Source organism: Coturnix japonica, chromosome 28 (assembly GCF_054131305.1).
Source record: "Coturnix japonica strain WE chromosome 28, WE-NBRP24, whole genome shotgun sequence".
NCBI classification, from domain to species: Eukaryota; Metazoa; Chordata; class Aves; order Galliformes; family Phasianidae; genus Coturnix; species Coturnix japonica.
The window spans coordinates 3,241,945-3,386,123 of record NC_140690.1 but is presented as its reverse complement, the minus strand read 5'-3'; the positions used below and the strand labels follow the sequence as shown (position 1 = coordinate 3,386,123).

The following is a 144,179-nucleotide window of genomic DNA, read 5'->3' as shown; positions in this document are numbered from 1 at the left end:
TTGGGACCCATAGAAACCCCATAGAGAACCATTGGGACCCATAGAAACCCCATAGAGAACCATTGGGACCCATAGAGACCCTATAGAGAACCATTGGGACCCATAGAGACCCCATAGAGAACCATTGGGACCCATAGAGACCCTATAGAGAACCATTGGGACCAATAGAGACCCTATAGAGAACCATTGGGACCCATAGAAACCCTATAGAGAACCATTGGGACCCATAGAAACCGTATAGAGAACCATTGGGACCCATAAAAACCCTATAGAGAACCATTGGGACCCATAGAAACCCTATAGAGAACCATTGGGACCCATAGAAACCCTATAGAGAACCATTGGGACCCATAGAAACCCCATAGAGAACCATTGGGACCCATAGAGAAACATTGGGACTAATAGAGACCCTATAGGGAACCATTGGGACCCATAGGAACCCATAGAAACCCATAGAAACCCTATAGAGAACCATTGGGACCCATAGAGACCCTATAGGGAACCATTGGGACCCATAGAGACCCTATAGAGAACCATTGGGACACATAGAAACCCCATAGAGAACCATTGGGACCCATAGGAACCCCATAGAGAACCATTGGGACCCAGAGAAACCCTACAGAGTAACATTGGGACCCATAGAAACCCCATAGAGAACCATTGGGACCCATAGGAACCCCATAGAGAACCATTGGGACCCATAGAAACCCTATAGAGAACCATTGGGACCCATAGAAACCCCATAGAGAACAACTGGGACCCATAGAGACCCTATAGAGAACCATTGGGACCCATAGAAACCCCATAGAGAACCATTGGGACCCATAGAGAACAATTGGGACCCATAGAAACCCTATAGAGAACCATTGGGACCCATAGAAACTCCATAGAGAACCATTGGGACCCATAGAGACCGTATAGAGAACCATTGGGACCCATAGAGACCCTATAGAGAACCATTGGGACCCATAGGAACCCCATAGAGAACCATTGGGACCCAGAGAAACCCTACAGAATAACATTGGGACCCATAGAAACCCCATAGAGAACCATTGGGACCCATAGAGAAACATTGGGACTAATAGAGACCCTATAGGGAACCATTGGGACCCATAGGAACCCATAGAAACCCATAGAAACCCTATAGAGAACCATTGGGACCCATAGAGACCCTATAGGGAACCATTGGGACCCATAGAGACCCTATAGAGAACCATTGGGACACATAGAAACCCCATAGAGAACCATTGGGACCCATAGGAACCCCATAGAGAACCATTGGGACCCAGAGAAACCCTACAGAGTAACATTGGGACCCATAGAAACCCCATAGAGAACCATTGGGACCCATAGGAACCCCATAGAGAACCATTGGGACCCATAGAAACCCTATAGAGAACCATTGGGACCCATAGAAACCCCATAGAGAACAACTGGGACCCATAGAGACCCTATAGAGAACCATTGGGACCAATAGAAACCCCATAGAGAACCATTGGGACCCATAGAGAACCATTGGGACCCATAGAAACCCTATAGAGAACCATTGGGACCCATAGAAACTCCATAGAGAACCATTGGGACCCATAGAGACCGTATAGAGAACCATTGGGACCCATAGAGACCCTATAGAGAACCATTGGGACCCATAGGAACCCCATAGAGAACCATTGGGACCCAGAGAAACCCTACAGAATAACATTGGGACCCATAGAAACCCTATATAGAACCATTGGGACCCATAGAGACCCTATAGAGAACCATTGGGACCCATAGCGACCATATAGAGAATCATTGGGACCCATAGAGAACCATTGGGACCCATAGAGACCCTATAGAGAACCATTGGGACCCATAGAGACCCCATAGAGAACCATTGAGACCCATAGAGACCCTATAGAGAACCATTGGGACCCATAGAAAACCCATAGAGAACCATTGGTACCCATAGAGACCCGATAGAGAATCATTGGGACCCATAGGAACCCTATAGAGAACCATTGGGACCCATAGGAACCCCATAGAGAACCATTGGGACCCATAGAAACCCTATAGAGAACCTTGGGACCCATAGAAACCCTTTAGAGAACCATTGGGACCCATAGAAACCCTATAGAGAACCATTGGGACCCATAGAGACCCTATAGAGAACCAGTGGGACCCATAGAAACCCTATAGAGAACCATTGGGACCCATAGGAACCCCATAGAGAACGATTGGGACCCATAGAGACCCTATAGAGAACCATTGGGACCAATAGAAACCCTATAGAGAACCATTGGGACCCATAGAAACCCTATAGAGAACCATTGGGACCCATAGAGAACCATTGGGACCCATAGAGACCCTATAGAGAACCATTGGGACCCATAGAGACCCAATAGAGAACCATTGGGACCCATAGAGAACCATTGGGAACAATAGAGACCGTATAGAGAACCATTGGGACCCATAGAGACCCTATAGGGAACCATTGGGACCCATAGAAACCCCATAGAGAACCATTGGGACTCATAGAGAACCATTGGGACCCATAGAGACCCTATAGAGAACCATTGGGACCCATAGGAACCCCATAGAGAACCATTGGGACCCAGAGAAACCCTACAGAATAACATTGGGACCCATAGAGACCCTATAGAGAACCATTGGGACCCATAGAAACCCTATAGAGAACCATTGAGACCCATAGAGACCCTATAGAGAACCATTGGGACCCATAGAAAACCCATAGAGAACCATTGGGACCCATAGAGACCCGATAGAGAATCATTGGGACCCATAGGAACCCTATAGAGAACCATTGGGACCCATAGGAACCCCATAGAGAACCATTGGGACCCATAGAAACCCTATAGAGAACCACTGGGACCCATAGAAACCCTATAGAGAAACATTGGGACCCATAGGAACCCCATAGAGAACCATTGGGACCCATAGAGACCCTATAGAGAACTATTGGGACCCATAGAAACCCTATAGAGAACCATTGGGACCCATAGAAACCCTATAGAGAACCATTTACACCCATAGAGACCACATAGAGAACCATTGGGACCCATAGAAACCCCATAGAGAACCATTGGGACCCATAGAGAACTATTGGGACCCATAGAGACCCTATAGAGAATCATTGGGACCCATAGAGAACCATTGGGACCCATAGAGACCCTATAGAGAACCATTGAGACCCATAGAGACCCTATAGAGAACCATTGGGACCCATAGGAACCCCATACAGAACCATTGGGACCCAGAGAAACCCTACAGAATAACATTGGGACCCATAGAGACCCTATAGAGAACCATTGGGACCCATAGAAACCCTATAGAGAACCATTGGGACCCATAGAGACCCTATAGAGAACCATTGGGACCCATAGAGACCCTATAGAGAACCATTGGGACCCATGGAGACCCCATAGAGAACCATTGGGACCGATAGAAACCCCATAGAGAACCATTGGGACCCATAGAGAACCATTGGGACCCATAGAGACCCTATAGGGAACCACTGGGAGCCATAGAGACCCTATAGAGAACCATTGGGACCCATAGAAACCCCATAGAGAACCATTGGGACCCAGAGAAACCCTACAGAATAACATTGGGACCCATAGAGACCCCATAGAGAACCATTGGGACCCATAGGAACCACATAGAGAACCATTGGGACCCATAGAAACCCCATAGAGAACCATTGGGACCCATAGGAACCCCATAGAGAACCATTGGGACCCATAGAGACCCTATAGAGAACCATTGGGACCCATAGAGAACCATTGGGACCAATAGGAACCCTATAGAGAACCATTGGGACCCATAGAGACCCTATAGGGAACCATTGGGACCCATAGAAACCCCATAGAGAACCATTGGGACTCATAGAGAACCATTGGGACCCATAGAGACCCTATAGAGAACCATTGGGACCCATAGAAACCCTATAGAGAACCATTGGGACCCATAGAGACCCTATAGAGAACCATTGGGACCCATAGAAACCCTATAGAGAACCATTGGGACCCATAGAAACCCTATAGAGAACCATTGGGACCCATAGATACCCTATAGAGAACCATTGGGACCCATAGAGACCCAATAGAGAACCATTGGGACCCATAGGAACCCCATAGAGAACAATTGGGACTCATAGAAACCCTATAGAGAACCATTGGGACCCATAGAAACCCCATAGAGAACCATTGGGACCCATAGAAACCCCATAGAGAACCATTGGGACGCATAGAGACCCGTAGGAACCCATAGAGACCCAGAGACCCTATAGAGTCCTATAGTGATCCCATAGGGACCCATATCCCCCCCATGACCCCATATCCCCAATATCCCACCCTATAAACCCCATATTTCCCATATCCCACCCCATATCCCCCATATCCCACTCTATAAACCCCATATCACCCCATATCCCCCATATCCCCCCATATCTTCTCCATATTCCTCTATATCCCTTTTATGTCACCTATATAGCCCCATACCCCCTAATATCCCCCATATAGGGTCAATAGGGTGGATATGGGGTCAATAGGGTGGATATGGGGTCTATGGGGTGGATATGGGGTCAATAGGGTGGATATGGGGTCTATGGGGTGGATATGGGGTCAATAGGGTGGATATGGGGTCTATGGGGTGGATATGGGGTCAATAGGGTGGATATGGGGTTTATGGGGTGGATATGGGGTCCATGGAGTGGATATGGGGTCAATAGGGTGGATATGGGGTCTATGGGGCGGATATGGGGTCTATGGGGTGGATATGGGGACAATAGAGTGGATATGGGGTCTATAGGGTGGATATGAGGTCTATGGGGTGGATATGGGGTCTATGGGGTGGATATGGGGTCAATAGGGTGGATATGCGGTCTATGGGGTGGATATGTGGTCTATGGGGTGGATATGGGGTCAATAGGATGGATATGAGGTCAATAGGGTGGATATGGGGCTATGGGGTGGATATAAGGTCTATGAGGTGGATATGGGGTCAATAGGGTGGATATGGGGTCTATGGGGTGGATATGAAGTCTATGGGGAGGATATGGGGTCAATAGGGTGGATATGGGGTCTATGAGGTGGATATGGGGTCTATGGGGTGGATATGGAGTCTATGGGGTGGATATAGGGTCAATAGGGTGGATATGGGGTCTATGGGGTGGATATGGGGTCTATGGGGTGGATATGGGTTCAATAGGGTGGATATGGGGTCTATGGGGTTGATATGGGGTGAATAGGGTGGATATGGGGTGAATAGGGTGGATATGGGGTCAATAGGGTGGATATGGGTTCTATGGGGTGGATATGTGGTCAATAGGGTGAATATGGGGTCTATGGGGTGGATATGCGGTCTATGGGGAGGACATGGGGTCTATGGGGTGGATATGGAGTCTATGGGGTTGATATGGGGTCAATGGGGTGGATATGGGGTCAATGGGGTGGATATAGGGTCAATAGGGTGGATATGGGTTCTATGGGGTGGATATGGGGTCTATGGGGTGGATATGGGTTCAATAGGGTGGATATGGGGACTATGGGGTGGATATAGGGTCAATAGGGTGGATATGGGGTCAATAGGGTGGATATGGGGTCAATAGGGTGGATATGGGGTCAATGGGGTGGATTTGGGGTCAATAGGGTGGATATGGGGTCAATAGGGTTGATATGGGGTCAATAGGGTGGATATGGGGTCTATGGGGCGGATATGGGGTCAATAGGGTGAATATGGGGTCTATGGGGTGGCTATGCGGTCTATGGGGAGGATATGGGGTCTATGGGGTGGATATGGGGTCTATGGGGTGGATATAGGGTCAATAGGGTGGATATGGGGTCAATAGGGTGGATGTGGGGTCAATGGGGTGGATATGGGGTCAATAGGGTTGATATGGGGTCAATAGGGTTGATATGGGGTCAATAGGATGGATATGGGGTCTATGGGGTGGATATGGGGTCAATAGGGTGAATATGGGGTCTATGGGGTGGCTATGCGGTCTATGGGGGGGATATGGGGTCTATGGGGTGGATATGGGGTCTATGGGGTGGATATGGGGTCTATGGGGTGGATATGGGGTCAATAGGGTGGATATGGGGTCTATGGGGTGGATATGGGGTCTATGGGGTGGATATGGGGTCAATAGGGTGGATATGGAATCTATGGGGTGGATATGGGGTCTATGGTGTGGATATGGGGTCAATAGGGTGGATATGTGGTCAGTAGGGTGGATATGGGGTCTATGGGGTGGATATGGGGTCAATAGGGTGGATATGGGGTCAATAGTGTGGATATGGGGTCAGTAGGGTGGATATGGGGTCAATAGGGTGGATATGGGGTCTATGGGGTGGATATGGGGTCTATGGGGTGGATATGGGGTCAATAAGGTGGATATGGGGTCAATAAGGTGGATATGGGGTCTGTGGGGTGGATATGGGGTCTATGGTGTGGATATGGGTTCTATGGGGTGTATATGGGGTCAATCGGGTGGATATGGGGTCTATAGGTTGGATATGGGGTCTATGAGGTGGATATGGGGACAATAGAGTGGATATGGGGTCTATAGGGTGGATATGGGGTCTATGTGGTGGATATGGGGTCAATAGGATGGATATGCGGTCTATGGGGTGGATATGGGGTCAATGGGGTGGATATGGGGTCAATAGGGTGGATATGGGGTCTATGGGGTGGATATGGGGTCTATGGGGTGGATATGGGGTCAATAGGGTGGATATGGGGTCAATACGGTGGATATGGGGTCTATGGGGTGGATATGGGGTCAATAGGGTGGGTATGGGGTCTATGGGGTGGATATGGGGTCTATGGGGTGGATATGGGGTCAATAGGGTGGATATGGAGTCTATGGGGTGGATATGGGGTCTATGGGGTTGATATGGGGTCAATGGGGTGGATATGGGGTCAATGGGGTGGATATGGGGTCAATAGGGTGGATATGGGGTCTATGTTGTGGATATGGGGTCAATAGGGTGGATATGGGGTCTATAGGGTGGATATGGGGTCTATGGGGTGGATATGGGGTCAATAGGGTGGATATGGGGTCAATGGGGTGGATATGGGGTCTATGGGGTGGATATGGGGTCTATGGGGTGGATATGGGGTCAATAGTGTGGATTTGGGTTCTATGGGGTGGATATGGGGTAAATAGGGTTGATATGGGGTCAATAGGGTGGATATGGGGTCTATGGGGTGGATATGGGGTCAATAGGGTGGATATGGGGTCTATGGGGTGGATATGGGGTCAATGGGGTGGATATGGGGTCAATAGGGTGGATATGGGGTCTATTGGGTGGATATGGGGTCAGTGGGGTGTATATGGGGTCAATAGGGTGGATATGGGGTCTATGGGGTGGATATGGGGTCTATGGGGTGGATATGGGGTCAATAGGGTGGATATGGGGTCGATAGGGTGGATATGGTGTCAATGGGGTGGATATGGGGTCTATGGGGTGGATATGGGATCTATGGGATGGATATGGGGTCAATAGGGTGGATATGGGGTCTATGGGGTGGATATGGGGTCTATGGGGTGGATATGGGGTCAATAGGGTGGATATGGGGTCTATGGGGTGGATATGGGGTCAATAGGTTGGATATGGGATGTATGGGGTGGATATGGTGTCTATGGGGTGGATATGGGGTCAATAGGGTGGATATGTGGTCAGTAGGGTGGATATGGGGTCTAAGGGGTGGATATGGGTTCAATAGGGTGGATATGGGGTCAATAGTGTGGATATGGGGTCAATAGGGTGGATATGGGGTCAATAGGGTGGATATGGGGTCTATGGGGTGGATATGCGGTCTATGAAGTGGATATGGGTTCAATAGGGTGGATATGGGGTCCATGGGGTGGATATGGGGTCTATGGGGTTGATATGGGGTCAATGGGGTGGATATGGGGTCAATGGGGTGGATATGGGGTCAATAGAGTGGATATGATGTCTATGGTGTGGATATGGGGTCAATAGGGTGGATATGGGGTCTATAGGGTGGATATGGGGTCTATGGGGTGGATATGAGGTCAATAGCGTGGATATGGGGTCTATGGGGTGGATATGGGGTCAATGGGGTCGATATGGGGTCTATGGGGTGGATATGGGGTCAATAGGGTGGATATGGGGTCTATGGGGTGGATATGGGGTAAATAGGGTGGATATGGGGTCAATTGGGAGGATATGGGGTCTATGGGGTTGATATGGGGTCAATAGGGTGGATATGGGGTCTATGGGGTGGTTATGGGGTTCAATGGGGTGGATATGGGGTCAATAGGGTGGATATGGGGTCTATGGGGTGGATATGGGGTCAATAGGGTGGATATGGGGTCTATGGGGTGGATATGGGGACAATAGGGTGGATATGGGGTCAATAGGGTGGATATGGGGTCTATGGGGTGGATATGGGGTCAATAGGGTGGATATGGGGTCTATAGGGTAGATATGGGGTCTATGGGGTGGATATGGGTTCAATAGGGTGGATATGGGGTCTATAGGGTGGATATGGGGTCAATGGGGTGGATATGGGGTCTATGGTGTGGATATGGGGTCAATAGGGTGGATATGGGGTCTATGGGGTGGACATGGGGTCTATGGGGTGGATATGGGGTCAATAGGGTGGATATGGGGTCTATGGGGTGGATATGGGGTCTATGGGGTGGATATGGGGTCAATAGTGTTGATATGGGGTCAATAGGGTGGATATGCGGTCTATGGGGTGGATATGGGGTCTATGGGGTGGATATGGGGTCAATAGGGTGGATATGCGGTCAGTAGGGTGGATATGGGGTCTATGGGGTGGATATGGGGTCAATAGGGTGGATATGGGGTCAATAGTGTGGATATGGGGTCAATAGGGTGGATATGGGATCTATGGGGTGGATATGGGGTCTATGGGGTCGATATGGGGTCAATAGGGTGGATATGGGGTCTCTGGGGTGGATATAGGGTCTATGGGGTGGATATGGGGTCAATAGGGTGGATATGTGGTCAATAGGTTGGATATGGGGTCTATAGGGTGGATATGGGGTCTATGGGGTGGATATGGGGTCAATAGGGTGGATATGGGTTCTCTGGGGTGGATATGGGGTCTATGGGGTGGATATGGGGTCAATAGGGTGGATATGAGGTCAATAAGGTGGATATGGGGTCTATGAAGTGGATATGGGGTCAATAGGGTGGATATGGGGTCTATGGGGTGGATATGGGGTCAATAGGGTGGATATGGGGTCTATGGGGTGGATATGCGGTCTATGGGGTGGATATGGGGTCTATAGGGTGGATATGGGGACTATGGTGTGGATATGGGTTCTATGGTGTGGATATGGGTTCTATGGGTTGGATATGGGGTCAATAGGGTGGATATACGGTCAATAGGGTGGATATGGGATCTTTGGGGGGGATATGGGGTCTATGGGGTGGATATGGGGTCAATAGGGTGGATATGGGGTCAATAGGGTGGATATGGGGTCAATAGGGTGGATATGGGGTCTATGGGGTGGATATGCGGTCTATGGGGTGGATATGGGTTCAATAGGGTGGATATGGGGTCCATGGGGTGGATATGGGGTCTATGGGGTTGATATGGGGTCAATGGGGTGGATATGGGGTCAATGGGGAGGATATGGGGTCAATAGAGTGGATATGATGTCTATGGTGTGGATATGGGGTCAATAGTGTTGATATGGGGTCAATAGGGTGGATATGCGGTCTATGGGGTGGATATGGGGTCTATGGGGTGGATATGGGGTCAATAGGGTGGATATGCGGTCAGTAGGGTGGATATGGGGTCTATGGGGTGGATATGGGGTCAATAGGGTGGATATGGGGTCAATAGTGTGGATATGGGGTCAATAGGGTGGATATGGGATCTATGGGGTGGATATGGGGTCTATGGGGTCGATATGGGGTCAATAGGGTGGATATGGGGTCTCTGGGGTGGATATAGGGTCTATGGGGTGGATATGGGGTCAATAGGGTGGATATGTGGTCAATAGGTTGGATATGGGGTCTATAGGGTGGATATGGGGTCTATGGGGTGGATATGGGGTCAATAGGGTGGATATGGGTTCTCTGGGGTGGATATGGGGTCTATGGGGTGGATATGGGGTCAATAGGGTGGATATGAGGTCAATAAGGTGGATATGGGGTCTATGAAGTGGATATGGGGTCAATAGGGTGGATATGGGGTCTATGGGGTGGATATGGGGTCAATAGGGTGGATATGGGGTCTATGGGGTGGATATGCGGTCTATGGGGTGGATATGGGGTCTATAGGGTGGATATGGGGACTATGGTGTGGATATGGGTTCTATGGTGTGGATATGGGTTCTATGGGTTGGATATGGGGTCAATAGGGTGGATATACGGTCAATAGGGTGGATATGGGATCTTTGGGGGGGATATGGGGTCTATGGGGTGGATATGGGGTCAATAGTGTGGATATGGGGTCAATAGGGTGGATATGGGGTCAATAGGGTGGATATGGGGTCTATGGGGTGGATATGCGGTCTATGGGGTGGATATGGGTTCAATAGGGTGGATATGGGGTCCATGGGGTGGATATGGGGTCTATGGGGTTGATATGGGGTCAATGGGGTGGATATGGGGTCAATGGGGTGGATATGGGGTCAATAGAGTGGATATGATGTCTATGGTGTGGATATGGGGTCAATAGGGTGGATATGGGGTCTATAGGGTGGATATGGGGTCTATGGGGTGGATATGAGGTCAATAGCGTGGATATGGGGTCTATGGGGTGGATATGGGGTCAATGGGGTCGATATGGGGTCTATGGGGTGGATATGGGGTCAATAGGTTGGATATGGGGTCTATGGGGTGGATATGGGGACAATAGGGTGGATATGGGGTCAATAGGGTGGATATGGGGTCTATGGGGTGGATATGGGGTCAATAGGGTGGATATGGGGTCTATAGGGTGGATATGGGGTCTATGGGGTGGATATGAGGTCAATAGCGTGGATATGGGGTCTATGGGGTGGATATGGGGTAAATAGGGTGGATATGGGGTCAATTGGGAGCATATGGGGTCTATGGGGTTGATATGGGGTCAATAGGGTGGATATGGGGTCTATGGGGTGGTTATGGGGTTCAATGGGGTGGATATGGGGTCAATAGGGTGGATATGGGGTCTATGGGGTGGATATGGGGTCAATAGGGTGGATATGGGGTCTATGGGGTGGATATGGGGACAATAGGGTGGATATGGGGTCAATAGGGTGGATATGGGGTCTATGGGGTGGATATGGGGTCAATAGGGTGGATATGGGGTCTATAGGGTAGATATGGGGTCTATGGGGTGGATATGGGTTCAATAGGGTGGATATGGGGTCTATAGGGTGGATATGGGGTCAATGGGGTGGATATGGGGTCTATGGTGTGGATATGGGGTCAATAGGGTGGATATGGGGTCTATGGGGTGGATATGGGGTCTATGGGGTGGATATGGGGTCAATAGGGTGGATATGGGGTCTATGGGGTGGATATGGGGTCTATGGGGTGGATATGGGGTCAATAGTGTTGATATGGGGTCAATAGGGTGGATATGCGGTCTATGGGGTGGATATGGGGTCTATGGGGTGGATATGGGGTCAATAGGGTGGATATGCGGTCAGTAGGGTGGATATGGGGTCTATGGGGTGGATATGGGGTCAATAGGGTGGATATGGGGTCAATAGTGTGGATATGGGGTCAATAGGGTGGATATGGGATCTATGGGGTGGATATGGGGTCTATGGGGTCGATATGGGGTCAATAGGGTGGATATGGGGTCTCTGGGGTGGATATAGGGTCTATGGGGTGGATATGGGGTCAATAGGGTGGATATGTGGTCAATAGGTTGGATATGGGGTCTATAGGGTGGATATGGGGTCTATGGGGTGGATATGGGGTCAATAGGGTGGATATGGGGTCTATGGGGTGGATATGGGGTCTATGGGGTGGATATGGGGTCAATAGGGTGGATATGAGGTCAATAAGGTGGATATGGGGTCTATGAAGTGGATATGGGGTCAATAGGGTGGATATGGGGTCTATGGGGTGGATATGGGGTCAATAGGGTGGATATGGGGTCTATGGGGTGGATATGCGGTCTATGGGGTGGATATGGGGTCTATAGGGTGGATATGGGGACTATGGTGTGGATATGGGTTCTATGGTGTGGATATGGGTTCTATGGGTTGGATATGGGGTCAATAGGGTGGATATACGGTCAATAGGGTGGATATGGGATCTTTGGGGGGGATATGGGGTCTATGGGGTGGATATGGGGTCAATAGGGTGGATATGGGGTCAATGGGGTGGATATGGGGTCTATGGGGTGGATATGGGGTCAATAGGGTGGATATGGTGTCTATGGGGTGGATATGGGGTCAATAGGGTGGATATGGGTTCTATGGGGTGGATATGGGGTCAATAGGGTGGATATGGGGTCAATAGGGTGGATATGGGTTCAATAGGGTGGATATTGGGTCTATGGTGTGGATATGGGGTCAATAGTGTGGATATGGGGTCTATGGGGTGGATATGGGGTCTATGGGGTGGATATGGGGTCAATAGGGTGGATATGGGTTCTATGGGGTGGATATGGGGTCAATGGGGTGGATATGGGGTCAATAGGGTGGATATGGGGTCTATGGGGTGAATATGGGGTCAATAGGGTGGATATGGGGTCAATGGGGTGGATATGGGTTCTCTGGGGTGGATATGGGTTCAATAGGGTGGATATGGCTTCTATGGGGTGGATATGGGGTCAATAGGGTGGATATGGGGTCTATGGGGTGGATATGGGGTCTATTGGGTGGATATGGGGTCTATGGGGTGGATATGGGGTCAATAGGGTGGATATGGGGTCAATAGGGTGTATATGGGGTCTATGGGGTGGATATTGGGTCAATAGGGTGGATATGGGGTCTATGGGGTGGATATGGGGTCTATGGGGTGGATATGGGGTGAATAGGGTGGATATGGGTTCTATGGGGTGGATATGGGTTCAATAGGGTGGATATGGGGTCAATAGGGTGGATATGGGGTCTATGGGGTGGTATTGGGTCAATAGGGTGGATATTTGGTCTATGGTGTGGATATGGGGTCTATGGGGTGGATATGGGGTCAATAGGGTGGATATGGGGTCTATGGGGTGGATATGAGGTCAATAGGGTGGATATGGGGTCTATCGGGTGGATATGGAGTCTATGGGGTGGATATGGGGTCAATAGGGTGGATATGGGGTCTATGGGGTGGATATGGGGTCTATAGGGTGGATATGGGGTCTATGGGGTGGATATGGGGTCTATGGGGTGGATATGGGGTCAATAGTGTGGATATGGGGTCTATGGGGTGGATATGGGGTCTATGGGGTGGATATGGGGTCAATAGCGTGGATATGGGTTCTATGGGGTGGATATGGGGTCAATAGGGTGGATATGGGGTCAATAGGGTGGATATGGGTTCAATAGGGTGGATATTGGGTCTATGGGGTGGATATGGGGTCAATAGGGTGGATATGGGGTCTATGGGGTGGATATGGGGTCTATAGGGTGGATATGGGGTCAATGGGGTGGATATAGGTTCAATAGGGTGGATATGGGTTCTATGGGGTGGATATGGGGTCTATGGGGTGGATATGGGTTCAATAGGGTGGATATGGGGACTATGGGGTGGATATAGGGTCAATAGGGTGGATATGGGGTCAATAGGGTGGATATGGGGTCAATAGGGTGGATATGGGGTCAATGGGGTGGATTTGGGGTCAATAGGGTGGATATGGGGTCAATAGGGTTGATATGGGGTCAATAGGGTGGATATGGGGTCTATGGGGCGGATATGGGGTCAATAGGGTGTATATGGGGTCTATGGGGTGGCTATGCGGTCTATGGGGAGGATATGGGGTCTATGGGGTGGATATGGGGTCTATGGGGTGGATATAGGGTCAATAGGGTGGATATGGGGTCAATAGGGTGGATATGGGGTCAATGGGGTGGATATGGGGTCAATAGGGTTGATATGGGGTCAATAGGGTTGATATGGGGTCAATAGGATGGATATGGGGTCTATGGGGTGGATATGGGGTCAATAGGGTGAATATGGGGTCTATGGGGTGGCTATGCGGTCTATGGGGGGGATATGGGGTCTATGGGGTGGATATGGGGTCTATGGGGTTGATATGGGTTCAATGGGGTGGATATGGTGTCAATGGGGTGGATATGGGTTCAATAGGGTGGATATGGGGTCTATGGTGTGGATATGGGGTCAATAGGGTGGATATGGGGTCTATGGGGTGGATATGGGGTCTATGGGGTGGATATGGGGTCAATAGGGTGGATATGGGGTCTATGGGGTGGATATGGGGTCTATGGGGTGGATATGGGGTCAATAGGGTGGATATGGGGTCTATGGGGTGGATATGGGGTCTATGGTGTGGATATGGGGTCAATAGGGTGGATATGTGGTCAGTAGGGTGGATATGGGGTCTATGGGGTGGATATGGGGTCAATAGGGTGGATATGGGGTCAATAGTGTGGATATGGGGTCAGTAGGGTGGATATGGGGTCAATAGGGTGAATATGGTGTCTATGGGGTGGATATGGGGTCTATGGGGTGGATATGGGGTCAATAAGGTGGATATGGGGTCAATAAGGTGGATATGGGGTCTGTGGGGTGGATATGGGGTCTATGGTGTGGATATGGGTTCTATGGGTTGTATATGGGGTCAATCGGGTGGATATGGGGTCTATAGGTTGGATATGGGGTCTATGGGGTGGATATGGGGACAATAGAGTGGATATGGGGTCTATAGGGTGGATATGGGGTCTATGTGGTGGATATGGGGTCAATAGGGTGGATATGCGGTCTATGGGGTGGATATGGGGTCAATGGGGTGGATATGGGGTCAATAGGGTGGATATGGGGTCTATGGGGTGGATATGGGGTCTATGGGGTGGATATGGGGTCAATAGGGTGGATATGGGGTCAATACGGTGGATATGGGGTCTATGGGGTGGATATGGGGTCAATAGGGTGGGTATGGGGTCTATGGGGTGGATATGGGGTCTATGGGGTGGATATGGGGTCAATAGGGTGGATATGGAGTCTATGGGGTGGATATGGGGTCTATGGGGTTGATATGGGGTCAATGGGGTGGATATGGGGTCAATGGGGTGGATATGGGGTCAATAGGGTGGATATGGGGTCTATGTTGTGGATATGGGGTCAATAGGGTGGATATGGGGTCTATAGGGTGGATATGGGGTCTATGGGGTGGATATGGGGTCAATAGGGTGGATATGGGGTCAATGGGGTGGATATGGGGTCTATGGGGTGGATATGGGGTCTATGGGGTGGATATGGGGTCAATAGTGTGGATTTGGGTTCTATGGGGTGGATATGGGGTAAATAGGGTTGATATGGGGTCAATAGGGTGGATATGGGGTCTATGGGGTGGATATGGGGTCAATAGGGTGGATATGGGGTCAATAGGGTGGATATGGGCTCTATGGGGTGGATATGGGGTCTATGGGGTTTATATGGGGTCAATAGGGTGGATATGAGGTCAATGGGGTGGATATGGGGTCAATAGCGTGGATATGGTGACAATAGGGTGGATATGGGTCTATGGGGTGGATATGGGGTCAATAGGGTGGATATGGGGTCAATAGGGTGGATATGGGGTCAATGGGGTGGATATGGGGTCTATGGGGTTGATATGGGGTCAATAGGGTGGATATGGGGTCAATGGGGTGGATATGGGGTCAATAGCGAGGATATGGTGTCAATAGGGTGGATATGGGGTCTATGGGGTGGATATGGGGTCAATAGGGTGGATATGGGGTCTATGGGGTGGATATGGGGTCAATGGGGTGGATATGGGGTCAATAGTGTGGATATGGGGTCTATTGGGTGGATATGGGGTCAGTGGGGTGTATATGGGTTCAATAGGGTGGATATGGGGTCTATGGGGTGGATATGGGGTCTATAGGGTGGATATGGGGTCAATAGGGTGGATATGGGGTCGATAGGGTGGATATGGTGTCAATGGGGTGGATATGGGGTCTATGGGGTGGATATGGGATCTATGGGATGGATATGGGGTCAATAGGGTGGATATGGGGTCAATGGGGTGGATATGGGGTCAATAGGGTGGATATGGGGTCTATGGGGTGGATATGGGGTCAATAGGTTGGATATGGGATGTATGGGGTGGATATGGTGTCTATGGGGTGGATATGGGGTCAATAGGGTGGATATGTGGTCAGTAGGGTGGATATGGGGTCTAAGGGGTGGATATGGGTTCAATAGGGTGGATATGGGGTCAATAGTGTGGATATGGGGTCAATAGGGTGGATATGGGGTCAATAGGGTGGATATGGGGTCTATGGGGTGGATATGCGGTCTATGGGGTGGATATGGGTTCAATAGGGTGGATATGGGGTCCATGGGGTGGATATGGGGTCTATGGGGTTGATATGGGGTCAATGGGGTGGATATGGGGTCAATGGGGTGGATATGGGGTCAATAGAGTGGATATGATGTCTATGGTGTGGATATGGGGTCAATAGGGTGGATATGGGGTCTATAGGGTGGATATGGGGTCTATGGGGTGGATATGAGGTCAATAGCGTGGATATGGGGTCTATGGGGTGGATATGGGGTCAATGGGGTCGATATGGGGTCTATGGGGTGGATATGGGGTCAATAGGGTGGATATGGGGTCTATGGGGTGGATATGGGGTAAATAGGGTGGATATGGGGTCAATTGGGAGGATATGGGGTCTATGGGGTTGATATGGGGTCAATAGGGTGGATATGGGGTCTATGGGGTGTTTATGGGGTTCAATGGGGTGGATATGGGGTCAATAGGGTGGATATGGGGTCTATGGGGTGGATATGGGGTCAATAGGGTGGATATGGGGTCTATGGGGTGGATATGGGGACAATAGGGTGGATATGGGGTCAATAGGGTGGATATGGGGTCTATGGGGTGGATATGGGGTCAATAGGGTGGATATGGGGTCTATAGGGTAGATATGGGGTCTATGGGGTGGATATGGGTTCAATAGGGTGGATATGGGGTCTATAGGGTGGATATGGGGTCAATGGGGTGGATATGGGGTCTATGGTGTGGATATGGGGTCAATAGGGTGGATATGGGGTCTATGGGGTGGATATGGGGTCTATGGGGTGGATATGGGGTCAATAGGGTGGATATGGGGTCTATGGGGTGGATATGGGGTCTATGGGGTGGATATGGGGTCAATAGTGTTGATATGGGGTCAATAGGGTGGATATGCGGTCTATGGGGTGGATATGGGGTCTATGGGGTGGATATGGGGTCAATAGGGTGGATATGCGGTCAGTAGGGTGGATATGGGGTCTATGGGGTGGATATGGGGTCAATAGGGTGGATATGGGGTCAATAGTGTGGATATGGGGTCAATAGGGTGGATATGGGATCTATGGGGTGGATATGGGGTCTATGGGGTCGATATGGGGTCAATAGGGTGGATATGGGGTCTCTGGGGTGGATATAGGGTCTATGGGGTGGATATGGGGTCAATAGGGTGGATATGTGGTCAATAGGTTGGATATGGGGTCTATAGGGTGGATATGGGGTCTATGTGGTGGATATGGGGTCAATAGGGTGGATATGGGGTCTCTGGGGTGGATATGGGGTCTATGGGGTGGATATGGGGTCAATAGGGTGGATATGAGGTCAATAAGGTGGATATGGGGTCTATGAAGTGGATATGGGGTCAATAGGGTGGATATGGGGTCTATGGGGTGGATATGGGGTCAATAGGGTGGATATGGGGTCTATGGGGTGGATATGCGGTCTATGGGGAGGATATGGGGTCTATAGGGTGGATATGGGGACTATGGTGTGGATATGGGTTCTATGGTGTGGATATGGGTTCTATGGGTTGGATATGGGGTCAATAGGGTGGATATGGGGTCAATAGGGTGGATATGGGATCTTTGGGGGGGATATGGGGTCTATGGGGTGGATATGGGGTCAATAGGGTGGATATGGGGTCAATGGGGTGGATATGGGGTCTATGGGGTGGATATGGGGTCAATAGGGTGGATATGGTGTCTATGGGGTGGATATGGGGTCAATAGGGTGGATATGGGGTCAATAGTGTGGATATGGGGTCAATGGGGTGGATATGGGGTCAATAGGGTGGATATGGGGTCTATGGGGTGGATATGAGGTCAATAGGGTGGATATTGGGTCTATCGGGTGGATATGGAGTCTATGGGGTGGATATGGGGTCTATGGGGTGGATATGAGTTCTATGGGGTGGATATGGGGTCTATAGGGTGGATATGGGGTCTATGGGGTGGATATGGGGTCTATGGGGTGGATATGGGGTCAATAGTGTGGATATGGGGTCTATGGGGTGGATATGGGGTCTATGGGGTGGATATGGGGTCAATAGGGTGGATATGGGTTCTATGGGGTGGATATGGGGTCAATAGGGTGGATATGGGGTCAATAGGGTGGATATGGGTTCAATAGGGTGGATATTGGGTCTATGGTGTGGATATGGGGTCAATAGTGTGGATATGGGGTCTATGGGGTGGATATGGGGTCTATGGGGTGGATATGGGGTCAATAGGGTGGATATGGGTTCTATGGGGTGGATATGGGGTCAATGGGGTGGATATGGGGTCAATAGGGTGGATATGGGGTCTATGGGGTGAATATGGGGTCAATAGGGTGGATATGGGGTCAATGGGGTGGATATGGGTTCTCTGGGGTGGATATGGGTTCAATAGGGTGGATATGGCTTCTATGGGGTGGATATGGGGTCAATAGGGTGGATATGGGGTCTATGGGGTGGATATGGGGTCTATTGGGTGGATATGGGGTCTATGGGTTGGATATGGGGTCAATAGGGTGGATATGGGGTCAATAGGGTGTATATGGGGTCTATGGGGTGGATATTGGGTCAATAGGGTGGATATGGGGTCTATGGGGTGGATATGGGGTCTATGGGGTGGATATGGGGTGAATAGGGTGGATATGGGTTCTATGGGGTGGATATGGGTTCAATAGGGTGGATATGGGGTCAATAGGGTGGATATGGGGTCTATGGGGTGGTATTGGGTCAATAGGGTGGATATTTGGTCTATGGTGTGGATATGGGGTCTATGGGGTGGATATGGGGTCAATAGGGTGGATATGGGGTCTATCGGGTGGATATGGAGTCTATGGGGTGGATATGGGGTCTATGGGGTGGATATGGGGTCAATAGTGTGGATATGGGGTCTATGGGGTGGATATGGGGTCTATGGGGTGGATATGGAGTCAATAGCGTGGATATGGGTTCTATGGGGTGGATATGGGGTCAATAGGGTGGATATGGGGTCAATAGGGTGGATATGGGTTCAATAGGGTGGATATTGGGTCTATGGGGTGGATATGGGGTCAATAGGGTGGATATGAGGTCTATGGGGTGGATATGGGGTCTATAGGGTGGATATGGGGTCTATGGGGTGGATATGGGGTCTATGGGGTGGATATGGGGTCAATAGGGTGGATATGGGGTCTATGGGGTGGATATGGGGTCTATGGGGTGGATATGGGGTCTATGGGGTGGATATGAGGTCAATAGGGTGGATATGGGGTCTATCGGGTGGATATGGAGTCTATGGGGTGGATATGGGGTCAATAGGGTGGATATGGGGTCTATGGGGTGGATATGGGGTCTATAGGGTGGATATGGGGTCTATGGGGTGGATATGGGGTCTATGGGGTGGATATGGGGTCAATAGTGTGGATATGGGGTCTATGGGGTGGATATGGGGTCTATGGGGTGGATATGGGGTCAATAGCGTGGATATGGGTTCTATGGGGTGGATATGGGGTCAATAGGGTGGATATGGGGTCAATAGGGTGGATATGGGTTCAATAGGGTGGATATTGGGTCTATGGGGTGGATATGGGGTCAATAGGGTGGATATGGGGTCTATGGGGTGGATATGGGGTCTATAGGGTGGATATGGGGTCAATAGGTTGGATATGGGTTCTATGGGGTGGATATGGGGTCAATGGGGTGGATATGGGGTCAATAGGGTGGATATGGGGTCTATGGGGTGGATATGGGGTCAATAGGGTGGATATGGGTTCAATGGGGTGGATATGGGTTCTCTGGGGTGGATATGGGTTCAATAGGGTGGATATGGCTTCTATGGGGTGGATATGGGGTCAATAGGGTGGATATGGTGTCAATAGGGTGGATATGGGGTCTATGGGGTGGATATGGGGTCTATTGGGTGGATATGGGGTCTATGGGGTGGATATGGGGTCAGAAGGGTGGATATGGGGTCTATGGGGTGGATATGGGGTCAATAGGGTGGATATGGGGTCAATAGGGTGGATATGGGGTCTATGGGGTGGATATTGGGTCAATAGGGTGGATATGGGGTCTATGGGGTGGATATGGGGTCTATGGGGTGGATATGGGGTGAATAGGGTGGATATGGGTTCTATGGGGTGGATATGGGTTCAATAGGGTGGATATGGGGTCGATAGGGTGGATATGGGGTCTATGGGGTGGTATTGGGTCAATAGGGTCGATATGGGGTCTATGGTGTGGATATGGGGTCTATGGGGTGGATATGGGGTCAATAGGGTGGATATGGGGTCTATGGGGTGAATATGGGGTCAATAGGGTGGATATGGGGTCTATGGGGTGGATATGGTGTCAATAGGTTTGATATGGGGTCTATGGGGTGGATATGGGATCAATAGGGTGGATATGGGGTCTATGGGGTGGATATGGGTTCTATGGGGTGGATATGGGGTCAATAGTGTGGATATGGGGTCAATAGAGTGGATATGGGGTCTATGGGGTGGATATGGGGTCAATAGGGTGGATATGGGGTCTATGGGGTGGATATGGGGTCAATAGGGTGGATATGGGGTCTATGGGGTGGATATGGGGTCAATAGGGTGGATATGGGGTCAATGGGTTGGATATGGGGTCTATGGGGTGGATATGGGGTCAATAGGGTGGATATGGGGTCTATGGGGTGGATATGGGGTCAATAGGGTGGATATGGGGTCAGTGGGTTGGATATGGGGTCTATGGGGTGGATATGGGGTCAATAGGATGGATATGGTGTCTATGTGGTGGATATGGGGTCTATGGGGTGGATATAGGCTGGGAGGTGTTGTCCTTGAGAGCAGCTCGGCTGAAAAAGACCTAGGGGTCCTGATAGATGAGAAACTTAACATGAGCCAGCAGTGCGCTCTGGCAGCCCAGAAAGCAAATGGGATCCTGGGCTCCATCAGGAGAGGGGTGGTCAGCAGGGATAGGGAGGTGATCGTCCCTCTCTACTCTGCTCTTGTGAGGCCCCATCTGGAGTACTGTGTCCAGGTGTGGAGCCCTCAGTACAAAAAAGATATGGAGCTGTTGGAAGGGGCCTAGAGGAGGGTCACGAAGATGATCAGGGGGCTGGAGCACCTCCCCTGTGAGGACAGGCTGAGGGAGTTGGGTTTGTTCAGCCTGGAGAAGAGAAGGTTGCGGGGTGACCTCATTGCAGCCTTTCAGTACCTGAAGGGAACTTACTCCCAGGAGGGGAGTAAACTCTTGGAAAGGGCTGATAATAGCAGGACTAGGGGAAATGGTTTTAAGTTGAAGGAGGGAAGATTTAGGTTGGATGTTAGGGGAAAGTTCTTTACTAGGAGAGTGGTTAGGCCCTGGAACAGGCTGCCCAGGGAGGTTGTGGATGCCCCATCCTTGGAGGTGTTCAAGGCCAGGTTGGACGGGGCCATGGGCAACCTGATCTATGGGGTCTCTATGGGGATCTATGGGGTCTCTATAGGTTTCTATGGGGTCTCTATGGGGATCTGTGGGGTCTATGGGGATCTATGGGGTCTCTATGGGGATCTATGGGGTCTATGGGGTCTCTATAGGGATCTATGGGGTCTCTATGGAGATCTATGGGGTCTTTGGGGTCTCTATAGGGATCTATGTGGTCTATGGGGTCTCTATAGGGATCTATGTTGATCTATGGGGTCTATGGGGATCTATGGGGTCTCTATAGGGATCTATGGGGATCTATGGGGTCTCTATGGGGATCTATGGGGTCTCTATGGAGATCTATGGGGTCTTTGGGGTCTCTATGGGGATCTATGGGGTCTCTATGGAGATCTATGGGGTCTTTGGGGTCTCTATGGAGATCTATGGGGTCTTTGGGGTCTCTATGGGGATCTATGGGGTCTATGGGGATCTATGGGGATCTATGGGGTGTCTATGGGGATCTATGGGGTGTCTATGGGGATCTATGGGGTCTATGGGGATCTATGAGGTCTCCTGGGCAACCTGATCTAGTAAAGGTGTATGTTTGGTGGCCCTGCCAGGCAGGGGGGTTGGAACTACATGATCCGTGAGGTCCCTTCCAACCCGGGTCATTCTGTGATTCTGTGATTCTGAACACCCACTGCTGTTACTGCTGCCACGGCTCAGCTCTACTTGTGACGTATTTGTTGACCACTCAGAAGCTACGACAGCAAATCAGCAACAAGTACATTCGACTTTCCTGCCACAGGAATTGGTAAAAGGACTTCAAAAAGATGGAGAGCTCACCGGGGTTGTACCTCTGCAGCACGCACTGAGGACGGCCAAGCTCAATAAAAGGACTCTGCATCTCATGTTTGTTTTGTTTGTAATTGTTCATGTATATATATATATTTATTTTAAGGTGCGTATTAAAAGTTTATATTCTGCAAACTACCTGGGTTTTTCCTTGCATCCTGTGACCACAGTGTCTGCTGACGGCACATCAGGCACTTCAAGCAGAAGTGCTTATTTCACAGTGGACTTTAGACATTTATCGTTCAACCTGGCAAGTGTGTAAAGTTGATCACGCTTCTGTCTCATTTCAGTCTCAATAGCTGAACTCTTAGCCGGACTTCAAATAAAAGCCTGTTAGAAGAGAGAGCAAACAAACTGATAATAATAGTGCTAGCAGATTCAATATACTAAATATATCTGGTGATAACTGGAAGAAGTATTTACTTTTAAATTATTTCTAATCAAAATTGCCTACGTCCCAAGCTGACCTCCCCGTCTGAATAATCCCATTATTTCAACATACCTCACATACTGGACGGTATCTTCCCTTGTTATGCAGAGTGCTGGGGTCAAAAAAGAAACCTCTGCTTAAAAATACAGCAGCAGGGAGCACGCAGCCCTTTCAACAGACAGGACCACTTTGAAGTTTAATACAGAAAATCTATTTGATATTTATTAAACTTAGTTTCTCCAGTTACAGTTTTGCATTGTACAAAGCATTTTAATGACACAGTAGTTAAAAAGATCTTTACAAATTGAAATGTGATACCCTTTTCTCTAAATATTTTAATTGCCATAAATTTGTTTAAAAATACACATTAAACGCATGTTTCAGACACCAAACTTTCTATAATCTCAATACCACAAAATACATAGAATATACTATACAGATGTGGAAAAAATCTAGTTAGTATATAATACTTTGCTCACCATTAACAGCTTTATTACGTGAAATGCACATACTGACTTAGAAATCCTAATTTGAGCCCCAAAGTACCCTTTGAAATTTCAAATGTATTGCAACAAATAAAATCACAGTTGGTGTGTTTCTTTAGGTTTTGGTTGAAGACGGACGCCTAAATATTCCCATAGAAACAAAACGTAACACATGGACTTGTCATGTACAAAGTGTGAAACAGAGACATCCCATTAGTTACTAGCAGTACCTTTCTGTATGATTCACAAGGGCTTCATTTATGAGAGACAGGTGAAAAGTTACCTTCCCTCACCCACAAACCCTCCCCCAAAAAAACCCTTCTTCATCAAATAATAATTTCAATTAAGATAAAGGATTTTTAATAAATATATAAGCACTTTATCCTCCATATACAAAATTTCTTAAAACAATTTAAAAGGGGGACCAGATACAAATGTCAGGAACTGTGCTTGCAAAAGTCACGCCTGGTCCTTAGAGTTGAGTTTTCAGATGTGTAACATCAATGCAGCCGAAAAGAAGCGCTGCAGAAGTACTGTGCACCCAACAGCACCGATTCCCCGGGCTGCATATAAAAACCAAGTCGGGGAACACTGCATTCCAATTTGCCCGTATCAGCTCCAATAGCAAACGCAGAGAGGTATGATAGGAGTAGGTACGTTTCCATTAAGTTTCCAGATGAAATTAAAACTTTTACATAAAGATGGCCTATATAAACCCTAACGCTGTAACACAGCGTTTCAAATTGTTCAGTATAGTGTATTCGATTGAAACTCAGCTGAGATCGGCAGAGAGCAAAGAACTAATGCTGTCGATAGCTGATCTAGCAACGACCAGAGCTCGTATTGAGAGAAAAATGTACTTATTCCATCGCTAAGCCCTCCCTCCCTGCCTCCCCCCACCCCCAATACCGCTGCTTTCAAATGGCATCATGGCATCAGAAACCAATTCCTTGAAAAGTAATGGAGTTTGACATACATCACGATTCCCTGATTGATTGATTGATTGCTTTTAGGTAACTTTCACACTGTGGAGATTTGCCTCCTGGAACAGCTCTGTATTTGTCTGAGTTGGCCACCAAAAGCTTTGGCTAGTCTTCACACTTCAAGATATCCAGCATTAACATACAGGTTTCCATAACACTGTTTCATTAGATGGAATAATTTAAACCCTGACCAAAATTTTTGTCAGAAATCTAGAAATTTGGAAGTTGCTTACTCCCCAATGGGTAATTCAAACTTGACTTGCTCAGGCCCTTAACATAAACGCTGCGGTGACAGTAAATATCTGTTAGGTAACTGAAATATTAAATACAGCAAAGGTAGTCTCTTGTTCCAATAGTTTCCCATTCTGGAAAACTACCTCATTATCTGCCTACGGCTTTATTTTACTTGCCCCGGGCAAGCACATCATTCCCATAAAGTACTGACTCTGTATGTTGGGGCCATTCATAAATACATTTCAGGGCTTTTTTTTTTCTTCTTCTTTTCCTTTGTTATCACAGCAATCAAGCCTCAGCAATCTAAAGGAATATACATTGCACTCCTGTATAATATGCAAGATTTATCACCAGTAAGATGGTGACTCAGCACTCAATAAATAATATATCAATATAGTCAGTTGCACCATAATCTAAAAACAAGTATAACATATACTTTGGACAGACTGATTTCATATATATATACATATATATTAAAAGACACATACAATACAAATTGCATACTGCCATCAAAAGCCAAGAAGAGCCATTCACACGCTCTACTTTATGGCTAATAGTTTCAAATCAAAATAAAAGTATCGGGCTGTTTTACTCTGGTGTCCTGAAGATTTGTTTATAAGTATAAATGGTTGCACCTTACCATCTAGGAACCTGCAAGTTTCACAGCAAATCCAAATAATAGTGATATCTGAGCAAGCCTAGTCTGATTAAGCCATTTTTAAGATTCACCAACTGGGACCACGTTCGGTAAGGGAATTAAGATCTCAGTGTTGATATGTGCTTAAGATCCAATCGTCTAGGGAATCGTTGAGGAAGCTGGGAGTGAGGGATCCCCTCCTCAGCCACTAGTGCAGCCTGCCTTAGTGCTGACGCTGTCTGCATTTCCACTGCTGTTGTGTAGAGGTTAACAAAAGGACAGAGTTGGACTGTTAGTCTGCATCGTGGCACCGGGATGGAAGCATATTCAGTATTTGCATTTTTTTAATTGCTATGAAATCTGACAAAGTACACAACTTCTGTCTTAGAAACAATGGTAAAGCCCAAATCAGATATGCTTTTGGAAGCGTGAAATTTAAGTGTCTCTGATTGAAATAGCCACAGATGAGTAAGGCATTTTTCAAATAACAAGACCACTGTGTATCTCCCATACAGACAGAAAACCTGGGCAGCACTCCAGGGAATGTTTCCCTGTGACGGATTCTGTCAGCCATTTCAGGTCCACATTTTAACACAATGTAAGAAGTCTTTCAGTTACCCAAAGACCCATTGACCTGGGGACAAGCAAAACATTTTTGTAAGAGACAACTGCGTGTAACACCAAAAGGTATTTGTGGGACTCTAAGGAAATAAGAAGAGAAAATAAATTCCCAGAGATGAGACCATTCCTGCTTACAGTCATGGGCACGGTGCACAAAGGAGCAAGCTGGAAGCAGCCGCACCGGCTGGTGCAGCACTACACAAAAAAAACCAACTATGAATGCAACTCCTACAAAGGTATTTTTTATATAGCGTCAAAAGAGTGCTAGGCACTTTAGAGTATTAAAGGAAAAATTAGTTGACAGTGTCCTATTAACCAGGATGCAGAGTCTGAGGGTACAGAGTTTTGTCTCTAACAGCAAACACGGAAAGAATGAGATCTTGCACAGTGATTTAATAAAAAGGATGCTCCAACCAACAGACCTGATCAGTGATTCAGCTCTAACGGGAAAAGTCACAGGTCCGCTAACCAAACACATGTTGGTTCGTATGTAGCAAAGCTCTTCTGGAAGTACAAAACACGCTGGAACACAAAGGAAGCTCTACGAATATGCAGCTACCTTTTAGTAGGTTACTCATTTCAAAACTTCTAAACTCTTAAAACCCATAGGACATACGGCAGTACTAAGTAGCGTAGAATTCTATTCCTTCTTTCGAGGTTGCCATGATTTTGGCACTTAACCACGACGACACAAAACTTTAGTGCAATATTTTTTCCTGAACGTGCACGTTCATCTCTGGTACAGAACTAAGGGTTAAATGGGAGATAAAACAAAGCAGCATTCCACAATCGCACTCTAAAGTATTCAGAGCTTGACTCTTTAGAAGACCACTGCAATGAGAAGTCAATTTGCATGACAGACACTGGTACTTTTGAAAAAGAAATGGAATTTTACCCAAGTACTGCAGAAGACCACTGCATACAGTACACCTGGTCCTGCTGTAAAACATCTTGTAAACAGTTCATAAAATCTTCATCTAAAAGTAAGGCATAAGGCACACCAGACATGTTAGGGGCACTAAGCAATACTGAAAGCAGTAGCATTTTAAACCTTTGACTCAGACAAGCACCTCATGTGGAAAGGTACTTTGGTTTTGAGAGCAGTCGACTGCAACTCCACAAACTGTTTCTGTTACACCAACTCGCTTCCCTCTCAAATGAATATTCTGCTCCATCAAATGCATCAAACACGAATGGGACCTTCATTAACATGGGGTAAATACAAGTTTTAAATCCATTCTGCATCAAAACGATTAGACAACTTCCCTGTAATAGCAGGTGTGCTCCCCCACCCCACAATGGCTGTTGCACTGTCATGCTGTAGTGTCCATTAACCACCAGACATTTTTTCAGGCAGAAAAAAAAATGGACCTCCGTCTCTACTTAAGATTTCTGATTTTCCAGTCAATGAGAAAGTTGCAAATGGCAGTTCTGGTAGGAATTTAACTACTGTTGGTTTTTTTCACCACAAAACTGCTGATTTTGCAAGTGTCAAAAAATGACAAACAAAATGCGTTTTAAATGAAGAGAGATTAAAAAAAAAGCACAAGATTGTCCATTTCAGAAACCTTTCCTATATGCCTTTCCTATCAGACCGAAGTTCATTCCTACACCATTACTCTGATATTACATTGAATGCAAACTGTTTCATGATTTGCTATAGTGTTAACCAATGGTTTGAAACTGCCTTGAAAGCAACCCAAGTCAGAACCAGCTAAATATTTTTCCATATAAATTTCTTTAAAATTCATTTAAATGAAGTATTTTAATACGTAGAAGAATATCTGGAATTTTTTCTATTTAGTACAAATTCTGCAATAATAAAACTCTAGCTGTCATTTATTAGTTGATCATAGGCATTAGGCATGAAAAGTATGGTGTTTCTACACGTTAGAACCTATCAATCCTAATTCCTTTTACAGGTTCTACCACCACAAGACATTACAGAGTAACAAAGCTCACAGAGTACTTAAATAAAGTGTCTATGTTTAATTTTTCCTAAGTACTTGGAAGGGTAAAATTTAGGGAAGAAACAGCTAAAAACTACCCAAAAACTGGGCTTTTCAAAATTAAAATTAAAAAAATTAAAATAAATAGGATTTAAACCGACTATTTCCGTATTGTGACGGGAATTCCAATGACTGATCCATCCATGATAGATTAGCCAAGCTACACCTTTATATGTCGCAAATTTAAAAATATTTAAATAACTTAAAAAGGGAATACTGAAGGAGTTCATTAACAAGATCGTTTTGGGTTAAAACACAAAACACAAATCAAGATGGGAGACATGTGAAAGCATTCTTTGTTTTTAGTGTCAACTAAGCAATGTGTTATGGCAGTCTTCCTTATTGACATGACACAGTGTTGTGGAGATAAATCAGAGGCAGCGAGAAAAATGTGTTCAATTTTCCATTCCTTCAGTTCGAAGTATCACTTGGCATCCAGGCGCAACCAGTGTAGTCCCTGACGGGTGTAACGCACTAGGTCTGTCATGATGCTCGAGTTAAAAACCAGAGGGCCCATAGCTTTATCCAGTTCGGCAAAGAACTCTAAAACAACAGAAACACAAATTAGGCACAGTCGTTCTCATTGGCTGCCGTAAGTGAAATATTGCTCTCCCTAAAAGAACACCACCTCAGCACAAACATTGCAGATCAAGGCAAAAGAAATGAAAGACGGCTGAAGATGGCAGAAGAAAGAGAAAGAGATCCTTTCTAAGCCCATTTCTTTACTGTTTTGCAGAAGGTAAGCATAATTACACTGTGGCCTAACTGTTACAAAGCATTCTTGGCCTTCTCCCTCGAATGTGTATATTCACTCCAGGATTTCAGAAAAGGAAATGCACCAAGTTCTACTTCCTAAAGAGAAAAACTTGCAGGAAATGCAAGACTTATTTATTTATTTTAAGCATAGCTGGTAGGAAATGTTAGATCTCCAACACCACCTGACAACCAGGACAGCCAGCCCAGAGCATCGCTGTCACCAAAGGAATTACTTTCCATCTTTCTTTTACAAAGGACCCAATTATTTATCATTATGCACTGTTAACTCCAAAATTGAAAACCTGTTAGAATTTAACACAATGTATACATCTTAGGTTACAACTTGCCTTTGCCTACCCTTACCTTTCTGTTCTTTAGACAGCTGTTCAGCTTGGTCCCAAATTTCAGTGGCATAGAGGAAGTTGGATGTAACTTGGACGTAGCTGGCTGCCATCTGATGGATCCTCTGGGGGATCGTCACTGAAGACCCACTCCCTGAAGGGTTGGCTGCCCCAGAGGAGTAATTTCCTGAATTCCCTGGAGACAGCTTTGGAGAGACTGGAGACGGCATACCAACAGGCTTGCTGCTTATCCAAAGGAAAACATTACATTGTAAAACACGCACACAGATATGTCAGGTGTGTCATGCAAATGTCTTCCTACAGCTCAGAACATGGGATGCTAAGGCACTCCTACTTCACACACTGAGAACTCAGGACTGGCCCTAAAACAAGTGAGCTTTTGAAAACCTCTCATGTTCCTCCAGCTCCTGTATTTTAGCCTCACAGCCAAATCAACATGCAGCATCTTTCAATCAAATCTGTTGTTTAAATAAATTGAACCTCACATAGTAATAATGAAAAAATTAAAGCAAGGCAATTATACTGCTGTTGTATTTTCAAATAACATGATGCATATCTGAAATGCCCTCCTAAAATTCTGGTTTTTGTTTTGTTTTGATAGAGTAATCTATAAAAAGTCTGTTGTCAGGTTTCAAGAACAGAAGTAAACTGCTGTACCATGGAAGAGCTTACTGTGAAAGCACTTGTAGCCATCTGGGCTACAAGTGCATCACTGCAGCACTAATAAAGCTATTGTTTTGAGAGCAAAAGCATTACATAAAACAACAAACCACTGAGACAAGTGACCTGTGTGTTAAGGACACACTGAGAAGTTTTTTGTTCATTCCTCCCAACAAGGAGTTGCCTGAGAATATCTCTGTACAGCACATTTCTCAACCTCTTATCAGAACTCTTACCTGAACAAAGGGATCAAAATCTTAGAACAATTAGAAATTAGAACAAAAACAACAGAAGCTCAAGAAAGTAAAAGCTGCTCTTTGAGCACCTCAAACTCACAGTTTATGTGGAGAATGAGCTATAAACATAGAAATACAGGTAAACTTTTACTACCTACCTTCCCATACCAGGTGACGGTGCTTGAGAATTATTATAGGAATTCTGTTGGGAAAAAGTAAACGTATGTTTATACCTCAGCTAATTCTATTTTATCTGGTTGTTTAATTGCTCATTTCTGAACATGAGTTCTCATGGCTTTTCTTTTAAGCATATAATAATATCAAAATATCCTAAATAATATCAAAGTACTTTCAAAATTGGGAAAAGCATCCATTTCACTGATGACTAAGACACAAATCAGCAAAGTTTTAACTTTGTTATATCAACAACAAAATTAAAATTCTCTTTGAAGCCAACTAAATTTACTAAAAGCTGCACCAAAATATTAATAGGAAGCTATCATTAGGACCAATGGGTTGATGACATCATAGTCATGCTGTATCCTCCCAGCTTTAAACTGCTCAGCTTGAATGTACTTTCAAGGTCCATTCCTAAATTAGGGCATACTGGAAGTTCATGTGCAGCAATCTGAATACCAGGCAGAGGAATTTTAAGTAATGTAGAGCTTCAATTTGATTAGTTTTTTAATATTTGAAGAAAATATATATCCAATTACCTTCAGATGTTCAGTCAGAGTTTTAGAATATTTCAATGCACTTTCCTTTTTCAGTTTGAAAAGCCTTAGGTATAGTAGAGATTGGCACCGAAGACTAACCAAGGACAGAACAACAAAACATTTCCAGTTAAAGTCAAGCTTATCACAACATACCAAAAGTCAAAAATGGAGTACCCATGTTTTTAAAAGCTTTTCTCTCCCAACACTAAACAGCCAACTGTCAAACTGTAACTAGACAAAGTCCCACACCACCTTTACTTCTCAAGAAAGTAAAGAACAGTTTTGTGCCTTAAGCTGAAACTAGGTTGCAGTGACTTTACTGATACAGCCTTCACTTTTTTCTCATGTCAGGACACACTGAATCTGGTGCATGCTGCTATAGTCCCCCCTCCCTTTTCCACCTGACACAGTCAGCTTTGTTCAACTGCTTGCTGCAGCCATTTAATTAGTCCAGAAGGCAAATGACAATTCTTAACAGCCATTTCAAGTTTTGCCATATCACTGTGTGAACACACAGCAAAGACCCCAAACCCTCCTTCTGCTACTCCTCCCAAATCCAATAGATAATTTCCTTTCCAAGAAAGTTTCAAAACAGAACTGGAAATTCATTCAAATGAGTAAAGCAGTGTGCTCTGATTATGTTATTTTACTAAAATTAAAGCCAAGACCAGACAACAGTTTGCTTGTTAATGTAATCTCAAAGTTTCCCGAAGCATTTAGGTCACAGCCCAACATCAGCTGACCATGCAACCAACTCAACAGTAGTCTGTTATTTTGGAACACTATAATTTACAAAGAGAGCAAATGAAGAGCTCAGTTCATCAACAGTAACTTTATCAAAACACTAAGGATAATGAAATTCACAAAGGCACCTCTATCATTTTTAGCCATATTAACAATTCCATTGCATGCGACAAGTTACCAATGACATCACGTTCTAAAATAAAAGCAGTAACTGACAGAACATTATGGAAGTCAAAGTTGAAGTCAGTCAGTCATTTTCTTAATAGCTGAAAGACTTTGTTGTTGTTAACAAGCCCTTACAGTAATCGTTCTATAGCATCAATGGTACTGAACAGTCAAACAGAAAACTCCTATTTGGTTCAAAACACCTGAAAACTCAGTGTAAGACAGCATTTCACAGACTGAAATCTGTGTGTGTAATTAATCAGTGTGTAATATAAAGTTCAGGATACACGTACCAAAGCACTGCTAGCCTTTTGTCTGCAGCCGTAGCATCTGGTGCCAAGTAATTCTTCAGTTTCATAGTGTACCTATAAACAAATCACCAACAAGAAAACTATCAAGTAAATGAAACATTATACAATCATTTATCAGCCACCAAGTTCTTATGAAATTCAACTTTCAACTCCTTCACTGTTTCAGGTCTTTCCCTCAGACCCTAAACAGAACGTGGCTAGGCAATAATTGGAATAGTTCTGCTCTGCACATGTCACAAATTGTTAAGACATCACAAACTTTGGAATAAAGGATCTCAGCCCTCAAGAACACACTTGAAGCTTCAGTAACTGGAACAAAGTGGCTAGTGATCCGTTCTTAGTGTAGAGCAAGGGACTCAAAAAGTTAGTGGCAGAACATGAGTAAAATGCAGAAGCTTTGATTTCCAGCCCTCTTCCCCAACCATCTGAGTTCTGTGTGTGCTTTACAGCGCTTACTTGATTAATTCCACAGTTTCTGAATACATAGGGAACGGGGACTTGGATTCCTGAGCATTTTTCTCCAATGCATTCCCACACTCAATGAATGACACCACTGCATCTAGGTAGTACACAGCCTTCTCAAACCTGTCAGACTGAGAAGATTGGAAAAAAAAAATAAGGAAAATATTGAGAGGAAATACCAGAAAGTTCTAGTACAGACAGGCAGCAACACAGCACAAGCAATAAACAAACCCTAGCATAATGTGCAAATACTGGATAAACATTGTAGATTTGCTTACCAATGCATCTGCATTATGTTTTAACTTCTTTGCTTCCTGTAAATAATGATCAGCTGAGTAAGTCCTACAATAGAAGACACATTTAAGGAGTCAGACCACCTACTCTGTACTTCCTTTTATGACAAAAGTTTGTTAATGTTACAGCTTTCACTTCATCCCCCTCTAACTCAAGTTACAATAACAGGAGGTACTGCATCACAATCCCATTTGGGTTCAAAAAATGAAGGCTCCTCTTTGCTACCAAAGACAACAACTGCTCACCATGGGCAAAGCAGACTCTGTTAAAAGAGAACAGGCAGCAGTGATATCCTGAAAGTGTGTGATGGATACATCAACACTTAAAAACAGGACAACCCTGGACTGTTTAGATCTACTGTTTGGTCCATCCACGCTCTGCAGGAACACACAGGGCAGACTAGAGTTTCTCCTCAAGGAGTGCACCATCTGCCAAATATTTGGTGCACAAAGCAGGCAGAGAAGCACGTTGCTGCAGAACAGCATGCAGATCTCCAGAGCATGAACTAGTATTCAGCATCTTTTGTGAAGCAAACAGGACAACCCTTCTCCACAGAAGAGCTCACTGTGCTGCAAGATTAGCACCCCCAAAAAGGGAAAGGCACCCTCTGCTTTTCTTACCTGTCATCAAAAACAAGTTTTGCTCTTCTGGACTTTGAGCTCTCTGTAGATGGAGCAGAAACAGGAGGGCAGTTCGATGAATTGTTCAGAATCTTCTCCTGAAAGGAAAATGGTCACCGAATCATGTCAAGACTTTTTTTTATTTTTATATTCTCAAAGACAAAGAGGAATTTACTGTACACATTTTTCCCATGATTTCACACTCTGTAAGCAGTAAGTTCAGTTTAGTAGCTGCTTTAGCTGCCATTCACCATACAATAACACAGTTTCCCTGAGGCTTTCATCTCATGCTGGCACAGGGGATGACACAGAGGCTATAATTAAGCTGAGCCCTACTACACTAGGAGATCTCCCTTATTGCTAAATCATGATTTTCCACTCTGAACAAAGAGGCTATATATACTTCTGTGACTTCTCATGTCTTTCAACAATAAACTACTGAATGTCTCTGGGTAGAAAAGATTAGTATTTCAGAAACACCAACTTCAAGGAGAAATAACAGCTGTCTTCACAACATGCTGCCCTTGCTCCCCTTAATTTTACATGGCTCAATGTGACACTTCAGGCTAAAGAAGGGACATCAAAACATCTTGTGAATTCTAAGTGAATCTCTTCTCACTAGATCAACAGCATAAGGCAATTTCCCAGCTTCAGTGTGCTTTCAGTTCTTTGGAGTCATCGTGACCAAAGGCCAATTACACAGAGTATTTAATAACCTGCCTTTATCAGATCCTTGCTAATTAGAAGGATCTCAAAGTTGCGAGGCACTGCACTTGCACAGCAATGCCCTAACTACCAGTGTAACATAAAACACCACCAAAACATGCAGGGAAATGCAGCATTTCCAAAGTATGAAAAGAAAAACATCAAACAAGTTAACAGCTGGTTTAGGGACAGTTCTATGCTGATGAATAAGGAAAGGCCGGAGCAGCAGTCTATGATGCAAATCTGCTATCTACAGGCTTCCTGTAAGTGCAGACACCGATGCACACAACCTTCCCAGGTTTCTAAAATTTCACAGTAATGGCATGTAAATTAATCCAGCAGGTCTCCCAGTTTAAATATTGCATGGACTCCACCCTAATGACTAAGCCACTTTCTGCCACTGCCGATGGCAATTTGCTGCTTCACTCCTCCCCAAATCAATTACCCTTCCTGAACACTTCAGAGCAATCAAGGAGAAATGGTACATTTGGAATCCCAAAGATAAAGGTGAAATCCCTCCAACTTGAACATATTACACTCAAATCTGGTTATACAACAGAAATTACTCTATGAAGATACCCAGATGTGCTCACAAGTTTACTCCTGTCCAGTAATACACATTTATATACTAATGAAAAAGCACATTACATATCATGACCTTACACTATCATCATCTTATAATGTTTTTGAAACCCTTCAACTACATATGTTCTTAATCTAAGTTGCTTAAAAAACACTTTCTGCATCACCTTTTCCACAGTGTTTTCTCTACTCTAACCACAGAGAGCTCTGTACCATCCTGATCTGGAATCAGATGAACCTTTCTAGAATCCTAGGGTGAAAAATGAGAGCCACAGCTTTGTATCTCAGCACTGTGCATGGACCCAGCTCCTGTTCTCCTTAAAACGAGGACAAGATCTGTACTTGCTCCAGCGACATAAGAGTAACCTCATTATTCATTCAGTGTGAGCAGATCTGTAGTGATATTTCTCATTAACAAATTAAACAGCAAATACGCAGCATCTGTCATCAAAAGATGACTAAATGCACTTTAGTAATTAACATAAATATTTGGTAGGAATAAACATTAGCATTCGACAATCTCTCCTAAGTTATTTTCCAATTTAGAGTCTAAGCACCATGGTACGAAACAAGGCAAATCTGAAACTAATTACATTTCAACAACTGCAAATTATTTAGATGACACTGCACGTCAAAATGCAAAGCCAAGAAATAAGTTCAAGGCATTCACAGAACAAGCCCTTTACCTTTGTTTCTTTAGCACTGCCAGAACCTTTTCCCTCTATCTTCCTCTGTTTAGAAGATGAGCAGCTTTTACTGCCACTGCTGCTGTCCTTACTAACATTGCTGCTGGACTTCAAGGATGATGACTGACTGGCTGTCCTCTTCCGGGACCCGTGCTCTTGTTTGGAATCCTTCTGAAGGACTGGGGCAGCAGGAGATGGCAGTAAATCCTTCTCTTTAACAGCACTTGGTTTTAAAGACCTGGACAAAATGAATACATTCAGTTTTGTTTTTTACTTTTCAAAATAGAAATAAAACAAAAATCCAGCATCACTTCTTTTTTTCTCTCCACACCCTTCCCCCATTTAAGCCTTTTCCCTCTCCCTTCCCCCCCCCCAAAAAAAATAATAAAACAAGATTTTTAATGTTAAACATAGCAAGACAGATTCAGAGGAAGCAAATTATCACCACAGTAACTAAACGTTACGAAGCCTGATTAAACTAGTTTTCACCACTTTATCTGTTCTGACCTGAAAACGCAGAAGGCAAGTTCTAACCATAAAACCACATCCCTCAACAGTTCTTAAAAACACCCTAAACACTTGTAATGTTAGAAATGAATGCCAGCATTAGCGCCAGTCTGTCTATTGCAGACAAGTCAGCCTAACAGCTCAGAAAAAAGATGGCCCAGATAACTGTTCTCTAGAAGCCATTGGCCTTTTGGTACAGTCTTACCTTGGCTGCTGAGGATTCCAGTTGCTAATTCTGGCATCCCTTTTCACAGAGAACAGTACACAAAATAACTATTTACATGAAGTTTTTGAAAAACCATCTTGTTGCATTTAACCAAGTGCCCTTCAGAAAATCACACCAGCAACAAAACAAAATATCAGGACTAAAGGAAAAAAAACATGACAGACGAGCATCCATTTTTTCTACATTTCTTAACAGAAACAAAGAAGGCATTTAACTCAGAAAGACTTCTAGCATCTGTAGCCAGAAGCTGCAGCTTCTCACACATCAGTAATTCAACAAATATTCGCTGTAGAGAATTTTTTTTCCATGATGTAATTATACCAGCTGTCTGTTGTTTGATCTGAAAAAGGTGAACCCTTCATAGTAGGGTTTACCTAGTCAATATTTTCAGTTATGGATATGAATTTCCACCAACAACTAATGGAAACTTCAAACTGAAGAATCAGAAACCATGAAATATTACCCACTGATTAGTAAGGAGACATTTTGTTGTGGAGGAAGGAGAAGAAGGTAAGGGAGAGATGGATACAGGCATGAGTCTTCTCCTTGATCACTCTGAGCCTTCAGTGCTGAAAAGACAGGCAAGATACTCACTCCCTACTGCTAGAAGTCTTGTGTCCTGATGGAGCTTTTTCTTCTAGTTTTGTTTTCTTGCTTTCACTGGCTCTGTTTTCATCCTCATTCTGAATACAGCAAACAAGAAACACATCCAGATAAATGTCTACATTTACAGCTTCACGAAGACAGTAATTTTTCACATTTAATGGATTTAATTCAGTGGGCGTCTTGCAGCGTACAGAATAATACCTGTACAGGCTACAGAAACATCCCCTGAAGCAACTACCTTGCATCATATATTTGAAAAGTGGCAGTCTCAAGTTGTTCATTTTATAACACACATATCACTATGAAATAACAAAAATCTGCCAAAGGCTTTGGTACGAAATCAGATTTTATGCTGGGGAGTCAAACACAGGTGTCTTATGAATGCCAGGAACTGTAAAACCCATGGAGTCTGTAAGAGATGTCGAAGACCAGATTTTTATATAAACCTAATCCTAAAGTTGAAGAGTTTAAGAGGATACACAATCTGTGCTACCTCCAGGAATGCAAGCTACAGTGCTAACACATCTAAAGGTACAACCCTCTGCCTTTCATGAATGAAAACTCCAATATTCCCTATTACAACGGCACAGGAAGGATCAATTTATTCTACATAGAATAGGTAAGCAAAGTAATCTCCTAAATTACTGAGCCACTGCAGTGAGGTATGACATTGGTTACTGGGCCATATGCTTAACCCCTTTAGCAAGATACTAAAAGGCTAAGATAACAGGCAAGATTTTATTTACGATACTGTTACCTGCTTATGTTTCCTTTTGCCTTTTGTGGAACTCTTATCAGAAGGCTGCTTCTGAGATTCTCTTGCATGCTTCTCTGGCACATTTTTCTTTTCCACTTTGGGCACATCAGCATCCTTGTAAGGCTTCCCTGGTATTCTTGATAAGAGGCTCAGGTATCCATTTTGTGAAGGTACCCACTTCACAATAAGTGGGTACCTTTCATCAGGATCGCTGAGTGGTGAAAGAAGCTCTTTCTCTTCCATAGGAGAGAACATTCTTTGCCGAAAAAAGCTGTCATCCTCCTCCATGGAAGATTTAACAGGAGTCCTATTGCTCTCGGAGTATTTGGGTGTTTGTGATGAAGGAGGCAGGCTTTCATTTTCATCTGAATCAGAGGATGAGGTATCTGTTTCTATGAATTCCCTGGATTTCTGGGCAGATTTGCTTGAAGCCTTGTATTTCTTTTTCTCTGTTGTAGGCCGAGGGGAAGATTTGGGCTCTTTCTTTATATTAGGTTTTCTGGAACCTTTAGTGGCTGCCTTATGCCTGTTTGAAGGTATGTTTGTTGCCATGTCTACTGGGGTTTCACTTTCTATTTTAAGACCTCCTCTAGGCTCTTCAACAGATGTCTTTTCTGCTTTCTTGGGCTGCTTTTTACCCACGGTCCTCCTCTGTGTTGAGCTGTCACTCTGGGCAGGTGATTTCTGCGTGCCACGACTGCTCTCTGAGCCCTTTTGGGCGGGTTTGGAATCTCGCCCTGGTGTTGAAGAAATCGAGTCCTTGGATCCGCTTTGATCAGCGTACCCACTTCCTGTGGGTACCTGATCCCGTCCCTCTTTTTTGTAGCCTTGTGAGGATGGGATGTTGCTGTCCACAGAAGAAGCTGGTGACACTTTATGTGAATTAACTTTGTTCAACCAGTTATCCAGTTGCCACTTGTTTGTTGGCGGTGGCTCCGGCTAAAAACAAATTTCAATAAAGCACTGTTAGATACAGTGTTTCACGTGGCTTCCATCTTTTCTGCAGCCCTACTGTGCTGCAAGCCAAAGCAAGCGGTGCACTTGAGCATCTGAGGTCAGTAACTAATGAAAAATGCATATAACTACAGATAGCAGGTCTGCTTTTTCCTTCAATCAGAAGAACTGCAGTCCACAGGAAGCACTTGCTGCCATGGCATTCCAGACTAAAAGCTACTGGTTTTTAAGCTACTGTTCCCATGTCTTCTGCACTCCAACAGATAACTATGGTAAAAATCACCTCAAATAACAAATGTGTGCTTATAGAAAATATAGTTATCATGTCAAATTACAGGTACTTTAGCAAAAGAATATGTGGAAATATGTGGAAATAATTCTACACTTGACAAGTTTTTGTTAAAAAAAAAAAAAGAGACCGAGAACATGTTCATTTTTTTCTGCTTTTAAAACTCAGGATTAATGCCTGATGACAGCCCAAATGCGTGACAAATCCTACCTCAGGGGATGCACTCTGTGATGGTTCATTAGCTTCACTATCACTGGAACTGCTTTCACTTTCAGAGTCAGATCCTGAACTGCTTTCAGACCCACTGTGGCTGCTTGAGTCATCCCTTGAATTATCTGCTCCTTCACTGTTATGTTGTGAAGGTTCAGAACTACTGAAAACAAAAAGGAAGAAAAATAAACAAACATTACTCAGTGCAAAGGCATCCTGGAAGTTCTTCCATTAGGAAGAATAAAATGTAATATTTTAACTAACATTTGCTAAAGAGTTCAACTGAGCACAATTCACCTTGTTCCCCTCCCCCCTTCACAATGTTGTCAGTATAATATTTGCAGAATATGTGTTGGCCACTGATTAAACTCTAATCACCTTCTGGTCTAATCAAAGACAAACAACTAACACTGATTTTAGAAACGAGATCAAGCCAGAAGCGCTGACTGGACCAAACATCACTACCATTGGATTGCAGCATAGAAAGTAAAGGAATGCCTACCTTCCAGGTGTGCTCCTTGGAACTGTTTTATCACAGTCCTGCAATTAAGAAGAAGAGCATGAGGCTTCTAGAAGCATATGCAATTACATTGCAAAGTACTGATATCAAGTCTTAAAGATTCTAAATACTTAGCCTGAAGAGTGCTCTAATTCAGAAATACAGAGGTTTAAATTTGCCTGCCTTTGGCTTGTACAAAAGGAAAAATAAATCACAGTTCTTTTATCCAAGCTTTTACCACAAACGTGTCATCTCAGAACCCTCCATATTCTGACAGTAGTTCTGAGATTTCCTATTTTCTCCACTCCCCCATGCCATGTTTTAGAACCAGATGATACAAATTTTTACTGTGCTATTCCAGAAATGTTCTATGTCCCAGTAATTAAACAACTAAATGCACCATCTTCAAGTTTTCCATGTGAAAAAATAACAAACAGCGGAACTGAGAACAGCAAAAAAAGCAGCATGGACTTCTGCTGGGTAGCACAGACTCAAGAGGTATGTTTAATTCAGCAGGCTGAACACCATCTCTGGCTGGAGATGCACAGAGTTAATATTGCCAAGGAGCAAAAGATACGATAAAAATAAAGGAGCTGCTAGACTTATAGTTACAGAAACAACCTGGGAGTAAAAGACACACACAGCAGCTCTTATCCCGAACAGTTGCTGCATGGACATCTGTGTGCCATGCACTCTTTAGCCAGCACAGAACATGAGGGGCTCTCCCTTAGGTGGCAGCCCATTGTGTGTGTTAGGAAACTGACTCTGTTTCCATTCCACATTTAGAGAAAGCCCATTTGAAATCATCAAAGCATGAGTCCCTAGGTAAAAAAAAAAAGTACTGTTCTCACAAAACCAGATCATTTTCCTCACATTTGCATTTTAGAGTACCTGAAGTTTGTTTGAAAACTTGCTAATTGTTTTTCGTACCTCAACTGCAAATTCTCCTTCAGCTTTTCAGTTTGCTGTTGGACTACTGAACATTGCTGATGTAACAAACCATCAATACACTTGGTTTATTCTACTGAATCTTTGGTATCTTGTGAACATACCTGCTCTCCATCGCTGTCTTCGCTACTGCTAAGTTTTAAGTCATCTTTCAACATACTAAGTAAGTAAAAGGGAGAAAGTGAGACAAGTTTTTCCATGTAATTTAATTACATTCAAAGCACTCTTCTATATTCCAACAAGTTACTGTTTATGCTACAGAGCTGGGTGTGTGGGTGAAATCCACAAGTTACCATTTAAAACATTTAATGTCTAAGAATGGCAAGTTAAGTCATTCTTTAAAGAAAACTACGGGCTGTAGTGCTTTGATTCCTTTGTTCGTTCTTTAAAGTTTAGAAAGGAATTCTGACACGTTTTACTAATGCAGGTGGAGCTAAAACATCTGCGTTCAACCTCTTACACACCACGGACAAGAATACTGTTTCCCATTGAATTAAGAAATGTGATTGCTTCATGTCTAGTGGCAAAATCCCAACTGTTCGACATCATAAATTTTCTACTATTCTTCAAAGGTATAATTGCTCCTATTTAGGGTAGTCATACATACACATACTATTTCATGACACTGAAAGTACAGGAACACAAAGAAAACATAGTGGGGTATTTGTGCTTATTTAAAAACACCTTCGTTACAAAAATAAAACGTCTTACTCTGTCTGGTTCGATTCACATCTGGAGAAAGAAGATAAGAAAGGATTAGAATACTTCCCAATTTCACAGTACAGCTGTTCTACTTATAATCTGAAAAGAAACAGCAACCTCGAGAATCTACTTAGACATCTATTTTCAGCTGCTACCCTTATCAAAAGATGCATTTATCTCACTTTTTAACGCTTTCTTAACAGAGCACAATCGCTTTATCGGAAATTCTATTGACACAGCAAACATCTCCTCACCCCTCTTCCCATGCACCTCACTTCAACTAATGTGAAGTGCTAACTCCAGTTCTTGCACCTTCCTACACCCTCCCATTCTGGAACCAGCACAGCCCTTTCATAGAGGACTACACTGCTATAACAAAAGAAAAGCCAAATGATGAACTCCTACTGCTACCACTTATTGAAGTGGCTGTGTATAAACATCTGAAACCTCATGTTTTAAGGAACTGACATAGTCTATAATAAATAAATAAATGAACAAGCCACTCTTCAATTATTTCCCATTGAAGAAAGAACAAATCTCACAGATGATTTGTTTTTTAATCTTATTAATACTAAAAATGTAAACAGAAAAACTAAACTTCATTTCGTAACTGCATCACAGCAAATACTAACTTAGAATACCTTCAGAATCTGCAGTTGCTTTCAGTAAACATTCCATCATGTGGAATGGGCATTTTTTGTTTGGAAATTGTATTTAAACAGAATGTAATCAATTTTCAGGTATGAATAGGGCAGAAGACAGTTAGATTCTTCCTGCTGCTTTTTTATTTTTTCTTTCTGATGTCTGATTAATGAAGCATAATGTTAGGTCTGTGTACGCAACTAATAAAAATGCCTGTCAGTCACTTAAGAGAATGAGTAACTATTCGTACAAACTTAACTAGATCTCAAACTTAATTTACTGTCTCCTCTAATAACAGAACAGTTCCTCATCCTATTTGTGCAACTGCAACAAGCTGCTTCCAGCTGACAGCTTAGCAATGCACGTTTAGTAAATCCTGTCCCATCCTGCCCATTCTCACACACTGATACACTTCCAGCTCACCAGCCAATTCCTAGGGCCAAACTCCTGCTCAGTATCCTACAGCTGAGAAGAAAGCAGGGGGATGGAAGGAAGGCACAGCGCACCTGTTACACCGGTGTGCCATTATTTGCCCTACTGTTCCTGAAAATAGGTTGAAATCAACTTTTTTTTCCCTCTCCTGTCAGTTAAGTGTAAAGCATGGCCAAGAGTGTGCAAGAACTGACACATTCTGGTAAAGAAACAGCTACTTCCAGAATCTTTTAAAAGTTGACTGTTACATGAGAAATGTTTTCTCAACTGCTACTTACGATTTGGATTGATGGCCATTGGATGTTTTTGATGAAGGATTATATCGTTCTAGAAGGAAAAAGAAATAACGCTGTACTCTTTTGAACACAGACAGCAAAACAGTCACTGCAAAGTGGACAGAACTAAACAGGCTTAGCCAAACAAACTCAAGAATGGCGGAGTGAACAGGAGAAAGAGGGACCAGCTGACGTCAGGTGCAGCCTCTCACACATTGACCAAGTGAGAGAGGAGCAGAGACAGACTGCCAAGAGAAGCAATGACCTTAATCAAGAAAATCTAGAAGGCTTTTTTAAATTGTTGCTGTCTAAACCAACACACACTTAATATGTTTCTGAAGGTGTGAAAAACTTCTGCTTCTATCAAGGTAGGATACAAGTGACAATCCTGAAGTAAAAGAGGATAGGTCTAGCTTAGATATTAGGAAGAAATTCTTTAGTCAGAGTGTGGGGAAGCCCTGGCACTGCTGCCAGAGAGCTGTGGGTGCTCCATCCCTGAAGCCAGGCTGGGTGGGACCTGGGCAGCTTGGTCTGGGGGGAAGCTTGGAACTGGATGGCATCTAAGGGACCTTAGAGCCCAAACCCTCCCATGAAAATTATTCTATTACCCTCTACATGCTGAGGAGATCAATTAAATCAAGTTTTTAATCTGTTTCAGCATTCCTACGCAGCTTTTTAGTGAATGAAAAGTCTTTAAATCCAAAAAGCAAACTCATAAACCAAACCCTACAGTTAGAACACTGTGATATAATCTGCTTTTTGGTTTGTCTTCTTTTTCCTTCCCTGTTCTTTAGTTCTAGTAAATTACTAAACATAGCACAACAGAAACAATATCTGAGGTTGTTGGAAGTGTCACAGAAAACTGAAAATGGAGCTGAGAAATGGTTCTGTGTTTTTATCTATTTGGCCTCCCTGATGACATACCTAAAGATCAGCTGTTTCCAGAATGTAACCTATTGGCTAGCCTTATGGAATTAAGTTTTAATTTGTTTCCTTAATTCCCCACTGTATTAGGAGTTTAGATTAAGCTGCTTGTGAATACCTAAGAATAAACCATTCCGCTTTTACTATTTAATCTGTTTAATCACTTTGACAGGGACTGGTAAGACTGTTGGAAGGCAACAGCACAAATCTAATTCATTTTTGCCAGATATGTTACCTGGTCAAATGCTTCATTTCAGTAATATTCAAAATGAAGACACAGTCAAATAGGAATAAAAGGTGCATTTGTCTAGACTTTGGAAATACATTCTGGGATAATACACTCAAGAATATTAACAATTCTTGAGCAGTTCTCTTCAATTTTCATATCCATAATGCGAAAGTGGACAAGAAAAAGGAAGAAAATGCATTGTGCTTTTTCTATTAAAATATGAACTTCGTTGCTTTCCAGCATACCCAGGGGTTTTCTCTGTGGGTGTTTTCACACTCAGCTATTTTCAATCATATCAACCAAGGAAGCCTATTTTTCGAGAATTAAAAAAATAACAACAATTTAAAGAAACAATTTTATTTTTTTCCCCTTTTCTAGAAGTTATGAGTGAGTTACACAACAGTTATTAACTTTCCAGTTCTCAGCAAGAAGCCACAAATAAAATCAAGTGTTTATTTCATAAGTCTTGAGAAAATACGGACAATTTTTACGTGCAACCCATTCCATTACCAGCCTGGAGAGGTCTCATGATCTAATGGCCTGACTTCTTAAGGGGTACTAAGAATACTCAGTTGTAACAAAAACACTGCACATAGGAAAGGAAGTTTAATGTACTTACTCTGTTCTCCAGTGCCAAAACTGGACTGTTGAGACTCCTAAGGGAACAAAAGATCACAGGAGTTTTTTCAAAGGGAATTTTAACATCTGAAAAATCATGCCATAATCAAGCTATTGTTCTGACTTTAAAGGATGGCACATATCCTTTAAAAAACAACAACAAAACAAAACCAACACCTACTCCCAAAGAAAACCAACATGCTAAAAACAAAACCCAGTGGTAACAACCAAACAGAAACAGGGAGCCCTTTCCTGGGCCCAAGCTGCCTTCCCCAGCAGTGACAGAGCAGCGAGTACATGGGAAGAGCATCCTTAGCTCATCTGTCCCACTGACCCATCTGTCCCTGCTTGCTTGCTTGGAAGATGGGCCACGTGCAGTTGTCATACACAGTACCTGAATCTCCAGAAACTGTGCAACTTCTGCAAACCCTATCTTCCCTTTCTCACCTTCATCCAAATCCTCACGTAACTGAGCAACCTGGCTGTATAAAAGCCAACAGACAGTGATAAATACCTGCCTCGATATACAGTGGATTTGCTGTCTATGAAACTAGCCTTGAAAGACAGAGCCTCGCCAATTCTAGCACTGGTAAGATCTCTGTATTCCTGTTCCAGAAAACCCAATTCTGCCTCCTGAAACACAGTACGTTATCAAACACTTGAAATGTTAAAAAATAAATAAATAAACAAATAATCAGAGAGTATTGTGTTACTGAAAACCTACTTCTAAGCTAGTGTGCCATTTTAAAATAGGACCTTCCTGACCTCCTTTTAAAATGAGGACAACTGCTGACCTTACGCATAAAAACAGAGAATGTTTGAGTCAATTCACCAAGCTGATAGATGTACTCTGTGACAGTGAATTGCAGGGGTTTGGGGCACAGCTGTACAGCAGTCTTCACAAACAGCCAGCTCAGTGACGTGATGCAATTTATAAATGCAGTTTCCAATTGTAACTTCATAAACACACAAAAGCTCTACCTGGCAAGGCATACTTACATATATCTGACTTCCTTTAACATTTTTATTTCAAAAGTGGCAGCAGTTGAAATCATGACTTGAATGAGTATTGTCAGTGGAATGGAGAAAGAGTGCAATTTTCTCAAAAACAAAACCTCTTAGGGAACTTTAAGATGTTCCCAATGCCCTTCATCTTTACTGACTGAAAGAAGAGACATTAAAATCAACCTATGGTTAAACTGCAAAGTCAAGATCAAGTTGCAGAAGTCTTCTTACTTCAACAGAGAGCAAAAGCCGTACTCTCTTCAGAATACAAACTGATTCTTATCTTTCACACAGGTTCAATGAGTACAAGCATGATTCCTCAGTTTCCTTTTTCCTGTCAACTAAGACAAGTAGGTAAATACTTGATAAAAGTACCTGATAAAATGTAGGTAAAACCAAAAAAAAGACCCTACAGTAATCAAAATACCACATATGCAGAACGACTGCGCTGTGCTGAGCACAAGATGAGTAACTGGGACTGTTCTCATCAATGTACATACCATAAATTCTACAGAAAGTGTCTGCCTCAGTGCTTACCTCAGCCAGAAATACTTCCTATTTCTAAGGCAGTATTCCAGTTAAGGGCACTTTAACGAGGTGTTATGCTTAAATGTGCAACTTCTTCCAAATAACTCACCATCTATTTTGCCTCTGAATACACGTCTCTCAGAAACTCAAAGATTAATAAAGAAATAAACAGAAATATATATTTTTTCAAGTCCAATTTCTTGAGAACGAAGAAATTAAGAACATTTTGAAGGATGGAAATGCTTTTCACAAAAGCACAGCAGATTGCTGAAGTTAAGTGGAAGACACTTCAACAGGTAAGAAACCATTGCTTGGACTCTGACACAAAATGGTGATTAGAATGGTAGTCAGGTACATAATTCTTACCTGTCCATTTTTGGTTTGGCTGTGGTGAATAGGATCCATTTCCATTTAATATCTGACAACCCAGGTCAGACCTCACTTTTAATTCTCAGAATAAAGTTTCTGGATCACAAGGATCACAAGGGATCGACGCAACTGACTGCTGCCTTCACAACTACTACAGCACGGGACACTGAGCAAACCCAGAGACCAGTGCACCTCTTCAGAGATGTCTGCAGGTCACCGCTCAGGTACACAGACATAACAGCTGTCAGTGACATCACACTCCCTGTTCTATGATGGAAAGATTCCATCCAATAAGAAATAGCTGCATTTCTGAATATATTTTACAAACACACCAGTCCTCCTGCTCTGCATTTTTTGACTGTGAACCCCTGGCTTTAAAGACTTACACAGGATGAAATTACAGAGCGTTAGGTGATGGGATAACATTTTTATCAAGAGTCAGGAATCTGTTTTTCACAGCACCCATAAAACTTTTTATGACCTATTTTCATGAAGTTTTATCTTCTGATTCAAAGACTTCCTGATAATTATAAGATATATTTATAGTAATGCAGACAGGCCCCACTCAGGATTTTGGGTCCCTGCAAACACTTGCTGCACACAGGGAAAATGATCTTATGCCAGCAATCTTAGACATAAAATCCACCCATCCACCAAAACGAGCCTCATTTTCTACATGTAGGCAAAGTGTACCAGACTTCTGCACACAAGAGAAATGCTGTGAGATGCTGCAGCATATAACTTGTAAATAAATAGAAAGTTAAGGAGAATAAGATTTTCTAGAACAGTGTGGCTTGATTCAAGTAAACCAGCGCTGTGTTCAGCCTTCTGAATTCTGTTCCGGGTCTAGGCTGTACAAGCCTACAGCTCACTAACTTGCTGGAATTTGGAGAAATCCCACTGCCAAGAATGACAGAGGGGAGAAGGCAGAGGAAATTACAGACTTTGGAAACAGAGAATTTGACAAAGTTCCATGGCTAAGATGTACGCACACAAAATAAATAGGCTGGCAGAAAGTTGAAAGGCTCAGGGCAGCCATACATGGAATTTTTTCGCAAACTTTGTGAAGAAACAGAATCCAAGGTTGACAGATTCAGAAAGAAAAACACAGCCTCCCTTTTGTGTTCAGACGTCAGCAAGGCTGTGCAGTATTATGCAGTTCCTATCTGCAGCACAAAGGCCTTTGTATTTCTGCACACTTTCTTTCCCCCCCTGAATCAAACAGCCACTGAGAGAAGAACGTAGGCAACACAGGCTGCTGACACCAAAGCTGCCCATAGCTCTGGGCTACCCAGGCAGTGACAGTACCAGGACCATCCAACCTTCTGTCAGCCTGTGGCACTTTGGTGGATGTGCACTTACAACACACAGCCTGGAACATTTGGCCAAAAAGCAACCATGAGTTGTAGTCGGAGCCTTTTGGAAAGCTCCATTCACACACTGCTCTCCTGGTACATCACCAGCTCCAACATCTCTCCCACCCTGAGATAACTGCTATGAGGCACTCATGAGAACATTTACTTGTGGCCAAACAATCTAAATTACAGAACAACTTTCTTTTTAAACTGGATTGTTATTAAAGAGTAATCCAACTTGTTTATTTGGGGGTTTAAAGCTGATTTTCAAATGGGAAAGTAATTTCAAAAACATCCCCATGTTAAGAGGACTAGAAAGTTGACGACAGAGCATTTACGTAACAGCAAAAACTGTTACAACATTTAATTAGAGATCTCAGGGAGAAAATCTTAAAGTATTTCACTGAATGGTTTGGGGAATAACTTGGATCAAACAGGAAACAGAGAGCAGTGAAATGGTGCTTCAAAACCAGGAACAGTGGAGTCTTCATGATTAGGAAGGCAAGTTTTAAAAGGCATCCATAACTTCTGCAATACAGCGTTAGGCCACATCAGCAACCCATTTCAGAGATATGTTGAGTCTTGAGAAGAATTCTATTCTCAACTTAAATCAACTGCTGATAATCAGTAGATACAGGAAGTAAAACATGATTTCATATATTAGTCAGCTGCCTCAAACCAAACTGTACTTGCTAAAGTTGCAACCCACAACTATCTCCCCTGCACACTCATCAGCCAACAAAATACTTCAGATTACAGAGCAGCTTTTCAAGGCAAACAATCACCAGTGCCAGTGTGACTGAAAGCACTGCTGCTGAGGGTGCAAGACCCAGCCCTGGGAGGACTTCGAAACTATGAGGAAAGTTCAGTTTAAGCAGAAAAGTACATTTAGATTTCTTAGTATTTACCACTGCCTGCCAGATAGAGGTAAGCAATACTTGCTTCTGTACACAATGGTACAAAGTATTCCCCCTACAAAGAAAAAGGCTCCATGGCATTTTAAAATTTCACAGTTACCTTTAAAAGGCTTGAATTTATGAAACAGAATTTAATACAAAAAGGAAAGCTGCCCCACATGTGTCTTTGCAAATCACTCTGTGTGTGTAAACCAGAGGAAGCAAAACAACATTCTTTGTAAGAACATTGTTGTGAAGATGCGACAATGTTGTGAAGATAAAAAGATTCCAGGTATGGAAACAAACACAGAACTACACAGAACTCAATATAAAAGAGTTCCAAAATCCTGACCTCTAACAGGATCTATTCTTTTAACAGCATTCAGTACTTGACCGCAACACTGACCTTCGTTGGAAAAGGAAATTTTGATGGTTCAGTTTTGCATGGTGTATGAATAGCAGTCAGCGGAGGAGGCCAAGAATGGGTCATCTCCTGTAACCAGAACAAAAAAGAACAGCTATTAGCAAAGCAAAAGCACAAAGATTCCAAGTTACAATCCTGGTTTGAACAGCAACCACCTCTCAATTCGCAGTTCACTGTTCATACTTCACTAAGCTTTATATTCAAATCTTCATTTCCCAAATGTATAATGAAGATTTTGCATAAAAAGAATTTCTACCCATGAGAACAGATAGTTAAGACATAGCAACCAAACAAGAAAGGCACAAATCAATGGAATTGATTTGCCCGAACAGAAACTAAAGTCTGATTACTTCAGGCTGTGAAGAACATATGTGAGACTAAGGGTAAAAAGAAGAAACCTGGAAAAGGGAAGCACAGAAAGTTTGAAGAGAAAAGTGATAAATCAAAAGCTTGAAGCCAGAAAGAAAGTGTGTTGTGTTCACTCAGAGCATCTGCAATAACCGTGGAGTAATGAAGATCAGAGCAAGTCAGTGATGCAAATGCTCACAGGGCATCCAGTGACACCTTTGTGACAGCAGACATGAACAAGGGTCACACAAGGGATAAAAAGATTTGAGAAAATAACACAGGTAGAAGAAGAAGGATGTGCTGCTGGATAGAAAAAAAATATTATAATCTAAACTGATACTGGAATGTAAACACTCTACTTTGGTGGAAGAAATGGTTAACTCTGGGTATAATAGCAGAGGGCTGGGATAGAAGAAATGCAATTCAACATGGAAACCCAGGAGATGATTATGCCCAGCACACACAGCTCTGCTTCCAGTGTTCCCCAGTCTACCTACTTTAGAGGATTGATTGAGGAGTCCTCCTGTAATGAATTGCAGTCAAACCAATTTGAAAGGTACTAATCCACTGTAGAGCACTTTCCACCTCCTTAGTAACGTTTGTGTATTCAACAAGTAAGTTATGAACAAAGCCCAGAGAACTTACTTTTAGAATTTCATCCACGCAGCTCACATCACCAGATGCTGATGCCTAGAAATCAAAACTCAAGATTAATGTCTCCTATAACAGACCTTCTTTAAAAGATCCCAGGGGTATGAAGCAGTTAAAAATAAACTTCAGTCCTTATCATGATTCATCTAGACTCTATAGAGATACAAACAGATCTTGCTAATTCTTTTCAGCAACATTAATTTTAATATCAGATAGATTCAGATTTTTACAGGATGAGTCACATCCAGTTATGAAAAGCAAATACATCAGATCTATAAAACTGCCACAGTAATCTCTTACTTTTCATTTGACAGTTAAAGTGATCTTAAGCAGTCAGAGACACTAAGAGACTTCTGTGAGAGGGGGAAAAAAATCATAGCTTTCAATCATTCCTGTTAAGACGCGACTGGATAATATCTGAACTCAAATGGATGACCATGAATATGCAGTAATGACAAAATGCATTATCAAGTAAAACATAGATGACAGCATGAAACTAGAAACAGCAATAACTATGAAACTATAAATCATTTGCATCCCTGACACTACAAACAGAAAGGAAGCAAAGTTACTGCACATTTTACTGCACTAATGTTAACATGTGAAGTCTTCCAGAATATGGAAATAATTTATTTTTCAGCTCTCCTTATCTGTTTCCTGGATCTTATTTTGCTCTTTATTGAAATTCCAGAAACAAATGGTTGTCAAACAGTACAAGATGCAATGACATTTTATTACTAAGGCACTCTCCTTGTATGTGAGCTACAGTCAATTTCTGTGCCCAACAGTATTCTGTATTCAGCACACCTTATGAGAAGTCTGAACCTTTTTCAGTTTGGTGTGCTTTGGGGTTACCTTAGTTTGCTTAGGCGAGGCTATCTATAAATTATTACATTCTTCAAATGAAATTCTGAGTTAGGCAGAGGATCTCTTGTCTAGGACAACATGGCTCCCAGAGAAGACAATACACGCATACAGGTTGTCAAAATAGTTGTGAGTATCCTACTATTTTACCAACTTCTGACTATAATTTAAAATACTCTAGGAAAACTTGTTAGTCTGGGTTAGGTTAGCCTTTCTCACTACATCTCATCGGCTTTGCTTAACAAAAGCCACAATCTCCACATGGAAGAAGCATTTGTGCATTTCCCAGTGAAAATACAGGCCTTCACTGTGGAAATTTAAGATGCTTTACTTAACAAAATATAAAATTTACAATAAACTAAGTTTATTGGGATTTTAAAGAAGCTGGAAAATCCCAGCCCAAAGGGACTGACATTCAAGAATCCAGTAAATAGATAACAACTTACATCGAGTGGTTGAGAAGGTATTTTCAGCTTGGTTAGATGTGCCTTGCTGCTAGGTGCTCATTCACACCGCTGCTGTGAGTCTGACTACTGTAGTGTTTGGAGGATAACTTTGGTTCCATGGATTCCTGTCCATCCATTGGCCTTACATAAGCAGTGGGTTTCTGTAACATTGAACTGGACTTGGACATGAGCGAAGGTGGAAAAGACTGGTTAGAGTGCTGTCCACTTGAAAATGAGGGTACACGTGAAGGGGAGTCCCAGTTGGCATCCGGATCCCGGGGAGATTTTGAGAGTTGATGTTCTTTGCTGTGATGATCGCTTCCATGAGATCTCGAATGACTGGAGCTTAATGAAGAAACAGCAGGAGGTTTCCCAGGGCTGGAAGAACGGGATTTGGAGTGTTCCGATCCATGCTGGCTTTTTTTGCGACTGCTGCTGCTACTGTACGAGTCACGGTCATGCCTCTGGCCACTACTGCTAGTGTTATTGCCACTGCCACGCTGACTGCTGTGGCCGCTCTGTAAACCCGAGGACCGTTTCTGAGATTGCGAGGAAGTGCTAGGTGCTGGTCCTACAGGAGTCCATTTGCTACTCTGATGTGAACTAGTATTATGTCTCTGATCACCAAAGAAACTTTGGTTTGATTTTTCATCTGCTGTTGATGGTACGGTAGGTTTGGGAATTCCAACAGGCTTTGGTAGCGATCTATCTCCTATAAGATCATCCATTTCATCATAATTACCAAGCATGCTCTGAATGCGACTAGATAATTTGTCTTCTTTGCTGGTCTGTGAAAAACATTAAAGAAAATGCAAAACACAGCTTTAAAATACACAATTTCATTTTTGGTTAATTGACTTGACAACTATTGTAATTAATCTAAACTTTAAGGCTAAAATCATGGCTAACATCCAAGTCTTTTTTTGTTAGTGCTCCCAATTCCCAGGTTTTGTTCTTTAAGCAGTAATTTCACTCCCTGTGACATGAAGAAAAGATGTACTTCAGTAGCACTTATCCTTTTCTTATGCTGATCTCTAATTACTGAAAAATCACACTGGTGTTTTCCACCTTCCCCACCCTTTTATGGGAGAAGCTGTTGCTCCCAGTATGAACTGACTGCCCATAGTTATCCATAATAACAGAGCCATGTAAGGAACAGATCATGCCCCACATTCTTAAACCTTTTAGTGTTATAAAAACAGCACCAGTGTACACCAACACCATCTCAGAAAGATGGCAGATAAGCTGCCCAACTTCCTCTGCTGACAGAAACTCACCATAAGGGTCAACAGCACCACTGAGTTATTTCTCTATTTGACTATCTGAAAATTGGAAGGTATTTATTTTCAAAGTCTGTTTCTGATCTTTATTTCTTTTCATTAATCCTTATTCTCTCCTTTTCATCATGAATTCTTAAATGTTGAAAAGCTGGATAACTTAAAAAGTAGTCTGTCTGTGTGCTTCAAACAAAGAAGTAACTAACAACTCTATTAAAATCTTTGATCAAATTTAAATGCAACTTTGCCCAGTTATCATTTTCTCATTTTATTTCATATGGCCAACAAAGTATCTGTGAAGAAGATTTATCCTTGTCATGGTTTTGTAATTTTGTAATTTTGCTATCAGTATTCCACATCATAACATCATGTCAAGTATGGATACTTCTGTTGAATGTGCAGTCCACAGAAGAAGACTACATATCCCAGAGAACAACAGGGTTAATGATTAAGTCACGGGACCAGAACGCTATATAATCTCGTTCCCAGGCTGGAGTGCCCTCCTTCTTCTCTCGAACTTCTCGGAGAGTGGGAAGCGTTCCAGCCGTGTCGCCTAGAGTTCACAGTAGGCCTCTCGGTTTTTAGGGACTCTCTCTCTCTGTTTCGTTCGATTTGTTAGCCTCAATTATATTATATTGTGTTATCTTGTATTTCGATATCATATTTAGTAAAATAAGTTTTTCCTCCTTAGATTGCCGCTGTTTTATCCCATTCCCCTTTTCCCCCTCCTTTCCGGGCCCCAGGGGGGGGGGCCCACATGGTGGCTTCCCCTGTCACGGGCATAGGTAAATCTAAGTAACCCGTGACACCATCCAAAGCCAATCTTCCCTCTTTCTGCCTGAAACTGTTTCCCCTCCTCCTATCCCAAGTGACCCTGCTAACAGCTTTAGAAAGCCTTCATGCAGCATGAAAACGTGCCTGTGAGCAAACAAGCAGAGAGAGCAGCAAGGATTGCTGTTGCACTGTGTCACGCCGCTCACTGCCCTCTCCTCCCTTACAGGTTTCAAATGGAATTGGTCCCCAAACTGCCGCCCCTGATACACCGCAAGTCCTCCGGGAGCTTCTCTGGGGCACGGAAGCCAAAAAAAGATGAGACTTTGCCACCTCTTTCCAAGGGCAGGAAAGGTAAAGTGGCTTCCAGCTCCTTTCCACGGCACAGGCAACCAACTGGAGGTGGGCAGTCTCTTGCTGACCATCATCCCAGGGCTCTCACTTGTTTCAAACCTTCCTGCTGGCTCAGCATGGCTTCTTCCCCTTAGATAATGGTTGGCCTGTCCAAAAGGGAAGTGGTGGGTGTGACGTACCCCCATCCCTGGCTATGGCAGGAGGATGTGGGGATCTCAGGCCCTGCCCTCCCCCAGTGGAAGGGCAGGGACCCCAAAAGTCATTCTGCTGCCTTCTTGTCACCAGCCAGGTCCTCTTTCCCATAGCCAACGTCCCTCCTGCAGCCCCAAAACAGAGCTGAGCTGCAGAGAGGAGGAGTGGGAACAGAGATGGTTTCAGGGCTGGCTCTGGGAACAGGCCTGAGTGCTGCTAGTGAGCGAGCCAAAGGCTTGATGGCGAATCTCCTCTTCCTTCCTAACTGCAGTGAGATTTGACATGACTCCAACCTACACCAGAAGCCTGAGCACTGCAAGTGTTGACAGCGGGCAGTTGCGAAGGAGACGGAGCTCACTGCAGAGGGAGAGCATTGCCTACAGGTGAGGCTGGAGGCTGTGGGCTGGGATGTGCATGGGGGTGACCCAACGAGAGCCCATTCCCTAACGCCAAAGGGTCGCTGCTTGTTTGTGGCTGCCTGAGAGAGGGATGGGGAGGCCAGGAGCCCCCCAGTTCACAGGACTGGTCCCTCTCCACGTCTCCAGAGAGCCATGGGACAGCCCATCAGCTGTCTGTGGGGAAGGCTGCATTACAGCCCAGGCTCCTGGCTCAGGCTGGCGGGATGCGGCCCCAAAGCCATCAGCCACTCAGGCAGACCCCTCCCGCTCTGTCCTTTCAGTCTTCTGCCACCCATCGGGGCTGTGCTTGAAGCCCCAAAGCAGCCGATGAGCTGCCAGCTGCAAGGCCAGGAGGGAACAGAGAGCCAAGAAGAGCTGGGCCCAACAGGATGGGTGGACGTATCCAATCTGTTCAATCTGTTCAGACGTGTCCAATCTGTTGATGTTGTTGCTGCAGCCCCTTTGCTGTGTCTGCGGCGGTCTGTAGGGAAAAGGGGGATCAGGTCAGATGAAAGCCCCTTTAGGACTCATGGCGGGGGCAGTCCCGCTTTGGATTGGAGGTTGTTGTTGATTATGGGACGGGGGTCTGCTCACATCCCCTGTGAGCCCCTCCCCCCCCAACCCCATCCCATAACCCCTGGGACCCCCCAACCCCATCCCATTCCAGCTCCCTGCAGGTCACACAATGGAGCTGCTGCTGCTGGTCCTGTAGGAGGATGGTCCTATGCCCACATCCCCAACATCCTCAGCTTCACCCCAAGGTTTTGGGGTCCACATCCCCACCGGGTGTCCCCAATGTGTTCACAAGGATTTGGGGTCTCACGTCCCCATAGAACCCCAAGTGTCCCCCCAAGGTTTTGGGGCTCACAACCCTGTTGGATATTGGGGAGGTGGTGCCTGCATGCAGCAGGGCTGGAGTCAGGGAGGTCACAAGTGTCTGACAGGGGCGGTCACCTGTACCACAATATAGGGTTATACACCCCCCATAACCCCCCACCCTTCTTTTGTGTATATGTTGATGTTATTTAATGGGGGGGTGGGGGTCTTCACTCACCACTGCCCCCCCCCTGAGCAGCACTTCCTCCAGCTCCACTTTGAATCACACTTTGGCCGCCCGTTTCCCCACACGCTGCAGCCGTTTCCACACCGACCCCATCGCGAGCCCCCCAAAATAAAGTCCCCCCCCCCCCCTCCTTCAATATATACTCATTAATAACACACACACACACACACCCTTTATATAGAAACCCGGAACGCAGCGTTGGGTGCGGCGCAGCCCCAGGGCAGGAAGCGCTGATGATGGGAGGGGGCCGGGCCATATACACTCATATGGGCCCGCCCCTAAGCTCTGCCCCCCTGCACGGAAGGACACAAAATCCCCCTGTCATGGCTGTGGGTGACCACTAGGGGGCGCCGTAGGCATAAAGATTGCCCCCCACGCCCCTTCCCCTTCAACCCAATTTGGTTCCAAAGAGACCCCCCCGCCCCCCCATTAAACTGGGGTCTTAGAGTGCCCCCACTGACTCCAAATACCTCCCCCAACCCACCCTATAGACCCCAAACCCACCCCACTGCACCCTAATCCCACCCCACGGCCCCCAAACACCCCCCCAAGCCCACCTTAAAACCCCCAAAGGCCACCCCATAACCCCCAGATACCCCCCAAACCCACCCTATGGACCCGAAATCCACCCCTCAGCCTCGAAATACCCCCCAAACCCACCCTATGGACCCCAAATCCACCCCTCAGCCCCCAAATACCCCCAAAACCCACCCTATGGACCCCAAATCCACCCCTTAGCCCCAAAATACCCCCTTAAACCATGCTGGGGCCTTGGGGGCGGCTGTTGGCGGCCCTCAGCCCACAAACCTCTTCCGCTCCCTCTGCCGTTCCCCCCCCTCCGCCCCACGCCACCAGGTCAGGCCTCTCCGGTCTCCACTCCCCCTTCCCCCCATTATTCCCAATGGGTCCGTGCCGTAACCCGCTCCCCTGGAGGGAACGCGTGCTCTGCGGAAATGAGTCTCCTGGGAAATGCGATCCGCTTCACTGGCGTTCCGCCCTCGCTTTGGTTCCTACGGCCTACAGAGCCGGAGGAAGGCGATCCCGGGGAGGGGGGGGGGGTGTCCTCAGAGGGGTGGGGACGTGTCAGCTGTGTCTCCACGGAGGGCTGTGTGTCCCCCCCCTACAGGTGGAGCTGCTGCTGCTGCTGCTCGTGTACCCCCGTGGGCGCCCCCCCCACCACCAAAACGAAGGGGGGCTGCGGGGATACCTGAGAGTATTGGCTCGGGCGCCCGGCCCCCCCCGGCCCAAAGCGTGCAGCCGCTACCTGCGGCGTTTGGCCGCCCGGAGCCTGGGGGGTTACGGGAGGGCTTTGGCATGATGGGGAGCCCCGGAGGGGGGTTACGGCTTTGCCTCCGTTTGGAGCCCGACGACGCGACCCCGCCTCATCGCCTCCACATCCTGGCGCTGCTGCTGCAGGTGGGGGGGGGCTCAGGGCTGATCGGTGCGGTTGGAGTCGGGGGGAGCAGAATTAAGGCTCACCCTGCGCCCCTCCCGTTTTCTCCCCCCCACACACACTCCTCCCGGTCAATGCCCTATTCAGCTTCTAAGGCCCCGGGCGATGGGGGGTGTCTCCGACTCCTCTCCCTTCCTTTACCCGTAGCGGCTCAATTGCGACCCTCCCCCCCCCTTGGGACGCCTCCAGGCGACGCCGCATGTTCGACGCCATGTGGGAAACGCTGGGGGTGAGACCCGAAAGCCAGTTGGTGTGAGAAGGGGCTCGGCCCCCCGCCATCATCACCCCCTTCGTGTTGGATGAAGGGGACGGAGATGGGGGGTGGGTGGCGGCCACCTCGTTGCCCCCCCGCGGTCTGGCCATAGGAAACAATTCATCTCAATTGTTTTCTTATGGATTCATTTGCTTCCTCGAGGTTGTCCTGACATTCGGCAATTTCCTTCAGTAGCGTTTCGAGCCTTTTCACTTCTGCATCATTCTGCTGTAGAAATATCACATTCCAAACAGGACGAACCAGATAATTTTAGAAACAATTACAAGCCAAGTTGCATTTTAGTGTTAAAAACAGCCATAGACTCATAGAATAGCCTGGGTTGAAAAGGACCACAGTGTGCAGGGTCTCCAACCAGCAGACCAGGCTGCCCAGAGCCACATCCAGCCTGGCCTGGAATGCCTCCAGGGATGGAGCATCCACAACCTCCATGGGCAACCTGTTCCAGTGTGTCACCACCCTCTGTGTGAAAAACATCAACCTAATATCCAACCTGTGATAAAATGTTTGCTCATTAAGACCGGGATGTGGTAGCATTGTGGTGGAGTGCTTGTTCATTAGGACCGGGATGTGATGGTGGAATATGGAGGCCACAAGGGTTGCAGAACACTCTAATTTTATGGGTAGATTGTGTACTCTGCATAGTTACAGGCAAAGCGCGCCCCGATGGATACAAAGTTTCACGGAAGGACCAACCAAGGAACGACACACCAAGTGGAACGATCACGACCGACCAATTAAAGGACAATACACTCGGGATGGACCTTACAAAAGAAGTTGCAAGGGGCGGGAAGGCGCGGCAGTTGGAGGAACGAGGATTCCCCTGTCGCCCAGCGCTGAATTGCCTTTTTGTTTTACCCGCTACAATTAATAAAAGTTTCTAATTGGAACATTATCGGCTCATTGCTTGTAAATTGATGACAATTTGGCGCCGTGACTCGGACGGGAATACTGGCGTGGGTACGAGCCTGAGGGGGCGCCCCGCCTAAATAGGCGGCCTCGGCTCCTATCCTCCCGCCCTACTCCTGCCGACGATCCGAAATTTAAAACACAAAGGCAAGGAAAAACCGGTTAACCCTTTAAATTTCGTGCACGAAAGTCCGGACGAAGACGCAGGACAGGTGAGTATAGTCCGGTCTGGGTTGGGAATCCGGCGTGTGGCGAGTGTTGTGTGCTTGTGAAGGGGGGCCGGCAGCCGGCACTAACCCGAGCGAGTGTGGACCCCACAGTAGTGCGGTTCCCATTGCCCGCGAGGGCGTGGGCCACGACCTGGGGGAAGCGAGTGAATGCAACACTGAGTGAGGGCACGCCGAAGGGTGGGTACAGGGTATAAGCGGGACCCTTTCACCACCACAACCCCTAGGGCTATGGGCTCTATGGAGGGTTATTCTTTGGTGTTCCCCTAGAGCTACGAGCACTAGGGATGATTATTATTCAGGTGTTCCCCTAGAGCTACGAGCACTAGGGATGATTATTATTCAGGTGTTCCCCTAGAGCTACGAGCACTAGGGATGATTATTATTCAGGTGTTCCCCTAGAGCTACGAGCACTAGGGATGATTATTATTCAGGTGTTCCCCTAGAGCTACGAGCACTAGGGATGATTATTATTATTTAGGTGTTCCCCTAGAGCTACGAGCACTAGGGATGATTATTATTTAGGTGTTCCCCTAGAGCTACGAGCACTAGGGATGATTATTATTCAGGTGTTCCCCTAGAGCTACGAGCACTAGGGATGATTATTATTTAGGTGTTCCCCTAGAGCTACGGGCACTAGGGGGAGCTACAGACGTTGAATAAAACAAGAGAGCAAGAAGTAAAGAACGAGATGGGGCAGTGTAAAACTAAACCACCCACCCCTTCTAAACGACCATCCATTCCTAAGGACTCACCTTTAGGGTTCATGCTAATTGCCTGGACGCACTATCCAGGAACAAGAAATAAAGATAAAGCAAAGATGATTTATTATTGTATAGAAATTTGGAGCGGACAACAAATTGGCCCGGCAGTATGGTGGCCTAAGTATGGTTCTAATGAAGATTGGGTACAACAGCAATTAAATTTTTGGGTAAACTCCAAAACCCCTTTCAATCAAGAAGAAAGTGACTATGCAGCAGTATGGGTCACTCGCCCAGAGGGTTTAGGAGTCCCCATTTTTAATTTGACATGAAAAGAAAAAGATGTCGAAAAACGTAAACCTCGAAGGGAAGAGGAGGCCTTAGTGGGACCCCCACCATATGCTGTACCACCAGCAATTCCCCTACCTTCTCCTCCTCAGTTGGATCATGGGCAGATGGATTCGAGAGAGGGAGAAGTACAAAAGATAGAAGGGGGAGGGCCTGTGACACAGGCAAAGGCACGACAAAATAACCTCTACCCTTTAAGAGAAATGCCCATGGGAGGTCCACAACCTCAGATGGGGTTTATATCAGTGCCCTTAAATTCAGGGGATGTTAGAGATTTTAAGAAGGAAATGGGTAATATACTAGAAGATCCCCTGGGGGTGGCAGACAGAGTAGATCAGTTCTTAGGGCCAAATGTTTATACCTGGGAGGAACTACAATCTATTCTAAGTATACTGTTCACAGCAGAAGAGAGAGGTATGATTAGGCGTGCAGGGATGCGCATTTGGGATGCTCAACATGCCCACGGGCCTGCTGCGGATATTAAATGGCCCTTACAGAATCCGCAATGGGACCATCAAAATCAACATCATAGGACTCACATGCAGGACCTGCGAACTATCATTATCCAGGGCATTAGGGAGGCAGTCCCAAGAGGTCAGAATATAAATAAAGCTTTTAATGAAAGACAAAAGAAGGAGGAAACACCCACTGAATGGCTAGAAAGGTTACGCAAGAATTTACAACTATATTCAGGATTGGATCCCGATACACCGATAGGCCAGGCTCTGCTCAAAACACAGTTCGTAGCTAAGGCTTGGGAAGATATCCGCAAGAAACTAGAAAAGATAGAAAATTGGCAGGATCGGGGGCTTGATGAACTTTTGAGGGAAGCTCAGAAGGTATATGTAAGAAGGGAGGAAGAAAGACATAATAGGCAGGTTAGGATGATGGTAACAGCGGTCAGAGAAAGTAGGGAATTGGAAAGGAAAATGGGGGGATGGACGCAAAATCGAATTCCAGGACAGCAAAAATTTAGGAAGCCTGAAAACAGGGAGGAGGAGAGAATATAAGATGGACTGTACTCCCCCAAGGCTTCACAGAATCCCCTAATTTGTTTGGGCAAGCCCTAGAACAGATCCTGCAAGAGTATCAGCTAGATCCTGATACCAAATTAATACAGTATGTAGATGATCTATCAATTGCTGGAGAGGATGAGGGAAAGGTTTGGAAAGAAAGTATTAAATTGCTGAACTTTTTGGGACTGAAAGGACTTAAAGTATCAAAAAGGAAATTGCAATTTGTGGAAGAGGAGGTTAGATATCTAGGGCATTACCTGAGTAAAGGAGAAAAGAAGATAGATCCTGAAAGGATACAAGGAATATTGTCCCTGACGTCGCCAAGCAATAAGAGACAAATAAGACAATTGCTGGGATTAGTGGGATATTGTAGACAATGGATCGAAAATTATAGCAGTAAAGTAAAGTTCCTATATCAAAAGCTCAGTACCGATGGATTAATAAAGTGGGATAGACAAGATGAAGAGAATCTACAAAAGCTGAAGGAGGATCTCATCAATGCCCCTGTCTTGAGCCTGCCTGACTTAAAAAGACCCTTTTATTTATTCGTTAACATAGACAGTGGTACAGCGTATGGGGTTTTAACACAGGATTGGGCAGGGAAGAAGAATTAAGAGAAGGGAAAAAATTATTTGTGGATGGATCCTCTAGAGTAGTGGAGGGAAAGAGAAGATCAGGTTATGCAATAGTAGATGGAAAGACCCTCCGGGTATTGGAATCAGGACCCTTGAGTAACACTTGGTCAGCTCAAGCTTGCGAGCTGTATGCTGTTTTACAGGCACTAAAAAGATTACAGGGAAAAGAGGGCACTATCTATACCGAATTTCCTAAAGTAGGAAGATATAAATATGTATTAGTCATAATAGACCACCTCACACATTATGTAGAGGCATTCCCCACAACTAAAGCAACAGCTCAGGTAGTAACAAAAATATTACTCGAACAAATCATCCCTAGGTATGGGGTAACAGAAGTAATAGATTCAGATCAAGGACCACACTTTACATCAAGAATCACTAGAAATATAGCTGAAGCCTTGGGAATAAAATGGGAAGAACATACTCCCTGGCACCCACAGAGTTCAGGGTGAGTAGAGAGAATGAATGGGGAACTAAAAAAGCAATTGGCCAAATTAACACTAGAAACTAAGCTCTCATGGATAAAATGCATTCCCCTTGCCCTCTTAAACCTTAGGGCCCAGCCCCGGGCTGACATAGGAATATGCCATATGATGCGGGAACCCCTAAAGATCACCCGGGGGTGTTAGATAAGAACATTCAAGCTTATATCACGGAATTAATGAAGTATAAACAGGAATTGTGGAAAAAGGGACAATTGACTCAAAGACCCCCTCTTGACATTACCCTCCATCAGATAAAGCCTGGAGATTGGGTTCTGATAAAGACCTGGAGAGAAACCACACTGCAGCCTCGCTGAGAAGGTCCCTGTCTGGTATTATTGACTACCAATACTGCCATCAGAACTGCTGAAAAAGGATGGACACATGCTAGTCGTGTTAAGGGTCCAGTACAAAATCACGAATGGAGAGTCACTAGTCCAGCGGGTGATTTGAAAGTAAAACTGTCACGAAACCCTCCGTCAAGGAAAATGAGAACATGAATTAACAATGATTGTATAAACGTATCAGTATAGAATTTAATGTAGAAGGGAATATTTTGACTATTGTGAATGCAACTGTTGGGATATGTTTTAGAAAGGTAGTGGACCCACTGCGAAAACAGGAATACACAAATTGGTTATTAGCCTTCAGAGTGGCCGTGGAAATTTTAATAGAAGGGGGTAAACCTGGGGGTGAATTTGGATCCTTACCAGCATCACTTAAGTGTATAACCAGTGGGAAAAAGAATAGGGTGCAGTACCCCAAAGACCCACTTGAAAGGGAAGCAAAACCAGCCCCTCCTGAAGAATACTCTTGCTGCCGAGAAGATTATACACCCCATGGCTCGAGGCAACCGAGTCGATGGGCGAGGCAGAGGAGATAAAACATGTGGAGGAGTCTGCTCCATTATGAATGAATCCAAAGATTTAGGATCCAGAAGATACCCCAAGACTGGAAATAACTCCCCCGAGCAATTAAAGACTCACTACTGCAGTGGGAAAACTGCCTATCTAAAACTAGCTCAATTGATAATAATATTAAGTCTCATTAATGAGGGTTGGGGTACAGAGGTACAGACACATGAGCCATTTAAGTGGTCCCTAATCAGAGGGGAAGATCAGAAGGTGATAAGCACAGACGTGACCCCAGGCGCTCCCATCCTTAAAAGTCAAGTATGTGACTTAGTACCAACACAACCATGCCTGAATCGCAAGGCAATCTATGCTTGCCCAGCATCAAATCCAGGGAAAAGTTATTGTAATTACCCAGGGGAATATTATTGTGCATACTGGGGTTGTGAAACGGTTTCACTGGGATTTCTGCCAGGGGGGGGACAAGATGAATATATAACAATTAGTTGGGGTCCCTCAGGTTGTACACCTCCGACTCATGGGACTCACTCTGGTGAAGTAACATGCCAACATTTAGAGATAAAAATCCTTAAAACAGAAAACACAGTGTGGTGGATAGGAAAGACTTGGGGGGTACGAATGTGGGAGCCTGGAAGAGACCGAGGGGGCCATTTCCTTATTAAAAAAGAAAGAGTTCCGCCAGACCCCCCAATAGGTATAGGACCTAACGTAGTAATAAATAACAATCAGAATAAGACAGAAGCTGTTACTGTAGGCCCGACCGAAGCAAGCCCTTATATTACCGAATATGGCACCCTTTGGAAAATAATTCAGTCTAGTTTCAAGGTGTTAAACAACACCTACCCAGAATTAACTAAGGAGTGTTGGCTATGCTATGATATAAGACCCCCTTTTTATGAAGCAATAGGGTCCGTAGCGAAGATTAGGAGAAGAAATGGGACTAACCCAGCAGAGTGCCTATGGAAAAAGGGAAGGCCTAATGTTCCAGGGATAACTCTAGCACATGTTACTGGAAATGGTGTGTGTGTGGGAACTGTACCTCTAGAAAAACGACATCTATGTAATAAAACTATAGAAGTACAAAGTCAGGAGAAACCCTCAGACTGGCTCCTACCCGCAGACAATGCTAAATGGATATGTGCCAAATTAGGGGTCACTACATGCTTATCGACTAAGATATTTAATCAAACCACCAATTACTGTGTACAAGTAATTATAGTTCCACGAATCATATATCACCCTAAAGATTATGTGATCAGTCAACAAGAAACCTCTGAACATCACCTGATTAAAAGGGAGCCATTCACAGCCCTAACCGTTGCAATGCTATTAACTATAGGAGGGGCCGGGCTGGGGACTGGAGTAGCATCTTTAATAAACCAGCCACAGGGACTGAAAACCCTTAGACAATCTGTGGATGAAGATCTACAGAAAATAGATGAAGCCATCAATGCGCTTACAAAATCGGTACGGTCTTTATCAGAAGTAGTGTTACAAAATCGAAGGGGGTTGGATCTTCTCCTATTGCAGCAAGGGGGACTATGTGTGGCTCTTAAAGAACAATGTTGCACCTACGTTGATCAAACGGGGGTAGCAATAGATACAATGGCTGAACTAAGAAAACAGTTAGAACAAAGAAAAAGAGCCCAGGAGTCTCAAAGAAGTTGGTATGAGAGTTGGTTTAATGGTTCCTCCTGGTTCACTACATTATTATCCACAATAATGGGACCAGTTATTATGATAATATTAGGTTTGACCTTTGGACCCTGTATTTTAAATAGACTAATCGTTATCGTTAAGAACAGGCTAGAGGCAGCCCACCTAATGGTAATTAGAGAAAGATATGAACCCCTTGATGGGGAACGAGAAGAGGATGCTCTAGAATGGAGTCGACAAGAACTAAAACGGTTTAATGAGCAAAACAAAATAGTACAATAAAAGAAAAGGGGGGACTGTGATAAAATGTTTGCTCATTAAGACCGGGATGTGGTAGCATTGTGGTGGAGTGCTTGTTCATTAGGACCGGGATGTGATGGTGGAATATGGAGGCCACAAGGGTTGCAGAACACTCTAATTTTATGGGTAGATTGTGTACTCTGCATAGTTACAGGCAAAGCGCGCCCCGATGGATACAAAGTTTCACGGAAGGACCAACCAAGGAACGACACACCAAGTGGAACGATCACGACCGACCAATTAAAGGACAATACACTCGGGATGGACCTTACAAAAGAAGTTGCAAGGGGCGGGAAGGCGCGGCAGTTGGAGGAACGAGGATTCCCCTGTCGCCCAGCGCTGAATTGCCTTTTTGTTTTACCCGCTACAATTAATAAAAGTTTCTAATTGGAACATTATCGGCTCATTGCTTGTAAATTGATGACACAACCTAAACGTCCCCGTATCACTTTAAAACCATTCCCCCTTGTCCTATCACTATCCACCCTTGTAAACAGCCATTCCCCTGCCTGTTTATATGCTCCTTTCAAATACTAGAAGGCCACAGTGAGGTTTCCCTGTTACCTTCTCATCTCCAAGCACAACAAGCCCAGTTCCCTCAACCTGTCCTCACAGGAAACGTGCTCCAGCCCTCTGATCATCTTACTGCCCCCCCTTAGCATTATCTGCAATTATCTTTTGCCTTCCTGCAAGCACACCTGCTTCAGGGCACATTTCATCCCACTGTTAGGCCTTGTAAGAAGCACTATGGCAAGTCCATATGCAGAAAACATTGGCATTCCATTCACTAACAGAGAAACTATTCTGCCCTTGCTCCTGACTCTTGTCCCTGCCTCCTCCTGCACTGGGCAGTGTTTGTGGGCAATGAAAGAAATACCCACATTCTGGAAAATACAGACAAAAAAGAAACAGGCAGAAAAGCGGCACTAATACTTTGTCACTGGTGGGAATCTCCACAGAAAGTGCTGTGCTAAAGGTGTGAGGTTAAGGGATCATCACTATCAAGATAAAAGTCACAGCATGGAAGATTTAGCGATGGCGTGCTGACTAGAAGGAAAAAACAACACTTACCTTGGAGCTTGTTCATTTTCTCTCCTATCATCGGATATCTTCTCATCATCTACGTAGCTCTGAGGTTGGCCAAAGCCTGTTGCCATGAGCTTTGCTAAACGCAACAGTGCTGTGGCTCAGAGGTATTACACCGGCACATAGCATAGGAGAACTCCATAACCCAAGTGTCAAGGGAAGAAGAAAGGGGAACTGTTACAATTAATTACGTTAACTAAATTGGTAATTGTAGGCTTCTTGTCACACACTACTGCCTACAGCAAAACAGCACAGATGTTGACAACTGTGATTTCTGCATACAAGCAACCACTCAAGGCTGAGCACTCTCTCCTGTCCCTTTGCCATGTCTAGAAAGACCCAGAAGAGCCCAGTGTTCTCTTGCTGTTAGTTTACATCCTCCAAGCACTTCCAAAGGCACACTGCTCTGTAGAAAAAGCTGAGCTGCCCAGAAAGTTTGTGCAGGAAGAAGGCAGCAGTATCAGTGCACGTCATCCTGGGGGATCTGAAAGCATTTGTGAAGAGAACAGGGAAAGAAGAGGGAAGAGAGCAAAACCAACAGGCACTAGCACTGCTGCCCACAGGGGGCGGGGCTTGAGGCAGGGCCTGTGCCAGAGGGGGGCCTGGCACAGTTAGGGCCAGCTCAGGGCCCAGAGCAGAGGGGGAGCAGGCAGAGGCAGGGCCTTGGGGCCCAGGATGGAGGAGGACCAGGCACAGCTGGGGCCAGCTCAGGGCCCAGAGCAGAGGGGGACCAGGCACAGCTGAGGCCACTGCAGGGCCCAGGTGAGAGGGGAACCCAGCACAGTCGGGGCTGCTTTGGGGCCTGGGCCGGAAGGGGGCCGGGCACAGCAAGGGCCTATCCCCCTTTTTTGCACATATGAAATGCTCCCAGCTGTGCTGCACAGCAGAACATCTTTCAATGGAGATGAAAGCCTGTGAAATGAAAGAATCCTTTCTTATTTCTTTCACATTTGTGTTTGTTGACTGCAGTTCCAACCAGGTGGACTCGCAGTGTCTTGCAAGTGCCACCTGGAAGCAGGTACAGACTGGAGACACAGCACCCTCAATGTCCAGGTGAGTAACAGCAGCCAAGGAGGCCTTTGGGCTCTGCAGGGTCCAAGTGTGGAGCATTACACACAGGAACAGCTGAGTATAAAGACAGTGGCAGAGCTGCAGAGCTTGCCATAGTAGGGAGGCACAGTGGCTCAGCTCATTTCCCACAGTAACACAGGAAATAAGAGCCATGAGGGAAATGCAGATGCCTTCTGCCCCCATCAGAGGGGAGGAATGAGCTGCAGTTCCACAGAGACATTCCTCTCACAGCCACTCACACCTCAGGTGTGGAGGGACGAGCTGGGGCTGCTGGTGGCAGCTGTGGAACACTGCCATCTGTGGTGCTCCATCCTACCTTGGAGGTGGGCATGTAGAGCTGAGGACCTTTGTCACTGCACAAATGACTGCAAGCAGAGATGTAGCAGAGGGAACATAAAGCATTTAATAACTTATACAAACCAATGAGTAATAGAAATGACAGTATTTCCAACCAAATATCCCCCATCCTAACAGTCATATCTGATCTCTACAATCCCACCCAAACAATTTCCCAGCCCCCTCCAATTCCTCCTCACTATCCCACCCCTGAATTTCCCTCCCCCAATTCCCACACAGTAATTGCCCACACTAATTACCAGTATGCAGGGCATAGAGAACACCTGTTCCTTGTGTGCAGACACGTGGAAAAAAAAGAAGTGTCAGGGAACTGGAGGTCTGTAGCAGGTTCTGGAGGCTCTGCATAGAACGTAACCCCAGACCACAACCCCATCAGCTGCTGGAGCAGCATCATCCCTGTCATTGGGGGATGTTGCCAGTGGTGGACAGGGACAGAGGGAGAAGCCACACCTTGGTGTAGCTCTGATCTGCTCATGTCCAGTCCAATCCTCTATAGCACTTTCCATCTTCTGTCCTTTGTTCTTAACTGTATCCTTCCTTCTCTTCTGCTCTTTTTCTTTCTTTTAGGTGTCTTACCTGTATCTGCTTTTCCCCTCTTCTGTTCTTTTACTGCTCTGGTCAGCATCCAGTGTCTGCACCGCAACTCTAGGTTTTGGGATGGAGAAAGGTACACAGGGCATAGATTTGTACAAGAAAAGCTCTAAGTGTGCTTTTTTCTAATCACGCAGTTGAAGCAGCTGGAGGAAAGGCATTGCCATGCATCGTTAATGTGAGGCAAGAAGAGCAAATTATCAGCGCCGTGGAGAAAGCTGTGAAGACATTTGGAGGTATGCTGAGGGGCAGGGGAGTCTACCAAGCAGATTATTCAATGAAGAAGAAGAGGAAAGAACAGCCTAACCTGCTTTACTCCTGTTTTTTCTTATTTCACTGCTAATGTGAGGTGACTTACTTTAAAACCAGGGATTGATATTTTGGTGAACAATGCAAGCGCCATCTCTTTGACCGGCACTTTGGAAACAGAAACCAAGAAGGTCAATCTTATGATGGATGTCAACGTACGAGGAACCTACCTCACGTAAGTGCTGAGGCAAAGCCATTTTGACAAAATGTTTAATGCTGTCTCAGTTTGTCTGAGATCTTGGTGCAGAGAGTAATAATAACTAAACGCATATATACTGTATTATTTTTCAAATGTGGTTTTAAAAATGAGATAAATATGTGAGCAGAAGGTAAGAAATATGGGACTAGATGATTCTCTACACTGGTAATCTGGCTTGTTAGCACATCATGGTTTACTCCCTTTCCAGAACTATTACAAGGAGACTATTGCTTCCGAACATCTGGAATATCTGCTTTAGTAGAAGTTGCTGCACAGCTTGGAGGATGCAGCCCAGCTGTTAGACATGAATGCTATTCTTGAGATAAGTGAGATAGGACAGGTTTTTTTCTGTTCTTTTCATCAGTTAAATACTTGATTACAAGGGAAGGGTTTCAGCTCACCATTGGACCTTTGTGAAAGTGAAACTACTGCTCTGCTGTAGTGGTAAATGCTCTGTAAAATAAGAGATGACTGTCTTGCTTGATTCCTCTCTTCCAGGTCTAAAGCGTGCCTTCCCCACTTACGGAAAAGTAAGAACCCCCATATCCTGAACCTCAGCCCACCTCTGAATATGAAACCCACGTGGTTCAAAAATCACTGTGGTAAGTAGCATCCATTGCCTTTGCTGTTATGTGTTGAGAAATGTGTGAGTAACTAATGACGTGTGCAGGAGTGCCAGCCAAGAATTCCAGATATTGTGTTTTTAGTGCTCACAAGAGACTGACAGGAATGGTTCCTCAGAGTGTTTTGCACTGAAAGAAAAGGTGAAAGAAAATTGTTTTCTGATAAAACACAGTACAAATCTCATGCCCCTAGCGTGGCCTTTATATTTCCAAGAAGGTTCTGCAGGTAAGAGATAAGAGTTTTTCATAGGATTTCTTAATACTACACCATGTTTTCTATTCCCAATAGAGATAGGAAGGCAAAATCTTTTTTTCTCTATGCTTCCACATTTGATTTGATAGCGATAAAGCTCATTGCTGTCTTTTTAAATAGAAATTATCTTTGAGGAGTGAAGGAGGCCCCAATTGCGTCTTTGGGCTAGAACATATGTTGCTCATCTTAAACCTGTGGATTATCTTTTAAACTTCAACACTTGGAACATGGTTAAACTCCTCTTGCAAGTCCATGTTCCTTCTCTGCAACATCCTCTTCTCAGAGTATACAAAAAGGATTTACAACGTGCTTTTTTCCTTTTTTTTTTCCCTCCCCAATTCAATACTCATGTAAAAGGGTCAGTTTGTATCTGAAGGGGGTGGTAGGAGCTGGGAGAGTTTCTGTACTCTAGGAAGATGATGCTTTGACCCCAGAAAGTTGATTTTTCCGTGACTTACATCCTTCAAAAGTAAAATTCTATGTGTAGACTAAATATGTATCCTACTAAATATGGGATTTTTGTGTGCTTTTTGTAGCCTACACAATTTCTAAATATGGCATGTCCATGTGTGTCTTGGGAGTGGCAGAAGAATTTAAAGGAGAAGTTGCTGTCAATGCTTTATGGCCTAAAACAGGTGATTATTTTGAATTGTTGTGTTTTGTCCTATACAGGTGGTCTTATTTAGGACTGATTCAGAACACCGAGCACTTCTGTGTATTTTTTTGTGATCAAAGATGTTGTGTGGGTATTGGCTTTCTTTCCTAGTTCTCACTGTTGCCTTCCTATTTTCACTTAAACTTGCCTTCAGCCTGAGCACATTCTGCTTTTTCTCCTGTCTTGTCACTGCTCCTTTCAACATGACTCAAACTTTGGTTTGCACACCATCCCTGAGTAGTATTGGACATTTATGTCAATATTTAGAATCCCCAGCTAGTTAGATTGCCAGGAAATAGATGAAGCTGACAAGATATGTACCTCTGTAGATGTAAAAAAAAAAAAAGTTTTGGCTGAGTGGGAAATCAATTGCTTTTTCACACAACCATCCAACACTTCTTGCAAGTCACAGCACACTGAAGGGCCGCATAGCAGAAAAATAACTTGGTGTGCCCATCTTATACTAGCTCCAGTTTATTGTCCATGGGTCAGTGAGGACCAGGGCTGCTGTTGAAGGTTTGGTAGCTGCTGAACAAAGAGACCAGTGTCTTGAAAGCATTAGAAGCAGCAAGTGAGCTTTCAAAATTTGTATGTATCAGTGTTTCCTTGATGAAAACTGTTCATGTTCTGAAGTATAAAAGTTTGTAATGTTCAGTCTAGGAAGAAAAATGTTGTTTTGAAAGGTTTATCTGCCAAAACAAAAGTTAACTACTTTAGAGAGTGAGAGAGGTGACTTCTGTAGAATCTACATTACAATTACAAAGTTTTTAATTTAAAGAACATCATATATATGTGATCAGCTTCAATGCTGGAGATTGACACTGTGCTAGTATGGTTCTATTGGTTCATCCAGCTCCTTGAAACAAGAAAATATGCTGATAGTGAGATGTTACGAGCTCTCGATTTAACTAAAAGTGAAAGAGGTAGCCTGCCAAAAGGATGTAAGAGTGTGAATGAGTAGTAGAGGTACTGCAGGGTCAAAGTGGAAGATGCTGTATGTATGAATTAATGGAAAACCAGCAGCACTTTGTATGAAATAGATGGAAGGATGTGCAGATTGCAGGACAGTAGATGGTTTTTCATATCAGTCTTTGCCCATAGTTTTGCTATATTTAGAACAATAATAATTGGCTGTAATGTGAAAGTAGAGGAGCATAAGCCAGGAAAAGTTTGAGTTTGTGCTATTGGGTTTCTCATCTTTAACTTAGAGTCACTTTGTTATCTCACAAGTTATTGTGGGGCTAAAATTGAGATTTTCAGTATGGTAATGGCTGCAGAAAATGTTAATTGCTGATGCACGTTCACTTTGAGAAAGATAGTTGTCCTGTTAGTTTTTCATGTCCTGAATAAAGCCAGAGGAAGTCTTTGTGTGGAAAGTATTGATAGAAGCATTGCATAATATGAATATTACAAGGAGTTCTTCCCTTTATTCCTCTTTTGGTTCCTTTAATACTTTTCAAGTAAGGGAATCTTTACACTTTGAGGATTGTTTGCTGGTTGACCATTCTTCGCTGGTTGATGGTATTTCACAGTTTAGTCTTCTCATGATTTACTTTCATGTGAGAGGAGAATAAAGTTTATGCATTTGCCAAAGAGATGAGTATGTGATGTCATTAGTGTTAAACTTGTAATTTCCTGTCCTCTGAATTTTCCAGCCATACATACAGCTGCTATGGATATGCTGGGAGGATCCGGAATAGAGAAGCAGTGCAGAAAAACTGACATAATTGCAGATGCTGCATATTGCATTTTAACAAAGCCGAAAACTTTCACTGGAAACTTCATTATTGATGAAGTTCTACTGAGAGAAGAAGGCGTTAAGGATTTTGATGTCTATGCAATTGCACCAGGTAAAAGAGATCTTTAAAATGAGAAGCTTGCGAAGGAAGGAAGGCCATATGGGGAATATGGATATATTCCTTTGACTCAGTCAAAAGATGCTTTGCCTCACGTTTGAGAATGTGGATTCTGGGAAAGCACATAATAGTCCACTGAGGCTCTAATAATCAATGCCTATATAAATATATATACATATATATATTTTAAACCCATTAGCAAAAAGAAAATAGACCTGCACCACAAGCGCATGTATTACTATTTACCAAATAGTGAGATAGTGTTTCTTCATCTTCAGATGTTTCTGACTGAATTTGTAAGAGGCTTCTGGGTCTGATTTTAAATGTACCAGAACCTAAACATGTCACCTCGTCTTCTTTCAACCTGTAGTTCATTTACTGGTAAATTGAGGTGCTGTTGCCTTCAGAATGGATTCCTGTTTGTGCTGTTCACCCTTACTTGGGCTTACTGTTATTGTTCAACTCCCCTTTAGGTCACCCCCTGATGCCTGACTTCTTCTTGGATGCTGAAACTGACATGACAGCCACATAATCAGAAGGCCGTGGAAGGGCAACCTCTGCATGTACATGTCGATTATTTGTGATGATAATGAATGCCTCCTCTATTTCAAGTTACTTTTGGACTACATTCAAGCTATGTGGCAAAATCTCTTGTATTTGGGCTGTTTGATTTATGGAAGTGACTTTAGTGTCTGCAACTTTCACAGTTCATAATCAGCACCTTGTTTTGAACAACCTTTTTGCTTTTTACCACCAGAGTTAAGTGGTATGAAGATTATGAGTAAATATTGCTGTAAAAAAATCACAAGCAATCAGCATATTTTGCAGGAGTGTTACATCTTTCTTGCAGTGTGAGAACTTGAGAAGCTTCTATTCCTACATGAAGTTCTCACAGTCGTACATGATGTGAATGTCTACAAGATGAAATAGAGAAGTTGTTTTTTTACAAAAGCATCAGGTTCACTTTTTCAGAATAGTGATGTTTCTATTGGAGGGCAAATAGGAATACTGAATATGTTTTATAGGAGTGCCAAAACAAATATAGGAAAGAAAGAGGCTAAGTTTGAAAAGAGCCCAGTTCCCTTGAAAATACTATTTGTGAGTGCGCACTTAGACTTTTCTGCCAGGAACTGATACTGCCAACTGCCCAGATCTCCAACACAGTAGCAATTCACTGAGTAGAATAATTATTTCCTGATACACTGACCTTCTGCATGGCTTTTAGGGGCTGCTAAGCATTACATGCCTTATAAATTGCAAATGCTCTTTCTTAATGTTAAATGAGCACATTCACTGCAGTGTAGAAAGTTGCTGATTAAAGTAGTGAATTGATTCACACCTTAGAAGCTTTTGCAGAAGAACTGCTGAAAACATATATATTCTTAGAAAGATAAGTGAGATAGAGCGTTCCAGCATTTTACAGAGAATCCATCTGTTTCTTTTAGGTGCTTCACAGGCATCAGGTGGAGCCAAGCTTAATAAAGAATCAGCTTCAGCGGGGCCTGTTGCAGAAACATTCAGAGTTATTCAGGGAGAACTCAATAAAGAAATAGTGAAATCCACGCAGGGCGTCTTTCAGTTTGAATTGTCAGGTAAGACCATCACTTGTAAAATTCTCAAATGCTCACTTTTCTAGCAAGAGTCAGTCTGTATTTTCACATGTAAATACTTGTCTTTTATAACTGGTCTAGGAACAGGGACATCTTTGGGTGTGCTCTGTAAGATGCTGCCTTTCAGAGCCAACTTCAGCACATGTGGGATTTACCCTGCTGCTGTTGTCACAGGGAGATGCTTTCTGCATCAGCAGCATGTGCTGCTCTTTTGGGGACTGTGGTGTGTTTTCCTGGTGTTTCATTTCTGCTGTGTCACCCTGCTGGCCGTGCTGCACAGGGTCAGCATGGTAGTTCTGTTCCAAACCCCTGCTGCCTCCAGCTCCACCAGCAGCCACTGCCTTGTCCCCTGACACTGTGGCACTGTGGGGCATCTGCTGGGGCTGACCTTGTCTGCACAGAGAGCGCGGGGCAGCTTCTGGCACAGCACCTCCAGCACGTCTAGCACGAAGATGGGAGAGAAAAGCAGGCGGGGGTAGCAAAGGGCAGGGCACATCAGTCCTTGTGGTGCTGCCACAGGTTCTCCCTGTTCCACTCAGGTGATGAAGGAGGCACTTGGTACCTTGACCTGAAAACCAGCAGTGGGAGTGCTGGGTTTGGGAAGCCTCCTGCAGCAGCTGATGTTGTGATGAGCATGTCGAGTGGCGACTTTGTGAAGATGTTCACTGGTGAGTAACAAACGGGTTTGGCAGAACTGAGGCAGCTACTGGTGGCAGGAAACATCTTGCTGATGGATGAGCTGACAGGCTCACCTCTCTTTGTGGTCTTGGAATTGGATGAGCTGTAGCTGGAAGTGCATGGCCTTTAAATTCCCTTCCAACGTAAGTCACTCTGTGAGTCCATGATTTTATAATAAAAATATCTACTGCTTTGTTCAGTAGCTATTGAACTTTTCAGAGTGTAGCTTCAGAAAGCATCCAGTCAATCTGTTGAACCTCTTTTCTGATGCTTTTACAGTAGAACTTGGTAGCAAAGTAACTACTATATGATATCGCAATCTCCAGTTCCTTTCCTTTTCCTGATGATTCTGTGTCTTCTTTTTAGGTAAACTAAAGCCAACCATGGCCTTCATGTCAGGAAAATTAAGGATTAAAGGTAACATGGCACTAGCATTGAAGCTAGAGAAGATGCTGACACAGTTTAATGCTAAACTGTGAGGGAGAAGCTGTACCAGCAGAACATCCAGCCTTTCTTTTATAATAGCAATGCTACATTTTAAAACGATAATCTACTTTTTTCTCTTTTTTTGTGTGTATAACAACTGTGGATAAAATGCTGATCTGTTAGAGAAGATCTAATTTAGTTTTATTAAGACTGAAAGGTGTTTGTGATTAAACAATTCCTTCTTGAGAATACTTCTATTATGTAACTGGTGTTTTCCTTTCTTACACTCCTTTGGAGCAATGCAACACACCTGAAGTGGGTTTTCTTTTACATATTTGCTTGCATGCGTGCATGTCCCATAAGAAGTCTGGGAGGAGCAAATATCACCTTGCAGATCTTCACACAAACACACCCCCAGCCCAGACTGCCACAAACAAGGTAATCCCTCCCACAGCACCTGCGTGCAGCACCAGAAGGTTTAAACTACAACATGTTTACAGGCACATCACCTTCCCTCTTTAGCATGGAAAGAATGGAAACTCATGAGAAAAAGCACAAATGCTCTCTAAGGGGACAAGAGCACAGATCCTCCTCCTGGTTCAAGAGCACGTTCAAAGCCAGAGGTAGCAACCTCACAGTGTTGCCAACAGAACTGCTCAAAATGTAGGGCATTTTACTCCTAAGTATGTAGAGAATATTTCAAGACTTAGAATTTATTTTCTAACTCGTGCAATGGTCAAATAGTTTATAGTCTTCAAAGCCTGTGCTCAAACAAAATTATTTGTGCTGTAAAGGTTCCATCCCTGTTGAATTCTGGTAATAATACAGAGAATGTTGAATTCACTTATGCACTCTGCAGTCCCAGCGCCATGAAAAACATGAACGAACTTTCCTTTTGAGGTGACAGCTTGCCTGTGGCTGTGTGGTTGTTCCCACACTTGGCTACATTATGCAGTACTGTATGTGTAATGCTGGTTGCAGCAGTGCAATCAGGAAGTATGCCTTAGGATTGCCAGGGCTGTTACATCTGGAAGGAGATGTAAGCAGATGTGGCTTGTTCTCATCTAGATAACATGAAGAGTATTGAGGGGATAGTGCAAGAAAAAGAATCTTTCAAAAGCAGTCAAACAAGTGCTTTGCTGCATGACCTGAAAGGGTGATGGTACCAGATTGTCTTGGTGTGAGCACATGGTAAGATTTTTGTGTTAATAACTAAAGACCGTTAGATACGCTGCTGTTCTCTGAGCTGAATAAACATCAGCTGGCGGTACCTCATGTATGAGCAGAGGATGGGTGAGAAGGTGGTGTGTTTGGAAACTGGGGGTGGCTGGGATCTAGAAGATGCAGAGTGAGCTGACAAAAGGTAAAGGTTGAAAACAAAATGGGAAAAGAGTTTTGCCAGTTCCTCAGCCGGTGACCCTCCTGAGAACTGAGAGTGGGGAAAAATTAATCAGATGAAATTCCAGCTCCCTCCCTTGAAGACTGACAACGATTTTAGAGGCACATGTTCATGTTGGACTACACCTCTTTTCCCCTATGAATAAAAAACCTTGCTGCCTCAAAAAACAGGGCACCTTACCCTTCTTTGATCCAGTCTTGCTCAGATCTGGAGGAGCTGGAGAGAGCTGCAGCATAAGTATTCACATATAGTAGTACTTTTAAGCACAACCTGTAGGTGACAGCAGGGCAGCAGCACCTCCAGTGCTGTGGGCTGCTCATGGGTGTGTTGCTCAATTCTATGCAGCTGGGAGCTGCTTGCAAAATGCTGAATGTGCTGTGACCAGCACAGTGCAGAGCTTTTACTCTATCTCACTTTCTGCCTTCCCTCGGAATAATGCACCTACTCTATCACAATTGCATTTGTGTAAAAATGAATATTTGAAACCCTGTTCTTTTGGTTACTCAGCTGATCTCCATTCCCTTGTTAGCAGTCCTGTGTTTTTTTATGGCTTGCACCATCATTAGTCATCTGCCTGTGCTATAAGATTCTCCTTTATCTCTCGTTTGCCTACGCCATATTCAAGCATTTCCAGGAAAAGCTCAGGGTATTGAAATATCCTTGAGTGGTCTAAGTATTCTTTCAGAATATAGGAGGAAGGAATGTGCTTTAAGCACCCGCATCTAAGTAGCTTCTGCTACACTCATAAATTAGATCTAATCCAACACCTGTGAATAACAGCTCCCCTCTGCTTTATAGTTTAGCTGTTCTTTTGGAAACCTTAATTGTGAGTATTGTGTGAGAAACAATTGATGCAATTACATTTGCTGGAAAGAATAACGACTGTCACTTCCTTTGGAACAAGAGGAAGTACACCATTTTGTGCTTTTTCTGTCTAATACAACAGCACATGTGAGATAACTAGTGACTAGATCTAAGGGAAGACATGTAATATGTTCTCTCCACAAGTAATTCAGCTTCAGCAGATCCACTGCAGTTACATTTTCTAAGGTACCTCAAACGAGATCAAGGCTTGGCTTTTCAAAAGATGCGTTTGCATGTGGGAGGGAACCTCTGAATGTTGTGCAATGAGCTGCAGCCTCTCTTTAGCCCCTAAATTAATGAAGATCCATGTAAGTATGTTCAGCACACAATCAAAGTGCTGCCAAAACAGTCCCATTTAATGCAATTATCAGCTACTTTGCACTGTCCGTGCTTTCCCTTTGTTGGCACCTACAACACAATGCTGTCACAAGGGGAGCACGCAGGCACACAGCCCTTGGCAGCCCTTCTACATGATGCTGGGCAGAGGTGAAAATACAAAGAGGCTCAGTGAGGCAGGCACAGAGTGCCATTGTCAGGTGCTCAGGTGGGGCTATGGGCATTCTGGGGACCTTCCCTGCCCAGAAAGTGTCTTTTTTGGCTCAGTGAGAGTGTTTTGAAGGCCCTCCAGGAAAGCATGATTTGGGAGTGGAAGATTGGTATGTCATGCTGGTCACACATCCATCCTAGTGCAGAACAGAGAGCATTCATTCACACTCCTACTACTGCTCCTTTAAGCTCTCCTACAGTCTGCAGTTCTGATTTACCAGCAGTCAGCAAAGAAATCATAGCTTCTTCCTACTCATTTGTCTCTAGCAGTCAAATAAAACCATTTGTGTCAAACCTTTCTCTCTGTAGCACCTGCTTTGGCCTGGAGGCGTCTCCCTCAGACTCACAGATAAGCATGCTGGCCCTGAAGGATTCCAAACCATGGCTCTCACCACAGCTCCCCTCTCCCCAAGTTGAAACATACCTTTTTACAGTTATAAACTGCATGTAAAGATCATCATACTCGAATAGAATGCACATGTTTTGACTTAGCCAAATGGAACTGTGTGGTAATAGTTACTTGCAAAGAGTTTGCTCTGCTCTCCAAGCCATTTTGAAAGCTGTGTGCCTTGAAGGCCAACTGCTCTGATTTTAATGCCTCTTTTATCCATATTTCTGTGCCTAATTCAGTCATACTGCAAAAGTGAAGGTAGTTACATGGATTTACAGCACCTTTGGGTCTCAGCAGCAGCCTGGAGACGCGAAGCACATGTGCTTGGAGACTCATACTGCCCAAGTGCTCTTTTCTTCACCAAAGGTCCTCTTCCTCAGTTAGAAGGTGCCATGGTGGAGCTGCAGGATCCTTCTTCGGGGAGATTTGATCACCAGAGTGAGGAGATGATTATACAGAATTTGTCCACATGGGTGTGTGTGCATGATGACACTAAGCTGAGTGGTGCAGTTGAAGGAATGCCATTCAGAGGGACCTTGACAGGCTTGAAAGGTGGGCCTGAGTGAACCTAATGAGGTTCAACACGGCAAAGTGCAAGGTTTTGCACTTAGGTTGGAAGAACCCCAGGCACCTGTACAGGCTGGGAGGAGTGGTCCTTGAGAGCAGCTCGGCAGAGAAGGACCTGGGGGTCCTGATGGATGAGAAACTTAACATGAGCCAGCAGTGCGCTCTGGCAGCCCGGAAAGCAAATGGGATCCTGGGCTCCATCAGGAGAGGGGTGGTCAGCAGGGATAGGGAGGTGATCGTCCCTCTCTACTCTGCTCTTGTGAGGCCCCATCTGTTGTACCGTGTCCAGGTGTGGAGCCCTCAGTACAAAAAAGACATGGAGCTGTTGGAAGGGGCCCAGAGGAGGGTCACGAAGATGATCAGGGGGCTGGAGCACCTCCCCTATGAGGACAGGCTGAGGGAGTTGGGTTTGTTCAGCCTGGAGAAGAGAAGGTTGCGGGGTGACCTCATTGCAGCCTTTCAGTACCTGAAGGGAACTTACTGCCAGGAGGGGAGTAAACTCTTGGAAAGGGCTGATAATAGCAGGACTAGGGGAAACTGATTTATGTTGAAAGAGGGAAGATTTAGGTTGGATGTTAGGGGGAAAGTTGTTTACTAGGAGAGTGGTTAGGCCCTGGAACGGGCTGCCCAGGGAGGTTGTGGATGCCCCGTCCTTGGGGGTGTTCAGGGCCAGGTTGGACAGGGCCCTGGGCAACCTGATCTAGTAAAGGTGTATGTTTGGTGGCCCTGCCAGGCAGGGGGGTTTGTTCTTCATGATCCATGAGGTCCCTTCCAACCTGGGTCATTCTGTGATTCTGCGATTCTGTGATTCTGTGATCTAATCCCCATCAGCCACACAGCAGCTCCAGCCCCATAGATCTGACCCATATCAGCACCACAGCAGCTCCAGCCCCATAGATCCGACCCACATCTACCCCAGAGCAGCTCCTGTCCCACAGATCTGCCCCACAGCAGCTCCAGCCCCATAGATCTGACCCATATCAGCACCACAGCTGTTCCTGCCCCATAGATCTGACCCACATCTGACACACAGCAGCTCCTGCCAAATTGATCTGACCCACATCAGCATGACAGCAGCACCTCTCCCATAGATCTGACCAACGACTGCCCCACAGCAGCAACTGCCCCATAGATCTGACCCACATCTGCCCCACAGCAGCTCCTGTCTCATAGATCTTAAACACATCAGCACCACAGCAGCTCCTGCCCAATAGATCTGACCCTCATCAGCCACACAACAGCTCCTGCCCCATAGATCTGACCCACATCAGCCCCACAGCATCTCCTGCCCCATAGATCCGACCCACATCTGCCCCTTAGGAGCTCCAACCCCATAGATCTGACCGACAGCTGCTCCTGCCACATAGATCTGACCCACATCTGCCCCACAACAGCTCCTGCCCCATAGATCTGACCCACATCGGACCCACAGCAGCTCCTGCCCCATATATCTTACCAACATCAGCGCCATAGCATCTCCTGACCCATAGATCTGACACACATCACCCCCACAGCATCTCCTGCCCCATAGATCTAGCCCCCATCAGACCCACAGCAGCTCCAGTCCCATAGATCTGACCCACATCTACCCCACAGCAGCTCCTGCCCCATAGATCTCAACCACATGAGCCACACAGCAGCTCCTGTCCCACAGATCTGACCAACATCAGCTCCACAGCAGCTCCTTCCCTATAGATCTGACCCACATAAACCCACAGCAGCACCTGTTCCGTAGATCTGACACACATCATCCCCACAACTGCTCCTGCCCCAAAGATCTGATATACATGTGCCCCACAGGAGCTCCTGCCCCATAGATCTGACCCACATCTGCACTACAGCAGCTCCTGCCCCATAGATCTCACTCACATGTGCCCCAGAGCAGATACTGCCCGATAGATCTGACCCACAACTACACCACAGCAGCTCCTGCCCCATAGTTCTGACCCACATCTTCACTACAGCAGCTCCTGCCCCATACATCTGACTCACATATGCCCCACAGCTACTCCTGCCCCATAGATCTGACCAACATCTACCCCACAGCAGCTCCTGCCCCATAGATCTCACTCACATGTGCCCCAGAGCAGATCCTGCCCCATAGATCTGACCCACAACTACCCCACAGCAGCTCCTGCCCCATAAATCTGACCCAAATCAGCCCCACACCAGCTCCTGCCCCATAGATCTGACCCACATCAGCCCCGCAGCAGCTCCTGCCCCATTGATCTGACCCACACCAGCCCCACAGCAGCTCCTGCCCCTGAGATATGACCCACACCTGCCCCACAGCAGCTCCTTCCCTATAGATCTGACCCACATAAGCCCCACAGCAGCACCTGTTCCGTAGATCTGACCCACCTCAGCCCCTGCCTCATAGATCTGACCCACATGTGCCCCTTAGCAGCTCCTGCCCCATAGATCTGACCCACAGCAGCTCCTAACTCATAGATCTGACCCACATATGACCCACAGCAGATCCTGCCCCATAGATCTGATTCACAGCAGCTCCTGCCCCATAGATCTGACCAACATCAGCTCCACAGCAGCACCTACCCCATAGATTTGACCCACATCTGCCCCACAGCAGCTCCTGCCACATAGATCTACCGACATGTGCCCCACAACAGCTCCTGCCCCAAAGATCTGATACCCATGTGCCCCACAACAGCTCCTGCCCAATAGATCTGACCCACATCTGCCCCACAGCAGCTCCTATCTCATAGATCTTAACCACATCAGCACCACAGCAGCTCCTGCCCCATAGATCTGACCCTCACCAGACCCACAGTAGCTCCTTTCCATAGATCTGACCCACATCTGCCCCACATGAGCTCCTGCCCTATAGATCTGATCCACTTAAGCCCCACAGCAGCTCCTGTTCAAAATCTCTCACCCACATCTGTCACATCGCAGTTCTGAACCAAATCATCTCCACAGCAGCTCCTGCCCCATAGATCTGAACCAAATCTGCCCCACAGCAGCTCCTGACCCATAGATCTGACCCACATCTGCCCCACAGCAGCTCCTGAACCATAGATCTGACACACATCAGCGCCACAGCAGCTCCTGCCCCATAGATCTGACCCACATCAGCCACACAGCAGCTCCTGCCCCATAGATCAGACCCACATCTACCCCACAGTAGCTCCTGCCCCATAGATCTGACCCACTTCAGACCCACAGCAGCTCCTGCCCCATAGATCTGACCCACATCAGCCCCACAGCAGCTCCTGCCCCATTGATCTGACTCACTTGTGCCCCACAGCAGCTCCAGTCCCATAGATCTGCCCCACAGCAGCTCCTGCCCCATAGATCTGATGCACATCAGCCCCACAGCAGCTCCTGTCCTATAGATCTGACGCACAGCCGCTCCTGCCCCATAGATCTGACCCACATCTGCCCCACAGCAGCTCCTTCCCCATAGATCTGACCCATATCAGCCCCACATCAGCTCCTGTCCCATAGATCTGTCCCACAGCAGCTCCTGCCCCATAGATCAGATTCACATCTCCCCATAGCACCTCCTGCCCCATACATCTGACTCAAATATACCCGACAGCAGCTTCTGCCCCATAGATCTGCCCCACAGCATCTCCTGCTCAATTGATATGAGCCATATCTACCCCACAGCAATTCCTGGCCCATAGATGTGACCCTCATCAGCCTCACAGCAGCTCCTGCCCCATAGATCTGACCCACATAAGCCCCCCTGCAGCTCCTGCCCCAGAGATCTCACCCAAATCATCTCCACAGCAGATCCTGCCCCATAAATCTGACATACATGTGCCCCACAGCAGCTGCTGCTTCATAGATCTGACCCACATCTGCCCCACAGAAGCTCCTGCCCTATAGATCTGATCCACATAAGCCCCACAGCAGCTCCTGTTCAATATGTCTCACCCACATCTGCCCCATAGCAGCTCCTGCCTCATAGATCTGAGCCACATCATCCCCACAGCAGCTCCTGCCCCATAGATATGACCCACAGCAGCCCCACAGCAGCTTATGTCCCATAGATCTGACCCATATGTGCCCCACAGCAACTCCTGCCCCATAGATCTGACCCTCAGCAGCTCCTGCCCCATAGATCAGACCCACATCTGCCCCACAGCAACTCCTGCCTCATAGATCTGACCCACATGTGCCCCACAGCAGCTCCTGCCTTATAGATCTGACCCACATGTGCCCCACAGCAGCTCCTGCCCCTTAGATCTGTCCCACAGCAGCTCTTGCCTCATAGATCTGACCCTCATCATCCCCACAACAGCTCCTGCCCCATAGATCTGACCCACATCTGCCCCACAGCAGCTCCTGCCTCATAGATCTGACCTACACACTACATCCGGATCTCACTACAGCCTCCCTTCAGGAAGTTAGAGAGAGCAATGAGGTCTCCCCTGAGCCTCCTCTTCTCCAGGCTGAACAATCCCAGCTCCCTCAGCCTCAACTCATACGGCCTGTGCTCCAGACCCCTCACCAGCTTTGTTGCCCTCCTCTGAACGCGTTCCGGGGCCTCCATGTCTTCCTTGCACTGAGGGGCCCAAAACTGAACACAGCACTCGAGCTGCGGCCTCATCAGTGCTGAGAACAGGGGGACAATCACCTCTCTGCTCCTGCTGGCAACACTGTTTCTGATGCAGGCCAGGATGCCCTTGGCCTTCTTAATATACAGCAAAGGAATCTCCTGAAAAGGAAACCAGAATATCTGGCAACATGAAACAAAGTTCTGATTCATAAAAGACTGGCAGCAAGGCCTGAATCTCTTGTGTAATCTGCTCTTGATTTATCCCATTAGCACTAGGTGGAATGCAGAAGCTTCCTGAGACGTGATAATCAAAACCTAGTCCAATGCCTTTAAAAAAGCCTTTAAGAGATTACTCCTCCTTGGCTGTTTAAAATAAACTTAGGTAATACAAAATGTTGGAAAATTTTTGGACAGCTCCCCAGGGCCGGGCTTTGGAAGGCCGTATTGACGAGAGTCAATCAAGCTCCGGCTGCAGGCGTATATGTGTGTGCCAGTTCTTCAACACAGTAGAAATCACAACTTGCTGCGTGATCAAAATTCTGCATGTGCTACTCCTGAACCCCAATTACTTCCAACGGTGTTAAATTACCCCTTGATCTCAAAGCTGAACTAAACAACAAAATGCCACACCAATACTGAATACATAAAAACAAACAACTCCTTGGGCCTCAAGGGGAGGCTGATGCACAGGCCACGGCTGCCAGCGTGCAGCTGGGCTTCCCAGGGCAAACAGCAGCACACGGTGCATCAGAAGCTGAAAGAGCCCTCAGGGAAGAGAGGCCAACTCAAGGGGCTGAGCACGGGACACCCTTCTTCCTGCCGGGCTGCTTCCCCTCCTCTGGTTTCTTTCTGTCAGTCCTCAGAGAGCAAGGAGATGCTCACAGCCTGTCACCAGCACTTACGGGTTGGCTGAAAGGCCACAGGTTGGGAAGACCAACAAGGAAATGGGGGAAAACCTGCACCATGTCAAGGGAGAGACGTGAAGCCGACCGCTTCATCGCCCTGTGATTGCCAGCCCGAGCGAGGGACGTTCTGACCAGCTACTGAAAGAGGCAGCACCAGGTTTAGAAAGTTCGCTTCAATTTTATTGCGTACAAGATTTGGCTTGTATTTATTACCCCGCCCACACCCCAAAATGAAGCCCCAGTGCCCAGGATTGCCGCTTAGCAATCAGTCACTCAGCCTCCAGTCAGACCCAAGGAGAAGCCAAACCCCAGGGCTACGTCACCTCCTCCCTCTCCAGTCCCAGCCAGCCCTATTTCAACCTAACCCTACACCAGGCCTGGACCTCACGAGACACACCCTGAAGGAACGCAGCGTCTCCAGCTCTTGCCATACACCAAGTCCTGCACAGGTGAAGCCCTCTTTGCTTCTAACGCAGCACAAGTCCTTCCTGTCCAGTTCACTTCCATCATCTCCACCGTCCATGACAGGGAAATCACGGCTGTGCCGGTAAACTGGACCGTTGAGTCAGCAGCTTTTGGTGCCACCTCCGAGAAAGCGCTGCAGGTGGTTCTGCTGTCCTTTGTAGCTTCTTGCTCAGGCCATCATCGTTGCTTTCTGCTTTCCTTCTCGGCTTTCTTCCTCAGCTGAGCAGCGCTTGCCTTGCCTCAGCTTTCTTCACTCTCTCCCAAGTCTCAGTCCCCAAACTCTCCGAGTCCTACAAGAATCAATTCGGAAACGCTCAGGGAACCTTCTCAGCTAACAACTGGTTGGCGGCTCGCTTTGGGAGCTCAAGTCACCCTGCTGGGCACGTTGGGCTGCCAGAACTGGGAACCGCCTTCCTGACAGTCGGGCACACAAGAAACTCCACCCCTGTCTCGTTCCCCAAATCCCACACAAACCAGAGCCTAAAGCCCTTTCCTGCAAGGCGGTCCCTGCACGGGCGGGAGGACCCTGTGCCTGGCAGCTCATAGGGAGCAGCAGTAGCCACAGGATAAGACTGAGCTGGCACCTCCAGGCTGCTGGCAACAGTTACAGATGGTTCCCTCCCACCCAGTTGCCCGTGCCTTTCTCCTATCCCATGAGAGCACCACTTACTGCCTTTGGGAACTTGGAAACTGGCAGCATGATGGCCAGCACAGAGAAGCTGCAAAACGGCTCCGTAGAAGAGTCTGTGGCGCAGCATGTTCTTCATTAGCATGGGCTCAGGGATCTCAGGTGGCCAGAAATGCAGTTCAGCAGCCATAGCACAGACAGCCTGCTGCTCTACTGCTCTCACGGAGGCTGCCTGCTGTGAGGGGGGAAAAAGAGGCATCTTTTTGTGTGCCCCCGTGGCGCAGGTGGTAGGAATGCTGCATTGCAACACCGGGGCCTGGGTGTTCGAATCCCCCTGTGGTGCAAGTGGTAGAAGTGCCACCCTGTAGCACAGAGGCTGGAATCCCGGGGGTTCGACTCGATGATCTCTAAGGTCCCTTCCAACCCGCACGAGACTATTACTATTACTATTACTATTATTACTCTCAGGCACTGTGATGGAGTTACTTCCTGCTAGAAACATTTCCAGGCTGACTTAGAGAAGTGCTCTGAAGCTTGGTCACCTTGGGCTACCGACCCAAGAACAAAGAGGGACAACAAACTTGCATTTCAATTGCCCTTTAGCGCCTGCCTCGGAGAAGAGCCCTCAGCCTTCAGTATTGCTGCACTTACAGGTGAGGGGAAGAGAAGCAAGAGGACGGGTGGGTGTCAAAGAAGGGAAAATTTACCAGGCAAGAATAAACCTATCCCTGAGCTCCATCACACACATGTGAATACTGCCTTACTAATATGAACAATAACATCATTCACACAGCTAAATTTACTCACATTCACGTACCTGGTTGTGGACATGTTCGAGGCCTCGCTGCTGCTGTGCTGTTCAACGCCGGCCACAGCAATAAAGCGTGCAGAAAGCCCATCTGTTGCAGACAGAGGAGTGAGCCGTGCTTAACCAACACTGCTTCAGTGCATGCTTAAAGTAAGGCACACCTACCTTGCGCTGGCCATGCAGGAAGCTCGTGACGCAGCTCCAGACGGCTCTCCTGAGGCCCAGCTTCATTTCACGGCCACTCACGCTCTGCTGCTGGACATTCTGCAACGGAAAAGCCACCGGATGCAAATCCCATCCCTCGCAGATGGCATCAGACCTCCGCTCTCATGGCAGTCGCACTCACGGCTCCGGGGGAGAAAGCAGACGTGTGCTTACCGAGCGAGCGCTGTTTGCTGCCAGCTGCTGGTAGGAACCCACGCCTAACCCTACAGTACCAACAGTAACCTATGCCTAACTCTACTATGGGAACAACAATCTACTCCTAACACTAAAGAATGAAGAGGAACAAACTCCTAACAGGAAAACACCAACTACTAACACTAAACCTACTCCTAACCTACTCCTAACACTAAAAAATGAACAATAAGCAATGCCTAACTCAAAAACACAAACAATAACCTATGCCTAACTCAAAAACACTAACAACAACCTACACCTAACTCTAAAACTAAACTAAACCCAAAAACCAACTATAGAAACAGGGACTGGAACAAACAGGGTAAAGATGGGACTGGGGGCCCACAGAATGTGGCTGCAGAATAGGCCCAAAGGAGGAACAGATGTTACAAAAATGCCACCCAGCTAATGCAGGGGGCGGGGGCCGTGCAGCGGGTAAGGAGCTCAGCGCCTGGACCAGCCACGGTGGAGCTGTGACCATGCCAGCGTGGGGCCTGACATGGTGGTGTGGTGCCAGGCCAGCTATGCCATGGGTGGATCCACCTCCATGGGCTCCTCTGGAGGTGGATCCACCTCCATGGGCTCATCTGGAGGGGGATCCACCTCCATTCGCTCATCTGGAGGTGGATCCAGCTCCATAGGCTCCACATGGGTGGTGGTCACGGGGCTGGTCCAGGCATGATGGAATATGGCTCTCTTACCCATCCTCTGCCTGGTGGTCATGGCGGGCCCCCTCCTCCTTCTCACTCCTAGGGCCCCCAGCTCCATCCTCCCGCCTGAAACAGGGAAAACTTCTACCCTAGCCCTCTTAGCTGCCGACATGGCTGCTAACTGCCACAGCTGTCAGAGGCGAGTGCGTTGCGCGCGGCAGCGGTGACCAAGGTGACGTGGAGAGGGTTCTAAAATGGCGGCCGCACTGCTGGCACTGGTGTTCCACATAGGATGAGGAGGGGGCTGGTAATAGCAGGACAAGGGGAAACTGATTGAAGTTGAAAGAGGGAAGATTTAGGTTGGATGTTAGGGGGAAAGTTGTTTACTAGCAGAGTGGTTAGGCCCTGGAACGGGCTGCCCAGGGAGGTTGTGGATGCCCCGTCCTTGGGGGTGTTCAGGGCCAGGTTGGACAGGGCCCTGGGCAACCTGATCTAGTAAAGGTGTATGTTTGGTGGCCCTGCCAGGCAGGGGGGTTTGTTCTTTATGATCCATGAGGTCCCTTCCAACCTGGGTCATTCTGTGACTCTGTGATACTGGTGTGTGGCTGTTTGTCCCAGCGCGCTGACCTTTTGTCTTCAGGTTCACCAACAAGACTGTAACTGATTGATGGAGGAGGCAAGTGATGGGTGCTACTGTGTGACAATCAACATCACTTTGTGGACATTTGAAAGCACCTTCCTCCAGAGCTGTTCACCTCCAGAAGAGGGTGCTCAGAAGTGTTTACTGGCAGAAGATCTGGCAGCTGCCCCCCCCCCCAACAGGCCCCAGCCCGGCCTGAGCCACGTGACAGTGACAGGAAGTGCTTCCTGCAGGCGGCGGAGAGCACTTCCGGGCCATGGCGGCCATGAGCGGGGCCGGGAGGAGCGGGCTCTGTGCTGCGAACGGGGTCGGGCCTCGGTGCGGGGGCACGGAGGGGCTGTCGGGGGAGGAGCTCGCGGCGCTGCCGGCACCCAGAGGCGGCTCCCGGGCGGCTCCACGGTCTCGCTGTGCTGCGGAATCACCCGGCCGGCCCCAAAAGCCTGGAGGCAGAGCCTGAGCCGGCCCCGGCCCGGATCGTGTGATGCGGCTCCGGCCGTGCTGGGCTGTGCGGCACCAAGAGGAAGACGTCCGTTCGTTTGCCGGCCGCTCGCTGGCTGTAAGATCCGGGTGGCGCCGAGGCCCGGTTAAGAAACGGCGTGGATGAAGGTTTGTACGGATGGAGTGGGTCTGGATTGCAGTGAGCGGGACGAGTCCGGGCTGCGGTTTGGCGTGGTTGTGTTGGTTGCTTTGAAGGGCTGCCGTCATAGGGCGGAGGGAGGGAGAGGGAGAGGGAGGGATGAACAGGGAAGCAGAAAACAGATGCTCTGCTGGAATTCAGAATAAAGGGGGGCTAAAAGGGGGATAGTTAAAGGTAGTTTACAGAAAATGATTTAGTTAGAATAACAAGGAATGGAGACAGTGGGTCTGGAAGAGCAGGAAGGATGAAGATTAAGGAGTGAGAACTCCCTGAGACACCTGGCGAGAAGGGGATTAGGTGTTGCAACTCCTCTTTTGATATTTGCATCTCCCTGACAAGATGGGCGATAACAAGAGGGGGTCTGCATGATAAAGAATGTGTATTAGAATTAAGGGATGCATGTTAGAATTACGGGAAATCATTGACTATGCATGAGGTGTACCTATATCTGTATCACGGTTTTACAAGTTGGTGTGCAAGTTTGGAGGAGCTATCCCCCTTGCACCCAGCGCTGGAATAAAACATACCTGCTTTATAACCCATCTCTGGATTATAGAGTTTGATTCCGCAAGTCAGGGAGCTTTGAACAGTGCGGGCAGTCAGGAGCACGTCGCGTTTCTGCCTGCTGTGTTGGCGCTGCCGTAAGTCTTTGGGTCCCCAGGGAGGCTCTCCCTGGGGGTGTCCCGATTGGAAGGCAGGATTCAATCCCGCCGCAGCCCGTCCATGGCAGGCAGACGCTTCTCTCCTCTGCTCATGGGACTCAGCAGTGCCAGGGGTTTCACAGCGCGTGTTGCAGTGGCTGGCAGCCTCTGTGTGTTTTTCTGTTGCAAACAGGATCCCATGGTGGAGCCGAACTAGAAGCAGACATTGGTGTCTTGTGGCAGGAGCAAGGGCAGTGGAAGCGCTGTCCAATGCCGGGCGGTGGTGACTGCCATGAGAGCAGGGGTCTGATACCATCTGTGAGGGATGGGATTTGCATCCGGTGGCTTTTCCGTTGCAGAATGTCCAGCAGCAGAGCGTGAGTGGCCGTGAAATGAAGCTGGGCCTCAGGAGAGCCGTCTGGAGCTGCGTCACGAGCACCTTGTGTGTGTGCTGGCCATCATGCTGCCAGTTTCCAAGTTCCCAGAGGCAGTAAGTGGTGCTCTCATTAGCTGAGAGAAAGGCACGGGCAACTGGCTGGGAGGGAACTGTCAAATACAAAATACGAAATACTAAAGTATTGATGCTACAGATAAAGCTCAGTTTGCATTTTTGTTAGAGTCTGTGACAACAAATACAGTGTCCCTGAAGAAATGGCTTTTTTGGCCATTAAAAGACAAAATGCAATCTTTTGATTTGCACAAAGCAGTAAAAACAACACTGGAGCGATTTTCTTTATCCTTTGACAGAGTCTCTGGGTCTTTAATGTCCCTTCTCACCCAAACCATTCCACAATAATATATTTCCACAATGTAAATGTGAAAATATCTGCCATGGTCTCCTGCTGCTCTAGATGACTGGGAATCCTCAGCGTCCATAACAAGCCCAGGGGGAGCCTGGTCCTTGCGGTGGAACAGATCTACCCAGTGGGACACGCTCCCAGTAATTCTTCCCCAGCAGCCTGGCACTCACCCACTAAGGGGTGCCACAAGCACCCACTCTATGCAGCCCTGCTGCACAGGAGGAGCAGCCCGTGGGGAGGCCCAGCCAGCAGCCTGGGGATGTGAGGTCACTATGCCCTGCCACATTGCTGCCTTGTGCCACAAGATCACAATGCCCAGCTGCGTGCTCTAGGTGTTCTGTGCCCCAGTAGCAGCACTCGTTGTGGCTGTAGCAGTGGTGATAGCAGCATGGCACGAGTACTGGGGGCCACGGCCCCCACCTGCCTTGCCGTCCTCCTACTGATAGCCATGTGTTGTCAGGAGACTTGTGCTGCTCCAGGGCGAGCAGCAGGAGCAGGTGGGTGGGCAGAGATGGGGTAAAAAATAAGCGGAAATGAGAATGAGAAGCCCAGGTTCTGGTTCCAGTGGCTCTGTGCCTTATAGCCCTTAGGCTGCCTTCGATAGGGGCGGGGGGATATTGGAAAAGGGGGACAGGCAGCACCACAGGAGCTGGGCAAGGGCATGAGGAAGCCCTGTGCTCCCACGGCTCTGCCGCTGGCTGGGTGGAGCATGCTCTTCATCCTGGGGGTGTCCCAGGGGAGAACGTGGAAGGTGTGTGCTGGGAAAAGCATGAGCATTTCTGCTCCAGCTGCCTGATGCTCCCCATAGAAAAATCCTGGTTCCCAACAGAGACCCCCAGCTGTAGCCCAGTGTGTTTCAGGCACCTTTTCTTTGTATGCTCTTCCACGCGGTCCCGGAGGGGTGCTGCATGTGGCCAGGAGGGAGCATTTGTAAAGCTGCCGAGTGCTAGGCTTCAGGTCACCCTGGCCCCTCTATAGCTTTGGCGATCAAGGCCTGAGTCTCCCATCCCGTTACCTGGCCCCTTCCCTGTCACTAAGGGAGAGGAAGATCACAACATGCAATGGGAACAACCCTCTTCTGTTCTTTCTTCTAGATGATGACATTGGTACTCCTTCCTCAGATGACTGGAAGGAGACTGCTTTTGTGCCTCAGGGGAAACTCCGAGGTAAGTTGTGAGTGTCTGTTTCCTTGGAAGTCGAAAAATTAGTGCTATAATAGCTTATTTGGGTACGTAAGGCTCTCCAAAGGTCTTTCAAGTCTCTTTGTGCTTTGAAGGTCGTACACAGATCAGTCATTAGTATTTCTTTACTTGGAGAATTGTCACATTTCAGTGGGAAGGCGGCCCTTGCCAGTCTTTGCTCCTATTCCTTTGCTGTTTGGGCCATGTCATTCCCTGACCTGCAGCCAGTCCTCACAGGTCACTGCAGGAAAAAAAACAAGGCAGACCCCAGTGCGCAGTGGAAGCTCTCCTCACCTGTGTCTGATCACTCTTGTGCCTGCAGGCCCCTTTGGTGCATTTCAAAAGCAAAGTCGCGTCCCTGAGCCTGGGGTGGATGCCAGAGGTAAGTCACCAGTCTTCATCTCATGATCTTTGCTCATATTTGGCTGTGGAGGTTCAGGGGGGGTTCATCTTTTCACTGCCTGGTGATTTCTTCTCCATGAGAAGCTTGGGTAGTCACTGTTTCTTGGGTGCTGCATGCTCCCAGCATTCCGTTGACTTTGTCTCCGTACATCAGAGATCTCCCCACTAAAAAAACCTTGAGGGGCCAAATGTTCTTCTATGCCTTCTCTGAAGATTGTTTTACATGGCCTGGAGAGAGTATCTGGAAAGCTGCTGAGTGCCAGCCAACTGCCCACCTGGCTTCTCTGCAGCTTTGCAACTTTTGACCCAGGTCTGAGTGCCATGTCATCACCTGAGCCCCTTCCAGTCACTGCAGGTCCCTAAGGAAGAGAGAAATTACAGCATACCATGTCATGAGATTTTACTTCCTTTGAGAGATGCCAGCTCACAGTCCTAATGTCAGCCAGGCGCGTCTGCAGGTGTGAGTGAGAATGCACACCTGTGTGTGTGTGCCCTGCCCTCGCACAATGCCCTTGTCCCATTCAGTGATGCCGTTATGCGTTTAGGTAAGCTGCAGTGTGTGGTGAAAAGTTCTCATTCTTTGGTTGCAGAAGTGCCTCCAGGGAAGGCCGTGCTAAATCCTTAGTTGTGCTGGAACCCCACAGGCATCCCAGGGGTGGCTGTTGTCGTTACTGACTTCACTGAAAAGACCGTTCAGTTTAGTACCTTGTTTGTCTGAAAGTTATCTTAATGCTTTCTGTTTAGGTCCTGAGAAACAGAAAGAGGCCCTGGAAACAGGAAAATATCTGCAGACACTGCCCCCTCTGCTAATGAAAATCATGAAGGACAAAGCACGTGGTAGGTGTATTTCCGTCTGTTCCCTGAAAGGCTTGTGAAACTGAATTTCTAGAAATACATGTGGAGAAACTGCACCATCTTCCTGATGAGAAGCAGTTACTTACAGTCCCACTCCCTTACCTCCTTTCTAAAGAGACAGGTGGAGCACCTATGTGCTGGCTTGCATTTTGGAATGGCAGAGTTCGCACACTGACTGTCCCCCTGAGAGTAATAGAGGCCATGCACACAACAACTGTCACTCCAGGTAAGGGCCGCTCATAGAGCTCCGTGGCAGTGGTTAGAGGTTGCTCCCCTCCCACAGCAGCCAGTTCCCAGGGACTTAGGAACTTTGTCCTTTTGGGAACTAGGCCACCAGAACCACATTCAGCAAATAAGGAGAGGAAACAGGACCCTCCATAGTACCTCCTGTGCACAGACCCTGCATTCCAGAGCTTGCTGTGCTTCCCCTGAGCCACCAGGCACAACAGCAGCCCGGAGCGGGATCCTTCCTGTGGTTGTTCTTGTCCACGTCACTCAAAGCAGCAGCTGGTGAAACAGATCCACATTGTTTTTCCAGGTGCGGATGGTGAGGAACACGCAAATGCCGCAGACAATAATTTTATCAAGAAGTACTGCCTGGGATTTGGTGAGGCTATCTTCGTTACCATGCTGATGGCAATGTTTTCGTGCTATCGTCTTGTCCGACAACGGAGGCAGATAAACCAGTGAGTTTTTGATCACCCCCAACCCCATCCTGCCCCCTCTCTTTACTATAGGGATCCTGTGAGCAAGGAGGCATTTCTAGTTAAAGCAGCATAGAGAAGCCAGTTAGTTGTTGCCTAACACTGTCTGAGATTGACACTGTCAGACATTTAACTGGCCTCACCATTCCTGCTGCATGTTCTTACTGCTGGGCCTGAGACAGGCTGGGAGCTGAGGGTGGCTCTATCATGCACTGTGAGGAAGGAGAGCAGGGGGTTCTCCTGTGCCCTCAGCACGTTTCTCTCCCTGCAGGCGCCTTGCTGAAGATGCTGCAGTCCAGCATATTGCCCGCAGCAACCTCACGCTTGGACAAACAGCTTGCTCGCCTCAGTGCGCCGCACAGAAAAGACGTGGCACAAATAACCAGTGCCTGTGCAGTGACAATCTGCCCACCAGCCGCAGAGCACCACCAGAGCGGCCCCTGCCAGGCCTGACGGCTGTCGGGCTCAGCTGCCCCCAGTGCAGCCCCCGTAGCCCACCAGCCCAGGCTCCGTGGCCCCTGGGAAGTACATCATGCCCAGTGGCCCCTATCCACCTTGAGCATCAACACCTCTTTCAGGGGACAGGAGGGACCCACCTGGTTTGGAAGCTTGCAGTCATCGGCTGGCACCCAAACAGCAGCACCCTGGCATCAACACCACCCTCCTGTCCCCCACCACCATTCTTCAGGGGTTGGCAGTGGCTCCCTCAAAGTGTCACCCGCAGGCAGCCACTGCCTCAGGGAAGCTTGAGAGGCCTGTCAGCCTCCAGCACCATCTCTGCCCTCACCCTCCCCTCCACCATCCATCAGGGGATGGAAGCGACCCCAGCAGAGTATAGACCTGGGGACATCATCCAAGAGACGGACGACCATTGCCTGGGGGAAGCCAACTGGCCCAGCAGCCCCCTGTCCCCCCCAGGAACTGTCACCAACTTTCCTTCACCATCCTTCAGGAGGTTGGAGCAGCCCCCACAGGGTGGCAGTTTGAGGGCATCATCCGACACCCAGAAAACTACAGCCAGGGGAAAGCATACCAGGCCCCACAGCTCCCAGCCCCCCACAGCACCAACTCTGCCCTCCCGCTCCTCTCCTCCATCCTTCAGGATGAGGGAGTGCCCCCCCCCACAGGGTCGGCATGGGGGCAACACCTGTAAAACCTCTGCCTGGAAAAAGTATGACAGGCCCAGCAGCCCCAAGATCCCCCCAGCACCACCTCTCTCTTCATGCTCCTCTCCACCATTGGTCAGGGGGTGGGAGCATCATCACTGGTCAACACAACAGGGGGTTCTTTCTTTAACATCCTTATTACACCTTCCGAACTGAGTATACCTTTTCTACAAAAATTCTCAGCACCACAGATGATCATATTCAAAACATCTATAACTGTATGGAATATAGATATTGTAAATTAATTCAATAAAGTTCAACAACAAAACAAAATAACCAAGAAGCTGCTTCCTTCAAAAGGCAGAGTATTCTGACGAGGAGAAAACAGCAATACTAACATCACGTCACAGCGTTGCCATCAGGGCTCAAGCTAAGGCAGCCAGCTGACCAGGGCAGAACTTGTGTTAGATGCTGCTCAGTGACAACACCCAGAATGAAGTAGCAAGGATGTGAAGTGTAGGAGACTACTTGCGCTTATCACATTCTGTCTGCTGTAACAGCACTACTCAAAGATTTCTAATCGGGCCAAGATCTTTGTGAAGCAGCAGTTTGTTCATTACTGCCATCATGGCCGCACACCCCTACTGACTGTTGGGCAGGGCTGCAGTGGAGAACGCCCTCCACACGCAGTCCTGGGCAGGCAAGGGCTGTCGGTGCACAGTGCCACACGCTCCTTGCCATCTGCACACACGTGGGCTGGCTTTGCACTGCCAGGCACATCGTCTCGCCTGGGCACTGCAGGTCCTCGCTTGGTGGTATGCAGAGACAGCGGGGCCAACAGATGAAGTTATCTGTGTTGTGTGCAATACTTGCATGACTTGGGAGCTGACAATCCTTGTGGTTCTCTGTCCTGCTCCAATTTATAGGAAGGAGAGGAGGTCCATACGTGTATGCCTGAGCATGGTTCAAATGTTGGAGGACAGACGCTATTACGATTTAGGGTGATTAGGAAGGGAAGGCGGGCAATAGAAAAGACAGGAAAAAGAATCAAGGAGTCTTTATAGGAAGCAAGAGGGAGAGAGAGTCACCACCATGGATCTGACGTGTTTAGTAGTTCAGTCATTGATCTTCAGTAGTGGTGGGTCATCAGGAGTTGTTGTTCCGCTGACGATGACTGTGACCACGGCAACAGTTTCCAATGATAGTATAAACTTACAAATAAGTCCAACGTGGTTCAGTCAGCTCTCCTTGGTGTGACAGCTCAAATCCAAAATGGTTGAGTCAGCTCTCCTTGGAATGGCAGCTTCTGGCTCTGGGATCTCATCTGGACCTTGCCAGCAGACAAGAGGGAGCAGGGACGCCCACCTGCTTCTTGTTCTTCACCGGACACGATGGTATCATTCCCCAGTTTTTCCATACCAAGCTGGAGCCAGATCTTCTGCCAGTAAACACTTCTGAGCACCCTCTTCTGGAGGTGAACAGCTCTGGAGGAAGGTGCTTTCAAATGTCCACAAAGTGATGTTGATTGTCACACAGTAGCACCCATCACTTGCCTCCTCCATAAATCAGTTACAGTCTTGTTGGTGAACCTGAAGACAAAAGGTCAGCGCGCTGGGACAAACAGCCACACACCAGTATCACAGAGTCACAGAATGACCCAGGTTGGAAGGGACCTCATGGATCATGAAGAACAAACCCCCCTGCCTGGCAGGGCCACCAAACATACACCTTTACTAGATCAGGTTGCCCAGGGCCCTGTCCAACCTGGCCCTGAACACCCCCAAGGACGGGGCATCCACAACCTCCCTGGGCAGCCCGTTCCAGGGCCTAACCACTCTGCTAGTAAACAACTTTCCCCCTAACATCCAACCTAAATCTTCCCTCTTTCAACTTAAATCAGTTTCCCCTTGTCCTGCTATTACCAGCCCCCTCCTCATCCTATGTGGAACACCAGTGCCAGCATTGCGGCCGCCATTTTAGAACCCTCTCCACGTCACCTTGGTCACCGCTGCCGCGCGCAACGCACTCGCCTCTGACAGCTGTGGCAGTTAGCAGCCATGTCGGCAGCTAAGAGGGCTAGGGTAGAAGTTTTCCCTGTTTCAGGCGGGAGGATGGAGCTGGGGGCCCTAGGAGTGAGAAGGAGGAGGGGGCCCGCCATGACCATCAGGCAGAGGAGCCCCCCTGCAAAGGGGCACATGTGGGTCAGATCTATGAGGCAGGGGCTGAGGTGGGTCATATCTATGGGGCAGGAGCTGCTGTGGGGCTGATGTGTGTCACATCTACAGAACAGGTGCTGCTGTGGGGCTTATGTGGGTCAGATCTATAGGGAAGGAGCTGCTGTGGAGCTGATGTTGGTTAGATCTATGGGGCAGGAGCTGCTGTGGGGCCTATGTGGGTCAGATCTGTGGGACAGGAGCAGCTGTGTGGCTCATGTGGTTGAGATCTATGGGGCAGGAGCCTCTGTGGGGAAGACGTGGGTCAGATCTATGGAGCAGGAGCTGCTGTGGGGGTGATGTGTGTCAGATCTATGGGGCAGGAGCTTCTGTGGGGTAGATGTGGGTCAGATCTATGGGACAGGAGCTGCTGTGGGTCTGATGGGGGCTAGATCTATGGGGTAGGAGCTGTTGTGGGGGTGATGTGTGTCAGATCTATGGGGCAGGAGCTGGTGTGGGGCTGATTTGGGTCACATCTATGGGGCAGGAGCTGCTGTGGGGTAGTTGTGGGTCAGATCTATGGGGCAGGATCTGCTCTGTGGCACATGTGAGTGAGATCTATGGGGTAGGTGCTACTGTGGAGCTGATGTTGGTCAGATCTATGGGGCAGGAGCTGCTGTGGGGCTGGTGTTGTTCAGATCTATGGGGCAGGAGCTGCTGTGGGGCCTATGTGGGTCAGATCTGTGGGACAGGAGCTGCTGTGGGGCTCATGTGGTTGAGATCTATGGGGCAGGCGTTGCTGTGGTGCTGATGTGGGTCAGATATATGGGGCAGGAACTGCTGTGGGGCTGTCTGGGGTCAGATCTATGGGGCAGAAGCTGCTATGGGGCAGATGTGTGTCAGATCTATGGGGCAGGAGCTGCTGTGGGGCAGATGTGAGTCAGATCAGTGAAGCAGGAGCTGCTGTGGGGATGATGAGGGTCAGATCTATGGGGCAGGAGCTGCTGTGGAGTAGATCTATGGGGCAGGAGCTGTTGTGAGGCTGATGATGGTCTGATCTATAAGTCAGGAGCTGCTGTGGGGCGCATGTGGGTCAGATGTATGAGGCAGGAGCTGCTGTGGGGCTGGTGTGGGTCAGATCAATGGGGCAGGAGCTGCTCTGGGGCACATGTTGGTCAGATCTATGGGGAAGGAGCTGCTGTGGGCCAGATCTATGGGGCAGGAGCTTCTGTGGGGCAGATGTGGGTCAGATCTATGGGGCAGGAGCTCCTGTGGGGAACATGTATATCAAATCTTTGGGGCAGGAGCAGTTGTGGGGATGATGTGTCAGATCTACGGAACAGTTGCTGCTGTGGGTTTATGTGGGTCAATTCAATGGGGCAGGAGCTGCTGTGGGTCATATGAGGGTCAGATCTATGAGTTAGGAGCTGCTGTGGGTCAGATCTATGGGGCAGGAGCTGCTAAGGGGCACATGTGGGTCAGATCTATGAGGCAGGGGCTGAGGTGGGTCATATCTATGGGGCAGGAGCTGCTGTGGGGCTGGTGTGGGTCAGATCAATGGGCCAGGAACTGGTGTGGGGCTGATGTGGATCAGATCTATGGGGCAGGAGCTGCTGTGGGGTAGTTGTGTGTCAGATCTATGGGGCAGGATCTGCTCTGGGGAACATGTGAGTGAGATCTATGGGGCAGGAGCTGCTGTGGGGTAGATGTTGGTCAGATCTATGGGGCAGGAGTAGCTGTGGGGCATATGTGAGTCAGATGTATGCGGCAGGAGCTACTATAGTGCAGATTTGGGTCAGATCTATGGGGCAGGAGCTGCTGTGGGGCAGATGTGGGTCAGATCTATGGGGCAGGAGCTCCTGTGGGGCACATGTATATCAGATCTTTGGGGCAGGAGCAGTTGTGGGTCTTATGTGGGTCAGATCTATAGGGAAGGAGCTGCTGTGGAGCTGATGTTGGTTAGATCTATGGGGCAGGAGCTGCTGTGGGGCCTATGTGGGTGAGATCTGTGGGACAGGAGCTGCTGTGTGGCTCATGTGGTTGAGATCTATGGGGCAGGAGCTGCTGTGGGGAAGACGTGGGTCAGATCTATGGGGCAGGAGCTGCTGTGGGGGTGATGTGTGTCAGATCTATGGGGCAGGAGATGCTATGGCGCTGATGTTGGTAAGATATATGGGGCAGGAGCTGCAGTGGGGTAGATGTGGGTCTGATCTATGGGGCAGGAGCTGTTGTGGGTCCGATGTGGGTCAGATCTATGGGGCGGGAGCTGCTGTGTGGCTGACGTGGGTCTGATCTATGGGGCAGGAGCTTCTTTGGGGCTGATGTGGGTCAGATCTATGGGGCAGGAGCTGCTGTGGGGATAATGTGGGTCAGATCAATTGGGCAGGAGCTGCTATGGGGCAGATGTGGGTAAGATCTATGGGGCAGGAGCTGCTGTGGGGCAGATGTGGGTCTGATCTATGGGGCAGGAGCTGCTGTGGGGCAGATGTGGGTCTGATCTATGGGGCAGGAGCTTCTTTGGGGCTGATGTGGGTCAGATCTATGGGGCGGGAGCTGTTCTGGGGCAGATGTGGGTCAGATCTATGTGGCAGGAGAAGCTGTTGGTCAGATCTATGGGGTTGGTGCTCCTAAGGGGCAGATGTTGGTCGGATCTATGGGGCAGGAGATGCTGAGGGGCTGATGTGGGTCAGATCTATGGGGCAGGAGCTGTTCTGTGGCTGATGAGGGTCAGATCTATTGGGCACGAGCTGCTGTGGTGCTGATGTGGGTAAGATCTATGAGACAGGAGCTGCTGTGGGGCACATGTTGGTCAGATCTATGGGGCAGGAGCTTTTGTGGGGCACATGGGTATCAGATCATTGGGGCAGGAGATGTTGTGGGGCACATGTCGGTAGATCTATGTGGCAGGAGCTGCTGTGGGGCTGATGTGGGTCAGATCTATGGGGTAGGTGCTGCTGTGGAGCTGATGTTGGTCAGATCTATGGGGCAGGAGCTGCTGTGTTGCTGCTGAGGGTCAGATCTGTGGGGCAGGAGCTGCTGTGGGGCCAATGTGGGTCAGATCTGTGGGACAGGAGCTGCTGTGGGGCTCATGTGGTTGAGATCCATGGGGCAGGCGTTGCTGTGGATCTGATATGGGTCAGATATATGGGGCAGGAGCTGCTACGGGGCAGATGTGGGTCAGATCTATGGGGCAGGAGCTGCAGTGGGGCAGATGTGAGTCAGATCAATGGGGCAGGAGCTGCTGTGGGGATGATGAGGGTCAGATCTATGGGGCAGGAGCTGTTGTAGGTCCGATGTGGGTCAGATCTATGGGGCGGGAGCTGCTGTGTGGCTGACGTGGGTCTGATCTATGGGGCTGGAGCTTCTTTGGGGCTGATGTGGGTCAGATCTATGGGGCAGGAGCTGCTGTGGGGATAATGTGGGTCAGATCAATAGGGCAGGAGCTGCTATGGGGCAGATGTGGGTCAGATCTATGGGGCAGGAGCTGCTGTGGGGCAGATGTGGGTCTGATCTATGGGGCAGGAGCTGCTGTGGGGTTGATGAGGGTCAGATCTATGGGGCAGGAGCTGCTGTGGGGCAGATGTGGGTCTGATCTATGGGGCAGGAGCTGCTATGGGGCAGATGTGGGTCAGATCTATGGGGCAGGAGCTGCTGTGTGGCTGATGTGGGTCTGATCTATGGGGCAGGAGCTGCTGTGGGGCCTATGTGTGTCAGATCTGTGGGACAGGAGCTGCTGTGGGGCTCATGTGGTTGAGATCTATGGGGCAGGCGTTGCTGTGGATCTGTTATGGGTCAGATATATGGGGCAGGAGCTGCTACGGGGCAGATGTGGGTCAGATCTATGGGGCAGGAGCTGCAGTGGGGCAGATGTGGGTCAGATCAATGGGCCACGAGCTGCTGTGGGGATGATGAGGGTCAGATCTATGGGGCAGGAGGTGCTGTGGAGTAGATCTATGGGGCAGGAGCTGTTGTGAGGCTGATGATGGTCTGATCTATAAGGCAGAAGCTGCTGTGGGGCGCAAGTGGGTCAGATCTATAGGGCAGGAGCTGCTGTGGGGCAGATGTGGGTCAGATCTATGGGCAGGAGCTGCTTTGGGGCAGATGTGGGTCAGATCTATGGGGTAGGTGCTGCTGTGGAGCTGATGTTGGTAAGATCTATGGGGCAGGAGCTGCTGTGGGGTATATGAGGGTCATATCTGTGGGGCAGGTGCTGCTGTTTTGCTGCTGAGGGTCAGATCTATGGGGCAGAAGATGCTGTGGGGTTGATGAGGGTCACATCTATGTAGCAGGAGATGCTCAAGGGTAGATCTTTTGGGCAGGAGCTGTTGTGAGGCTGATGAGGGTCTGATCTGTAAGGCAGGAGCTGCAGTGGGGCATATGTGTGTCAGATTTATTGGGCAGGAGCTGCTGTAGGGCGCATGTGGGTAAGATCTATGGGGCAGGAGCTGCTGTGGGGCTGAAGTGTGTCAGATCTATTGGGGCAGGAGCTGCTGTGGGGCAGATGTGGGTCTGATCTATGGGGCAGGAGCTTCTTTGGGGCTGATGTGGGTCAGATCTATGGGGCAGGAGCTGCTGTGGTGCTGATTGGGATCAGATCTATGGGGCAGGAGCTGTTCTGTTGCTGATGTGGGTCAGATTTTTAGGGCAGAAGGCTCTGTGGGGCAGATGTGGGTCAGATCGATGGGGCAGAAGATGCTGTGGGGTTGATGGGCGTCAGATCTATGGGGCAGGAGCTGCTGTGGAGATGGTGAGGGTCAGATCTCTGGGGCAGGAGCTGTTGTGAGGCTGATGATGGTCTGATCTATAAGGCAGGAGCTTTTGTGGGGCGCATTTGGGTCAGATGTATGGGGCAAGAGCTGCTGTGGGGCACATGTGGGTCAGATGTATGGGGCAGGAGCTTCTGTGGGGCTGATGTGGGTCAGATCTATGGGGCAGGAGCTTCTATGGGGCTGATGTGGGACATTTCTATGGGGCAGGAGATGCTGTGGGTCACATGTGCGTCAGATCTATGGGGCTGGAGCTGCTGTGGGGCAGATGTGGGTCAGATCAATAGGGCAGGAGCTGAAGTGGGGCAGATGTGGGTCAGATCTATGGGCAGTAGCTGCTGTGGGGCAGAAGTGGGTCTGATCTATGGGGCAGGAGCTGCTGTGGGGATGATTTGGGTCAGATCTATGGGGCAGGAGCTGCTATGGGGCAGATGTGGGTCAGATCTATGGGGCAGGAGCTGCTGTGGGGCAGATGTGGGTCTGATCTATGGGGCAGGAGCTGCTGTGGGGTTGATGAGGGTCAGATCTATGGGGCAGGAGCTGCTGTGGGGCAGATGTGGGTCTGATCTATGGGGCAGGAGCTGCTATGGGGCAGATGTGGGTCAGATCTATGGGGCAGGAGCTGCTGTGTGGCTGATGTGGGTCTGATCTATGGGGCAGGAGCTGCTGTGGGGCCTATGTGTGTCAGATCTGTGGGACAGGAGCTGCTGTGGGGCTCATGTGGTTGAGATCTATGGGGCAGGCGTTGCTGTGGATCTGTTATGGGTCAGATATATGGGGCAGGAGCTGCTACGGGGCAGATGTGGGTCAGATCTATGGGGCAGGAGCTGCAGTGGGGCAGATGTGGGTCAGATCAATGGGGCAGGAGCTGCTGTGGGGATGATGAGGGTCAGATCTATGGGGCAGGAGCTGCTGTGGAGTAGATCTATGGGGCAGGAGCTGTTGTGAGGCTGATGATGGTCTGATCTATAAGGCAGAAGCTGCTGTGGGGCGCAAGTGGGTCAGATCTATAGTGCAGGAGCTGCTGTGGGGCAGATGTGGGTCAGATCTATGGGCAGGAGCTGCTTTGGGGCAGATGTGGGTCAGATCTATGGGGTAGGTGCTGCTGTGGAGCTGATGTTGGTAAGATCTATGGGGCAGGAGCTGCTGTGGGGTATATGAGGGTCATATCTGTGGGGCAGGTGCTGCTGTTTTGCTGCTGAGGGTCAGATCTATGGGGCAGAAGATGCTGTGGGGTTGATGAGGGTCACATCTATGTAGCAGGAGATGCTCAAGGGTAGATCTTTTGGGCAGGAGCTGTTGTGAGGCTGATGAGGGTCTGATCTGTAAGGCAGGAGCTGCAGTGGGGCATATGTGTGTCAGATTTATTGGGCAGGAGCTGCTGTAGGGTGCATGTGGGTAAGATCTATGGGGCAGGAGCTGCTGTGGGGCTGAAGTGTGTCAGATCTATTGGGGCAGGAGCTGCTGTGGGGCAGATGTGGGTCTGATCTATGGGGCAGGAGCTTCTTTGGGGCTGATGTGGGTCAGATCTATGGGGCAGGAGCTGCTGTGGTGCTGATTGGGATCAGATCTATGGGGCAGGAGCTGTTCTGTTGCTGATGTGGGTCAGATTTTTAGGGCAGAATGTTCTGTGGGGCAGATGTGGGTCAGATCGATGGGGCAGAAGATGCTGTGGGGTTGATGGGCGTCAGATCTATGGGGCAGGAGCTGCTGTGGAGATGGTGAGGGTCAGATCTCTGGGGCAGGAGCTGTTGTGAGGCTGATGATGGTCTGATCTATAAGGCAGGAGCTTTTGTGGGGCGCATTTGGGTCAGATGTATGGGGCAAGAGCTGCTGTGGGGCACATGTGGGTCAGATGTATGGGGCAGGAGCTTCTGTGGGGCTGATGTGGGTCAGATCTATGGGGCAGGAGCTTCTATGGGGCTGATGTGGGACATTTCTATGGGGCAGGAGATGCTGTGGGTCACATGTGCGTCAGATCTATGGGGCTGGAGCTGCTGTGGGGCAGATGTGGGTCAGATCAATAGGGCAGGAGCTGAAGTGGGGCAGATGTGGGTCAGATCTATGGGCAGTAGCTGCTGTGGGGCAGAAGTGGGTCTGATCTATGGGGCAGGAGCTGCTGTGGGGATGATTTGGGTCAGATCTATGGGGCAGGAGCTGCTATGGGGCAGATGTGGGTCTGATCTATGGGGCAGGAGTTGCTGTGGGGCTGATGTGGGTCAGTTCTATGGGGCAGGAGCTGCTATGGGGCAGATGTGGGTCTGATCTATGGGGCAAGAGTTGCTGTGGGGCTGATATGGGTCAGTTCTATTGGGCAGGAGCTGCTGTGTGGCTGATGATTTGGGTCAGATCTATGGGGCAGTAGCTGCTGTGGGGCTGATGTTGGTAAGATCTATGGGGCAGGAGCTGCTGTGGGGCAGATATGGGTCATCTTGATGGGCCAGGAGCTGCTGTGGTGCAGATGTGGGTCAGATCTATGGGGCAGGAGCTTCTATGGGGCTGATGTGGGACATTTCTATGGGGCAGGAGATGCTGTGGGTCACATGTGCGTCAGATCTATGGGGCTGGAGCTGCTGTGGGGCAGATGTGGGTCAGATCTATGGGCAGTAGCTGCTGTGGGGCAGATGTGGGTCTGATCTATGGGGCAGGAGCTGCTCTGGATCACATGTTGGTCAGATATATGGGGCAGGAGCTGCTGTGGGGATGATTTGGGTCAGATCTATGGGGCAGGAGCTGCTATGGGGCTGATGTGGGTCTGATCTATGGGGCAGGAGTTGCTGTGGGGCTGATGTGGGTCAGTTCTATGGGGCAGGAGCTGCTGTGTGGCTGATGATTTGGGTCAGATCTATGGGGCAGTAGCTGCTGTGGGGCTGATGTTGGTCAGATCAATGGGGCAGGAGCTGCTGTGGGGTAGATATGGGTCATCTTGATTGGCCAGGAGCTGCTGTGGTGCAGATGTGGGTCAGATCTATGGGGCAGTAGCTGCTGTGGGGCAGATGTGGGTCAGATCTATGGGGCAGGTGATGCTGTTGGTTAGATCTATGGGGCAGGAGTTGCTGTGGGGCACATGTGGGTACGATGTATAGGGCAGGAGCTGCTGTGGGGCATATGTGGGTCAGATCTATGGGGCAGGAGCTGCTGTGGGGCTGATTTGGGTCAGATCTATGGGGCAGGAGTTGCTGTGGGGCTGATGAGGGACAGATCTATGGGGCAGGAACTTCTGTGGGGCATATGTGGGTCAGATCTATTGGTCAGGAGCTGCTCTGGGGCACATGTGGGTCAAATCTATAGGGCAGGAGCTGCTGTGGAACTGATGTGGGTCAGTTCTATGGGGCAGGAGCTGCTGTGGGGCAGATGTGGGTCAGATCTATGGGGCAGGAGCTGCTGTGGGGCAGATGTGGGTCAGATCTGTGGGACAGGAGCTGCTGTGTGGCTCATGTGGTTGAGATCTATGGGGCAGGAGCTGCTGTGGGGAAGACGTGGGTCAGATCTATGGGGCAGGAGCTGCTGTGGGGGTGATGTGTGTCAGATCTATGGGGCAGGAGATGCTATGGCGCTGATGTTGGTAAGATATATGGGGCAGGAGCTGCAGTGGGGTAGATGTGGGTCTGATCTATGGGGCAGGAGCTGTTGTGGGTCCGATGTGGGTCAGATCTATGGGGCGGGAGCTGCTGTGTGGCTGACGTGTGTCTGATCTATGGGGCAGGAGCTTCTTTGGGGCTGATGTGGGTCAGATCTATGGGGCAGGAGCTGCTGTGGGGATAATGTGGGTCAGATCAATTGGGCAGGAGCCGCTATGGGGCAGATGTGGGTCAGATCTATGGGGCAGGAGCTGCTGTGGGGCAGATGTGGGTCTGATCTATGGGGCAGGAGCTGCTGTGGGGCTGATGAGGGTCAGATCTATGGGGCAGGAGCTGCTGTGGGGCTGATTGGGATCAGATCTATGGGTCAGGAGCTGCTGTGTGGCTGATGTGGGTCTGATCTATGGGGCAGGAGCTTCTTTGGGGCTGATGTGGGTCAGATCTATGCGGCGGGAGCTGTTCTGGGGCAGATGTGGGTCAGATCTATGTGGCAGAAGAAGCTGTTGGTCAGATCTATGGGGTTGGTGCTCCTAAGGGGCAGATGTGGGTCGGATCTATGGGGCAGGAGATGCTGTGGGGCTGATGTGGGTCAGATCTATGGGGCAGGAGCTGTTCTGTGGCTGATGAGGGTCAGATCTATTGGGCAGGAGCTGCTGTGGTGCTGATGTGGGTAAGATCTATGAGACAGGAGCTGCTGTGGGGCACATGTTGGTCAGATCTATGGGGCAGGAGCTTTTGTGGGGCACATGGGTATCAGATCATTGGGGCAGGAGCTGTTGTGGGGCACATGTCGGTAGATCTATGTGGCAGGAGCTGCTGTGGGGCAGATGTGGGTCAGATCTATGGGCAGTAGCTGCTGTGGGGCAGATGTGGGTCTGATCTATGGGGCAGGAGCTGCTCTGGATCACATGTTGGTCAGATATATGGGGCAGGAGCTGCTGTGGGGATGAGTTGGGTCAGATCTATGGGGCAGGAGCTGCTATGGGGAAGATGTGGGTCTGATCTATGGGGCAGGAGTTGCTGTGGGGCTGATGTGGGTCAGTTCTATGGGGCAGGAGCTGCTGTGTGGCTGATGAGGGTCAGATCTATGGGGCAGGAGCTGCTGTGTGGCTGATGATTTGGGTCAGATCTATGGGGCAGTAGCTGCTGTGGGGCTGATGTTGTCAGATCAATTGGGCAGGAGCTGCTGTGGGGTAGATATGGGTCATCTTGATGGGCCAGGAGCTGCTGTGGTGCAGATGTGGGTCAGATCTATGGGGCAGTAGATGCTGTGGGGCAGATGTTGGTCAGATCTATGGGGCAGGTGATGCTGTTGGTCAGATCTATGGGGCAGGAGTTGCTGTGGGGCACATGTGGGTACGATGTATAGGGCAGGAGCTGCTGTGGGGCTGATGTGGGTCAGATCTATGGGACAGGAGCTGCTGTGGGGATGATGTGGGTCAGATCTATGGGGCAGGAGCTGCTGTGGGGCTGATTTGGGTCAGATCTATGGGGCAGGAGTTGCTGTGGGGCTGATGAGGGACAGATCTATGGGGAGGAACTTCTGTGGGGCATATGTGGGTCAGATCTATTGGTCAGGAGCTGCTCTGGGGCACATGTGGGTCAGATCTATAGGGCAGGAGCTGCTGTGGAACTGATGTGGGTCAGTTCTATGGGGCAGGAGCTGCTGTGGGGCAGATGTGGGTCAGATCTGTGGGACAGGAGCTGCTGTGTGGCTCATGTGGTTGAGATCTATGGGGCAGGAGCTGCTGTGGGGAAGACGTGGGTCAGATCTATGGGGAAGGAGCTGCTGTGGGGGTGATGTGTGTCAGATCTATGGGGCAGGAGATGCTATGGCGCTGATGTTGGTAAGATATATGGGGCAGGAGCTGCAGTGGGGTAGATGTGGGTCTGATCTATGGGGCAGGAGCTTCTTTGGGGCTGATGTGGGTCAGATCTATGGGGCAGGAGCTGCTGTGGGGATAATGTGGGTCAGATCAATTGGGCAGGAGCTGCTATGGGGCAGATGTGGGTCAGATCTATGGGGCAGGAGCTGCTGTGGGGCAGATGTGGGTCTGATCTATGGGGCAGGAGCTGCTGTGGGGCTGATGAGGGTCAGATCAATTGGGCAGGAGCTGCTGTGGGGCTGATTGGGATCAGATCTATTGGTCAGGAGCTGCTGTGTGGCTGATGTGGGTCTGATCTATGGGGCAGGAGCTTCTTTGGGGCTGATGAGGGTCAGATCTATGGGGCGGGAGCTGTTCTGGGGCAGATGTGGGTCAGATCTATGTGGCAGGAGAAGCTGTTGGTCACATCTATGGGGTTGGTGCTCCTAAGGGGCAGATGTTGGTTGGATCTATGGGGCAGGAGATGCTGTGGGGCTGATGTGGGTCAGATCTATGGGGCAGGAGCTGTTCTGTGGCTGATGAGGGTCAGATCTATTGGGCAGGAGCTGCTGTGGTGCTGATGTGGGTAAGATCTATGAGACAGGAGCTGCTGTGGGGCACATGTTGGTCAGATCTATGGGGCAGGAGCTTTTATGGGGCACATGGGTATCAGATGATTGGGGCAGGAGCTGTTGTGGGGCACATGTCGGTAGATCTATGTGGCAGGAGCTGCTGTGGGGCTGATGTGGGTCAGATCTATGGGCAGTAGCTGCTGTGGGGCAGATGTGGGTCTGATCTATGGGGCAGGAGCTGCTCTGGATCACATGTTGGTCAGATATATGGGGCAGGAGCTGCTGTGGGGATGATTTGGGTCAGATCTATGGGGCAGGAGCTGCTATGGGGCAGATGTGGGTCTGATCTATGGGGCAGTAGTTGCTGTGGGGCTGATGTGGGTCAGTTCTATGGGGCAGGAGCTGCTGTGTGGCTGATGAGGGTCAGATCTATGGGGCAGGAGCTGCTGTGTGGCTGATGATTTGGGTCAGATCTATGGGGCAGGAGCTGCTGTGGGGCAGATGTGGGTCAGATCTATGGGGCAGGAGCTTCTGTGGAGAAGACGTGGGTCAGATCTATGGGGCAGTAGCTGCTGTGGGGGTGATGTGTGTCAGATCTATGGGGCAGGAGATGCTATGGCGCTGATGTTGGTAAGATATATGGGGCAGGAGCTGCAGTGGGGTAGATGTGGGTCTGATCTATGGGGCAGGAGCTTCTTTGGGGCTGATGTGGGTCAGATCTATGGGGCAGGAGCTGCTGTGGGGATAATGTGGGTCAGATCAATTGGGCAGGAGCTGCTATGGGGCAGATGTGGGTCAGATCTATGGGGCAGGAGCTGCTGTGGGGCAGATGTGGGTCTGATCTATGGGGCAGGAGCTGCTGTGGGGCTGATGAGGGTCAGATCTATGGGGCAGGAGCTGCTGTGGGGCTGACTGGGATCAGATCGATGGGTCAGGAGCTGCTGTGTGGCTCATGTGGGTCTGATCTATGGGGCAGGAGCTTCTTTGGGGCTGATGTGGGTCAGATCTATGGGGCGGGAGCTGTTCTGGGGCAGATGTGGGTCAGATCTATGTGGCAGGAGAAGCTGTTGGTCAGATCTATGGGGTTGGTGCTCCTAAGGGGCAGATGTTGGTCGGATCTATGGGGCAGGAGATGCTGTGGGGCTGATGTGGGTCAGATCGATGGGGCAGAAGATGCTGTGGGGTTGATGGGCGTCAGATCTATGGGGCAGGAGCTGCTGTGGGGATGGTGAGGGTCAGATCTCTGGGGCAGGAGCTGTTGTGAGGCTGATGATGGTCTGATCTATAAGGCAGGAGCTTTTGTGGGGCGCATTTGGGTCAGATGTATGGGGCAGGAGCTGCTGTGGGAGAGATGTGGATCTGATCTACTGGGCAGGAGCTGCTGTGGGGCTGATTGGGATCAGATTTATGGGTCAGGAGCTGCTGTGGGGCTGATTTGGGTCAGATCTATGGGGCAGGAGCTTCTATGGGGCTGATGTGGGACATTTCTATGGGGTAGGAGATGCTGTGGGTCACATGTGCGTCAGATCTATGGGGCAGGAGCTGCTGTGGGGCAGATGTGGGTCAGATCAATAGGGCAGGAGCTGAAGTGGGGCAGATGTGGGTCAGATCTATGGGCAGTAGCTGCTGTGGGGCAGAAGTGGGTCTGATCTATGGGGCAGGAGTTGCTGTGGGGCTGATATGGGTCAGTTCTATTGGGCAGGAGCTGCTGTGTGGCTGATGAGGGTCAGATCTATGCGGCAGGAGCTGCTGTGTGGCTGATGATTTGGGTCAGATCTATGGGGCAGTAGCTGCTGTGGGGCTGATGTTGGTAAGATCTATGGGGCAGGAGCTGCTGTGGGGCAGATATGGGTCATCTTGATGGGCCAGGAGCTGCTGTGGTGCAGATGTGGGTCAGATCTATGGGGCAGGAGCTTCTATGGGGCTGATGTGGGACATTTCTATGGGGCAGGAGATGCTGTGGGTCACATGTGCGTCAGATCTATGGGGCTGGAGCTGCTGTGGGGCAGATGTGGGTCAGATCTATGGGCAGTAGCTGCTGTGGGGCAGATGTGGGTCTGATCTATGGGGCAGGAGCTGCTCTGGATCACATGTTAGTCAGATATATGGGGCAGGAGCTGCTGTGGGGATGATTTGGGTCAGATCTATGGGGCAGGAGCTGCTATGGGGCAGATGTGGGTCAGATCTATGGGGCAGGAGTTGCTGTGGGGCTGATGTGGGTCAGTTCTATGGGGCAGGAGCTGCTGTGTGGCTGATGAGGGTCAGATCTATGGGGCAGGAGTTGCTGTGGGGCTGATGTGGGTCAGTTCTATGGGGCAGGAGCTGCTGTGTGGCTGATGAGGGTCAGATCTATGGGGCAGGAGCTGCTGTGGGGCTGATGAGGGTCAGATCTATGGGGCAGGAGCTGCTGTGTGGCTGATGATTTGGGTCAGATCTATGGGGCAGTAGCTGCTGTGGGGCTGATGTTGGTCAGATCAATGGGGCAGGAGCTGCTGTGGGGTAGATATGGGTCATCTTGATTGGCCAGGAGCTGCTGTGGTGCAGATGTGGGTCAGATCTATGGGGCAGTAGCTGCTGTGGGGCAGATGTGGGTCAGATCTTTGGGCAGGTGATGCTGTTGGTCAGATCTATGGGGCAGGAGTTGCTCTGGGGCACATGTGGGTACGATGTATAGGGCAGGAGCTGCTGTGGGGCTGCTGTGGGTCAGATCTATGGGACAGGAGCTGCTGTGGGGCTGATGTGGGTCAGATCTATGTGGCAGGAGCTGCTCTGGGGCATATGTGGGTCAGATCTATGGGGCAGGAGCTGCTGTGGGGCTGATTTGGGTCAGATCTATGGGGCAGGAGTTGCTGTGGGGCTGATGAGGGACAGATCTATGGGGCAGGAACTTCTGTGGGGCATATGTGGGTCAGATCTATTGGTCAGGAGCTGCTCTGGGGCACATGTGGGTCAGATCTATAGGGCAGGAGCTGCTGTGGAACTGATGTGGGTCAGTTCTATGGGGCAGGAGCTGCTGTGGGGCAGATGTGGGTCAGATCTGTGGGACAGGAGCTGCTGTGGGGCTCATGTGGTTGAGATCTATGGGGCAGGAGCTGCTGTGGGGAAGACGTGGGTCAGATCTATGGGGCAGGAGCTGCTGTGGGGGTGATGTGTGTCAGATCTATGGGGCAGGAGATGCTATGGCGCTGATGTTGGTAAGATATATGGGGCAGGAGCTGCAGTGGGGTAGATGTGGGTCTGATCTATGGGGCAGGAGCTGTTGTGGGTCCGATGTGGGTCAGATCTATGGGGTGGGAGCTGCTGTGTGGCTGACGTGGGTCTGATCTATGGGGCAGGAGCTTCTTTGGGGCTGATGTGGGTCAGATCTATGGGGCAGGAGCTGCTGTGGGGATAATGTGGGTCAGATCAATTGGGCAGGAGCTGCTATGGGGCAGATGTGGGTCAGATCTATGGGGCAGGAGCTGCTGTGGGGCAGATGTGGGTCTGATCTATGGGGCATGAGCTGCTATGGGGCAGATGTGGGTCTGATCTATGGGGCAGGAGCTGCTGTGGGGCTGATGAGGGTCAGATCTATGGGGCAGGAGCTGCTGTGGGGCTCATTGGGATCAGATCTATGGGTCAGGAGCTGCTGTGTGGCTGATGTGGGTCTGATCTATGGGGCAGGAGCTTCTTTGGGGCTGATGTGGGTCAGATCTATGGGGCAGGAGCTGTTCTGGGGTAGATGTGGGTCAGATCTATGTGGCAGGAGAAGCTGTTGGTCAGATCTATGGGGTTGGTGCTCCTAAGGGGCAGATGTTGGTCGGATCTATGGGGCAGGAGATGCTGTGGGGCTGATTTGGGTCAGATCTATGGGGCAGGAGCTGTTCTGTGGCTGATGAGGGTCAGATCTATTGGGCAGGAGCTGCTGTGGTGCTGATGTGGGTAAGATCTATGAGACAGGAGCTGCTGTGGGGCACATGTTGGTCAGATCTATGGGGCAGGAGCTTTTGTGGGGCACATGGGTATCAGATGATTGGGGCAGGAGCTGTTGTGGGGCACATGTCGGTAGATCTATGTGGCAGGAGCTGCTGTGGGGCAGATGTGGGTCAGATCTATGGGCAGTAGCTGCTGTGGGGCAGATGTGGGTCTGATCTATGGGGCAGGAGCTGCTCTGGATCACATGTTGGTCAGATATATGTGGCAGGAGCTGCTGTGGGGATGATTTGGGTCAGATCTATGGGGCAGGAGCTGCTATGGGGAAGATGTGGGTCTGATCTATGGGGCAGGAGTTGCTGTGGGGCTGATGTGGGTCAGTTCTATGGGGCAGGAGCTGCTGTGTGGCTGATGAGGGTCAGATCTATGGGGCAGGAGCTGCTGTGTGGCTGATGATTTGGGTCAGATCTATGGGGCAGTAGCTGCTGTGGGGCTGATGTTGGTCAGATCAATGGGGCAGGAGCTGCTGTGGGGTAGATATGGGTCATCTTGATGGGCCAGGAGCTGCTGTGGTGCAGATGTGGGTCAGATCTATGGGGCAGTAGCTGCTGTGGGGCAGATGTGGGTCAGATCTATGGGGCAGGTGATGCTGTTGGTCAGATCTCTGGGGCAGGAGTTGCTGTGGGGCACATGTGGGTACGATGTATAGGGCAGGAGCTGCTGTGGGGCTGATGTGGGTCAGATCTATGGGACAGGAGCTGCTGTTGGGCTGATGTGGGTCAGATCTATGTGGCAGGAGCTGCTCTGGGTCTTATGTGGGTCAGATCTATGGGGCAGGAGCTGCTGTGGGGCTGATTTGGGTCAGATCTTTGGGGCAGGAGCTGCTGTGGGGCTGATGAGGGACAGATCTATGGGGCAGGAATTTCTGTGGGGCATATGTGGGTCAGATCTATTGGTCAGGAGCTGCTCTGGGGCACATGTGGGTCAGATCTATAGGGCAGGAGCTGCTGTGGAACAGATGTGGGTCAGTTCTATGGGGCAGGAGCTGCTGTGGGGCAGATGTGGGTCAGATCTATGGGGCAGGAGCTGCTGTGGGGCAGATGTGGGTCAGATCTGTGGGACAGGAGCTGCTGTGTGGCTCATGTGGTTGAGATCTATGGGGCAGGAGCTGCTGTGGGGAAGACGTGGGTCAGATCTATGGGGCAGGAGCTGCTGTGGGGGTGATGTGTGTCAGATCTATGGGGCAGGAGATGCTATGGCGCTGATGTTGGTAAGATATATGGGGCAGGAGCTGCAGTGGGGTAGATGTGGGTCTGATCTATGGGGCAGGAGCTGTTGTGGGTCCGATGTGGGTCACATCTATGGGGCAGGAGCTGCTGTGGGGATAATCTGGGTCAGATCAATTGGGCAGGAGCTGCTATGGGGCAGATGTGGGTCAGATCTATGGGGCAGGAGCTGCTGTGGGGCAGATGTGGGTCTGATCTATGGGGCAGGAGCTGCTGTGGGGCTGATGAGGGTCAGATCTATGGGGCAGGAGCTGCTGTGGGGCTGATTGGGATCAGATCTATGGGTCAGGAGCTGCTGTGTGGCTGATGTGGGTCTGATCTATGGGGCGGGAGCTGTTCTGGGGCAGATGTGGGTCAGATCTATGTGGCAGGAGAAGCTGTTGGTCATATCTATGGGGTTGGTGCTCCTAAGGGGCAGATGTTGGTCGGATCTATGGGGCAGGAGATGCTGTGGGGCTGATGTGGGTCAGATCTATGGGGCAGGAGCTGTTCTGTGGCTGATGAGGGTCAGATCTATTGGGCACGAGCTGCTGTGGTGCTGATGTGGGTAAGATCTATGAGACTGGAGCTGCTGTGGGGCACATGTTGGTCAGATCTATGGGGCAGGAGCTTTTGTGGGGCACATGGGTATCAGATGATTGGGGCAGGAGCTGTTGTGGGGCACATGTCGGTAGATCTATGTGGCAGGAGCGGCTGTGGGGCAGATGTGGGTCAGATCTATGGGCAGTAGCTGCTGTGGGGCAGATGTGGGTCTGATCTATGGGGCAGGAGCTGCTCTGGATCACATGTTGGTCAGATATATGGGGCAGGAGCTGCTGTGGGGATGATTTGGGTCAGATCTATGGGGCAGGAGCTGCTATGGGGCAGATGTTGGTCTGATCTATGGGGCAGGAGTTGCTGTTGGGCTGATGTGGGTCAGTTCTATGGGGCAGGAGCTGCTGTGCGGCTGATGAGGGTCAGATCTATGGGGCTGGAGCTGCTGTGTGGCTGATGATTTGGGTCAGATCTATGGGGCAGTAGCTGCTGTGGGGCTGATGTTGGTCAGATCAATGGGGCAGGAGCTGCTGTGGGGTAGATATGGGTCATCTTGATGGGCCAGGAGCTGCTGTGGTGCAGATGTGGGTCAGATCTATGGGACAGTAGCTGCTGTGGGGCAGATGTGGGTCAGATCTATGGGGCAGGTGATGCTGTTGGTCAGATCTATGGGGCAGGAGTTGCTGTGGGGCACATGTGGGTACGATGTATAGGGCAGGAGCTGCTGTGGGGCTGATGTGGGTCAGATCTATGGGACAGGAGCTGCTGTGGGGCTGATGTGGGTCAGATCTATGGGACAGGAGCTGCTGTGGGTCAGATGTGGGTCAGAACTATGGGGCAGGAGTTGCTGTGGGGCTGATTTGGGTCAGATCTATGGGGCAGGAGTTGCTGTGGGGCTGATGAGGGACAGATCTATGGGGCAGGAACTTCTGTGGGGCATATGTGGGTCAGATCTATTGGTCAGGAGCTGCTCTGGGGCACATGTGGGTCAGATCTATAGGGCAGGAGCTGCTGTGGAACAGATGTGGGTCAGTTCTATGGGGCAGGAGCTGCTGTGGGGCAGATGTGGGTCAGATCTATGGGGCAGGAGCTGCTGTGGGGCAGATGTGGGTCAGATCTGTGGGACAGGAGCTGCTGTGTGGCTCATGTGGTTGAGATCTATGGGGCAGGAGCTGCTGTGGGGAAGACGTGGGTCAGATCTATGGGGCAGGAGCTGCTGTGGGGGTGATGTGTGTCAGATCTACTGGGCAGGAGATGCTATGGCGCTGATGTTGGTAAGATATATGGGGCAGGAGCTGCAGTGGGGTAGATGTGGGTCTGATCTATGGGGCAGGAGCTTCTTTGGGGCTGATGTGGGTCAGATCTATGGGGCAGGAGCTGCTGTGGGGATAATGTGGGTCAGATCAATTGGGCAGGAGCTGCTATGGGGCAGATGTGGGTCAGATCTATGGGGCAGGAGCTGCTGTGGGGCAGATGTGGGTCTGATCTATGGGGCAGGAGCTGCTGTGGGGCTGATGAGGGTCAGATCTATGGGGCAGGAGCTGCTGTGGGGCTGATTGGGATCAGATCTATGGGTCAGGAGCTGCTGTGTGGCTGGTGTGGGTCTGATCTATGGGGCGGGAGCTGTTCTGGGGCAGATGTGGGTCAGATCTCTGTGGCAGGAGAAGCTGTTGGTCAGATCTATGGGGTTGGTGCTCCTAAGGGGCAGATGTTGGTCGGATCTATGGGGCAGGAGATGCTGTGGGGCTGATGTGGGTCAGATCTATGGGGCAGGAGCTGTTCTGTGGCTGATGAGGGTCAGATCTATTGGGCACGAGCTGCTGTGGTGCTGATGTGGGTAAGATCTATGAGACAGGAGCTGCTGTGGGGCACATGTTGGTCAGATCTATGGGGCAGGAGCTTTTGTGGGGCACATGGGTATCAGATGATTGGGGCAGGAGCTGTTGTGGGGCACATGTCGGTAGATCTATGTGGCAGGAGCGGCTGTGGGGCAGATGTGGGTCAGATCTATGGGGAGTAGCTGCTGTGGGGCAGATGTGGGTCTGATCTATGGGGCAGGAGCTGCTCTGTATCACATGTTGGTCAGATATATGGGGCAGGAGCTGCTGTGGGGATGAGTTGGGTCAGATCTATGGGGCAGGAGCTGCTATGGGGCAGATGTGGGTCTGATCTATGGGGCAGGAGTTGCTGTTGGGCTGATGTGGGTCAGTTCTATGGGGCAGGAGCTGCTGTGCGGCTGATGAGGGTCAGATCTATGGGGCTGGAGCTGCTGTGTGGCTGATGTGGGTCTGATCTATGGGGCGGGAGCTGTTCTGGGGCAGATGTGGGTCAGATCTATGTGGCAGGAGAAGCTGTTGGTCAGATCTATGGGGTTGGTGCTCCTAAGGGGCAGATGTTGGTCGGATCTATGGGGCAGGAGATGCTGTGGGGCTGATGTGGGTCAGATCTATGGGGCAGGAGCTGTTCTGTGGCTGATGAGGGTCAGATCTATTGGGCACGAGCTGCTGTGGTGCTGATGTGGGTAAGATCTATGAGACTGGAGCTGCTGTGGGGCACATGTTGGTCAGATCTATGGGGCAGGAGCTTTTGTGGGGCACATGGGTATCAGATGATTGGGGCAGGAGCTGTTGTGGGGCACATGTCGGTAGATCTATGTGGCAGGAGCGGCTGTGGGGCAGATGTGGGTCAGATCTATGGGCAGTAGCTGCTGTGGGGCAGATGTGGGTCTGATCTATGGGGCAGGAGCTGCTCTGGATCACATGTTGGTCAGATATATGGGGCAGGAGCTGCTGTGGGGATGATTTGGGTCAGATCTATGGGGCAGGAGCTGCTATGGGGCAGATGTTGGTCTGATCTATGGGGCAGGAGTTGCTGTTGGGCTGATGTGGGTCAGTTCTATGGGGCAGGAGCTGCTGTGCGGCTGATGAGGGTCAGATCTATGGGGCTGGAGCTGCTGTGTGGCTGATGATTTGGGTCAGATCTATGGGGCAGTAGCTGCTGTGGGGCTGATGTTGGTCAGATCAATGGGGCAGGAGCTGCTGTGGGGTAGATATGGGTCATCTTGATGGGCCAGGAGCTGCTGTGGTGCAGATGTGGGTCAGATCTATGGGGCAGGTGATGCTGTTGGTCAGATCTATGGGGCAGGAGTTGCTGTGGGGCACATGTGGGTACGATGTATAGGGCAGGAGCTGCTGTGGGGCTGATGTGGGTCAGATCTATGGGACAGGAGCTGCTGTGGGGCTGATGTGGGTCAGATCTATGGGACAGGAGCTGCTGTGGGTCAGATGTGGGTCAGAACTATGGGGCAGGAGTTGCTGTGGGGCTGATTTGGGTCAGATCTATGGGGCAGGAGTTGCTGTGGGGCTGATGAGGGACAGATCTATGGGGCAGGAACTTCTGTGGGGCATATGTGGGTCAGATCTATTGGTCAGGAGCTGCTCTGGGGCACATGTGGGTCAGATCTATAGGGCAGGAGCTGCTGTGGAACAGATGTGGGTCAGTTCTATGGGGCAGGAGCTGCTGTGGGGCAGATGTGGGTCAGATCTATGGGGCAGGAGCTGCTGTGGGGCAGATGTGGGTCAGATCTGTGGGACAGGAGCTGCTGTGTGGCTCATGTGGTTGAGATCTATGGGGCAGGAGCTGCTGTGGGGAAGACGTGGGTCAGATCTATGGGGCAGGAGCTGCTGTGGGGGTGATGTGTGTCAGATCTACTGGGCAGGAGATGCTATGGCGCTGATGTTGGTAAGATATATGGGGCAGGAGCTGCAGTGGGGTAGATGTGGGTCTGATCTATGGGGCAGGAGCTTCTTTGGGGCTGATGTGGGTCAGATCTATGGGGCAGGAGCTGCTGTGGGGATAATGTGGGTCAGATCAATTGGGCAGGAGCTGCTATGGGGCAGATGTGGGTCAGATCTATGGGGCAGGAGCTGCTGTGGGGCAGATGTGGGTCTGATCTATGGGGCAGGAGCTGCTGTGGGGCTGATGAGGGTCAGATCTATGGGGCAGGAGCTGCTGTGGGGCTGATTGGGATCAGATCTATGGGTCAGGAGCTGCTGTGTGGCTGATGTGGGTCTGATCTATGGGGCGGGAGCTGTTCTGGGGCAGATGTGGGTCAGATCTATGTGGCAGGAGAAGCTGTTGGTCAGATCTATGGGGTTGGTGCTCCTAAGGGGCAGATGTTGGTCGGATCTATGGGGCAGGAGATGCTGTGGGGCTGATGTGGGTCAGATCTATGGGGCAGGAGCTGTTCTGTGGCTGATGAGGGTCAGATCTATTGGGCACGAGCTGCTGTGGTGCTGATGTGGGTAAGATCTATGAGACAGGAGCTGCTGTGGGGCACATGTTGGTCAGATCTATGGGGCAGGAGCTTTTGTGGGGCACATGGGTATCAGATGATTGGGGCAGGAGCTGTTGTGGGGCACATGTCGGTAGATCTATGTGGCAGGAGCGGCTGTGGGGCAGATGTGGGTCAGATCTATGGGGAGTAGCTGCTGTGGGGCAGATGTGGGTCTGATCTATGGGGCAGGAGCTGCTCTGTATCACATGTTGGTCAGATATATGGGGCAGGAGCTGCTGTGGGGATGAGTTGGGTCAGATCTATGGGGCAGGAGCTGCTATGGGGCAGATGTGGGTCTGATCTATGGGGCAGGAGTTGCTGTTGGGCTGATGTGGGTCAGTTCTATGGGGCAGGAGCTGCTGTGCGGCTGATGAGGGTCAGATCTATGGGGCTGGAGCTGCTGTGTGGCTGATGATTTGGGTCAGATCTATGGGGCAGTAGCTGCTGTGGGGCTGATGTTGGTCAGATCAATGGGGCAGGAGCTGCTGTGGGGTAGATATGGGTCATCTTGATGGGCCAGGAGCTGCTGTGGTGCAGATGTGGGTCAGATCTATGGGACAGTAGCTGCTGTGGGGCAGATGTGGGTCAGATCTATGGGGCAGGTGATGCTGTTGGTCAGATCTATGGGGCAGGAGTTGCTGTGGGGCACATGTGGGTACGATGTATAGGGCAGGAGCTGCTGTGGGGCTGATGTGGGTCAGATCTATGGGACAGGAGCTGCTGTGGGGCTGATGTGGGTCAGATCTATGGGACAGGAGCTGCTGTGGGTCAGATGTGGGTCAGAACTATGGGGCAGGAGTTGCTGTGGGGCTGATTTGGGTCAGATCTATGGGGCAGGAGTTGCTGTGGGGCTGATGAGGGACAGATCTATGGGGCAGGAACTTCTGTGGGGCATATGTGGGTCAGATCTATTGGTCAGGAGCTGCTCTGGGGCACATGTGGGTCAGATCTATAGGGCAGGAGCTGCTGTGGAACTGATGTGGGTCAGTTCTATGGGGCAGGAGCTGCTGTGGGGCAGATGTGGGTCAGATCTATGGGGCAGGAGCTGCTGTGGGGCAGATGTGGGTCAGAACAATGGGGCAGGAAATGCTGTGGGGCAGATTTTCATCACATCTATGTGGGAGAAGATGGTTTCGGGCTGATGGGGGTCTCATCTATGCGGCAGGAGCTGCTGTGGGGCTGATGTGGGTCGTATCTTTAGGGCAGGAGCTGCTGTGGGTCAGATCTATGGGGCAGGATATGAAGTGGGGTAGATGTGGATCAGATCTATGTGGCAGGCGCTGCTGTGTGTCTGATATGGGTCAGATCTATGGGGCAGGAGCTGCCATGGGGCAGATCTATTGGGCAGGAGCTGCAGTGGGTCTCATGTTGTTCAGATCTATGGGGCAGGAACTGCAGTGGGTCTCATGTTGTTCAGATCTATGGGGTTGGAGCTGCTGTGGGGCACATGTGGGTCAGATCTATGAGGCAGGAGCTGCTTTGGGAAAGATGTGGGTCTGATCTATGGGGCAGGAGTATCTGTGGGGCAGATGAGGGTCAGAATTATGGGGAAGGAGCTGCTGTGGGGCTGAGGGGGGTCGGATCTATGGGGCAGGAGCTGTTGTGGGGCATATGTGTGTCAGATCTATGGGGCAGGAGCTGCTGTGGGGCTGATGTTGGTTTTGTCAATGGGGCAGGAGATGCTGTGGGTGTAGGTCTATGGGGCAGAAGCTGCTGTCGGGCATATGTGAGCCAGACGTATCGGGCAGGAGCTGCTGTGGGTCAGATGTGGGTCACATCTTTGGGGCAGGAGCTGAGGTGGGGCAGAGGTGGGACTGATCTATTGGGCAGGAGCTACTGTGGATATGATGTGGGTCAGATCTATAGGGAAGGTGCTGCTGTGGGGTCGATGTGGGTCACATCTATGGAGCAGGAGCTGCTGTGAGGCACATGTGGGTCGGGTCTATGGGGGAGGTGCTGCTGTGGGGAAGATGTGGGTCTGATCAATGGGGAAGGATCTGCTGTGGGGATGATGTGGGTCAGATCTATGGGGCAGGAGCTGCTGTGTGACTGATGAGGGTCAGATCTATGGGACAGGAGCTGCTGTGGGTCAGATGTGGGTCAGAACTATGGGGCACGAGATGCTGTGGAGATGATGTGGGTAAGATCTATGGGCCAGGAGCTGCTGGGGGCTGATGTAGGTCAGATCTATGGGGCAGGAGCTGCTGTGGGGCAGACGTGGGTCAGATATTTGGGGCAGGAGATGCTGTGGTTCAAATCTATGGGGCAGGAGATGCTGTGGAGATGATGTGGGTCAGATATTTGGGGCAGGAGATGCTGTGGTTCAGATCTATGGGGTAGAAGCTGCTGTGGGGCTGATATGGGTAAGATCTATGGGGCAGGAGCTGCTGTGGGGCAGATGTGATTCAGATCTATGTGGCAGGAGCTGCTGTGGGGCTGATGTGGGTCAGATCTATGGGGCAGGAGCTGCTGTGGGGCTTACGTGGGTCAGATATATGGGGCAGTAGCTGATGTGGGGCAGATGTGGGTCCGAACAATGGGGCAGGAGCTACTGTGGAGATTATGTGGGTAAGATATATGGGGCAGATGCTGCTGTCAGGCAAATATGAGTCAGATCTATGGGACAGGAGCTGCTGTGGGGCAGATCTATGGGACAGGAGCTGCTGTGTGGCTGATGTGGGTCAGATCTATGGGGCAGGTGCTGCTGTGTGTCAGATCTATGGGGAAGGAGTTGCTGTGGGACAGATCTATGGGACAGGAGAGTCTCTGGGGCTGATGTGGGTCACATCTATGGGGCAGGAGCTCCTGTGGTGTAGATGTGGGTTAGATCTATGGGGCAGGAGCCGCTTTGGGGCTTATGGGGGTTAGATCATTTCGGTAGGAGCTGCTGTGGGTCAGATATATGGGGCAGGAGATGCAGTGGGGCAGTAGTGGGTCAGATCTATTGAGAAGGATCTGCTGTGGGGTAGATGTGGGTCAGATATATGGGGCAGGAGCTGCTGTGGGGTAGATGTGGGTCAGATATATGGGGCAGGAGCTGCTGTGGGGCAGATGTGGGTCTGATCTATGGGGCAGGAGATGTTGTGGGTCAGATCTATGGGGCAGAAGCTGCTCTGGGGCTGATTTGGGTCAGTTTTTTGGGAAAGGTGCTGCTTTGGGGCTGATGTGGGTCAGATCTATGGGGCAGGTGGTGCTGTTGGTCTCATTGGTGTAAGATCTATGGGGCAGGAGCTGCTGTGGGACTGATGTGGGTCAGATCTATTTGTCAGGAGCTTCTCTGTGGCACATGTGGGTCAGATCTATGGGGAGGGAGCAGCTGTGGGACTGATGGGGTTTAGATCAATTGAGCAGGAGCTGCTGTCGGTCAGAACTATGGGGCAGGAGCTGCTGTGAGGCAGAGGTGGGTCAGATCTATGGGGCACGATCTGCTGTGGGTCAGATCTATGGGGCAGGAGCTGCTGTGGGACACATGTGGTTCAGATTTATGGGTAGGTGTAGCTGTGGGGCTCATGTGGGTCAGATCTATGGGGCAGGAGCTGCTGTGTGGCTGATATGGTTCAGATCAATGGGGCAGGAGCTGGTGTGGGGCTGATGTGGGTCAGATCTATGGGGCAGGAGCTGGTGTGGGGCTGATTTGGGTCAGATCTATGGGGCAGGAGCTGCTGTGGGGCAGATGTAGGTCAGATCTATGGGGCAGGAGCTCTTGTGGGACTGATGAGGGTCAGACCTCTAAGGCTGGAGCTGATCTGGGTCAGATCTATGTGTCAGGAGCTGATGTGGGTCAGATCTATGGGGCAGAAGCTGTTGTGTTGCAGATGAGCGTCAGATCTATGTGGCAGGAGCTGCTGTGGGGCTGATGTGGGTCAGATCTGTAGGGCAGGAGCTGCTGTGGGGTAGACGTGGGTAAGATCTATGTGGCAGGAGCTGCTGTCGGGCTGATGTGGGTCAGATCTATGGGGCAGGAGCTGCTGTGGGGCAGATATATGGGGCAGGAGAAGCTGTGGGTCAGATCTATGGGGCAGGAGCTGCTGTGGGGCACATGTGGTTCATATCTATTGGGAAGGAGCTGCTGTGGGGCAGATGTGGGTCATATCAATGGGGTAGCTGTTGCTGTGGGTTAGATCTATGGGGCAGAAGCTCCTTTCGGGCATATGTGAGTCAGATGTATAGCAATACCTGGCCCATAGATGTGACCCTCATCAGCCTCACAGCAGCTCCTGCCCCATAGATCTGAACCACATCTGACCAACAGCAGCTCCTGCCCCATAGATCTGAACCACATCTGACCTACAGCAGCTCCTGCCCCATAGATCTGACTCACATATGCCCGACAGCAGCTTCTGCCCCATAGATCTAACCCACAGCATCTCCTTCCCCATTGATATGACCCTCATCAGACCCACAGCTGCTCCAGCCCAATAGATATGACCCACATATACCCCTCAGCAGGTTATGCCCCATAGATCTGACCCACATGTGCCCCACAGCAACTCCTGCCCCATAGATCTGACCCACAGCAGCTCCTGCCCCATAGATCAGACCCACATCTGCCCCACAGCAACTCCTGCCCCATAGATCTGACCCACATGTGCACCACAGCAGCTCCTGCCCCATTGATCTGACCCACATGTGCCCCACAACAGCTCCTGACCCATAGATCTGATACACATGTGCCCCATAGCAGCTCCTGCCCCATAGATCTGACCCACAGCAACCCCACAGCAGCTCCTGCCCCGTAGATCTGACCCACAGCAGCTCCTGCCTCAATAGATCATACCCCAATTAGCCCCACAGCAGAACCTGTCCCATAGACCTGACCCACATGTGCCCCACAGCTGCTCCTGCTCCATAGATCTGACCCTCATCAGCCCCACAGCAGCTCCTGCCCAATAGATCAGTCCCACCTCTACCCCACAGCAGATCCTTCCCAATAGATCTGACCCACATCTGCCTCACAGCAGCTCCTGCCCTATAGATCTTACCGCAATCAGCCCCACAGCATTTCCTGCCCCATAGATCTGACCCACATCTACCCCACAGCAACTCTGGCCCCATAGATCTGACCCACATGTGCCCCACAGCAGCTCCTGCCCCATAGATCTGACACACATATACCCCAGAGCTGGTCCTGCACAATAGATCTGACCAACATCTACCCCACAGCAGCTCCTGCCCCATAGATCTTACGAACATCATCGCCATAGCATCTCCTGCCCCATAGATCTGACACACAGCAGCACCTGCCCCATAGATCTGACCCACATCTGCACTACAGCAGCTCCTGCCCCATAGATCTCACTCACATGTGCCCCAGAGCAGATACTGCCCGATAGATCTGACCCACAACTACCCCACAGCAGCTCCTGCCCCATAGATCTGACCCACATCTGCACTACAGCAGCTCCTGCCCCATACATCTGACCAACATCTACCCCAAAGCAGCTCCTGCCCCATAGATCTCACTCACATGTGCCCCAGAGCAGATCCTGCCCCATAGATCAGACCCACAACTATACCACAGCAGCTCCTGCCCCATAGATCTGAACCAAATCAGCCCCACACCAGCTCCTGCCCCATAGATCTGACCCACATCAGCCCCACACCAGCACCTGCCCCATTGATCTGACCCACACCAGCCCCACAGCAGCTCCTGCCCCATAGATATGACACACACCTGCCCCACAGCAGCTCCTTCCCTATAGATCTGACCCACATAAGCCCCACAGCAGCACCTGTTCCGTAGATCTGACCCACATCAGCCCCACAGCAGCTCCTGCCCCATAGATATGACCCACCTCAGCCCCTGCCTCAGAGCAGGGATCCTTCCTGTGGTTGTTCTTGTCCACGTCCCTCAAAGCAGCAGCTGGTGAAACAGATCCACATTGTTTTTCCAGGTGCGGATGGTGAGGAACACGCAAATGCCGCAGACAATAATTTTATCAAGAAGTACTGCCTGGGATTTGGTGTGGCTATCTTCGTTACCATGCTGATGGCAATGTTTTTGTGCTATCGTCTTGTCCGACAACGGAGGCAGATAAACCAGTGAGTTCTTGTTCACCCCCAACCCCATCCTGCCCCCTCTCTTTACTATAGGGATCCTGTGAGCAAGGAGGCATTTCTAGTTAAAGCAGCATAGAGATGCCAGTTAGTTGTTGCCTAACACTGTCTGAGATTGACACTGTCAGACATTTAACTGGCCTCGCCATTCCTGCTGCATGTTCTTACTGCTGGGCCTGAGACAGGCCGGGAGCTGAGGGTGGCTCTATCATGCACTGTGAGGAAGGAGAGCAGGGGGTTCTCCTGTGCCCTCAGCACGTTTCTCTCCCTGCAGGCGCCTTGCTGAAGATGCTGCAGTCCAGCATATTGCCCGCAGCAACCTCACGCTTGGACAAACAGCTTGCTCGCCTCAGTGCGCCGCACAGAAAAGACGTGGCACAAATAACCAGTGCCTGTGCAGTGACAATCTGCCCACCAGCCGCAGAGCACCACCAGAGCGGCCCCTGCCAGGCCTGACGGCTGTCGGGCTCAGCTGCCCCCAGTGCAGCCCCCGTAGCCCACCAGCCCAGGCTCCGTGGCCCCTGGGAAGTACATCATGCCCAGTGGCCCCTATCCACCTTGGGCATCAACACCTCTTTCAGGGGACAGGAGGGACCCACCTGGTTTGGAAGCTTGCAGTCATCGGCTAGCACCCAAACAGCAGCACCCTGGCATCAACACCACCCTCCTGTCCCCCACCACCATTCTTCAGGGGTTGGCAGTGGCTCCCTCAAAGTGTCACCCGCAGGCAGCCACTGCCTCAGGGAAGCTTGAGAGGCCTGTCAGCCTCCAGCACCATCTCTGCCCTCACCCTCCCCTCCACCATCCATCAGGGGATGGAAGCGACCCCAGCAGAGTATACCTGGGGACATCATCCAAGAGACGGACGACCATTGCCTGGGGGAAGCCAACTGGCCCAGCAGCCCCCTGTCCCCCCCAGGAACTGTCACCAACTTTCCTTCACCATCCTTCAGGAGGTTGGAGCAGCCCCCACAGGGTGGCAGTTTGAGGGCATCATCCGACACCCAGAAAACTACAGCCAGGGGAAAGCATACCAGGCCCCACAGCTCCCAGCCCTCCACAGCACCAACTCTGCCCTCCCGCTCCTCTCCTCCATCCTTCAGGATGTGGGAGTGCCCCCCCCCACAGGGTCGGCATGGGGGCAACACCTGTAAAACCTCTGCCTGGAAAAAGTATGACAGGCCCAGCAGCCCCAAGATCCCCCCAGCACCACCTCTCTCTTCATGCTCCTCTCCACCATTGGTCAGGGGGTGGGAGCATCATCACTGGTCAACACAACAGGGGGTTCTTTCTTTAACATCCTTATTACACCTTCCGAACTGAGTATACCTTTTCTACAAAAATTCTCAGCACCACAGATGATCATATTCAAAACATCTATAACTGTATGGAATATAGATATTGTAAATTAATTCAATAAAGTTCAACAACAAAACAAAATAACCAAGAAGCTGCTTCCTTCAAAAGGCAGAGTATTCTGACGAGGAGAAAACAGCAATACTAACATCACGTCACAGCGTTGCCATCAGGGCTCAAGCTAAGGCAGCCAGCTGACCAGGGCAGAACTTGTGTTAGATGCTGCTCAGTGACAACACCCAGAATGAAGTAGCAAGGATGTGAAGTGTAGGAGACTACTTGCGCTTATCACATTCTGTCTGCTGTAACAGCACTACTCAAAGATTTCTAATCGGGCCAAGATCTTTGTGAAGCAGCAGTTTGTTCATTACTGCCATCATGGCCGCACACCCCTACTGACTGTTGGGCAGGGCTGCAGTGGAGAACGCCCTCCACACGCAGTCCTGGGCAGGCAAGGGCTGTCGGTGCACAGTGCCACACGCTCCTTGCCATCTGCACACACGTGGGCTGGCTTTGCACTGCCAGGCACATCGTCTCGCCTGGGCACTGCAGGTCCTCGCTTGGTGGTATGCAGAGACAGCGGGGCCAACAGATGAAGTTATCTGTGTTGTGTGCAATACTTGCATGACTTGGGAGCTGACAATCCTTGTGGTTCTCTGTCCTGCTCCAATTTATAGGAAGGAGAGGAGGTCCATACGTGTATGCCTGAGCATGGTTCAAATGTTGGAGGACAGACGCTATTACGATTTAGGGTGATTAGGAAGGGAAGGCGGGCAATAGAAAAGACAGGAAAAAGAATCAAGGAGTCTTTATAGGAAGCAAGAGGGAGAGAGAGTCACCACCATGGATCTGACGTGTTTAGTAGTTCAGTCATTGATCTTCAGTAGTGGTGGGTCATCAGGAGTTGTTGTTCCGCTGACGATGACTGTGACCATGGCAACAGTTTCCAATGATAGTATAAACTTACAAATAAGTCCAACGTGGTTCAGTCAGCTCTCCTTGGTGTGACAGCTCAAATCCAAAATGGTTGAGTCAGCTCTCCTTGGAATGGCAGCTTCTGGCTCTGGGATCTCATCTGGACCTTGCCAGCAGACAAGAGGGAGCAGGGACGCCCACCTGCTTCTTGTTCTTCACCGGACACGATGGTATCATTCCCCAGTTTTCCCATACCAAGCTGGAGCCAGATCTTCTGCCAGTAAACACTTCTGAGCACCCTCTTCTGGAGGTGAACAGCTCTGGAGGAAGGTGCTTTCAAATGTCCACAAAGTGATGTTGATTGTCACACAGTAGCACCCATCACTTGCCTCCTCCATAAATCAGTTACAGTCTTGTTGGTGAACCTGAAGACAAAACGTCATCACGCTGGAACAAACAGCCACACACCAGTATCACAGAGTCACAGAATGACCCAGGTTGGAAGTGACCTCATGGATCATGAAGAACAAACCCCCCTGCCTGGCAGGGCCACCAAACATACACCTTTACTAGATCAGGTTGCCCAGGGCCCTGTCCAACCTGGCCCTGAACACCCCCAAGGACGGGGCATCCACAACCTCCCTGGGCAGCCTGTTCCAGGGCCTAACCACTCTCCTAGTAAACAACTTTCCCCCTAACATCCAACCTAAATCTTCCCTCTTTCAACTTCAATCAGTTTCCCCTTGTCCTGCTATTACCAGCCCCCTCCTCATCCTATGTGGAACACCAGTGCCAGCAGTGCGGCCGCCATTTTAGAACCCTCTCCACGTCACCTTGGTCACCGCTGCCGCGCGCAACGCACTCGCCTCTGACAGCTGTGGCAGTTAGCAGCCATGTCGGCAGCTAAGAGGGCTAGGGTAGAAGTTTTCCCTGTTTCAGGCGGGAGGATGGAGCTGGGGGCCCTAGGAGTGAGAAGGAGGAGGGGGCCCGCCATGACCACCAGGCAGCTGGGTCAGATCTCTCAGGCAGGGGCTGAGGTGGGTCATATCTATGGGGCAGGAGCTGCTGTGGGGCTGATGTGTGTCAGATCTACAGAACAGGTGCTACTGTGGTGCTTATGTGGGTCAGATCTATAGGGAAGGAGCTGCTGTGGGGCAGGTGTGTGTCATATCTATGGGGCAGGAGCTGCTGTGGGGCTGGTGTGGGTCAGATCTATGGGGCAGGAGCAGCTGTGGGGTAGTTGTGGGTCAGATCTATGGGGCAGGATCTGCTCTGGGGCACATGTGAGTGAGATCTATGGGGCAGGAGCTGCTGTGGGGTAGATGTTGGTCAGATCTATGGGGCAGGTGTAGCTGTGGGGCATATGTGAGTCAGATGTATGCGGCAGGAGCTCCTGTAGTGCAGATGTGGATCAGATCTATGGGGCAGGAGCTGCTGTGGGGTAGTTGTGGGTCAGATCTATGGGGCAGTATCTGCTCTGGGGCACATGTGAGTGGGATCTATGGGGCAGGAGCTGCTGTAGTGCAGATGTGGGTCAGATCTATGGGGCAGGAGCTGCTGTGGGGCAGATCTATGGGACAGGAGGTGCTGTGGTGCACATGTTGGTCAGATCTATGGGGCAGGAGCCGCTGTGGGTCAGATCTACTGGGCTGGAGATGCTGTGGGGCTGATGTGGGTCAGATCTATGGGGCAGGAGCTCCTGTGGGGCACATGTATATCAGATCTTTGGGGCAGGAGCAGTTGTGGGGATGATGTGTGTCAGATCTACGGAACAGGTGCTGCTGTGGGTTTATGTGGGTCAGATCTATAGGGAAGGAGCTGCTGTGGAGCTGATGTTGGTTAGATCTATGGGGCAAGAGCTGCTGTGGGGCCTATGTGGGTCAGATCTGTGGGACAGGAGCTGCTGTGTGGCTCATGTGGTTGAGATCTATGGGGCAGGAGCTGCTGTGGGGAAGACGTGGGTCAGATCTATGGGGCAGGAGCTGCTGTGGGGAAGACGTGGGTAAGATCTATGGGGCAGGAGCTGCTGTGGGGGTGCTGTGTGTCAGATCTATGGGGCAGGAGCTCCTGTGGGGCACATGTATATCAGATCTTTGGGGCAGGAGCAGTTGTGGGGATGATGTGTGTCAGATCTACGGAACAGGTGCTGCTGTGGGTCTTATGTGGGTCAGATCTATAGGGAAGGAGCTGCTGTAGGGCGCATGTGGGTCAGATCTATGGGGCAGGAGATGCTGTGGGGCAGATGTGGGTAAGATCTGTGGGACAGGAGCTGCTGTGTGGCTCATGTGGTTGAGATCTATGGGGCAGGAGCTGCTGTGGGGAAGACGTGGGTCAGATCTATGGGGCAGGAGCTGCTGTGGGGAAGACGTGGGTCAGATCTATGGGGCAGGAGCTGCTGTGGGGAAGACGTGGGTCAGGTATATGGTGCAGGAGCTTCTGTGGGGTAGATGTGGGTCAGATCTATGGGACTGGAGCTGCTCTGGGTCTGATGGGGGTTAGATCTATGGGGCAGGAGCTGCTGTGTGGGTGATGTGTGTCAGATCTATGGGGCAGGAGATGCTATGGCGCTGATGTTGGTAAGATATATGGGGCAGGAGCTGCTGTGGGGTAGATGTGGGTCTGATCTATGGGGCAGGAGCTGTTGTGGGTCCGATGTGGGTCAGATCTATGGGGCGGGAGCTGCTGTGTGGCTGACGTGGGTCTGATCTATGGGGCAGGAGCTTCTTTGGGGCTGATGTGGGTCAGATCTATGGGGCAGGAGCTGCTGTGGGGATAATGTGGGTCAGATCGATTGGGCAGGAGCTGCTATGGGGCAGATGTGGGTCAGATCTATGGGGCAGGAGCTGCTGTGGGGCAGATATGGGTCTGATCTATGGGGCAGGAGCTGCTGTGGGGCTGATGAGGGTCAGATCTATAAGGCAGGAGATGCTGTAGGGCTGATTAGGATCAGATCGATGGGTCAGGAGCTGCTGTGTGGCTGATGTGGGTCTGATCTATGGGGCAGGAGCTTCTTTGGGGCTGATGTGGGTCAGATCTATGGGGCGGGAGCTGTTCTGGGGCAGATGTGGGTCAGATCTATGTGGCAGGAGCAGCTGTTGGTCAGATCTATGGGGTTGGAGCTCCTAAGGGGCAGATGTGGGTCGGATCTATGGGGCAGGAGATGCTGTGGTGCTGATGTGGGTCAGATCTATGGGGCAGGAGCTGTTCTGTGGCTGATGAGGGTCAGATCTATTGGGCAGGCGCTGCTGTGGTGCTGATGTGTTTAAGATCTATGAGACAGGAGCTGCTGTGGGGCACATGTTGGTCAGATCTATGGGGCAGGAGTTGTTGTGGGGCACATGGGTATCAGATCTTTGGGGCAGGAGCTGTTGTGGGGCATATGTCGGTAGATCTATGTGGCAGGAGCTGATGTGGGGCAGATGTGGTTCAGATCTATGAGGTAGGTGCTGCTGTGGAGCTGGTGTTGGTCAGATCTGTGGGGCAGGAGCTGCTGTGTTGCTGCTGAGGGTCAGATCTATGGAACAGGAGCTGCTATGGGGCCTATGTGGGTCAGATCTGTGGGACAGGAGCTGCTGTGGGGCTCATGTGGTTGAGATCTATGGGGCAGGCATTGCTGTGGATCTTATATGGGTCAGATATATGGGGCAGGAGCTGCTATGGGGCAGATCTGGGTCAGATCTATGGGGCAGGAGCTGCAGTGGGGCAGATGTGAGTCAGATCAATGGGGCAGGAGCTGCTGTGGGGATGATGAGGGTCAGATCTATGGGGCAGGAGCTGCTGAGGGGTAGATCTATGGTGCAGGAGCTGTTGTGAGGCTGATGATGGTCTGATCTATAAGGCAGGAGCAGCTGTGGGGCGCAAGTGCGTCAGATTTATGGGGCAGGAGCTGCTGTGTGGCTGATGTGGGTCAGATCTATGGGGCAGGAGCTGCTGTGGGGCAGATGTGGGTCAGATCTATGGGGTAGGAGCTGCTGTGGGCCAGATCTATGGGGCAGGAGCTTCTGTGGGGCAGATGTGGGTCAGATCTATGGGGCAGGTGCTCCTGTGGGGCACATGTATATCAGATCTTTGGGGCAGGATCAGTTGTGGGGATGATGTATGTCAGATCTACGGAACAGTTGCTGCTGTGGGTTTATGTGGGTCAAATCAATGGGGCAGGAGCTGCTGTGGGTCATATGAGGGTCAGATCTATGAGTTAGGAGCTGCTGTGGGTCAGATCTATGGGGCAGGAGCTGCTAAGGGGCACATGTGGGTCAGATCTATGGGGCAGGAGCTGCTGTGGGGCTGGTGTGGGTCAGATCAATGGGCCAGGAACTGGTGTGGGGCTGATGTGGGTCAGATCTATGGGGCAGGAGCTGGTGTGGGGCTGATTTGGATCAGATCTATGGGGCAGGAGCTGCTGTGGGGTAGTTGTGTGTCAGATCTATGGGGCAGGATCTGCTCTGGGGCACATGTGAGTGAGATCTATGGGGCAGGAGCTGCTGTGGGGTAGATGTTGGTCAGATCTATGGGGCAGGAGTAGCTGTGGGGCATATGTGAGTCAGATGTATGCGGCTGGAGCTACTGTAGTGCAGATGTGGGTCAGATCTATGGGGCAGGAGCTGCTGTGGGGTAGTTGTGGGTCAGATCTATCAGGCAGTATCTGCTCTGGGGCACATGTGAGTGGGATCTATGGGGCAGGAGCTGCTGTAGTGCAGATGTGGGTCAGATCTATGGGGCAGGAGCTGCTGTGGGGTAGTTGTGGGTCAGATCTATCGGGCAGTATCTGCTCTGGGGCACATGTTGGTCAGATCTATGGGGCAGGAGCTGTTGTGGGTCAGATCTACTGGGCAGGAGCTGCTGTGGGGCAGATGTGGGTCAGATCTATGGGGCAGGAGCTCCTGTGGGGCACATGTATATCAGATCTTTGGGGCAGGAGCAGTTGTGGGGATGATGTGTGTCAGATCTACGGAACAGCTGCTGCTGTGGGTTTATGTGGGTCAGATCTATAGGGAAGGAGCTGCTGTGGAGCTGATGTTGGTTAGATCTGTGGGGCAGGAGCTGCTGTGGGGCCTATGTGGGTCAGATCTATGGGGCAGGAGCTGCTGTGGAGGTGCTGTGTGTTGGATCTATGGGGCAGGAGCTGCTGTGGAGCTGATATTGGTTAGATCTATGGGGCAGGAGCTGCTGTGGGGGTGATGTGTGTCAGATCTATGGGGCAGGAGATGCTATGGCGCTGATGTTGGTAAGATATATGGGGCAGGAGCTGCAGTGGGGTAGATGTGGGTCTGATCTATGGGGCAGGAGCTGTTGTGGGTCCGATGTGGGTCAGATCTATGGGGCGGGTGCTGCTGTGTGGCTGACGTGGGTCTGATCTATGGGGCAGGAGCTTCTTTGGGGCTGATGTGGGTCAGATCTATGGGGCAGGAGCTGCTGTGGGGATAATGTGGGTCAGATCAATTGGGCAGGAGCTGCTATGGGGCAGATGTGGGTCAGATCTATGGGGCAGGAGCTGCTGTGGGGCAGATGTGGGTCTGATCTATGGGGCAGGAGCTGCTGTGGGGCTGATGAGGGTCAGATCTATTGGGCAGGAGCTGCTGTGGTGCTGATGTGGGTAAGATCTATGAGACAGGAGCTGCTGTGGGGCACATGTTGGTCAGATCTATGGGGCAGGAGCTTTTGTGGGGCACATGGTTATCAGATCATTGGGGCAGGAGCTGTTGTGGGGCACATGTCGGTAGATCTATGTGGCAGGAGCTGCTGTGGGGCTGATGTGGGTCAGATCTATGGGGTAGGTGCTGCTGTGGAGCTGATGTTGGTCAGATCTATGGGGCAGGAGCTGCTGTGGTGCTGGTGTTGGTCAGATCTGTGGGGCAGGAGCTGCTGTGTTGCTGCTGAGGGTCAGATCTATGGGGCAGGAGCTGCTGTGGGGCCTATGTGGGTCAGATCTGTGGGACAGGAGCTGCTGTGGGGCTCATGTGGTTGAGATCTATGGGGCAGGCGTTGCTGTGGATCTGATATGGGTCAGATATATGGGGCAGGAGCTGCTACGGGGCAGATGTGGGTCAGATCTATGGGGCAGGAGCTGCAGTGGGGCAGATGTGAGTCAGATCAATGGGGCAGGAGCTGCTGTGGGGATGATGAGGGTCAGATCTATGGGGCAGGAGCTGCTGTGGAGTAGATCTATGGGGCAGGAGCTGTTGTGAGGCTGATGATGGTCTGATCTATAAGGCAGAAGCTGCTGTGGGGCGCAAGTGGGTCAGATGTATGGGGCAGGAGGTGCTGTGTGGCTGATGCGGGTCAGATCTATGGGGCAGGAGCTGCTGTGGGGCAGATGTGGGTCAGATCTATGGGGCAGGAGCTGCTGTGGTGCTGATTGGGATCAGATCTATGGGGCAGGAGCTGTTCTGTGGCTGATGTGGGTCAGATTTTTAGGGCAGAAGGCTCTGTGGGGCAGATGTGGGTCAGATTGATAAGGCAGAAGATGCTGTGGGGTTGATGGGCATCAGATCTATGGGGCAGGAGCTGCTGTGGGGATGGTGAGGGTCAGATCTCTGGTGCAGGAGCTGTTGTGAGGCTGATGATGGTCTGATCTATAAGGCAGGAGCTTTTGTGGGGCGCATTTGGGTCAGATGTATGGGGCAGGAGCTGCTGTGGGGCAGATGTGGGTCAGATCAATAGGGCAGGAGATGAAGTGGGGCAGATGTTGGTCAGATCTATGGGCAGTAGATGCTGTGGGGCAGAAGTGGGTCTGATCTATGGGGCAGGAGCTGCTGTGGGGATGATTTGGGTCAGATCTATGGGGCAGGAGCTGTTCTGGGGCAGATGTGGGTCTGATCTATGGGGCAGGAGTTTCTGTGGGGCTGATGTGGGTCAGTTCTATGGGGCAGGAGCTGCTATGGGGCAGATGTGGGTCTGATCTATGGGGCAAGAGTTGCTGTGGGGCTGATATGGGTCAGTTCTATTGGGCAGGAGCTGCTGTGTGGCTGATGAGGGTCAGATCTATGCGGCAGGAGCTGCTGTGTGGCTGATGATTTGGGTCAGATCTATGGGGCAGTAGCTGCTGTGGGGCTGATGTTGGTAAGATCTATGGGGCAGGAGCTGCTGTGGGGCAGATATGGGTCATCTTGATGGGCCAGGAGCTGCTGTGGTGCAGATGTGGGTCAGATCTATGGGGCAGTAGCTGCTGTGGGGCAGATGTGGGTCAGATCTATGGGGGTGGAGATGCTGTGGGTCAGATCTATGGGGCAGGTGATGCTGTGGGTCAGATCTATGGGGCAGGATCTGCTGTGGGGCACATGTGGATCAGATCTATGGGGCAGGAGCTTCTATGGGGCTGATGTGGGCCAGATCTATGGGGCAGGATCTGCTGTCGGGTAGATATGGGTCAGATCTATGGGGCAGGAACTGCTGTGGGGGAGATGTGGATCTGATCTATTGGGCAGGAGCTGCTGTGGGGCTGATGTGGGTCAGATCTATGAGGCAGGAGCTGCTGTGGGGCACATGTGGATCAGACCTATGGGGCAGGAGCTTCTGTGGGGCTGATGTGGGTCAGATCTATGGGGCAGGAGCTTCTATGAGGCTGATGTGGGACATTTCTATGGGGCAGGAGATGCTGTGGGTCACATGTGCGTCAGATCTATGGGGCTGGAGCTGCTGTGGGGCAGATGTGGGTCAGATCTATGGGCAGTAGCTGCTGTGGGGCAGATGTGGGTCTGATCTATGGGGCAGGAGCTGCTCTGGATCACATGTTGGTCAGATATATGGGGCAGGAGCTGCTGTGGGGATGATTTGGGTCAGATCTATGGGGCAGGAGCTGCTATGGGGCAGATGTGGGTCTGATCTATGGGGCAGGAGTTGCTGTGGGGCTGATGTGGGTCAGTTCTATGGGGCAGGAGCTGCTGTGTGGCTGATGAGGGTCAGATCTATGGGGCAGGAGCTGCTGTGTGGCTGATGATTTGGGTCAGATCTATGGAGCAGTAGCTGCTGTGGGGCTGATGTGGGTCAGATCAATGGGGCAGGAGCTGCTGTGGGGTAGATATGGGTCATCTTGATTGGCCAGGAGCTGCTGTGGTGCAGATGTGGGTCAGATCTATGGGGCAGTAGCTGCTGTGGGGCAGATGTGGGTCAGATCTATGGGGCAGGAGCTGCTGTGGGGCTGATGTGGGTCAGATCTATGTGGCAGGAGCTGCTCTGGGGCATATGTGGGTCAGATCTATGGGGCAGGAGCTGCTGTGGGGCTGATTTGGGTCAGATCTATGGGGCAGGAGTTGCTGTGGGGCTGATGAGGGACAGATCTATGGGGCAGGAATTTCTGTGGGGCATATGTGGGTCAGATCTATTGGTCAGGAGCTGCTCTGGGGCACATGTGGGTCAGATCTATAGGGCAGGAGCTGCTGTGGAACTGATGTGGGTCAGTTCTATGGGGCAGGAGCTGCTGTGGGGCAGATGTGGGTCAGATCTATGGGGCAGGAGCTGCTGTGGGGCAGATGTGGGTCAGATCTGTGGGACAGGAGCTGCTGTGGGGCTCATGTGGTTGAGATCTATGGGGCAGGAGCTGCTGTGGGGAAGACGTGGGTCAGATCTATGGGGCAGGAGCTGCTGTGGGGGTGATGTGTGTCAGATCTATGGGGCAGGAGATGCTATGGCGCTGATGTTGGTAAGATATATGGGGCAGGAGCTGCAGTGGGGTAGATGTGGGTCTGATCTATGGGGCAGGAGCTGTTGTGGGTCCGATGTGGGTCAGATCTATGGGGCGGGAGCTGCTGTGTGGCTGACGTGGGTCTGATCTATGGGGCAGGAGCTTCTTTGGGGCTGATGTGGGTCAGATCTATGGGGCAGGAGCTGCTGTGGGGATAATGTGGGTCAGATCGATTGGGCAGGATCTGGTATGGGGCAGATGTGGGTCAGATCTATGGGGCAGGAGCTGCTGTGGGGCAGATGTGGGTCTGATCTATGGGGCAGGAGCTGCTGTGGGGCTGATGAGGGTCAGATCTATGGGGCAGGAGCTGCTGTGGGACTGATTGGATCAGATCTATGGGTCAGGAGCTGCTGTGTGGCTGATGTGGGTCTGATCTATGGGGCAGGAGCTTCTTTGGGGCTGATGAGGGTCAGATCTATTGGGCAGGAGCTGCTGTGGTGCTGATGTGGGTAAGATCTATGAGACAGGAGCTGCTGTGGGGCACATGTTGGTCAGATCTATGGGGCAGGAGCTTTTGTGGGGCACATGGGTATCAGATGATTGGGGCAGGAGCTGTTGTGGGGCACATGTCGGTAGATCTATGTGGCAGGAGCTGCTGTGGGGCAGATGTGGGTCAGATCTATGGGCAGTAGCTGCTGTGGGGCAGATGTGGGTCTGATCTATGGGGCAGGAGCTGCTCTGGATCACATGTTGGTCAGATATATGGGGCAGGAGCTGCTGTGGGGATGCTTTGGGTCAGATCTATGGGGCATGAGCTGCTATGGGGCAGATGTGGGTCTGATCTATGGGGCAGGAGTTGCTGTGGGGCTGATGTGGGTCAGTTCTATGGGGCAGGAGCTGCTGTGCGGCTGATGAGGGTCAGATCTATGGGGCAGGAGCTGCTGTGTGGCTGATGATTTGGGTCAGATCTATGGGGCAGTAGCTGCTGTGGGGCTGATGTTGGTCAGATCAATGGGGCAGGAGCTGCTGTGGGGTAGATATGGGTCATCTTGATGGGCCAGGAGCTGCTGTGGTGCAGATGTGGGTCAGATCTATGGGGCAGTAGCTGCTGTGGGGCAGATGTGGGTCAGATCTATGGGGCAGGTGATGCTGTTGGTCAGATCTATGGGGCAGGAGTTGCTGAGGGGCACATGTGGGTACGATGTATAGGGCAGGAGCTGCTGTGGGGCTGATGTGGGTCAGATCTATGGGACAGGAGCTGCTGTGGGGCTGATGTGGGTCAGATCTATGTGGCAGGAGCTGCTGTGGGGCTGATTTGGGTCAGATCTATGGGGCAGGAGTTGCTGTGGGGCTGATGAGGGACAGATCTATGGGGCAGGAACTTCTGTGGGGCATATGTGGGTCAGATCTATTGGTCAGGAGCTGCTCTTGGGCACATGTGGGTCAGATCTATAGGGCAGGAGCTGCTGTGGAACTGATGTGGGTCAGTTCTATGGGGCAGGAGCTGCTGTGGGGCAGATGTGGGTCAGATCTATGGGGCAGGAGCTGCTGTGGGGCGGATGTGGGTCAGATCTATGGGGCAGGAGCTGCTGTGGGGCAGATGTGGGTCAGAACAATGGGGCAGGATCTGCTGTGGGGCAGATTTTCATCACATCTATGTGGGAGAAGATGGTTTCGGGCTGATGGGGGTCTCATCTATGCGGCAGGAGCAACTGTGGGGCTGATGTGGGTCGTATCTTTAGGGCAGGAGCTGCTGTGGGTCAGATCTATGGGGCAGGATATGAAGTGGGGTAGATGTGGATCAGATCTATGGGGCAGGCGCTGCTGTGTGTCTGATATGGGTCAGATCTATGGGGCAGGAGCTGCCATGGGGCAGATCTATTGGGCAGGAGCTGCAGTGGGTCTCATGTTGTTCAGATCTATGGGGCAGGAACTGCATTGTGTCTCATGTTGTTCAGATCTATGGGGTTGGAGCTGCTTTGGGCACATGTGGGTCAGATCTATGAGGCAGGAGCTGCTTTGGGAAAGATGTGGGTCATATCTATGGGGCAGGAGTATCTGTGGGGCAGATGAGGGTCAGAATTATGGGGAAGGAGCTGCTGTGGGGCTGAGGGGGGTCAGATCTATGGGGCAGGAGCTGTTGTGGGGCATATGTGTGTCAGATCTATGGGGCAGGAGCTGCTGTGGGGCTGATGTTGGTCTTATCAATGGGGCAGGAGATGCTGTGGGTGTAGGTCTATGGGGCAGAAGCTGCTGTCAGGCATATGTGAGCCAGACGTATCGGGCAGGAGCTGCTGTGAGGCACATGTGGGTCGGGTCTATGGGGGAGGTGCTGCTGTGGGGAAGATGTGGGTCTGATCAATGGGGAAGGATCTGCTGTGGGGATGATGTGGGTCAGATCTATGGGGCAGGAGCTGCTGTGTGACTGATGAGGGTCAGATCTATGGGACAGGAGCTGCTGTGGGTCAGATGTGGGTCAGAACTATGGAACACGAGATGCTGTGGAGATGATGTGGGTAAGATCTATGGGCCAGGAGCTGCTGGGGGCTGATGTAGGTCAGATCTATGGGGCAGGAGCTGCTGTGGGGCAGACGTGGGTCAGATATTTGGGGCAGGAGATGCTGTGGTTCAAATCTATGGGGCAGGAGATGCTGTGGAGATGATGTGGGTCAGATATTTGGGGCAGGAGATGCTGTGGTTCAAATCTATGGGGCAGGAGATGCTGTGGAGATGATGTGGGTCAGATATTTGGAGCAGGAGATGCTGTGGAGATGATGTGGGTCAGATATTTGGAGCAGGAGATGCTGTGGTTCAGATCTATGGGGTAGAAGCTGCTGTGGGGCTGATGTGGGTAAGATCTATGGGGCAGGAGCTGCTGTGGGGCAGATGTGATTCAGATCTATGTGGCAGGAGCTGCTGTGGGGCTTATGTGGGTCAGATCTATGGGGCAGGAGCTGCTGTGGGGCTGACGTGGGTCAGATATATGGGGCAGTAGCTGATGTGGGGCAGATGTGGGTCCGAACAATGGGGCAGGAGCTACTGTGGAGATTATGTGGGTAAGATATATGGGGCAGATGCTGCTGTCAGGCAAATATGAGTCAGATCTATGGGACAGGAGCTGCTGTGGGGCAGATCTATGGGACAGGAGGTGCTGTGTGGCTGATGTGGGTCAGATCTATGGGGCAGGTGCTGCTGTGTGTCAGATGTATGGGGAAGGAGTTGCTGTGGGACAGATCTATGGGACAGGAGAGTCTCTGGGGCTGATGTGGGTCACATCTATGGGGCAGGAGCTGCTGTGGGGTAGATGTGGGTTAGATCTATGGGGCAGGAGCCGCTTTGGGGCTTATGGGGGTTAGATCATTTCAGTAGGAGCTGCTGTGGGTCAGATATATGGGGCAGGAGATGCAGTGGGGCAGTAGTGGGTCAGATCTATTGAGAAGGATCTGCTGTGGGGTAGATGTGGGTCAGATATATGGGGCAGGAGCTGCTGTGGGGTAGATGTGGGTCAGATATATGGGGCAGGAGCTGCTGTGGGGCAGATGTGGGTCTGATCTATGGGGCAGGAGATGTTGTGGGTCAGAGCTATGGGGCAGAAGCTGCTCTGGGGCTGATTTGGGTCAGTTTTTTGGGAAAGGTGCTGCTTTGGGGCTGATGTGGGTCAGATCTATGGGGCAGGTGGTGCTGTTGGTCTCATTTGTGTAAGATCTATGGGGCAGGAGCTGCTGTGGGACTGATGTGGGTCAGATCTATTTGTCAGGAGCTTCTCTGTGGCACATGTGGGTCAGATCTATGGGGAGGGAGCAGCTGTGGGACTGATGGGGTTTAGATCAATTGAGCAGGAGCTGCTGTCGGTCAGAACTATGGGGCAGGAGCTGCTGTGAGGCAGAGGTGGGTCAGATCTATGGGGCACGAGCTGCTGTGGGTCAGATCTATGGGGCAGGAGCTGCTGTGGGAAACATGTGGTTCAGATTTATGGGTAGGTGTAGCTGTGGGGCTCATGTGGGTCAGATCTATGGGGCAGGAGCTGCTGTGTGGCTGATATGGTTCAGATCAATGGGGCAGGAGCTGGTGTGGGGCTGATGTGGGTCAGATCTATGGGGCAGGAGCTGGTGTGGGGCTGATTTGGGTCAGATCTATGGGGCAGGAGCTGCTGTGGGGCAGATCTATGGGACTGGCTCTGCTCTGGGGCACATCTGGTTAAGATCTATGTGGCAGCAGCTGCTGTGGGGTAGATGTGGGTCAGATCTATGGGGCAGGAGCTGCTGTGGGGCAGATGTAGGTCAGATCTATGGGGCAGGAGCTCTTGTGGGACTGATGAGGGTCAGACCTCTAATGCTGGAGCTTATCTGGGTCAGATCTATGTGTCAGGAGCTGATGTGGGTCAGATCTATGGGGCAGAAGCTGTTGTGTTTCAGATGAGCGTCAGATCTATGTGGCAGGAGCTGCTGTGGGGCTGATGTGGGTCAGATCTGTAGGGCAGGAGCTGCTGTGGGGTAGACGTGGGTAAGATCTATGTGGCAGGAGCTGCTGTGGGGCTGATGTGGGTCAGATCTATGGGGCAGGAGCTGCTGTGGGGCAGATGTGGGTCTGATCTATGGGGCAGGAGCTGCTGTGTGTCAGATATATGGGGCAGGAGAAGCTGTGGGTCAGATCTATGGGGCAGGAGCTGCTGTGGGGCACATGTGGTTCATATCTATTGGGAAGGAGCTGCTGTGGGGCAGATGTGGGTCATATCAATGGGGTAGCTGTTGCTGTGGGTTAGATCTATGGGGCAGAAGCTCCTTTCGGGCATATGTGAGTCAGATGTATAGCAATACCTGGCCCATAGATGTGACCCTCATCAGCCTCACAGCAGCTCCAGCCCCATAGATCTGAACCACATCTGACCAACAGCAGCTCCTGCCCCATAGATCTGAACCACATCTGACCAACAGCAGCTCCTGCCCCATTGATCTGACTCACATATGCCCGACAGAAGCTTCTGCCCCATAGATCTAACCCACAGCATCTCCTTCCCCATTGATATGACCCTCATCAGACCCACAGCTGCTCCAGCCCAATAGATATGACCCACATATACCCCTCAGCAGGTTATGCCCCATAGATCTGACCCACATGTGCCCCACAGCAACTCCTGCCCCATAGATCTGACCCACAGCAGCTCCTGCCCCATAGATCAGACCCACATCTGCCCCACAGCAACTCCTGCCCCATAGATCTGACCCACATGTGCACCACAGCAGCTCCTGCCCCATTGATCTGACCCACATGTGCCCCACAACAGCTCCTGACCCATAGATCTGATACACATGTGCCCCATAGCAGCTCCTGCCCCATAGATCTGACCCACAGCAACCCCACAGCAGCTCCTGCCCCGTAGATCTGACCCACAGCAGCTCCTGCCTCAATAGATCATACCCCAATTAGCCCCACAGCAGAACCTGTCCCATAGACCTGACCCACATGTGCCCCACAGCTGCTCCTGCTCCATAGATCTGACCCTCATCAGCCCCACAGCAGCTCCTGCCCAGTAGATCAGTCCCACCTCTACCCCACAGCAGATCCTTCCCAATAGATCTGACCCACATCTGCCTCACAGCAGCTCCTGCCCTATAGATCTTACCGCAATCAGCCCCACAGCATTTCCTGCCCCATAGATCTGACCCACATCTACACCACAGCAACTCTGGCCCCATAGATCTGACCCACATGTGCCCCACAGCAGCTCCTGCCCCATAGATCTGACACACATATACCCCAGAGCTGGTCCTGCACAATAGATCTGACCAACATCTACCCCACAGCAGCTCCTGCCCCATAGATCTTACGAACATCATCGCCATAGCATCTCCTGCCCCATAGATCTGACACACAGCAGCACCTGCCCCATAGATCTGACCCACATCTGCACTACAGCAGCTCCTGCCCCATAGATCTCACTCACATGTGCCCCAGAGCAGATACTGCCCGATAGATCTGACCCACAACTACCCCACAGCAGCTCCTGCCCCATAGATCTGACCCACATCTGCACTACAGCAGCTCCTGCCCCATACATCTGACCAACATCTACCCCAAAGCAGCTCCTGCCCCATAGATCTCACTCACATGTGCCCCAGAGCAGATCCTGCCCCATAGATCAGACCCACAACTATACCACAGCAGCTCCTGCCCCATAGATCTGAACCAAATCAGCCCCACACCAGCTCCTGCCCCATAGATCTGACCCACATCAGCCCCACACCAGCACCTGCCCCATTGATCTGACCCACACCAGCCCCACAGCAGCTCCTGCCCCATAGATATGACACACACCTGCCCCACAGCAGCTCCTTCCCTATAGATCTGACCCACATAAGCCCCACAGCAGCACCTGTTCCGTAGATCTGACCCACATCAGCCCCACAGCAGCTCCTGCCCCATAGATATGACCCACCTCAGCCCCTGCCTCAGAGCAGGGATCCTTCCTGTGGTTGTTCTTGTCCACGTCCCTCAAAGCAGCAGCTGGTGAAACAGATCCACATTGTTTTTCCAGGTGCGGATGGTGAGGAACACGCAAATGCCGCAGACAATAATTTTATCAAGAAGTACTGCCTGGGATTTGGTGTGGCTATCTTCGTTACCATGCTGATGGCAATGTTTTCGTGCTATCGTCTTGTCCGACAACGGAGGCAGATAAACCAGTGAGTTCTTGTTCACCCCCAACCCCATCCTGCCCCCTCTCTTTACTATAGGGATCCTGTGAGCAAGGAGGCATTTCTAGTTAAAGCAGCATAGAGATGCCAGTTAGTTGTTGCCTAACACTGTCTGAGATTGACACTGTCAGACATTTAACTGGCCTCGCCATTCCTGCTGCATGTTCTTACTGCTGGGCCTGAGACAGGCCGGGAGCTGAGGGTGGCTCTATCATGCACTGTGAGGAAGGAGAGCAGGGGGTTCTCCTGTGCCCTCAGCACGTTTCTCTCCCTGCAGGCGCCTTGCTGAAGATGCTGCAGTCCAGCATATTGCCTGCAGCAACCTCACGCTTGGACAAACAGCTTGCTCGCCTCAGTGCGCCGGACAGAAAAGACGTGGCACAAACAACCGGTGCTTGTGCAGTGACAATCTGCCCACCAGCCGCAGAGCACCACCAGAGCGGCCCCTGCCAGGCCTGACGGCTGTCGGGCTCAGCTGCCCCCAGTGCAGCCCCCGTAGCCCACCAGCCCAGGCTCCGTGGCCCCTGGGAAGTACATCATGCCCAGTGGCCCCTATCCACCTTGGGCATCAACACCTCTTTCAGGGGACAGGAGGGACCCACCTGGTTTGGAAGCTTGCAGTCATCGGCTAGCACCCAAACAGCAGCACCCTGGCATCAACACCACCCTCCTGTCCCCCACCACCATTCTTCAGGGGTTGGCAGTGGCTCCCTCAAAGTGTCACCCGCAGGCAGCCACTGCCTCAGGGAAGCTTGAGAGGCCTGTCAGCCTCCAGCACCATCTCTGCCCTCACCCTCCCCTCCACCATCCATCAGGGGATGGAAGCGACCCCAGCAGAGTATACCTGGGGACATCATCCAAGAGACGGACGACCATTGCCTGGGGGAAGCCAACTGGCCCAGCAGCCCCCTGTCCCCCCCAGGAACTGTCACCAACTTTCCTTCACCATCCTTCAGGAGGTTGGAGCAGCCCCCACAGGGTGGCAGTTTGAGGGCATCATCCGACACCCAGAAAACCACAGCCAGGGGAAAGCATACCAGGCCCCACAGCTCCCAGCCCCCCACAGCACCAACTCTGCCCTCCCGCTCCTCTCCTCCATCCTTCAGGATGTGGGAGTGCCCCCCCCCACAGGGTCGGCATGGGGGCAACACCTGTAAAACCTCTGCCTGGAAAAAGTATGACAGGCCCAGCAGCCCCAAGATCCCCCCAGCACCACCTCTCTCTTCATGCTCCTCTCCACCATTGGTCAGGTGGTGGGAGCATCATCACTGGTCAACACAACAGGGGGTTCTTTCTTTAACATCCTTATTACACCTTCCGAACTGAGTATACCTTTTCTACAAAAATTCTCAGCACCACAGATGATCATATTCAAAACATCTATGACTATATGGAATATAGATATTGTAAATTAATTCAATAAAATTCAACAACAAAACAAAATAACCAAGAAGCTGCTTCCTTCAAAAGGCAGAGTATTCTGACGAGGAGAAAACAGCAATACTAACATCACGTCACAGCGTTGCCATCAGGGCTCAAGCTAAGGCAGCCAGCTGACCAGGGCAGAACTTGTGTTAGATGCTGCTCAGTGACAACACCCAGAATGAAGTAGCAAGGATGTGAAGTGTAGGAGACTACTTGCGCTTATCACATTCTGTCTGCTGTAACAGCACTACTCAAAGATTTCTAATCGGGCCAAGATCTTTGTGAAGCAGCAGTTTGTTCATTACTGCCATCATGGCCGCACACCCCTACTGAATGTTGGGCAGGGCTGCAGTGGAGAACGCCCTCCACATGCAGTCCTGGGCAGGCAAGGGCTGTCGGTGCACAGTGCCACACGCTCCTTGCCATCTGCACACACGTGGGCTGGCTTTGCACTGCCAGGCACATCGTCTCGCCTGGGCACTGCAGGTCCTCGCTTGGTGGTATGCAGAGACAGCGGGGCCAACAGATGAAGTTATCTGTGTTGTGTGCAATACTTGCATGACTTGGGAGCTGACAATCCTTGTGGTTCTCTGTCCTGCTCCAATTTATAGGAAGGAGAGGAGGTCCATACGTGTATGCCTGAGCATGGTTCAAATGTTGGAGGACAGACGCTATTACGATTTAGGGTGATTAGGAAGGGAAGGCGGGCAATAGAAAAGACAGGAAAAAAAATCAAGGAGTCTTTATAGGAAGCAAGAGGGAGAGAGAGTCACCACCATGGATCTGACTTGTTTAGTAGTTCAGTCATTGATCTTCAGTAGTGGTGGGTCATCAGGAGTTGTTGTTCCGCTGACGATGACTGTGACCACGGCAACAGTTTCCAATGATAGTATAAACTTACAAATAAGTCCAACGTGGTTCAGTCAGCTCTCCTTGGTGTGACAGCTCAAATCCAAAATGGTTGAGTCAGCTCTCCTTGGAATGGCAGCTTCTGGCTCTGGGATTTCATCTGGACCTTGCCAGCAGACAAGAGGAAGCAGGGACGCCCACCTGCTTCTTGTTCTTCACCGGACACGATGGTATCATTCCCCAGTTTTCCCATACCAAGCTGGAGCCAGATCTTCTGCCAGTAAACACTTCTGAGCACCCTCTTCTGGAGGTGAACAGCTCTGGAGGAAGGTGCTTTCAAATGTCCACAAAGTGATGTTGATTGTCACACAGTAGCACCCATCACTTGCCTCCTCCATAAATCAGTTACAGTCTTGTTGGTGAACCTGAAGACAAAACGTCATCACGCTGGAACAAACAGCCACACACCAGTATCACAGAGTCACAGAATGACCCAGGTTGGAAGGGACCTCATGGATCATGAAGAACAAACCCCCCTGCCTGGCAGGGCCACCAAACATACACCTTTACTAGATCAGGTTGCCCAGGTCCTTGTCCAACCTGGCCCTGAACACCCCCAAGGACGGGGCATCCACAACCTCCCTGGGCAGCCTGTTCCAGGGCCTAACCACTCTCCTAGTAAACAACTTTCCCCCTAACATCCAACCTAAATCTTCCCTCTTTCAACTTCAATCAGTTTCCCCTTGTCCTGCTATTACCAGCCCCCTCCTCATCCTATGTGGAACACCAGTGCCAGCATTGCGGCCGCCATTTTAGAACCCTCTCCACGTCACCTTGGTCACCGCTGCCGCGCGCAACGCACTCGCCTCTGACAGCTGTGGCAGTTAGCAGCCATGTCGGCAGCTAAGAGGGCTAGGGTAGAAGTTTTCCCTGTTTCAGGCGGGAGGATGGAGCTGGGGGCCCTAGGAGTGAGAAGGAGGAGGGGGCCCGCCATGACCACCAGGCAGCTGGGTCAGATCTCTGAGGCAGGGGCTGAGGTGGGTCATATCTATGGGGCAGGAGCTGCTGTGGGGCTGATGTGTGTCAGATCTACAGAACAGGTGCTACTGTGGTGCTTATGTGGGTCAGATCTATAGGGAAGGAGCTGCTGTGGGGCAGGTGTGTGTCATATCTGTGGGGCAGGAGCTGCTGTGGGGCTGGTGTGGGTCAGATCAATGGGGCAGGAGCTGGTGTGGGGCTGATGTGGGTCATATCTATGGGGCAGGAGCTGCTGTGGGGCTGATTTGGATCAGATCTATGGGGCAGGAGCAGCTGTGGGGTAGTTGTGGGTCAGATCTATGGGGCAGGATCTGCTCTGGGGCACATGTGAGTGAGATCTATGGGGCAGGAGCTGCTGTGGGGTAGATGTTGGTCAGATTTATGGGGCAGGTGTAGCTGTGGGGCATATGTGAGTCAGATGTATGCGGCAGGAGCTACTGTAGTGCAGATGTGGATCAGATCTATGGGGCAGGAGCTGCTGTGGGGTAGTTGTGGGTCAGATCTATGGGGCAGTATCTGCTCTGGGGCACATGTGAGTGGGATCTATGGGGCAGGAGCTGCTGTAGTGCAGATGTGGGTCAGATCTATGGGGCAGGAGCTGCTGTGGGGCAGATCTATGGGACAGGAGGTGCTGTGGTGCACATGTTGGTCAGATCTATGGGGCAGGAGCCGCTGTGGGTCAGATCTACTGGGCTGGAGATGCTGTGGGGCTGATGTGGGTCAGATCTATGGGGCAGGAGCTCCTGTGGGGCACATGTATATCAGATCTTTGGGGCAGGAGCAGTTGTGGGGATGATGTGTGTCAGATCTACGGAACAGGTGCTGCTGTGGGTCTTATGTGGGTCAGATCTATAGGGAAGGAGCTGCTGTGGAGCTGATGTTGGTTAGATCTATGGGGCAAGAGCTGCTGTGGGGCCTATGTGGGTCAGATCTGTGGGACAGGAGCTGCTGTGTGGCTCATGTGGTTGAGATCTATGGAGCAGGAGCTGCTGTGGGGAAGACGTGGGTCAGATCTATGGGGCAGGAGCTGCTGTGGGGAAGACGTGGGTAAGATCTATGGGGCAGGAGCTGCTGTGGGGGTGCTGTGTGTCAGATCTATGGGGCAGGAGCTCCTGTGGGGCACATGTATATCAGATCTTTGGGGCAGGAGCAGTTGTGGGGATGATGTGTGTCAGATCTACGGAACAGGTGCTGCTGTGGGTCTTATGTGGGTCAGATCTATAGGGAAGGAGCTGCTGTAGGGCGCATGTGGGTCAGATCTATGGGGCAGGAGCTGCTGTGGGGAAGACGTGGGTCAGATATATGGTGCAGGAGCTTCTGTGGGGTAGATGTGGGTCAGATCTATGGGACTGGAGCTGCTGTGGGTCTGATGGGGGTTAGATCTATGGGGCAGGAGCTGCTGTGTGGGTGATGTGTGTCAGAT

The 144,179-nt window shown here is 49.6% G+C and overlaps 2 protein-coding genes, 1 long non-coding RNA gene and 1 pseudogene across 4 annotated transcripts; 3 read left to right on the top strand and 1 right to left on the bottom strand.

Annotated features, from left to right (window-relative positions):
* Positions 1–28,313: 28,313 nt before the first annotated feature.
* LOC146756062 (AF4/FMR2 family member 4-like) lies at positions 28,314–52,172 on the bottom strand (annotated as a pseudogene). The gene is made up of 21 exons (XR_014937561.1): positions 52,116–52,172; positions 51,039–51,826; positions 49,723–49,767; positions 48,712–48,798; positions 44,154–44,190; positions 42,385–42,433; positions 41,042–41,062; positions 40,435–40,489; positions 39,386–39,423; positions 38,884–39,046; positions 37,431–38,369; positions 36,662–36,750; positions 35,335–35,572; positions 33,362–33,459; positions 32,726–32,789; positions 32,442–32,578; positions 31,968–32,039; positions 30,766–30,859; positions 30,208–30,251; positions 29,155–29,375; positions 28,314–28,578 (listed from the first exon to the last, which is right to left on the bottom strand). The product of XR_014937561.1 is annotated as an AF4/FMR2 family member 4-like (transcript).
* Positions 52,173–57,613: 5,441 nt separating this feature from the next.
* On the top strand, positions 57,614–64,359 carry LOC146756061 (uncharacterized). The gene is made up of 2 exons (XR_014937693.1): positions 57,614–57,938; positions 61,393–64,359. It is a non-coding gene; the product is annotated as an uncharacterized LOC146756061 (long non-coding RNA).
* A 2,778-nt stretch (positions 64,360–67,137) lies between these two features.
* Positions 67,138–73,931, top strand: LOC146756060 (hydroxysteroid dehydrogenase-like protein 2). Its single transcript, XM_085524787.1, has 8 exons — positions 67,138–67,147; positions 67,209–67,307; positions 67,441–67,555; positions 68,078–68,181; positions 68,992–69,090; positions 70,766–70,960; positions 71,440–72,558; positions 73,116–73,931. The coding sequence occupies exons 1-7, from the start codon at positions 67,138–67,140 to the stop codon at positions 71,496–71,498; spliced, it is 681 nt and encodes a 226-aa protein (XP_085380913.1). The 3' UTR covers positions 71,499–72,558; positions 73,116–73,931.
* Positions 73,932–85,679: 11,748 nt separating this feature from the next.
* Positions 85,680–93,100, top strand: LOC146756059 (uncharacterized). The gene is made up of 8 exons (XM_085524786.1): positions 85,680–85,690; positions 88,147–88,238; positions 89,643–89,714; positions 90,052–90,111; positions 90,876–90,968; positions 91,102–91,212; positions 91,525–91,672; positions 91,962–93,100. Exons 1-8 carry the CDS (start codon positions 85,680–85,682, stop codon positions 93,010–93,012), a joined length of 1,638 nt encoding a protein of 545 aa, XP_085380912.1. The 3' UTR covers positions 93,013–93,100.
* Positions 93,101–144,179: the final 51,079 nt, after the last annotated feature.

Excerpts from the sequence above, each read along its gene's own strand:
- LOC146756060 (XM_085524787.1), top strand. Across the intron at positions 67,308-67,440 it reads AGCTGTGAAGACATTTGGAG|GGATTGATATTTTGGTGAAC; the intron begins GTATGCTGAGGG and ends CTTTAAAACCAG. Across the intron at positions 68,182-68,991 it reads GTGGTTCAAAAATCACTGTG|CCTACACAATTTCTAAATAT; the intron begins GTAAGTAGCATC and ends TGCTTTTTGTAG.
- LOC146756059 (XM_085524786.1), top strand. Across the intron at positions 89,715-90,051 it reads GCCTCAGGGGAAACTCCGAG|GCCCCTTTGGTGCATTTCAA; the intron begins GTAAGTTGTGAG and ends TTGTGCCTGCAG. Across the intron at positions 91,673-91,961 it reads CAACGGAGGCAGATAAACCA|GCGCCTTGCTGAAGATGCTG; the intron begins GTGAGTTTTTGA and ends CTCTCCCTGCAG.